At 37.8% G+C, this 144,179-nt stretch overlaps 1 protein-coding gene across 4 annotated transcripts; it reads left to right on the plus strand.

Moving 5' to 3' along the window:
• Positions 1-48,387: 48,387 nt before the first annotated feature.
• TSC22D2 (TSC22 domain family member 2) lies at positions 48,388-106,013 on the plus strand. Of its 4 annotated transcripts, none has more exons than XR_008501429.2 (4): positions 48,556-50,834; positions 62,569-62,640; positions 77,760-77,916; positions 96,666-96,718. XR_008501429.2 is itself a non-coding variant. In XM_054480254.2 (4 exons), the coding sequence occupies exons 1-4, from the start codon at positions 48,877-48,879 to the stop codon at positions 98,233-98,235; spliced, it is 2,343 nt and encodes a 780-aa protein (XP_054336229.1). In that variant the 5' UTR covers positions 48,556-48,876; the 3' UTR covers positions 98,236-106,013. The 4 variants fall into 4 exon arrangements, 2 of the variants coding, with proteins under 2 accessions (XP_054336230.1, XP_054336229.1); XM_054480254.2 differs by lacking the exon at positions 77,760-77,916 and adding an exon at positions 97,975-106,013 and having other exon boundaries at positions 96,666-96,717; XM_054480255.2 differs by lacking the exons at positions 62,569-62,640; positions 77,760-77,916 and adding an exon at positions 97,975-106,013 and having other exon boundaries at positions 48,388-50,834; positions 96,666-96,717.
• Positions 106,014-144,179: the final 38,166 nt, after the last annotated feature.

Below are 144,179 nucleotides of genomic sequence, written 5' to 3' on the forward strand. Positions count from 1 at the left end.
ATGTGAATTATATATCAATAAAGCTGTTATTAAACATATATATGTTGTGTGACCTAGAACAGATTATCTAATATCTCTAAGTATTGCTTTTTTTATCTCTGTAGAGTTCTGTGAGGCTTTATCAATATATATGAGTTTAATAAATGATAATATATAATCACTATTTTATAAAAATATAAAAATATGTAAAATATATTTATGTAAAATTTTTAATATATAAAATAACACTGGGCCGGGTACAGTGACTCATGCCTGTAATCCCAGCACTTTGGGAGGCCCAGGCGGGTGGATCACTTGAGGTCAGGAGTTCGAGACCAGCCCGGCTCACATGAAACTCCGTCTCTACTAAAGATACAAAAATTAGCCGGGCGTGGTGGTGCATGCCGTAGTACCAGCTACTCAGGAGCCTGAGGCAGAATTGCTTGAGCCCAGAAGGCAGAAGTTATGGTGGGCTGAGATCGTACCATTGCACTCCAGCTTGGGCAACAAAGCAAGACTCAGTCTCAAAAATAAAAAAATAAAATAAAATAACACCATGCTTGGCACAGAGCAGGCCCTCTGACTATGGTAGCCATTACCTTAAATTCTTTATGCTACAGCAAACTTCCTTTTTTATGTCTTTTTTACAGTGTACAATATTCTCCTCTACATAATTTATTCATCTTATACTTGAAAATCATAATTATTAAGCTAACTCTCAATTCACCTGTCTTTATGTTGAGTAAACCCAGATTTACGACACTTACCTGACTGGTAACTTTACATTTATCTGCTTGCCTTGATTAATGTGTGTCTTGCACTAAACCATGCATGGCCTATGCCTGTTTTTATTCAACCCTGAGTCACCAGTGCTAGCCCATAGCCAGACACAGTTAGAGCTCAAGAAATAGTTGTTTAATGAATGAATAAATAGATATATCTGCTTATGAGTGGCCTTCCTGTAAACGGTGGTTCTCATTGAGAGACGGGGTGTGGAGAGAAGGCAGGTTGTCATACAGGATACAGGTTGTCATATCTGAATCACCTGCAGTGATTTTTAAAAGTTAGCTGACACCTTCTCCCCAGGGCATACCATACCAGAGCTTACAAGGTGCTACCCCAAGGGCAGCAAGCCCACCTCACCCAAAATACACCTCAAATAACCAGTCACTGGTGATGAAAATTTCTTTAACAGGACCCAAAACCTTTCATTCATAATCAGAGATCAAGGTTAAGGTACAAATACCTTCAGCCAGTGTGATATGATAGAAACACCCCTGACTGAACCAGGAGTCAACAAAGCAGGACTTTAGACCTGCCTTGGCTTTGGAAATGGGTAGATGACAGGAAGGGAAGGGGGATAAGTACACAAGTACACAGGCTGCTGAGAATCCAAAGGTGTAGAAAAGCAGCAGGCTGCTGAGAATCTACAGGTGTAGAGAAGCAGAGCAGGGTGCAAGCACAAACAAGATAAGGTACTTAAGGCTTCATCTTCATAATTTTGCTAGCATCAAGCCTACCCTCTCTTGGGCCCAACTGCTTTCTGCTGTCAAGGTGAAAAACTTATCAGTCATACTCCCCAGGTTTAGGAACTGCCTTGGCAATCAGGTTCAGACTACTGACCCACCCAGTGATGTTCAAAAAATATAAGCCAGGAGATAGTTTATTGTGTGCTACCCTAATTCTTAGGTCCCAACACGTGTTAGTTGTTTTTAAACAGAACCTTAATTGCTAGTTCATGTTCACCTTTTGATCCAGTCTGATTTTCAAGATCCTATGCTGTATTTATACTCTACTTTCTTTTTTCCTTTCTGTGGAGAACAGGATCTTGCTCTGTTGCCCAGTCAGGTCTTGAACTCCTGAGCTCAAGCTATCCTCCCGCCTCTGCCTCCCTAAGTGCTGAGATTACAGGCATGAACCACTGTGCCTGGCTATACTCTACTTTGGACCTTTTAAACTGTGATATATAACAAAGAGTGCATAAAATACAAATGTATGGTTCAACGAACTTTGCTTGTTAAGTTAACATCTGTGTAACTGATATACAGGTTACATTATATATTACATACATATATTAGAAGATGTATTATATAATATATAAGCATATATAATACATTATATATAATAAGTATATATAATATATAAGTATATATTTTATATATAATATATATAAAACGTTACATTAATTTTATTACATGTAAGTTAAATTTCAATAGGAATGATTTTTTTGTTGTTGCTTTTTTGTTTTTTTTTCTGAAACAGAGTCTCTGTTGCCCAGGCTGGAGGGCAGTGGCTCAATCTCAGCTCACTGCAACCTCCTCCTCCCAGGTTCAAGCGATTTTTGTACCTCATCTTCCTGGGTAGCTGGGATTACAGGTGTGTACCACCACGCCCAGTTAATTTCTGTATTTTTAGTAGAGATGGGCTTTCGCCATGTTGGCCAGGCTAGTCTTAAACTCCTGGGCTCAAGTGATCAACCCACCTCGGCTTCCCAAAGTGGGGCATTATAGGAGTGAGCCACCACGCCTGGCCAATAGGAATGATTTTTAAAGGAAAAAAAAAAAAAAAAGAAACGACATATTGTAAACACCTCCGAAAGCCCCCACCCATAGCCCCTTTCCAGTCACAACCTCTATATTCCTCCCTAAAGAAACCATTATTCTGACATTTACGGTATTCACTTTTCTTATTTTTCTTTATGGATTTACCTCCTAAGTAATCATCCCTAAAAAAAATAGCTTAACTCTGCCTCCCTTTGAACTTCACATAAATAGATTCATACTATATATATTCCTTTGTGTGGGACCTTTTCCACTCAACATTGTTTTTAAGCCTCATCCACATTATTGCCTGTAGCTGTATTTTGTTGATTTTCACTTATGTACAGTATTCTAGTGAATGAATCTTCCACAATTTTCTTATACATCTTACCATTGAGGGATACTTGTTTCTGGTTTCAGGTTTTTATGAGTAATACTGCTATGAACATTGATGTACATATTTTTTGATGTACATGTGCACTTATTTCTGGTGTGTGCATATATAAGGGTAGGATGTTGCTAATCCATCTGGTGGTATGTGTAACTTCACCTTTACTAGGTAATGTAAAACTGTTTTCTGAAAATGATTGTACCAATTTATGTTCTGACAGCAGTGTATGAGACAATTGGTACTATCAGATTTCAATTTTAGCTGATCTCATGAAAAGTAGACTCTTATTATAATTTTAATATGCATTTTTAAATGCATAAAAAACATATCCATGGTTTTTTGGGGGGATGGGGGTATACTTTCTTTCCTAGTATTAATTCCTCCTGAACATGTCTCTAATGATTTCCTTCCTACCTGCCAGCATGAATTCATTATCTATTTCTACATGACAAACTATAGCAAAACTTAGTGGCTTAACGCAATAAACATTATCTCACATCCCCATGCGTGTAGGTCAGGAATCGGGCAGTGCCTTAGCTGGTTGGTTCTGGCTCAGGGTCTCTCATGAGGTTGCAGTCAAGATGTCTGCCAGGGCTGCATTCACCCGAAGGCTTATCTGGGGCCCAGGGATTCTCTTCTAAGGTAGCTCATGTACGTGTCTTGCAAATTATGGCTGATTGCTGGCAAGAGGACTCAATTTCTGCTCACATGGGCATCTCATAGGGCTACTCGAGCGTCTTCATGACATGGCAGCTGACTTCTCCATAAGTGAGTCATCCAAAAGAAAGATCAAAAAGTAAACTACAATGCCTCTTATGATCTGGCCTTGGAAGACACTTCAGCCATATACTGTTCACTAGAAAAGAGGTGCCAACTACTGTACAGCTCACACACAAGGAAAGGGGAATTAGGCTCCATTTTTCTTAAAAGACAGAATATCAAAGAATTTATGAATATGTTTCAAAGCCACCAGACAAAAAATTCAGAATCTCCTGATTTTCATCACTTGGCAAGCACTAAAATAATTATTAATTCAAGCATTAATAAAGTAATTTTAATCCAATAATTTTTAAATTAGTGAGTGACAGTTTGATGAGAAACAGGAAATGTGCATAGTCTCAAAGTATCTTCTCAAAAAATATGTATTAGTTACAAAAGGAATCACAATAACTTTATAGTGTAAAACTTTATAGTGTAAAACCTGGGCAAAAAAATTTTGACCAAGTTATCAAAATTAACATTACCAGTAATGAGACATAACAATACCATATGATTTTCAATACAATGGACTGAGAACACATAACATCATTTCTATGGTATTCATGCCAAAAATGCATAAATAAATTTAATCATGAGGAATATTAGACAAACTAAACCCAAGTTGATGAACATTCTACAAAATAACTGGATAGTAGTCTTCATTAGCGTGAAGGTCATGAAAAACAAAGAAGAGTTGAGATATTGATTAAAGGAGACTAACAAGACATGACAACTAAAAGCAAGGTATGATCCTGGACCAGAAAATGTACGCTAATCAGACAACAAGGAACATCTGCATAAAGTCAGTTGATTAATTAAAAGTGTATCAATCTTAATTTCCTGATTTTATTTATTTGTTTAGAGACAGAGTCTCACTTTGTCACCCAGGATGGAGTGCAGTGGCATGATGACGGCTCACAGCAACCTCGATCTCCCAAGCTCAAGTGATCCTGCCACCTCAACTCCCTCCTCCAGTAGCTGAGACTACAGGCACACACCCCTATGCTCAACTAACTTTTTAATTTTTTGTAGAGATGGGGTCTTCCTATGTTGCTTGGGCTGATCTCTTAACTCCTGGCCTCAAGTGTTCCTCCCACCTTGGCCTCCTAACGTGCTGAGATTACAGGTGTGAGCCGCCGGGCCCAGTCAATGTACTGATTTTAAAAATTATATTGTGGTTATATAGCATGTTAACATTTGAGGAAACTGGGTAAAGAGTATATAAGAATTTCTTGCATTATTCCTGAAATTTTTTCATAAATCTGAAATCATTTCAAAGTGAAAACCAAAAAAAAATTATTATTTCTGAATAGGTAATAATATAGAATAAATATGCCTTGGCCAAGTGCAGTGTTTCCTGCCTGTAATCCCAGCACTTTGGGAGACTGAGGCAGGCAGATCACCTGAGGTCAGAGTTCGAGACCAGCCTGGCCAACATGGCAGAACCCATCTCTACTAAAAATGCAAAAATTAGCCAGGCATGGTGGCGCACACCTGTAATCCCAGCTACTTGGGAGGCTGAGGCATGAGAATCGCTGAACCCAGGAGGTGGAGGTTGTAGTGAGCCGAGATTGCACCACTGCACTGCAGCCTGGATGACAGAGTGAGACTCTGTCTCAAAAAATATATATATATGATCAGTGAAAAATATGAGTGATATAATCACATCAGAAGCTCACTAGTCTCTAACGTGGGTAGCTACTGTAAAGAACTACAGTAGTTTTCTATATGGCCTCCATCTTTCCTTGTCTCTGGTTCTACCATGCCCTCCTTGTGATCCAACACCAGCTGTCTGTCTAACACATATATCCGATTCTGCCAATCTCCTCATTAAAATCTGTCAATGGCTTCTCATATCTTAGGATAAACTGATCTTCCCTAGCAGGGAATCCTCATATGAATCCTTAGCCATAGCTACATGGAATTGAACACATTCCCTAAGGCACGCCATGGGTCTCCCACCTCTGGGTCTTTGCATATGTTATTCTCTCTTTTTTGCCTGGAAAAGTCCTGATTTTTCTTAGAGACTAATCGCTAATGTCTATTTGTGAAGCTTTTCTGTACCCCTTCTCTCTCCAAATAGAGTGCATTATTATATATCTCCTGTCTCCTATAGCACTTGTAGGGATTTCCCTCGCAGCGTTTGTTGTACTGTGTTGTAAGTAGGTGCTTATACACCTGGGTCTTGTTTTGGTTTGTTTGGTTTTGATTTTTTTTTCCCTGAGTACTGTTAGCTTCTAGAAGGCAAATTCTTAAGCTATATTCATTCCCAGTACCTGGCACAGGAACAGACAAATGGTAGGTCTATTAGTTGTTTGTTGCTATGTTAACAAAATACCCCAAATATTAGCTGCTTAAAGCAACCAACATTAACTGTGTCATACAGTTTCTGAGAGTCAGGAATCTAGGAGCAGCTTCGATGAGTAGGTTCTCAGGGTCTTTCACAAGGCTCAATTCAAGGTGCCATCCAGGGCTGCATCATCCAAAGACTTGGCTGAGGCTGCTGAATCTGCTTCTAAGCTGGTTTACTCACAGAACTGTTGACAAAAAGCCTTGGATTCTCTTTGGCTGTTGGCAGAGGCCCTCAGTTCCACGTGGCCCTGTCTATAGGTCATTGAATGTCTTCATGAGATGGCAGCTGACTTCCTCCAAAGGAAGTGATCCAAGAGAGAACAAGGTAGAAGCCACAGTTTCTCCAATCATCTATCTCAGAAGTGACATACCATCACTCTGCCGTATTCTACTGGACCCACAGAATACCACTGACAAATGTCCAAGGGCACTTACCCAGCATGCATACCAGGAAGGAGGGGGTCATCAGGGGCCATCTTGGAGGCTGACTACCACAGTTGGCACTCATTCAACATCTGAATGAGTGAATGAAGTGATCTCCTCAGGACCACATCCCAAAGCACTTGTCAGTGAAGAACCAAAGTGAACTCATTTATCTTACAGAAGTCTTGGGTATAAAAATCCAACCCCAGACACTGATTAGGACCACAAACAGCACATGAGAGAAGTTCCCATACATTATTTACTGACTCTCTGAATAGAAGGACCTTGCAATTTTTCAGGAATATAAACTCAGAGCAGGGAAGATGGGATGATTCACCTGAGGTCACTGAGAAGCTCAGATGACCCAGGAGGTCATCTGATTAGGATCCAGGTCCTAATCAGGAGTAGACTCCCTGCCCACTGAGAGTTATCAGAGTGAATTTTAGAGGAGCACACCTTTTGGGGGCTGTTGAGTTGCTTATAATGCTGAGTCTACTTCTATCTTCATTAAAGGGAGATGCATGGGTCCAGGGGATGGCCAGCTCATAGCACATCAATATGTTAAGCTTTTCCCCTTTCTAATTTTAAGATGAGACACGTTTTCACTACTTCCTATTCTCTGGTATAAAAGCAAACAAATAACTGACCATCCCGTCATATTTTTATAAAATATTCTATATTACTTAATAGCTATTTACCCTCAAGGAGGATTCATGGCCTCATCCCTTATTCTTGTCTTTTTGTCTCACACTAGTTCCCTGTATGGGCTGTCCTTTCCTTAACTTCTAATATCAACCTCTTGTTGTTCTACCAGTTCTCTTAGTTCCAGCCAAGTCTCTCCTCCTTCAAGAAGATTCCCTGATCATTTGGTTCAGAGGATTTGCTTCCTTATTAGAACAACCCTATTTTACCATTTGTTTCACTCTTAGGATATTTGATTTTTTTTTTTTTCTTTTTTTTGAGACAGAGTTTCACTCTTGTTGCCCAGGCTGGAGTGCAATGGTGTGATCTCGGCTCACTGCAACCTCTGCCTCCTGGGTTCAAGCGATTCTCCTGCCTCAGTCTCCCAAGTAGCTGAGATTACAGGCATGTGCCACCACACCCAACTAATTTTATATATTTTTTTAAGTAGAGACAGGGTTTCTCCATGTTGGTCAGGCTGGTCTCGAACTCCTGACCTCAGGTGATCTGCCCACCTTGGCCTCCGAAAGTGCTGGGATTACAAGCATGAGCCACTGCACCTGGCCTTGACTTCACTTTTTAAGTATTTAGGTACATGCTGGATGTGTCATACATATTTTTATTCTCTGTGTCCCCAAGAATAAATGGATACATTTGATTTCCTTTAGTAGAATAAGAATTTAAATAAATCCCAGGGGCTCTTTATACTTAAAAACTCTGGGGTAAATTCTCTTGCAATATTCAAACTGTTTTTCAGTCTTTGTCTGTTTGTTTTGCTTTTTATTGTGATTTCCGATTTTTTAAATTATTATATTTTTGAAGGCAGGATGCCCATACTGTGAAATTAACAGGTAACATATGTGCAGTATTGATACACTTCCCCTTTAACAAAATTTAATTCACTAATCACATGCATTTCTAAAGCCCTTTGAAAATGTGTGTCATGCTTATGGGTGGCTGCATTCCAGAGGGCTGAATATGTGCTAGAAAAGGAGAGGAGGCTTGGGGGTGGGGAGAAAACCCTTACAAGGCAAGAGAACTGAGCATGTGCAAGACTCCTTACTAAACGAAGGAGGGCAGAGGAGTGCCGTTTTGGAAATATCAAGGGGAATGAAAAGAGAAAGAGAATTGACGGGAGAGAGAGGAATCTGCCCACACTCAGGGGATCATCCAGAATTCACAGATGAACAGGGTGCAGTCAAGGAAGACTGCCCCTCCATCAGAGCACCACCCCTCAGTGACTGCTGACTTGTAAGACACTTCCAGCATCTTTTTACCAGGCCCCACCCTTGGGGATGCCCAGACCAAGATATCACTCTTTGCACTAAGTGACTCCTGAGATACCAGCCCTTTACCTGACTTACATTCTGTCATTCTGCATCAGAATTGTTTCGAATTTTTAGAGGTATTGTGGTATAATGGTGTTCAATGAAGTTGGAAGAATTCTGGCTCTGCCGCTTAGAAACTGGCAAGTTACCTGATTTCTTGGAACCTCCATTTTCTCATCTGTAAATCAGGACTAATAATACCTACAATGCAGGATATTTGTGAGGATTACACATTAGTTGGTACTCAATAAATGGCAGCTATTGAAAAGCAGTGTAGTATGGTGGTTAAAAGCATGGAGTCTGGATCTAGACAGAGGTTGAATCCTTGCTTTGTTACCTACTGTCTGTGTGACTGATTTTCTATGTGTCTCATTTTCCTAATCTATCAAGTGGGGATAATAATGGCACAGTTTCTATCTCATAGAGTTGATGAAGAGATATGATGGTTATAATTCCGAGTCTGTGAGATAAAAAGCATTTAGTAGATGGAAGCAGCAGTGGTAGTATCAACAGCAGGAGTAGTAATAATTGTTGTTGTTATTATTATTATTACAAAAGATACAGTGGAGGGCAACAGTTAAGACTGTGTGCTGTGGTGCTGAACCACTTGGATTCACATCCTGGTTCTACTCTTTTCCAGTTTTGTGATCTCACAGTCTCCATTCTCTCATCCTTAACCTGGGAATAATAATAGTATTGCCTTCATAGGATTTAATGAATTAATATATGTAAATTACTTTGAACCTGATAATAAACAATAAATAGTAAACAATAAAAGTTAGCCAGAACAGTGATGGTAAACAATAAGTAGTAAACAATAAATTTTAGCCAGAACAGTGATGGTAAACAATAAATAGTAAACAATAAATGTTAGCCATTATATTCTCAAATTTCAATCAGCTATTGCTCCAGGTTTTAGGCATTTCTGTGGGTAGTTTTAAAGCTTGATATTTTATACAATTAAATAAACTTAAAATGTATGTATTATGTGGTGATTAACCTGTACTACCAGTTCCCTGGGAAATAAACAGGCTTTCAGCCATAAAAGGTTTTCAGCTGGGTCCCAGCTGACCATCTCTTCAGTTTCTATGTGTATAGCAGATGGTGGACTGCATTTTTTTAAAGTATTGCTTCTAAAGGGAAGACTACAAAGTTCTTAGAAAAATAAAATGCTCTAATTACAAGAGAATGCCATTGTCTCGGCTGTCTCACCCCACATCTTAATGACCGATACTGTGGAATATGACACAAAGGGAAGAGATCTCATAATTAGGCACATTGGAGAATCTCCTCGTGTGCTACAGACTGTGATTTCCAATGACACACCAAAAGCCAGCCACTATAAATCCCTTTTTACTTTTCTCTCTGGCTGTACTGCAGTAACAGCACAAGTCGTTCGTTCAGATACCGGAAAGGCTTACAGTCCAGGAAACTTTTTTTTCTTGTCTCCAGCCAATAATCTTGTAGCATGGTGATGTCACCCCACAGTTATGCAATATGACTTAACTGTTGGATAGGTGACAGGAATTCCACTGACACCAAGATCACAATGAAATTGCTTAGCTGCTAAATTAGTCATATTGTACATTACAGATAAGTCACTTTTAAAAAAGCTGTGATTAACTGCCAGTTCAAACAGTACTATTCTTTGGGTAGGGAAGTCAGGATCCCATCACTCATAGTTTAAATGATCACATCCAGTTATTCCAGCATCTGAGTAATACAAACAAGGTAGTTATCGAACTTCACAATATCACAGGCCACTCGAAAAGGGACCCAGTGTGAAAAGGAACACTTTCTATCCTCTATATTTAGGAGGAATTTTGTACAAAATTTCCTGATTGTCTTCCAAAATTAGTGATTTTAATCTCTTGATGACTTTCCTAATCTAAATAGGATGAGAGTAGGATCCTGTTCCTCAATGATGACAAGGATTGTTTAGTGTTGTTTTCTTTTTCTCACACAAACTGGGCTCTGTCCTACAAGTCAACTACACTGTGAAAGGGGACTTTTTACTGACCACAAGCCATGATGAGGTAGATGTCACTTATTCTACAATATCAATTGTTAGAATAATCCTTAAATCTTCCCATTTTTAACACGTGTTAGAAAAACTTAGAAAATACTGAAAAGCACAAAAATAAGCAAAGCCCCCACAGTCCCACCCTTCCCAAAACAACCATAACTAAAACTTGGTTGTAATTTCTTCTAGCCTCAATAAAGACTGAATAAATACAACAACCTAACAAACTTCTTGCCTGGCAGTGTGCTGAGTGCTGGGCATAGAAAGATAAATAAGACTTCATCCCTGCCCCTCAGGAAGTACACAGCTTACTGTAATGGGGTATGTAAACACAAAAGAGGCATTTAGCCCAGGCTGCAGAGAACGGAATGTGGGGTGGAGAAGATGCAAGGGATTATCAGAGCAGATTAGAGAAATCCTAGAGTGGGACTATTCAAAGTTTTGTCCACTAGGTGACTGCAGATTTTACAAGCAACCAATAGAAACTGAGAGTCCTCATTTAAAATTTTCATAGCAATTTGACAGAGTAACTGTAATTCTGTTTAATCTAATAATTTTTAAAATTGGGTTTGTCTTTTATTTTTTTTATTTCATTTTTGTTGTATTTATTTTTATTGTATTTTCAAAAATATCAGTCCACAATGGATTGGAGATTTAAAAATATATAAAACTCTACTCTCATGATGAAGAGTTTGAAAACCACTATACTCAGAGATTCAATAGCTTAGCCAAGTGTAGGGTGACCAACCATCTGGTTTGTGCTAAAACTGGGAAAGTTGCAAGCAAATCAGGTGAATTGGCCACCTTAAAAGTGTTTATTTCCAAGAAATAATTATCTTCATGAGCGAATAGATGAGATGAAGGGGAAGCAATCATCATCAAAGAAATAATAGAAGAAAAATTCTCTCAACTGAAAAGAGGTCAGTCATTAGGTCAAAAGGGTTCATTAAAGGGCAGCCAAGATTAAAAAGAGTGCTGCAGCTAGCTGTACTTTCTAAATTTCAAGGGTCAAGACAAAAATCCTATATGATTACACAAATTGAGATGAACAAAATAATCAGGTGGTGAAACAGTATTTTCATTTCTAGTGAAATGAAATTTCTAATGAAAATGCTACATTTCTTTAACAAAAAAAGTCTGCTTTCACTTTCTAAATTGAGAGAAAAGAAATAAGGAAGAATCGTCCTTTATATATAAATGTAACAATGAGGGTAATAAAAGGAAAACAGAAAACAATACCAGGAAAGAGTAACATGGGAAGATGCTAATATTAAGAATTAACATAATTTTTTTGATTTGGCTTCAAATTTGGCTCTAAGCTTCCTGGTTGGGGAAGAAGAGGTTAGAAATCACAATCATTAAAATTGTGGCTATGATGATGAAGAAGAAGCATATATGTTTCTCAGCAAGACATGTTTTCCTGGTACTGAAATCTAAAACAAATTCAAAGAGTTTAATATTGGGGGCATTAAGTGGTGTGGTAGCACTACCCTCAATAGCATTTCTACAGTAAACGTAGGAGTGAATTTCACATACCTGCTTTTTGCAGGGATCCTCAGGTCAGTGAAATCAAGATGTCTAAACACATTATAGCCTATATACCTTATTTGATTTAAGGATAGAACTTAAGAGTACCCTAGAGGAGTAGGTAAGTGGCATGTCACTTAGTATTCTCTGATTATTTCTCTCAGCCAGGCTTGTATAATAATAGGCAATTTGAGGTCTCCTAATGTCTGAAAGTAAGTTACTCTGGTGCTCTCTATCGCTGATCGAGGGTATACAAAACTTCCAGTTTCAAAGGAGACACAATTGGACTTTGTTTACTTTCAGCACTGATATTAGCATTGGACATCAATTCTGTGTGAGATTAGGCTCGTATGCTTCACATAATGAATATTATTTTAGTAGGTATAAAAAGCCTCTAACATTCTTATTGGTTTTATTCCTCCTCTGGCACTCTCAATAAACTTAATAAATATTGTAGCACTTTCATTAATGCAAATGGCATTGTTTATCAAAATATTGTTATAATACCCAGTTCTCATAATTTTAAGTTAGAAAAACTTTCTTCATATGTAATCTGTTTGAATGAGCAAGAATCAGTTTGCAAATCAAGTATGTACATTATGACCACTTTTCAGAAAGTATATATTTGTATGTAGGTATTTCATAAATTGTATAATATCTACAAATACATAAGCACAGAAAAAGCATTAGAGAGATACCTAATGTTAGCCCTGATTATCTCTAGGTGACAAGATTTAGATGACCTATTTTTTTCTTTTTACTTTTCCATATGTTTAAGTGTTCTACAATTAAACTAGTATTATCTTTGCAAGAAGAAAAATAATATCACTGTTTACTTAAAGGCATGTAGGGGTGAAAGCAATTAATGTCTCTACATCATCCCTAAGGCAAATCAGTCAGGTGATCATGCTGCCCTCTCAGGGCTTATATGATGATTTTAAGAATTGCATAGTTTAAGAAACAGCACAATTTGGGCCAGACACAGTGAGTAACTTTGCCACTTTTGCAGTTATTTGACTTTGGGCAAATGTTTAAACTTTTGATTCTCTGGTTCTTCATCTTCAAAATGGAAACTGGATTGTTTTAAGCATAAATGAAATCTCCGATATAAAATGCCTGGAATGAAATAGGTGCTCAACAAATATTATATGCTTATTTACTGGCCCCATTCCTGAAAGTGTTAGACCTGGTTCTACAAGTGTTAGTGCTCTTCCCTACAGTGGCTTTATGCAAACCTGGCTTCAGTCCAATACAAGTACTGGAGGAATAAGGAGACTTAGTCTCATTTTTCCCTTGTTCCCTACTTTAGAGATGAGAAAGGGAGGAAAAGGAAGATTTACTGCGGATCTACTAAATATCAGGCACTATGTTACGTGTGTTACTTTGCTTAAGGAAGGTTCTATATTTTTCCCAAACACTTAAACATCTGTGAAGTGTCTCAAGTTTCTACCTTATTAATACATTTATCTCTGGAGAACTATCTACATTATATCACCGCTCATACTAAAGCAGTTTCGTTATTCCTGTTTTTATCCTCAAAGACTCTTAGCTGTGACATAGAGGTTTGGTGAGTTAGGTCACCATCACAGTTAGGTCACATTTTTAGAACTTGATTTCATAGCATTTGGAACCCTAGAAGTGTACATTTTATTTTTCTATCCCTTTATTTGCATGTCAGTATGTCTCCAGTCTTTATTCTTTACATTAATTGGGCACTATTCTGTCTATTTAATATATGGTAAATGTGCCTTGTTTAAATGAACCTCATTCTATGTGGAAAAAGTTAGACAGAAAGCTAATGAAATGGGTATCTCTAATCACCAGTCCTTAGTTTTGAAAATTTGACTAAATTAACGCTACTAAAAAGAACTGAATCTCATCAATTTACAACACTGGAAAGCATTCCACTACGAGAATGTTTCTGGGTCTGTGACAATTCATTTTCTTTATAACTTTGCCTCAATATTTCAGACAGAGACAGTTAAGCAATTGTAGAGAGGCCTGCAGCATTTGGGAATGCGGCCTCCCTTCCTAATGATCTATTGCAGTTGTATTGCACATGGATTGCACAACAAAGGTTTCTATTTTCCTCCTTTTTTTTCTTTATCACGTGCCAACTAAGCCTTTTTTTCTACACTCCCTTAAAACCTGACCCTTTCTCATCTTCTATGCTTTTGTCTTCCTGACATGAAAACCCTAAGAAGGCAAATTACTAATTGCATCCCTCAAAGCCTCAAATAAATATGATGTAATTAGCCACACAAACATGACCTGCATCTTTTCCCCTGAAAGCTTTCCCAGCTATTTGTCCACTAAAGCGTGGTTTTCTGCAAACTCATTTCCCAGGAAATGGCCTCGAATGGCATGTGATCTTTCCATTTTAGACAAACTGCCTTGATCAGGTGTCACCCAACTGACCTGCTTTTTTCTGCCTTCATTTCCAACACAATGTTGTCTCTACAGACTATCAACTAAGTCCTGGTTTTTCCTCACAGAATTCCATTCTCAGCCCTATCCCTACACCACACTTGACACATGCACTAGTTGGTTAACATATGTTTTATTATTCCCTCATGATTCTCACTGGGCCTCTGAGTGACCTTGAAATGCTGTGGTCATTTCCCCAGTGCTCTCCTCCAATACTTCGGTGGTATGGAGCTTGGCTTCAGGTTTGTCGTCATCTCATTTACTTGTTTAGTTTCCAGTTGGCTGGGAGCCAGCACTCTGCACTCTGCTCCATGCTTACGTTGCAAGCTACCTATCCAGGTCACAATTTTTATTTTTGTGTCTCTCACTATTTGAGGGAGTAAATCCAACACAAAGCAGTGAAGGTGAATGACAAGGGAAGAAATTAACAAGGGCTCTGGGATGCTCTTAGAGCATGAATTGCAGAGCAGAAGGGGTCCTAGATGCCACCTAGTCCAATTCTATCATTTTCCAGGCAGAGTTGATACCTCCGAGTTTAAAGTCATAAGCCATTCAAATAAATTAATACAAGAGCTGCCAGGAGGAACATTTCCAAGTGGTTAAAATCTTTGACTTTGAAATCATGTAGACCTGGGTTCAAATCCCAAGCTGTGTGGCCTTGTACAATTAATGTAAACCCCCTAATCCATAGTATTCTTATCTATTAAAATGGGGATAATAACAACTGTCTAACTGGGTTGAGCTGAATATATGATTGCTATTAATTTTTAACCAAAATCCACCTCTACTGATTTTTAGTCAAATGCTTTTTACAAGGTAATGCTACTATTATGGTTCTAGTGCCAATCTTCCAAGATTTCTAATCTTTACTAACAGTGGTCTGACTTTGAACAACTTATTTACAAAACTGTGCTTCAGTTGATTAATCCATAATACAAAGCTAATAATGATACCTAGTAAATAGGTATATGTAAGAATTAAACAGATAATCCTTGTAAATATAGCATTTCACATGGAGTTTAGCATGTAAAAAGCAACAAAGCATTGAAAGTTCTATATAGTCTCAAATGCCCAGAACAAATGAATGATCAGGATACTCTCCTCCCATGTACTCTCAGAAACAGATCCAAGGTTATACACTTGGTTCTTTTTGGCTCACAGTGCTTATATTCATTTATTCAACCTGGGGCTTAAACAATAGGTAGCATTAGACCATGTAGAGATGGGAAAAAATTTTTTTTTCCACCAAATCAACCACTATGAGCAAAGAAGAGAAAGGGGAATGTGCATGACAGGTCTCTTAAACAGTAAGTAAATCTGTTTGGTTTCAAAGGCTTCAAATTGCCCTCCCCACCTGTAGATTCATCCCCTCCTTGCTGCTACCAGAAACAAAATACCAATTTGAGCATGATTACAATTTTCCCAATTTTACTGTTCCACATCAAATTCAAAATAAAATCCCAACCCCTTAGCACAATCTCCCAGGCCTGTCATAATCTCTTTCTGCCTAACTTGCCAGCCTCAATTCCTCTACTCTGCCAACTGCCCTCCCTGAGCCACGTGCATTTATCTGAATCATCTGACTCACCTTCAGCCCTTTGCATGAGTTGTTGTTTCCTTAGCCAAAAACATTGCCCTACTAGGCCTTTAAAACTTAGTTCAAAGGTTGCCTGTAGGAAGTCTTCTTTGACACCCTTTGCCTATCCCTGACACTCCCCCAACACAAACAAGAGCAGAGTTCCTCCTTGGAGGTCCCATAGCATCGTATGTTTACCTTAAGCAAAACTGGCAAGACATGGATTCCATGTTTGTATCTCTCTGCCTCTAGAATGCAAGTTCCCTAACCACAGAGGTTGGGTCTTTCAAATAACCTACTGTGTGCTGAGTGCTGTGGTAAGCACTGAGAAATAAAGAACAAGAGAGGCAAAGTCCCTGATGTCTCGGAGTTTATGGTCTTATGTGGTAAGTCAGACAATTAACAAACAGATAAAAGCATAATGACAAGTGCTACTCTAGTGTACTAAAGAGTAGTAAGAGAGAAAAAGGAAAACATAAGATCACGTGATCTAATCACGGCAGAGAATTGAGGAGGAGCCAGTGATGCCTGGAACCAGGGCAAGACTGCTTGATCCTGAGGGCAGAGTAAGAGCTCAAATATTTGTGGAGGGAAGGAAGGAGATGGTTGAGATCTAGTTCAAGGATATAAAAGGGATTCAAACTCCTTCCATATAGAAACCATTAGTACAGTAACTTTCCAGTCCAGGAACAAAACGCAGAGAAAAGCACCAACATTTTCAGGTCCAGTTCAGACTTGGAGCCTTGGAAGGTGATAATGGTTTGGATCTGTGTCCCCACCAAATATAATGTTGAATTGTAATCCCCAGTGTTGGAGGCAGGGTCTGGTGGGAGGCTATCAGATCATGAGGGCGGAGTTCTCATGGATGGTTTAGCACCATCCTCCCTTGGTACCATATAATGAGTGAGTTCTCACGAGATCTGGTTGTTTAAAAGTGTATGGCACCTCCCCCACCCCATCTCTTGCTCCTGCTCCAGCCATGTAAGACTTGCCTGCTTTCCCTTTGCCTTCCACCATGATTATCAGTCTCCTGAGGCCTCCCCAGCCATACTTCCTGTATAGCCTGTGGAACCATGAGCCAATTACACCTTTTTTCTTTATAAACAGTCTCAGGTACTTCTTTTCTTTTCTTTTCTTTCTTTTTTGAGATGGGGTCTCACTCTGTCACCCAGACTGGAGTGCAGTGGCGCTATCTCAACCCACTGCAACCTCTGCCTCCTGGGCTCAAGCAATTATCTCACCTTAGCCTCCCAAGTAGCAAGTAGCTGGGACTGCAGGCACACACCACCACACCTGGCTAATTTTTGTATTTTTGGTAGAGACGGGGTTTCATTCGAGACCAGGGTCTCGAAATCCTGGACTCAAGTGATCTGCCTGCCTCAGCCTCCCAAAGTGCTGGGATTACAGGCATGAGCCACCGCACCACACCTGGCCTAGCAGTGTGAAAATGGACTACTACAGGAGGGGTGGCCAGAGGCTATGCTGAACTGGTGATCTTAGGGCAAAACAGGGTTTTTAAAAGAGATGGGGTCTTGCTATGTTGTCCAAACTGGAGTGTAGTGGCTATTCATAGGCCCAATCATAGTGCACTGCAGCCTCCAACTCCTGGGCTCAAGTGATCCTCCTGCCTCGGTCTCCCCAGCAACTGGGACTATGGGAATGTGCCACCTTGCCAGGCTTGGTGCACGTTTTTATAAGCCAACATCCCTTGAAGAATAGCCCAGAAACACTAGACTAAGCCCTGGAATTGCTGGGAAGCCTCAGTTTGGGAAATACTACTCTCCCAACCCCCACCTCACCAACACCTGGGCACTCACAATGTACATTAGCATATTTAAGGCTCTGAATATCTCAGCATATGGAAAACCTGCTACACTTCTATTTCCCAAATTAATTTGACCACTGTATGCTTTTTGTTTTGTCTTGTTTTGTTTGAATACAACACTGTTTTAATCCTGTGAACAAGTATTTTGTAAAACAGACTTTAGGAAACTGGTCTAAATCATTCTCCATAACCCACAAGCCTAATTGTGATAATGTCTAGCTTCCAGTAATTTTGTTCAGTAGAAGCATTAAATAAATAAGGTAATAGGACTTTTGAAAAGATATAATAGTTTGGTTTGCACATGTGAAAGTAGAAGGTGCAAGAGGCTCAGTAAGTCTAATTTCACCACATTTATTCATCTTAAAATAATTTCAACAGAACTAAAAATGGCTAATATGTGTAAAGATAAATATGTATAAATATATACTAATATAAGTTTTATGAAAAAACTAATTACTAAAGGTTAAATTTGAATTCGAATGCATTTTTATGCACTGCAGATTAGTCAGATTTTTTTAAGTAAAATTAATCATTTCTGTTCAACCAAGTGCAAAACAAATTAAGTTTATTCATCACAAACCCATCTTGCTTATTTTAATTACAACCACTTTAAATAACAGAACTATTAGGCTCTATAAAATTAATTTTTTAAAATTAAATACATTAGACTTCATAATAATATAGATACTTAATAGAGAGAAAAACTCCATGTCAAAGGCTAATTAATATCATTGACACTTTCCCAGTAACTAAAAATAAGACTAATAGCAAGTTCCTCCAATATCATGCTATATTATAATATATACAAAGTCCATTGGGAAATTGACTTCATACTTCTTTCATTAGAGTAAATCCAACCAAGGCTGGGTGTGGTGGCTCATGCTTATAATCCTAGCACTTTTGGAGGATGAGGCCAGCAGATCACTTGAGGTCAGGAGTTTGAGACCAGCATGGCCAATATGACAAAACCCTGTCTCTACTAGAAATACAAAAATTAGCCAGGCATGGTGGCTCACGCCTGTAGTCCCAGCTACTTGGGAGGCTGAGGCAGGAGAATCGCTTGGACCAGGGAGGCAGAGGTCGCAGTGAGCCAAGATCCCACCACCGCACTCCAGCCTGGGCGACAAGAGCAAAACTCTGTGTCAAAAATAAATAAATAAATAACAAATGCAACCATATAAAATTATTGTTCTAGCCATTCAAAAATGTTAGATTTATAAAGTTCACATATACATCATTACTGTATACAGAACTCACTTCCTAGCTAAGCTTGGATTATAGCCATCTTTGTCAAATTAGCTCTTCTAAGTTTCCATTTTTCTAATACCTTTAAAATTATGGGGCATCTTAAATAAAGCTACCTCAAAAGAAGTCACTGAGTGAATGACTGCTAGTAGTTTAGTAACAATAAATATCAATGGTGTAATTTATTCTCAAGTCAAGTTTTATCAATAATTTGCTACCTTCCCAAACTGGTGTTCAGATATATTAAAGAGTAGTTTAATTATTCATCTGCTTAATGTACATCTAATAAAATAAGGCCAGCATCACCATTAACTAGAATTAACCTAAGCCCTCCACAAATATTGGTTTATGTAAGTCTCCAGTCAAAACTCACTTTTTAAAATCTACCTTTTATTTGGCTTCTAACAGTCAACTGAGAAGTATAACTAAGAACTTTGCCATATTTTAAGAAATACTTGGCTGTTTTTAGCATTTTGATACTTATTCTTTATAGAATAAAGTACTTTTAGCACTATTTCAATAGATTTTTCTTTTAGATCACTCGGGTCAAATATCAACGAAAATAAATAAGAAAATGATCAACTAAAATGCTCTCTTGACTGTTAAATGTCACATCTATATGATAAAATACCATGAGCCCATTAAAACTCACATTGCATGGGGAGAGAGTGGTCTTTTCAATAAATGATAATGGATCAATTAGATACACACATGAAAAAAAAATTTGACCTTCTACCTCCAACTATACATAAAAATCAGTTTTAGATGTATTGTAGATCTAAATGTAAAAGGTAATATGACTTTTAGAATAAAACATAAGAAAATACCTATGACCTTAAAATAGGCAAAGATTTCTCAAACAGGACACAGAAAGCTTTAATCACAAAATAAATTGATAAATTGGACTACATTAAAATTAAGAACTTCTATTTCATGAGAAGTCACCATTTAGAGTGAAAAAGCAAGCCACAGAATGGGAGAAGATATTTCTACTACAAATCTGGCAAAGGACTCATCCAGAATACTAAAAAAGGCTCCTCTAAGTCAATATGAAAAACAGACAACCCAACTGAAAAAAAGGCAAACAATTTGAGCAAACATTTTACAAAACAGGATATCCAAGTGACTGATAAACATATGAAATGAAAACCACAATGAGATGCCACTACCTAACCACCAGAGGGACCAAAATTTTCCAGCATTTCTTTAAGTGAACATATCATCATTACAATTAAAAATACACATTTTGGCTGGGCGCGGTGGCTTACGCCTGTAATCCATCACTTTGGGAGACCAAGGTAAGTGGATCACCTGACGTCAGGAGTTCGAGACCAGCCTGGCCAACATGGTGAAAACCCATCTCTACTACAAATACAAAAAATTAGTCAGGCACGGTGGCACGCACCTGTAATCCCAGCTACTCAGGATCCTGAAGCAGGAGAATTGTTTGAACTCAGGAGGTGGAGGTTGCAGTGAGCTGAGATCACGCTATTGCTCCAGTCTGGGCGACAAGAGTGAAACTCCGTCTCAAAACAAACAAACAAACAAACAAAACCACATATGATCTATATGCTCCTGCAGAATTTATATGAAAAGAATAAATATATATGTCTTGTCTGTCCAGGTAAAAGAAGAATATCAAGTAAACTATTACCTTCAATGGCCTTGCTTTTTTAGACTGTGCATATGAAGTGTTGATGAGAAAGTGAAACAGGTAGAACTTTTAAACATGACTGCCAAGAGTGTATAATTGGTATAGCCACTTTGGAGAACTGTTTGGCATTATCTATTAAAGCTGAACATATGCTCGCCACATAACCCAACACTCCCTTTCCTAGGAGAGAAAGGAGTGCACATATCCACTAGAAGATATTTATAAAGATGTTAATAGCAGCACCATTTATAATGGCTTAAGATGAGAAAACAACACAAATGTCCATTAAAAATGGAATGTTTAAATAAACTGTAGTATATTCATACAATGGAATACTATACAACAACAAAAATGAGCCATAGGCTGGGCACGGTGGCTCATACCTGCAATCCCAGCACTTTGGGAGGCCAAGGCGGGTGGATCACTTGAGGTCCAGAGTTCGAGACCAGCCTGGCCAACCTGGTGAAAATACAAAATACATCTCTATTAAAAATACAAAAATTAGACAGGCGTGGTGACAGGTGCCTGTAATCCCAGCTACTTTGGAGGCTGAGGCAGGAGAATCACTTGAACCTGGAAAGCAGAGGTTGCAGTGAGCCGAGATCACGCCATCACATGATCTGGGCTCTGGCAACAGAGCGAGACTCTGTCTCAAAAGAAAAGAAAAGAAAAGGAAATGAGCCATATACAAAAACTGAATGACTCTCACAAGCATGATGGGAGGTGGCACCTCCCCAAAAAAAATACTAAATACTATTGTATGACTCCATTTATTAAAAAGTCCAAAACCAGGGGCTGAGGGGAGAAGATCTATGCTTTAAAAGTCAGGATCATGATAACACTTTCAGCATAGTGCCTGGAAGGGGATATGAGGGAGGCTTTTGGGGTGCTGTTATGTTCTCTTTCTGGAGCGCTGTCCTAGTCTGTTGGTTACATGGGTATATTCACTTTGTGGCATTCGTCAAGCTGCACACTTACAATTTGTGCATTTTCTGTATGTTATACTACAATAAAATTTATATTAAAAAATCTTTTTATACATATTTGTATAACATATTTTCTTTTTTGTACTTTTTCTATATTTTTTGATTTCCTTAAGTGAACATATCACCATTGTAATAATAAAAGATAAATACTGTTTTTATGCTCCTGCCAGGATTTATACAAAAAGAACAAACCAGATTTATCAACATATAGGTGGTCTTGCCTGCTTAGACAAAAGAAAAAGTTTTAAGCAATTTCCTTCAATGGTCTGGAAAATTGTGTCAAAATGTCAACCTGATATGAAATACATCTTATATGAAATAGATTATTGAGGTGTTGTGAAGTAGCCTTGGATAAATGTGGTCAATAACAAACTACCTCTTCAATATCAGGAACTTCTTGCTTTAGAAAGTATCTGAAAAACTGCCTCAGTTTGCCTATAAATCCCAGCACAGCAATAGTTTACCTGACAATTGGACATTTTAAATACCACATCAGAAGTCCAGTGAAATGCATTTTAATAAGTCACAGGATACCCCACCTTTCTTCTAATATAAGAATTAAAAAAAAAAAAGCAGCCTGGGCAACATGGGAAAACCCGGTCTTTACAAAAAATACAAAAATTAGCTGGGCATACTGGTGTGTGCCTATAATCCCGGCTACTCGAGAGGCTGAGGTGGGAGGATTGCTTGAGACAGGGAGGTCAGGGCTGCAATGAGCCATGATCGCGCCACTGCACTCCAGCCTGAACAACAGATCCAGACCCTGTCTCAAAAAAAAAAAACAATAAAAAAAAGAAAGAAAGAACTGAGAGTAAATGTTTTCTCATTCTGTCCTTCTCCTTCTATGCTTGTCTCTTCTCCCTTTTCTTTTCTCCTCTTCCTCTTTTTCTTCCCTCTCCCTATTTAATCTCAGTCATGGGATTGCCAGTGAGGCTAGAAAGTTTTAAGTTTAGTTCTCCTAGTGTTTGAAACACAAGCTGAAGTAAAGGCCCTTGTTATAACTGGGAAATTAGCCTCCAGCCTCTCTAAAATTGGAAGTGCAAACAGAGAAGGGAAAGTGAACAAGTATCTGTTTCTTCTTCCCTCTCCAGCTCCAGCCCCTCCCCCGTAGTTCTCCAACCCGGGCCTCACTATAGGTCAAAATGAATGCAGCTGCCCAACACTGATGCGAGCTTGTTCACATTGATGGACACTTTTCTCATGTTCACGTGGTAGGTCACAGAGCAGTAGGGGAAAGGGAAGTGGTGATGCAGTATCTACTACCCACGCTAGGGGTAGGGGACCAGAAAGTTGTTAGGGGAAAAAAAAATATTCGAACAGTGAAATGGAGCGTGTAGCAAAGTGGAGGAGAGTGACTCTTTGAACCGCTATAGTGGCAGGAAGAGCAAATCAGGTGCTGTGCACATTACAAAAGAACAGGGAAAAAATGTACAAGTGAGATGGTATATATCCAAGTTATCTGAAGACCCTAAAATCCTTCAAATATTAGAGATTATGGCTATGATGCTAAATGCCTTAGGGACTTTCAGAAGAACTAGTATATTTAAAAGGGGTGCAAAACCTCGAAAATTTATAGGCATCCTAGAAAGTCCCCCAACAGAAACTCTGAAACCTGCATCGAGACTTCCCATTTTACAGTACAAGGAAGGTGGGGGTAGGGGATGGGGTGGTTTCCACCAGGCCCAGCAGAAAAAAAGCAGAAAGGTCACCTCCTCCCAATCTGCAAGTATCTGAAATCCCCTCATGGAGGATGTGACATGAGGCTGAAAGACAGAGCACACGGGATGAGACCTCAGGCCAGAGCCAGGTCAGCTCAGCTCGCAAAAGAAGGGCGGGAAGTTCCTACTCTGGTGCTGCTGGCACACCATCCCCCAGAATGGAGGCAGGAGTGGGAGGCAGGCTGCTTGGCAGAACTAGGTGCAGAGGGAAGAAAATGGCCTGAGAATGCTGACTAGATTTGAGTATTTGATGTCTGAAGGGGATTTGGGGTGAGGCAGGGAACAAATGACTTGATAAGAAAACCACGAAGGCAGATGAAAGACACAAGATAGAAGAGGGGAGGCTAACTATAAGAAAGTGATTGTGGGCAGATTGAGAGATAGCCATTGGGACAAAAGAAAGTGGTCAGTGAGGGCAAGGAAGGAAGAAATCAGCCTCAGAAGGAACAGAATTCACACCAGTCTGATGCCCAAATCTGAAATAGATTCACACATTATTCAAGCCCAAGAGTTGTGGTTTGGGGTACCCTTATATGGGGCTCGGGGGAGGTGGCAGGAAGGGTTCTTTTTAAATAAATGAACCATAAATGATTCAAAAGATTTTTTTAACTTTTTATTATGAAAAATTGAGCATACAAAAAAGCAAGCAGAATATAATAATGACCTTCATGTACCCAGTACTCTGATCCAACAATTGTCTAATCCTGGTCAATTATGTCATTCAACCACAGCCATTTTCCCGCTTCTCATATTAGTTTTTTTTTTTTTTTTAATTATTGTAGTAATGGCTGGGCACGGTGGCTCACACCCGTAAATCCCAGTACTTCGGGAGGCTGAGGCGGGCCGATCACAAGGTCAGGAGTTTGAGACCAGCCTGGCCAACATGGTGAAATCTCTTTTCTACCAAAAACACAAAATTATCTGGGTGTGGTGGTGCACACCTATAATCCCAGTTACTTGGGAGGCTGAGGCAGCAGAATCACTTGAACCCGGGAGGCAGAGGTTACAGCGAGCCAAGATCGTGCCACTGCACTCCAGGCTGGGTGACAAGAGTGAAACTCCATCTCAGAAAAAAAAAAAAAGTGACCACAATGTCATTATACCTCAAAAATTCTTACCATCATGGGATATTTTGGTGGCATTTCTACATTAAAGCCTCTCTTGTTACTGTACCCAAAAATGCTTGTGCATTTTAGAAGAATTTGGAAAGGTGAGAAGAAATTTTACTAAGAGAAGGGATCAGGAGGTAAAGCTGTATCAGGAACCCTGGGAAGGACAAAGACCTAGCAAGAAAGACTGTTCTAAGCTGGGCGCGGTGGCTCACACCTGTAACCCCAACACTTTGGGGGACGAGGCAGGAGGATCACCAGAGGTCAGGAGTTCGAGACCAGCCTGACCAACATAGAGAAACCTCTACTAAAAATACAAAATTAGTTGGGCATGGTGGCGCATGCCTGTAATTCCAGCTACTCAGGAGGCTGAGGCAGGAGAATCACTTGAACCCGGGAGGCAGAGGTTGCCGTGAGCCAAGATCACGCCATTGTACTCCAGCCTGGGCAACAAGAGCAAAACTCTGTCTCAAAAAAAAAAAAAAAAAAAAAAGATTGTGTTCTGTGGTTGGTCATAGAATACAGCTGTGCAGTGGAGGACATGCGTCTTATAAAACTCCATACTTAGCTCTAGAGAAGTCTGCGGCAATCAGTAGACATCAAAAAGCCAAAATTGAAACTGCTCTCATTGAAAGCAGAGAATTAGGGGATCTATATAGCAGGAAAAATGGTGTTTTCTGTCCTGTCTCCCTTCCCCCAATCTATTGTATTGTGTGCATCATAAAATATTTAAAAAACATATCATTAAAGGATGTGATTAAAAAATAAACTTCTTATATTTTTCTCACACTCTAATAGATCATCTTGCACCCCTCACTTTGGAGACCACAGAGCTTGATTGTCACTGTTACCCCACGTGTAATCTTTAAGTAGGTGATAGAGAAATCAGGTTTGGCAGGTTGAAAAAGAGCCTAGGGACACCTATGCAAAGGACAGTAGAGGCCAGTGGTCTCAACTCTACTGTATATTAAAGTCGGCCTGGGAGGTTCTGAGAAATGTGAACACTCAGGTCCCACCCCATACGAATCAAATTAGTAATTCAGAAGGTGAAATCTGTGTGGTTTTGTTTTCTTTTTGTTTTTTTTTTTGTTGTTGTTTTTTTTGAGACGGAGTTTCGATCTTGTTGCCCAAGCTGGAGTGCAATGGCGCGATCTTGGCTCACTGCAGCCTCTGCCTCCCCAATTCAAGTGATTCTCCTGCCTCACTCAGCCTCCCGAGTAGCTGGAATACAGGCACGTGCCACCATGCCCAGCTAATTTTTTTTGTATTTTTAGTAGAAACGGGGTTTCACAATGTTAGCCAGGCTGGTCTCGAATTCCTGACCTCAAGTGATCTGCCTGCCTTGGCCTCCCAAAGTGCTGGAATTACAGGCGTGAAGGTCTGTGCATTTTTAAAAAGTTCCTCCAGTGATTCTTACAGGCAGGGTTGAAAACCCACTGGTGTAGGTGTTTAAAAAAAAAATAGTTGCTTAACGTGAGGATATTAGTTCTGATTTTAAAACATTTTATTCTGCTATTTTCTCATCTAGGAGTGGGACAATGTTTTGCAGGGAAGTGAGAGGAAAAGGAGGGTAGAAAAACTTTAAAGTAGAAATCAGACCTAATAAAAGAATAGTGAAGTTCTCTCAAAAAAGGGTGGTTTTCATTTCTATATTACAGGTTCTAATTTACTACATCTTAAACTGATCCACAATTTTGACAGACCTTATTTTCATTCAACCAAAGGCACTTACCCTATTAGATTATTAAAATTATCTAATGACTATTTCATATTGCGATCATGGTTATTTCATATGTCAAAATAATTAATCCCGGCTACTTACATGTTTTCTTTTTAATCAAGTTTATCTCTCAGTTGGGAAAAGAAACAAATCTGATCTTAAAAAAATAGAAAGACATTTTCTATCTCTGAGGAACTGACTTCATCAAATTATCCTGGAGGGAAAAGCAAGTATAAAAATGTGAACTATAGGCAGCTGGAAAGCAAAATTCTCCACAGTGAATGACACACCAAATCCTGCAGGGAAATATGCACCACAATACTTTGTTTCCTGTGGCTTCCTGCCTGAGGAACACTGAAGAACAGTAAAAATTATTCCAGAAATTATTTCCTCAGCTGTCTCATGGATGAATTTAGCACAGGTATTTGGTCAAAATGTTAAATCACTGTCAAATCCAAACGTGTATATTTATAAATGTTTATATATGTAATCACAGGTTCCTAAAAATGAAGGTTGAAAGAAACTTGAACTGGATTCCATTTTATCACAAGCCTGGAATGCTGAAAATGCTGTGGCAAAGTCATCCATTCATTCATCTAAGTGAAAAGCCTATAAAATCATAGGCACCTTCAGCCATATCCTTAAATTTCACCATTTTACGTTTCACAAAGTTATATTGGCATTATCTTTTGTGCTGGAAACAAAGTTAATTGTCTTCTGCAGGATACTTAAAATAAAATGGGCAATCTCAGTTTATTTTATGATATTTAAGAGGCTAAAATGAGCTTGTTCCACAAATAGCCTTCCTAGTAAATCCTGGGAAGTCATGAGAGGGCTGTGTGATGGTAGCATGCACCTCCTGTAGATGGCATTGTGCATTTTGCTTGGCCACAGCAAGTGTTTACTAAACTAGGGGTGGGTTGTCACAACAGACTCCAAGGTCATGCAGAAAATTAATATCAATAATTAATATCTCTGTATGGTTTTACATGGTACTTCACATTTTTAGATGATTTATAATTAGTTACCATCCATCCTTGATATGTTATTGCCATAATTCAGGACCTCCATATCTCTTACCTGGACTACTTCTAAATAGGTTCTCATCTCACTCCAGCCCATCCTCGCCATCACATGTTCTCTTGACAATGCATCTCGGAGCCTGTAACTCCTGTTATTTATCTATGGAATGTTCTATCTCTTGTTTCTTGGTTCTCACCTCCTACTACCTTCCCACATTCACTGCTTAACACAGCCACATGGAGCTTTGTGCCATTCTCCAAACATACTGTTTGGTTCTAAGCTCTGTTTCTTCACTGTCCTTCATGAGTATCTTCAATGTGTCTGCCTGACTGGCAAGCTCTCACAAGGCCTGGGAAATCAAGCCACAACTTTATCTCTTCTGTGGAAGCCTTTTTGGAAAGCTCCAGGGTTGGCCTTTCTATCTTTTGTGTTATCTTAACCTTTGTACATACTTTTATTGTCATTCTTATCACCATTGTCTCTTTCCAAATCTGGGTTCCCCTCTCTCCACTATCACCCCCAAATAGAAATTGAGTTCCTCCAGGGAAGATACTCTTTCACAGTCATCTTGATATCCCCAGAATCTGGCAGGTGTTCAATTAAAGAAACTAATGAGCTCAATTGATTATTAAAAGAATTTTTGTTCCTGTTTGAGGTAGAGAAAGGAGAATAATACAAAGCAGAAACAATGTTATTTCACCTAAATCAGAGGTGAGAAATCTATTTTACTGTGAGCCAATTATGAAAATTTAAAGATGCTCACTGGTTATATTTTTAAATTATTCAAAACAAAAATATTTCTACTGAATGAAAGAATTTCAATGTGAAAATAGGCACTTCCTGTTAGAGGCACTAAACTGTTAAAATGTGAGTAGATGTGAGAAGCAGCAGCACAGAGATGGTTTTCTGATCTTTGATCAAAGCTTAGAAGTGGCAGGTTGCTCTTCATCAACTGGGATCATTTATTCTTGGCACCAAGTCGTGGCACTTAGATTACAGAGGATCACAGGACCACATGGTCCTTGTTCCTTAGGGAGGCCTTTCTTCAAAGGTTGACTTTCTTTGCCATCCTCTCTCTGCAAGGGGTCTCTCTGGCCTCTCTAACTTAGTGGATTTTTCCTTCTCCCCTCCCTCCACTTTTGTGAGTCAGGTGTTAGAGTTAATACTTAGCAAAGAAAATATATACACGTATTAAAGTTGATCGTTAGCAGCCTCATATAAATAACACCCTGGGGAAAATGCCTAAATCTATGAATAGTTGCTTATAAACTATAATTCACAGGGTCTCAAGGGGTTATGTAGCAATTTGGGAGACTGGTTGGATGGGGCATGTTTTGACTATTCCATCACCTACAGGCCTTGAGCGTTCCTGAAGTCTTCTCACGGTACTAGGCCATATGTGACACATAAGCATTCAAGTTGTGTCTACAGGACATCAAAATAGCTATCTAATTGGACTAAATAAATTATCTTTAAAGCATATCTTTCTAGGATAGGAAAACTGATTATTTTATATCATGTAAAAGTTAAAACAAGAAGATATTTAAATATGTATTTTAATTCCCTATCTGATTGCATTAGAGATGAATATACATTATCATCATATGATTCAAATGATTACTGCTCTGAATCTGTGAGGAGATTCACTACTTCAGATAGGAAGGAACTGATATTTTTTGAGCATCTGCCAGATACTTTATAAACATAAGTTCATTTAATGGCTTAGCACATGAGGTGGATATCACATGGCCCCATTTTATGGATGAGGAAATTAAGATTCAGAGGGGTTGGGTCACTTTCTGAGGTCACATAAATAGCATATGATTGAGCTGGCATTTGACTTGGGGTCTGTGTGTCTACAAATCCAGTGCTTTGTCTTCACACCACACCACTGCTGGAGGCCTACAGAATTATAAGGAACCCAAATGAGACAGGGAAATGCACACAACCTTACTCTGTAACTGCACCTAAACCATGCCAGGCTATTGAGTGTTGATTGCTAGTCCCCCCATAGCTCCAGGAAAGGGAATGCCTCATCTGTTTAGAAACTCCCATACAACAAGCCTTACCAGAACTTACCACTAAACCAAAATCTTGAGTTTGTGAATACAACAAGCAGTTGTCATCACCCTGAGACAAAACAAATTTCCTTACTTTTGGTGATTATTAGGTCCTTAAATATATTTTATGTAGTTAAATAATTTATTTTTGTTTGCCTTAACCAAAGTTATACAAGCTCATGGTTTAAATAAACTTTAAATGAGGTTTGATGTGAAAAATAATGGTCCCTTGTACCTCCCCTCAATATATTTCTCTCCACTCCAAAGGTGGCGACATTCAATGTTTTCAGCAATTTTGTTTTGTTTGTTTGATTAATTTGTTGGTTGGTAGTTTTGATGTTTACTTCCACAACTTTTTAATGCTATATTTGCTTATGTTACTAATTTGATTTTTCAAGTGTAGGCATTTTCCATGACTTCTCACTGTGAATTACAAGGGCACAGCTTTCTTTCACCACCCTCTCCCGCCCCATCCCACACATCCACCCTTCCCATCTTTTCATCTGCTTACTATCTTTCTATCAAAATTTTGATTAGATTAATACTTAGTATTTATGTTAGTTATAGTGAAGCTCTGTAATATATATAATTCTTCTTCTCATTTTGGCCAAAACTTTTGCTTCCCTGGAGTTGGTTTTTGTTGGTTTTAGCAAATATTCTCTGTGTATATCACTAATTTAACCCCAAACTCTCCATCAAATGCTTAACATTTTTTCTTTCTTTTCTTTCTCTCTTTCTTCCTCTTTCCTTCCTTCCTTCTTTTTCTTTCCATTTTTCTTTATTTTTCTTTCTCTCCTTCTTTCTTTCGAGATGAGGGTCTTGCTATGATGCCCAGACTAGAGTGCAGTGGCTATTCACAAGCATGATCATAGCGTACTGCAGCCTAGAACTTCTAGGCTCAAGCCACCTTCCTGCCTCAGCCTTTCAATTAACTGGGATTACAGGCATGTGTTATCATGCCCTTTTTCTTAAAATATTCAAATGCATCAGGAATTCTTTTATTTTTACCTTCCTGAAAAATATCTCCCCTTACACCTTATAACATGCATTACCTGGACAGATGGCCCTGGACACCAGGTGCACGCTTGCTACCTGGGACGTCCCTTGCTTATGTCCTGGGAACTCCCTTTGCCTGTCTCTTGTATTCACTGCCTTCCTTTATATTGGCTTCATATCCTCATTTTGGTGGAGCACATCCTTGAGTAGCTTCTGAGAATGAAAACATGAGAGATAAAATATTTTGAGAACTTACATGACTAAAATTCAACTTATTTTCTATGTTTTCACATTCCTAAATTTCTAACCTTCAATTATTTTCTATATCCTCTAAATCTCATACAACTTATTACAAATCTCTTAAACCGGTAGGCCTGAGACTGACCATAGTATTCCAGTAGCAGTCTGAAGAATGTAATACAAGAATTATTAATACTTTGTGATTCTGAATTTGGTCTTCTAAATTCCTCCCTGCCACAGTTGCATACTGCAGTTATAGTGCATTTGTCTTTTCTCCCCACATGTGTTCCTATTTAGGATCAACACCTCTCAATTTTTCCAAGGTCATTTTGAATTCCATTCTTATGTTCTGAAGTGCTAATAACGCTGTCTCTTAACATCAGCCATACTGAGCTTCATAAATATCATAAAAATTACTGATAAAGTACACAATGTATAATACTTCTAGACCCTCGAACCTGTTGCCATTACTTCTAATGGCCAATTTAAAATGATTCCAAACCACTAAATAATGAGAAAGCTTGACACATATGACCAAATTATTTCTTCATAAAGAAAAGAATGCTTTTATGGTTGAGTATTAAGATGTCTGAGTTCTGGGGGATGTATCCTATTGTTTTTCCAAGGGTGTTCAGCTTCTACCTTTCAAAGACAATCTCTTTCCTTATTTAAAAAATTAGGCAGCATATATAGCTCTTTTTCCATACCACAAGCATTCATCCTGTTAATACTAAACAGGTTTATAATTACAGAGGCAGCAAGGCATAGTGAAAGAGTACTTACTTCAAGAGTAAGAAGACTAATGCTAGTAATGCTTTCCTATGATCCAATATTTGTTGGAGCTACTATCCATCAAATATGTTTGATGGATTTATTAATCCATCAAATAGGTGCTCAAATGGAGCACCTATCATGTGCCAGGTACTGTGCTAGGTACCAGAACTACAGAATGAAAAAGATAGATATGGTCCCAGTCCTTGTTTAAGGGACAACAGATACTGGGCAAGTAATAACAAGTTGAGCATTATAACTTAACCTCCATGAGACTCAGTTTCCTGTGTAAAATAAGGAAAATAATAACAGCACCCCATATGTTCAGATGAGGTCATATTGTAGAAAAATCTTTATAAGCTCTCTTTTTCCAGATGAACTACAGGCATCTTCTACTAGCTTTTGATTTTCCAGAGCCACAGAGCATATCTTACTTATCTTTGTAATCTCAACAAGTGGTGCAGTGCTTGTCAAGTTAGCAGGACTCAACACGTGTCTGCTGAGCAAGCAACAACTCCAAAAGAAGACAAATCCATATTTTTACACAATTAAAAGCCTTTTCATTTTCCTACCAAGATTATCCACCCATTCATGAATTTATGAACATTATTAGTAGAAAAGCATAAAGTAAGACTACAGTAAAATGTTTCCAGTTAGCATGTATTCATCATCAAAGTGTATATGTTGGAATAACTTAAATATTACAGCATTTAAATTTTCATCTATTCAATTTAACATAACAAGTAATTTGTACCTAAAATAACTTCTGAGGGCAGAGTGTACTTTTGCAAAGTTTGACAAAATTATTTGTGGCTTAAAAAGCATCTACATAAGATACTCAAAACAAGTGATTTACTTTAAATTTCAAAACGAGATGTAAAAAAGAATTGAATTAACTCCTAGCAAAATTTTCCCCTACAGAAAAATTTTCTAACAATGCTAAAACATGGTGAAATAAAAAGTGTACGAAAATGCCAACTGACTTGTTTCCCAACAAGTCTACAAGATTGATGGACTTTAATCCTTTGGAACATTAAAATGTATACAGCAGACAGTTTTACCCTGGAAGGTAATTGTTTTAGTTTTTTTTTTTTTCCTTTTAGAGGGCTTAAAGGATAAGCTGTGCTTTCTGTTTCTCATGGAACTGCAGAACAGAAGGACTGAAAGTGAGGCCTAGGAATTGTCTAGTTCAGCCTCCTTATTTTCCAGAGGAGGAAGAACAGAGGCCCAGAGAGCTGAGGTGATCTGCCAGTTGCAGAGCTGGGGCTAGAACTAGAGTGTCCTCTTCTCTAGGAGAGGAATTAGCAGCAGCCAACCTCAAACAGCAGCCTGGTATCCTGGGAATTTGCTTGTATGCTGTGTGGACATAATCTGACCCTGGAGAGTCAAATTCCAAGACAGTTCCACATACATTCCAGATAAAAATGCATTTGAAGTGAAATAGAATGACAGGCCAACACCAGCCCCCCAACCCCATTTTAGGAATAGAAACATAAAATTATCTAATATTTAAAAATCTCTACTCCTTAATATAACAGAAAGACCATCAGAGAGCATCATCTAACCACATCGGCAGTTCCCAACACACCAGCCTACAAGGTGCACCTCAAAGCCTACATTGGTCCATTGCTTCTTTCACTTGGCAAGCAGCTACTTTCTGCTCACTTCATTCCCCTGTGAAGAACCTCACACCTGTAATCCCAGCATTTTGGGTGGCCAAGGCAGGAGGATTGCTTGAACCCAGGAGTTTGAGACCAACCTGGGCAACAAAGTGAGGAACTGCATCTCTACAAGAGCTTTAAAAAAAATAATTAGCCGGCCCTGCTGGTGCATGCCTGTAGCCCCTCACTATCAGAGGCCCTTATCCTCACATTCATCCACATCAGGTTCAACCTCTTTCTCCTGGCCCCTCCCTCCACCAACATGAGGTTTCAAAACAAAACAAAAAACCAGAATGTAGTTCCTCTTCACAAATTTGGGAACATCTGATCTGGTGGTTCCTAAATTATAAAATGGAGTAATGGAGAGAACATATACCTGGGTATCACTCAGATCCAGGTCAAATGTGGCTCTGATTATAAACTCTTGAGGAAGCCCTCAATCTCTTGAAGGTTCAATTTCTTTCTCTCTAAATTAGAGATAATAATGTTTAACCTACAGAGCTGTTGTAGAGATTAAATAAAGTCACATTTAAAATGTATTTACCACACTGCCTGGCTCATGCTAGATACTCATTCCTTTCCATCTTTCAATGAAATTATATTTCCTAGCTTCTGAATTATTGTTCTTTATTTATTAGGCTGGTGCAAAACCTAGCTTAATTGAAACTGACACATCTTATCAAATATCTGATGTCCCTAAGTAGGTTTTATTCTAATATGTGAGCTATGTGAAACATCAGTGACAAGGTTGACCACTTTATTGTTTATACAATATTATTCAGAAAATATATGTATTTGGAAAATATTATTTTGATCAGAAATATTACCAATTTATCTTCTCAGTTTATGTAATTCATAATAATTCTGGGATTAATTGCCTCCAAATTGGATATCTTTTCAAGAAAACTGGTTGTCATCCATTGTTACATGTAGCCTGACTATTGATCAATAACTAATAAAATCATACTGTTTGACACATTTAAATTAAATTAGTGAGTTCATGATTCAGAATGAATATTTGGTTATATTCTTTAGAAAACAATATTCTCTACTTATGAGCAGTATTTTGCCCTTTATGATAAAATCTCATGCTTCTTATCTAAACTAGAAAACATCAACCTTTTAATTCCTGGTTCTGTGTGTTTCCTGGGACCAATGTGGTTAAACACTTAAAGCCAACTCACTTAGTCTCACTAAATTTTAGTGTCCCAAGCAGGTGAATAAAATAATTTTGCATTTATAATAATACCTTTATTTTACAGAGTTCACAATGCATTGAACTACTGTATTATTAATTCTGAAGCATTCCTATAGACTTAGTAGAGGGTATCTATTAAACCCAGCTTCCAAACAGGAGTCACAGCCATGGGCTGAGTGATTTGCTCAAGGTCACACAGATATAGGGTTATAAAGATCAAATGATATCATGCATGCCAAGAGTTTGACAACCATAGAGTGCTGTATGTGTGCAGGGTATGACCAAATATATGAATAGATCTGTGATGAGTTTTCATAGTTATTGGCTGCTATTCTCAATATTCTTTTCCTTTGACTTTCTGGCCAAAACCAAAATAATATATGCCACCAAAAAATCTCACAGAGCACAGTGAGTAATAACAAGAAGCTGGGACATCTACAGAATCCCTTGGAAATATGATGCCATGTAAATGTTATGAATATTAATGGTGACCCTATTATTAAAGTATAAAACAACTTATTTACTTTTTAAAAAACAATAAAACAAGCTTGAAATTCTGACCAAACTCTAACTTGGGGATTGACTTCCAATACTTTTTATCTGCTGCATCTACTTAATTTCCTACTTGGCTGGAGAATTACTGAGAAATCTTGTAGGAAATTTTAAGTACTTGCTACACGAAGCTGGCTATACAGCTACAGAATATCAGCAAAATTTGTATATTATTCTCCCTGATTCTCAGAACTGTTTCAGAGTATAATGAACTTCTTCAGTAGGGTCTGAAGGCTTCTAGTGAAAAGGGTTTAGGACGTGCCAAATACCATGGTTGCTATGAAAATTATCAACCAACTACAAACATTAGCTATTTTATGCCAGAAAAACAGTGTTTTAATAATGATTCATTTCTGGTCATTAGCTGATTATTCTGAGTTCTCATTATCCTGAAACTATATTAGCACTAAGGAAAAATATGATTGCAAATTTGGCTTCTTTTATGTGATGGTTCTATCTCTCATGTACCAACCATAAATTCTTTGCCTCTGGGACTGCAAATGCTTCAGCATGTAATGGAAAGTTAGTATCACATGGCAAGACATTTGTTCTCATTGCAGAGTGAGGCCAGCTCTGAAATTCAAACCCTAATGAGAGCAAGTATGTAAATGAGAGCAGCCAAACCAAACAGATGAAGTAAACAAAGCCCAATGAGTCTATAAAAGACATTAAAAAAAACTAAGTATTCATTATTAATCAATAGCATTTAGACTCTATGAATTCACATTAGAGCTTTTCCTAATACTTTGTTACTACAGTGACATATCTATAGACCTACATTAAAAAAATTAAATAAGAAGTTTTTACCCTTACAGTGTCTATATTTTTTAGATTTTTCTATGCAAAGGAAATGTTATTTTAGCCATTATACCAAATATTTAAAATATGTCAATGTGCCTTGAATTAAATACGATTAAGAATAGCTACTGTCAAAGTAATGCGTACTCTTGATCAAGATTTTAATCTTATACTTTCTAAATACTAAATAAGGTATTTTCTCAAGGACTTCAACATATGATCCAATACATACCTTGCATATTTTCTGAAAATTTTGCAACAAATAAAATGCATCAATAAAAAGGTAAAGAAACTTTTATCTTGTAATTAAAATAGTATCTCTCTTTTTTCCCCTTTAAAAAAGACATGTTTCGGCCAGGCGCAGTAGCTCATACCTGTAATCCCAGCACTTTGGGAGGTGGAGGCGGGCAGATCACCTGAAGTCGGGAGTTCGAGAGCAGCCTGACCAACATGGAGAAACCCCATCTCTACTAAAAGTACAAAAATTAGCCAGGTGTGGTGGTGCATGACTGTAATCCCAGCTGCTCGGGAGGCTGAGGTAGGAGAATCGCTTGAACCTGGGAGGCGGAGGTTGCGGTGAGCCAAGAGCGCACCATTCCACTCCAGCCTGGGCAACAAGAGCGAAACTCCATCTCAAAAAAAAAGAAAAAAAGACATGTCCCAAAAGTATCTGTCATTGCAGGGAATTTCCCACTTTACCAATGTTCCATGTTTTTCAGCATGTTTATTACTTTACTTTCATAAATATTGAATAAAATTGTTGTAGCATGTTGTAAAAATGGAACATTTATTTATTTACATAGTATTTACTTAGAATCCAGTATGTGCCAGGCTGTATTATTCACTCTGAGAATATAAGAATGAACAAGACAGATGAAAATCCTCTCCCTCTTGGAATAATCCATTTCAGTATGAGAAGAGAGACAACAAACAAAATAAGTAAATAATATAGTATATTAGAAGGTTATAAGTGTGCTAGAGAAAAATCAAGCAAAAAGAGGGATGGGAGGTGGAGAGGCTTGCTGTTTTAAATAGTGTAGTCAGGGAAGTCCTCACTGAAAAGGTGACATTTGGGTCAAGACCTGAAGATAAGGGAATTAGCCATGCAAACAGCTTAGGGAATAAGGAGAAAGTATAGTAAGTGCAAAAGTCCTGAGTCAGGAGGGTACATTGGTAGGCTACAAGAATAGCAAGGAGATCACTGTGGCTGGAGTAGGGTAAGCACAGCACAAATCATGTAGGTTATTGTTAAGACTTGACTCTTATTCTGAGTATGACAGGAAACAATGAATTTGAGCAAAGTTGTAGGAATCAGAAAAATAGAAATGACTTGGATGTATTCACCTAGTCCTAGCAGGAAACTGAAGGCACAGTTCCAAGGAGATTTTGAGTACAAACTAATGTAAAGAACAATTACAGAAATGTGGGCAGAGTTAAGAGGCCAAACAAGGAATGCTGAGGCATTCAGGGGCTAGTACATTGGGATGCCATCACCACACCTGGATCTGAAGCAGCCCAATGAGAGTTAGAGCCATGGGCGGGGATCTGATAGGCGACGCAGTTGTAGAGGGATGCCATCACTACCAGAATCTCAGTCTAGCTCAAAGGGAGGGGGAAAGAAATACACCAAGTTCTTTTTTCTGCTACCCTCTGACCTCCTGCCAGCAGTTCTCATTGGCTAAACCCAGAGAAGATAAGGGATCCCTGGTAATGAGGGCCAGAGCATCCCATTCCTGGAATGCAAGAGTGCAGAGAAGAGCAGGGAAATGATAGAGAAGAGGAATCAGGCAATAACCAGCACACTTGAGTGTTACCAAAGCTGAAGCAAAGACATCTTCTGGACCCATTTATATATTAACTGCTGCACGTAAAACCAAGAATCCAAATTTGTTTGGGGAATTTGGATTCATAAAGTCTTGGCACTGAAAACAGTCATTTGTTCAGTCAACTCTGTTATTTTACAGTTAAAGAAACTGAGGCCCATTGAAATTACGACCTGTTCAGGGACACACAACTAAACACAATGCTGCAGAGACTGGAACAGAACAAAGGTCTCCTGACGTCCCACTCTCTTTCAACTTTGCTTCTAATATTTTATTTATTTTTCTGTCCTTTCTGTCCTTGTAATTCCGTTCTAAAATCCTTTTGTATTTCATAAATTAACTCTTAAAAGTTGCTCTGCATTAGTTTGATTCAACTGAAAAGGCACCAATTATTTCTAATATTATCTTTGAGGGCATTCAAATATATACTATTCCCAAGGGACAATTTATCTTTGGATAGCATTTATGAATTATCATCTATCACAACAGCTAAAACTATAATCTTGCCTGTTGTTAATACACCCTTACAAAATTATTTTTGGCTTAGTCTGGAGTCTGTGGGTACATTTTTTCAATATATAAAAGTAATATATTTAAATAAAAATGATATGTGATCATTGCAGAAATTTTGAAAAAAATATATAAAGCAAAAAAAAAAGTCTATTACCTCATCCCTTAGAGACAGCCATTATTAAAGTTCTGACGTATTTCTCCCAAGTTCTTTTACTATGCATACATGTAATTTTTAAAAGGCATGATATAATTTTAATTTTTTTTTACTTGGTATTCTAACATATTTAACATTTTTAAAAATTTTCAACAAATGACAAATGTTCATCTTCAAAATGATTTTGACTTTTAAAAACAGAAGTCAACTAGAAGGTCAGGATTTTGAGACCAGACTAGCTGAAATGGTGAAACCCCGTCTCTACTGAAAATACAAAAAATTAGTCAGGTGTGGTGGCATGTGCCTGTAATCCCAGCTACTCGGGAGGCTGAGGCAGAAGAATCCCTTGAACCCAGGAGGCAGAGGTTGCAGTGAGCTGAGATCGTGCCACTGCACTCCAGCCTGGGAGACAGAGCAAAACTCTCACCAAAAAAAAAAAAAAAAAAGGTCAACTAGAAGCAAAGTTCATTAATAAGGTGGGCTACAAAGTTTGGGTAATATTTTTCTACCCATAACAAGGTGCTATTTTAAAGCAATATGATCAGGATTCTTAAGCTTTATAATTAAGTTGTAAAATAATCTAAGTTTTAGGATGATATTTAACAAAAATGCAACACGAGCACATGTGTACCCCTTTTAAAGAATTTACACAGTTACCAATGACTTTCTTCACAGAATTGGAAAAAACTACTTTAAAGTTCATATGGAACCAAAAAAGAGCCCGCATCGCCAAGTCAATCCTAAGCCAAAAGAACAACGCTGGAGGCATCACACTACCTGACTTCAAACTATACTACAAGGCTACAGTAACCAAAACAGCATGGTACTGGTACCAAAACAGAGATATAGATCAATGGAACAGAACAGAGCCATCAGAAATAATGCCACATATCTACAACTATCTGATCTTTGACAAACCTGACAAAAACAAGAAATGGGGAAAGGATTCCCTATTTAATAAACGGTGCTGGGAAAACTGGCTAGCCATATGCAGAAAGCTGAAACTGGATCCCTTCCTTACACCTTATACAAAAATCAATTCAAGATGGATTAAAGACTTAAATGTTAGACCTAAAACCATAAAAACCCTAGAAGAAAACCTAGGCATTACCATTCAGGACATAGGCATGGGCAAGGACTTCATGTCGAAAACACCAAAAGCAATGGCAACAAAAGCCAAAATTGACAAATGGGATCTCATTAAACTAAAAAGCTTCTGCACAGCAAAGGAAACTACCATCAGAGTGAACAGGCAACCTACAAAATGGGAGAAAATTTTCGCAACCTACTCATCTGACAAAGGGCTAATATCCAGAATCTACAATGAACTCCAACAAATTTACAAGAAAAAAACAAACAACCCCATCAAAAAGTGGGCGAAGGACATGAACAGACACTTCTCAAAAGAAGACATTTATGCAGCCAAAAAACACATGAAAAAATGCTCACCATCACTGGCCATCAGAGAAATGCAAATCAAAACCACAATGAGGTACCATCTCACATCAGTTAGAATGGCAATCATTAAAAAGACAGGAAACAACAGGTGCTGGAGAGGATGTGGAGAAATAGGAACACTTTTACACTGTTGGTGGGACTGTAAACTAGTTCAACCCTTGTGGAAGTCAGTGTGGCGATTCCTCAGGGATCTAGAACTAGAAATTCCATTTGACCCAGCCATCCCATTACTGGGTATATACCCAAAGGACTAGAAATCATGCTGCTATAAAGACACACGCACACGTATGTTTATTTATTCACAATAGCAAAGACTTGGAACCAACCCAAATGTCCAACAATGATAGACTGGATTAAGAAAATGTGGCACATATACACCATGGAATACTACGCAGCCATAAAAAATGATGAGTTCATGTCCTTTGTAGGGACATGGATGAAACTGGAAATCATCATTCTCAGTAAACTATCGCAAGAACAAAAAACCAAACACCGCATATTCTCACTCATAGGTGGGAATTGAACAATGAGAACACATGGACACAGGAAGGGGAACATCACACTTCGGGGACTGTTGTGGGGGGGGGGGGTGGGGAGGGATAGCATTGGGAGATACACCTAATGCTAGGTGACGAGTTGGTGGGTGCAGCGCACCAGCATGGCACATGTATACATATGTAACTTACCTGCACGTTGCGCACATGTACCATAGAGCCTAAAGTATAATAATAATAATAATAATAATAATAATGAAAAGAAAAAAAGAAAAAAAAAGAAAATACTAAGAAATGTGGACACAAAATAATTAAAATCCTATATTGTAAAAAAAAAAAAAAAAAATTTACACAATAACTTTGGCATGCTATCCTTTTTTTTATTGAGATGGAGTTTCTTTCTTGTTGCCCAGGCTGGAGTGCAATGGCACAATCTTGGCTCACTGCAACCTCTGCCTCCCAAGTTCAAGCGATTCTTCTGCGTCAGCCTCCTATGTACCTGGGATTACAGATGCCCGCCACCACGCCCGGCTAATTTTTGGTATTTTTAGTAGAGACAGGGTTTCACCATGTTGGCCAGGCTGGTCTCAAACTCCTGACCTCAGGTGATCCGCCTACCTCAGCCTCCCAAAGTGCTGGGATTACAGGTGTGAGCCACCGCATCTGGCCTACTTTTTTTAGTCTTAAGTTTTTATCATATCTTATAAAACGCCAAATGCCATCAAATGGTAATATATTTCAAAAGTATTGGATAAGATAAGCAAACTTTCTTCTTTTTGCTTGGAATTTATATCACCTATTCACATTTACATTGGAGCCTATGGTATAAAACATCTAGGTGTTTCTTCTCCCATGTTCAACTAGGAAAACAGATTACCTTTGTGTGCTCTAGAGAAAGTAATGGCCTATGGTGGCCTTGCTTTAGATTTTAACTGAGTAGGAACAAATTTAACCTTTGTACATATAGGCCTGAGTTGAGAGAAGATAAAGGGAGATACGAAGAAAGTGCCCAGGCCAGTTGTCCCCACAGGTGCTTGAGAGTGTAACCTTGCTAATAAAGAAACAGCCCGTGAAACAGAGTAGAAATCATCTACTGTTCAATTGTACTGGACAAGGAAAAGAAAGTAGTTTCTAAATGAAAAGCAATCCACCAATATCAAATGCATGGCCTTTCCACCTACCTCTTCCAGAAGAGGTCCCCTCCTCTGAGACCCTTTTATGACTACTTGAACTATTTAAAGTGTCCCTAGATTTGCCTATGGATATTTTTGTCCACTGAAAAAAAGGAGTCTCAGCCCTGAGCATCCCTAAAATTAGCTCTATTTTTGTCACACTTATCTAATAATTACATTTAAACAAAATGACTTCTTTTTCACTGTTGTCCAGAGTTGTTGTGTTTTTTTAAGTGGGGCATTTCAAGCTTCTCTTAAATATCAAAATCACTGCCCTTAAATTAAAGTTAAGGTTTCATGGAGAAAAAGATTTCTCTCTTACAAAGATTTAGTCATTTTGTAACAAAGTTATTAAATCTCTAAAAGAAATGCCATATAGATTGTTAAATATTTCTTCCATTTTGATATCACACAAATAGTACAGCCCTACAAAAAGAAACTTATCTTTGATCATGTAAGTTATTTTTAAATCTCTCTAAACATAATACACAATATATTATAAACTATTAGAGGTTAAGATTTTTTAAAAAGGTTTCCTTGTAAATGTAAATCAGATCATGTTAATCCTCTGCTTATAACCTGCCTGTGGCTTCTCATTGCATTTAAAATAAAATATCTGTTCCTTTACTTGGCCAACAATGTCCATATGATCTAGCCCTTGCCTGCTACTCAGATGCCCCCTGCTCCCTTCCAACCACATACTGGTTTCCAGCACAAAGCCATTGCCTCATCTGTCTCCCTTCCTCAAATGCTCCCCTGATGAGCTTGTCCTTAGCTCAAAGAACACTTCCTCAGGCCTACCTACAGTACATCTGAGTAAGGTACACTGTCTCCTTTCCCACTTTGCATTATTGTTTCATTTTTTCTTAACACTTATGAATATTTGAAATTATATTTTTTTGCTTATTTCTTTGGTAGTTGTTTCCCCTACTAAAATATAAGACCTATTTGAACAAGGACTTTGCTTTTCTTGTCTGGTTCACAACTGTTTCCCCCAAGTCCAGCAAAGAGGCCAACATAGTAGGTTTCTTACGGAGTCTTGTTCTGTCACCCAGACTGGAGTGCAGTGGTGTGATCTTGGCTCACTGCAATCTCTGCCTCCCAGGTTCAAGCGATTTTCGTGCCTCAGCCCCCCAAGTAGCTGAGATTACAGGCGCCTGCCACCATGCCCAGCTAATTTTTGTATTTTTAGTAGAGACAGGGTTTCACCATGTTGACCAGGGTGGTTTCAAACTCCTGACCTCAAGTGATCTGCCCACCTCAGCCTCCCAAAGTGCTGGGATTACAGGTGTGAGCCACTGTGCCCAGCCAGGTTTCTAAATACATGTTGAATGCATGAAGAAGTAGAGCTCGTATTATTATATTTGGAGCTGTTTGTTCAAGATACAAGCTTGATGTTAGTATGATAAATCTTTTTATTCCACGGAAACAAAATATCTCAAATGAAATATTAGTACAAAAATTATTTTGAACACAGTAGTTATTCTTAAAGAAATTCAGTGGTGAATACTTACTATGATTGAATCATCACAATGTAATTTATCTTTCTTGAATATATGCATTTTTGTGGGACGGGCTGATGTTTTTTTTCCTTGGAGGGTAGAGCCATTGTATTGATGAAATACCAATGAAACAAACAAAAATGAAATGTGGATAAGCTAAAAATCTAAAATTAGATTAGTTGTTGAGTAAATATATACAATATGCAAAGAAAAAAGATTAGTATCAAAATCCAGAAACAATGCGGAAGGATAGAAATTCTAAACATCTGAAGATGAAAATATATTTACATCTAGTCAATTTAGTTCAACAATAGGTAAATACCACAAAATGGGTCTCAAAACAATACTGTTACCATTATTCACTAGGGGGTTGATGGCCAAAATTAAAACAACCCTCTGGTTAACTTTTCACCTTGATTTTGCATTTCCCTATGTCTTTAGTTTGGTCACTTCCTTTTCCTTCAAAGATCCCACATTAAGGATGAGGGAAGGGAGTGAATATTAATTTGCAGAGAAGCAGCTCATTACATGACCATTTTAAGTAACACCCAAATCCTTATGTAAACATGGATCATGTGTTGAGCTTTTAATGAGTATGAATGCTTTCAAGGTAGGATTTCAAGTATTATGAAGTTAAATGCTAGAAGTGTTTTGCTTCCAGTGACTAAAGAGCTTGTTATTTTGGAATTAAAACGTAACTGGGAATGCAAGGTAGTCAAGATTCTATCTGTACCTTTCAAAACTTTGGCTTCTATGAATAAAAGTAGTTCAATCAGCCAGGTTAGAATGACCTTCAGATTATCAGTCCGGAGCATTTAGGCTATCCTTCATGTGTGAATACAGTTTATATAAGTTTCTACACTCACATTTTTTAAAACTTTATAAGCTGATAGTAGTAACATACAGAAGGAATTACAACCTCCAAGTCTAGAAATTTGCAGTCTTTCAATGTTCTTTTGTGAGTGTTAAAGTTTTACAATTTAAAATTACAGGTATGCTACAACTTTAATCAATACTTCAAATTCATATATAAGAAAGACTAGACAGTGATGATTCACTTTGTCAAAGAATGTGCCATTGAATGTCTGTAAATAGCTCATCTATGACAGAATATGGCTTCTCCATAAAATCATGGATATCTAGTAACTGCTTTCTTCTTTTTTTAATTAACAAATGGTATTGCCAATAGTATCACATTGAGTTGCTATATTTTCTTCTGAAGATGCCAAAGCACTGCCACATCTGTGACCTTTTTCCATACTTTTTCAGTGGATTTGGTAGTTTAACACCTCTTTACCACAATGTTATTTCTTTTTAGTGATAGGGGAACTGAGGGAGTAATAGACTTGTCAGCAATCACAAAACGAGATTATAGCAAAACTGGAGCTTACTCTTGATCTGTCCAACTAGGAAATGTAGTTTAAAAAAAAACTTTTATCCTGACTGGCCACATAAAATATTTAAAAAGAAAAATAAAGAAGTAATATAGTCATTAATGGATTTTGTTTGGATTTTCTGTTTCCCTACATTGCAGAATTTAAACTAGCTTGTAAAACCACAGAGCTAATATCTTACATTCTAAGTTAAATTCCACAAAATATAATACAGGTCTTAATAGGACATTATGTTTATTTCAGTTCGAAATGCACCCTTTACTTTTACCAAATTGCTACATTTTGCTTGAACATCAAAGGTCTTTGGAAGTCAAGGAAATCTTCATTAAAAAAAAGACAACATTGTTTCATAGTATATTAAACTCAAAAAGAGTATTTAATAGAAGTTTCCTTAAAAACACCTCATTATCAAGTAAGCATTTGTGCATCTCAGTCAAATTATACTTTTCTTTATCAAAGTATTTATGGAATTTTATTAGCCTTAGTTCTTTCTCATTATATATATTTTTTTCTTTTTGGGCAATACCACACAATGGTCTCACTGAAAGGGTTTATTAATATGATATTGTTCCAGAAATGGAACCCTAGGAAAATCATAGTAATAAATCAAGTACTACTTATTTTGACAACTGATATTTATTTCTAGCAAATGCTTTGTGGAACCTGAAAACTATTCTCCATTTTGTATTTTTCTATTAAGTTGGTGCAAAAGTAATTGCGGTTTTTGCCATCACGTAAGTGGCAAAAACCACAATTACTTTTGCACCAAACTAATAACAATTTGGTAATAAAAAACACAGAAAATAAGCATAAGCTATTTCTAAACTCTGGAAAAAATTGTTGACTGGGATATAGGTAGTCCAATTCTTAATACACAACACAGGGAATGTTCAATAAATGTCACTGTCTAACTGATAGTATGAATGCTAAAGGGTTACTTCTCTTTGCCTAGGCTGTTGCTTAATTTCTATGGAAAGTATTTTCTTTATCCCATAATGTTTAATACATCATTATTATTTTAAATATAATACACCTTCATTGAAAAAAAAGTCAGGTTTTCTTGAGTATCTAGAGTTTACATTCCAGGATTTTCTATGAAATAATTCACCATCTGGTACTGATGAGGTTAGATAATAACCTAGGAAAATTTGGGGGTATGATGTTTACAGATGATGAAAAGATCTTGCTGTAGCAGTTTTTTATTTTCATCAGTAGAAACTGTCCTTAGTTTTTGAAGGGGCGACCCACCCCCTTCAAGTTTTTAACTGCTTTTATTCCCCTGCATTATGTTTTCTAAATGTATCTCCCATGCATGACTGCAATTTGAAATATTTGAAAAGTACCAGGTACAGAAGAAACAGTCAAGTTGGGGGCTCTAAGAGCAGTAATCAAGGATTCGCACAGCCTCTAGTATGGTCTCTGGGTGCAGGCATACACCCAGAGTCTTGACGTTTGGGACTCCAGGGATCTCTTTATTCCAGTGAGTTAGGCTACCATTTTACTTACTAACAACTCTCTATACAGGGAGCATATGTACTTGCATATACATCCTGCTTTCTATCATTTAAATGAGTTATTTAAAGGCTTTCAATTCTTTGTGGACCAACTTTTGAATTACATACTTTTTTGTTTAGATATAACTATGCCACTTTTTGTCCTCTACATTGATTTCCAACTTACTTGCAAAAATCAGAATTCTTATTTCTTCATAGCAGTTTGATGTAATAAATTCTGTACATTTTTTTAAGGGCAAATGTATAAAAGTAGCTAGGGCTTTTAAACTTTTGGAAAACAATATTTTCAAGAGAACTATTAAACACAAACACAAATCCTTAACCATCTAAATGACACTTTTAAAAGTTATAAATCATATGCTTTTCCTAAGATGTCTTTTAACATCTTTAGCCCCCTCCTTACCAGAAATTTAGTCCACTTCTGGATCTCTTCTAAATTATCTTTATCTTTCTTTTCATCTGATAATATATCATTTTAAGGAGAAATGGTCTTACAGATTATTTTTCCTCTAAATGTACGATTTAAGAGTATCATAACGAGTAATCAAGAAGTTTATATGATAAGATAATGTAAAGGGATGAGCAGGCATATAATACCCATTTTTCCAAAAGCACCACCATCAACACTACCCATTATAACCACCTTAAACAATCTGGTAAATCAATCCAAAATTAAATTAAGTTTTTATAAATTCATATTGGGTTTAACCATTTGATCTAACTTATTGATGGAAAACTGCCTCCAACAATTATTGAAATTACAGACTTAGAAATGAAACATTCCATTAGCTATCTCTGCCACAATAGCATAACGTTACATTTTGTTCCATTACTTTCGCCCACCCCCTTAAGAAATAGGGATTTTGTGTGGTCTTATTTCACATTCTGACTCCAGTCACTTGGGTTTGGAGGGCATGGTTTCCACTAAAGTTAAAAGACCTAGCTCTATAAATTACAACTGAAGACCTAAAAAATTCTCTGCAAATTTAATTCTCAAAACATCTTTTGGGATGAAAAGTATTTCTATTCTTCAAAGATTAGAGAACCGAGTTCAACGATTTACTGATTTATCATTATGTGATTGCTAACGCTGCAGTAGATATGAAATCATGATTTCCATTAAGACTTAGATTTTACCTAAATGACGACTGCTTTAGTATGTCAAAGTTTAGGAGCCCATTCCCATTTTTTTAAACTACTTAAAAGAATGGCCTTAGTATGCCAAAGTTTAAGAGCCCATCCCCATTTTTTTTTAACTGCTTAAAAGAATGGCCTTACCATTTTCTTTGGCCAGGAACTAACTACAAGATGATAAATTTGCCAGTACTTTCTTTTCATAGTTGTTCTTTGTACTGGAACAGGAAAGGGTGCTTTATCACTCGTTATGGTTGTTCATGGCCCAAACCAAATCATATAATACCCTGGCTGCTACTAACAGTTTTAGAATAAACAAAAAGAAGAACTATAATGCAGTAGGTTCTACATTTATAAAGCCCATGGGCTGATTTCGTGCCGAAAGTAAAACAGTCTCAAGAGTTTAAATGAATCCTGGAATCACAGCAAATTCAGGAAATTCAGGAATATGTTGGTAACCCTTAAGCTTTTTAAAAACTGACTTCACCCTGGGCAAGTAACCATCCCCTGATGCCGTTGTTGGAGACAGAATTTCTGGCAGGAAGATAATTTTCTGACTCAATCTGGCTTGCTGTCCTTGTTTAATCATCCCCATTTCTCTGAACATTTTACTCCTCTGACTACAATGGTCAACATTTATTTTCAGAAGTTTTAAAGCGATTTAATTCTTCCAGCCGCACCTCTTTTTATCCCATCTAAGTCTTCCCCAGCCCCCATTCCTATCGCCCTCGTTTCACTAAGATTTTGCTAAACATTAGACACAAGCACATGACCTCCAGTCTTCCAATGTCTCGGAACAAACCGACATAAAAACATCTGATTAGTTCCATTGTAAGCTTCCCTAGGCTTAGAATTTAAAATGGTCTTTAGCTCGTCAATTCTTAAAGAATCTTCAACACAAAATTTAAATTTAAAAAATTTTAAATAAAGAAACCGCTCCCTTTTCTAACCTTTAGCCCCGCCCATTGCCCCCCCACCCCAGGTTCCACGCGAAACTGCAGGAAACCGGAGGGGGCGGAGCGGTGACGTCACGACGCCGGTGCGTCACGGAACGGCGGTGGCTGCGGCGCTGGCGGTGGCTGCGGCAGCGGCGGCATTTTAGTCGGCAGCGGCGGCGGCAGCGGGGCTGCTGCTCCTCCCAGCATCCCTGGCGCGGCCATTTCAGCCCCATCTTGGCCCAGCGGAGGGAGCTGCAGCCGCCGCTTCAGCAGTTTGAATTTCAGTTTCTTCGGGGTTTAGGAATTGGGCGCACCGAGGAGGAGCCGAAGAAACCACCACCGCTACCTCACACAGCCGGGGCGCCTCCGGTCCCGTGCCAGCGGTCTGCCGCCGCCGCCCCTCTCTGAGAGAAGCCGCGAGGGGAGGCCGAGACCGCCGTCGCCGCCCGCCCGCAGGGGTGGTTCCCCCTGTAAGGGGAGGACCGAGCCGGCTTTCCCCTCCCCCAGAGTGGGTTTCCGCCTGAGACAGTCGACATGTCCCTGGGGCTGAGCTCCGGCTAGAGCCGGGGAAAGAGGGCCGCCTGCCCGCGCCACAGCCCCACCGCCCGCCCGCGGACCTTCAGCCAGCTCCGGCCCGCGGCTCCCGGCTGAATCAGGCATCTCCGACTCCGGACTCGCCGCTCCTTCCCTCAGTCAGAGAGCCCAGCGCTGACGCCGGCCCCGGCCTGAGGAGCCCGAGCGGGGCAGCACCGCCCCTCACGCCGCCGCCGCCACCGCCTCCTCCTCCTCCTCTTCGCCCTCCCACTCCCACCCCCAGCCAAGGCCTGCTGACCGCGCCGAGCGCCGAGCTGGACTGACCACGGCTGCCCGGAGACGGGAGAGGAAGCAGCCGGCCCGCCCCTGGGTTCGCGCTGTCGCCGCCTCTGAGGGAATTGAATTGAGGCGCCGCGGCTGCGGGAGCTGAAAAGGAAGGAGGAGCCGCCGCGGGACTGAGACGGGGGGCAGAGCCGAAGAGACCGACACAGAGAAGGAAACGAGGAGGAGGATGTCTTACCGGGCGGCCAGCGCCTGGATCAGCCCGTGACTCTTACAGCGGCGGGCCTCAGACCCCAGCGCAGACTCGGACTTTGTCTTTGGGGGCCCGTGCTCTGCCCTCCCCGGTTTCCGACAGGACCCAGAGGAGCCGGCGTGCCTCTCTGCCCTCCAGCCTTCTTCACCATGTCCAAGATGCCGGCCAAGAAGAAGAGCTGCTTCCAGATCACCAGTGTCACCACGGCCCAGGTGGCCACTAGCATCACCGAGGACACCGAGAGCTTGGACGACCCGGACGAGTCACGCACAGAGGACGTCTCCTCCGAGATTTTCGACGTCTCTCGGGCCACGGATTATGGCCCTGAGGAGGTCTGCGAGCGCAGCTCTTCTGAGGAGACGCTTAACAATGTTGGGGATGCGGAGACTCCCGGGACCGTCTCCCCAAACCTCCTCCTGGATGGGCAGCTGGCAGCGGCGGCTGCTGCTCCCGCCAACGGAGGAGGAGTCGTTTCGGCCCGGAGCGTGTCTGGGGCGCTCGCCAGTACCCTGGCGGCGGCCGCCACTTCGGCCCCCGCCCCCGGAGCACCCGGCGGCCCCCAGCTCGCGGGCTCATCCGCCGGGCCAGTGGCTGCAGCCCCATCTCAGCCTCCCACCACATGTAGTTCCCGTTTTCGCGTGATCAAGCTGGACCATGGGAGCGGAGAGCCCTATCGACGCGGCCGATGGACGTGTATGGAATACTATGAGCGGGATTCAGACAGCAGCGTCCTGACTAGATCCGGGGATTGCATTAGACACAGCAGTACTTTTGACCAGACTGCGGAGCGGGACAGCGGCCTGGGCGCCACCGGAGGGTCGGTGGTGGTAGTAGTGGCCTCCATGCAGGGAGCGCACGGGCCCGAGTCGGGAACTGACAGCTCCTTGACTGCTGTGTCACAGCTACCCCCGTCGGAGAAAATGAGCCAGCCCACTCCGGCCCAGCCGCAGAGTTTTAGCGTTGGGCAGCCACAGCCGCCGCCGCCACCCGTAGGTGGGGCTGTGGCTCAAAGCTCGGCTCCGCTGCCGCCGTTCCCGGGAGCCGCTACCGGGCCGCAGCCAATGATGGCAGCCGCGCAGCCCAGCCAGCCCCAGGGAACGGGGCCCGGGGGACAGACTCTGCCGCCGACGAATGTAACCCTGGTGCAGCCGGCTATGTCTCTGCCTCCGCAGCCGGGCCCTGCAGTCGGCGCCTCCGCGGCGCAGCAGCCCCAGCAGTTCGCGTATCCTCAGCCTCAGATACCGCCCGGACATTTGCTGCCCGTCCAGCCCTCCGGCCAGAGTGAGTACCTGCAGCAGCACGTGGCCGGCCTGCAGCCGCCAAGCCCCGCGCAGCCGTCGTCCACCGGCGCCGCAGCGAGCCCCGCCACGGCGGCCAGCCTTCCCGTGAGCACCGGCCAGAGTGCTTCCTCGGTGGGCGCGCAGCTCATGGGCGCGTCTTCCCAGCCCAGCGACGCCATGGCCCCCCGGACGGGACCAGCGCAAGGCGGGCAGGTTGCGCCTTGTCAGCCGACTGGAGTGCCCCCGGCTACTGTGGGAGGCGTGGTGCAGCCGTGCCTGGGTCCTGCCGGTGCTGGGCAGCCCCAGTCCGTGCCTCCGCCGCAGATGGGTGGCAGTGGTCCGCTGTCAGCCGTACCTGGTGGCCCTCACGCCGTGGTGCCCGGAGTTCCAAACGTGCCTGCAGCCGTGCCCGCTCCAAGCGTGCCTAGTGTGTCTACCACTTCTGTTACTATGCCAAATGTACCCGCGCCTCTGGCCCAGTCGCAGCAGCTGAGCAGCCATACGCCAGTCAGCAGGAGCAGCAGCATAATCCAGCACATTGGGCTGCCCTTAGCGCCAGGCACACACAGTGCACCAACAAGTCTACCACCGTCTGACCTAAGCCAGTTTCAAACTCAGACCCAGCCTTTAGTCGGGCAAGTCGACGATACTAGAAGAAAATCAGAACCCCTACCTCAACCACCACTTTCTCTCATTGCTGAAAATAAGCCTGTTGTGAAGCCGCCTGTTGCAGATTCCCTGGCAAACCCCCTTCAGTTAACACCTATGAACAGTCTGGCCACCTCTGTATTCAGCATAGCTATTCCTGTTGATGGTGATGAAGACAGGTATGGAAATCTCTATTTTAAATATTTGATAGAAATGTTTGGCCAACATTGTAGCTTAGGATGCAACTTTGGGAGGTTTGTTGTCAACCGAGGCCCTTAGCATTTTTAAATACAAAATTTAGTGTTTGGTAAAATTGATTTAGATTGCTGATGCTGATGTCAAAGGGTGTAATGAGCGAATTGGTCTTGTCACAGTTGTTTAAAAGCAATAAAATGGGTAGGGATGCAACATTGTTTACTCAAAAAAAGTGAATTTAAGCTTAATCCTTACCATTTAATGGTGGTAGCTAGTGTGTTATGCTCCCATAGAATTGTCCTTTTCTTACATATCAATCACACTTGAACACTTAAGGCAGAGAGATTTGTCAGTGTGAGTTTTGAGGCTGAGACATAATATTACTTACAAGTTTTCCTTTCTGGAAAACCAGAAGGCCCTCTAGTGAAAAAAAAAATCCATGTAAGGAATCTTCTCCAGTGTATCTGGAAAGGCTGGAGACATAATGGTGAAATGTCAAATCCGGCTTTGAAGATCATACTTAGTTCAGCCTTTTGATTAAAGGAGGTACAAGGTCATGAGTCTTCCCAGGGACTTCTCTAAGATACTATTTTTTTGTTGTTAAGCAAAAAATGTACTGGAAAGATGTTCTTACCTTCCATCAGTCTATTTACTATAGGAAAGGGAGGTTGAGATCGATCCTTTAACTGTAGTGAAAGCTATAGTTCTTGAAATTAAGAGTAATTTTATAATAAAAGTGTAAATGTTAATAATTGGCTCCCTGTATTTAGGGATGCTTTTTTTAATGGCCTAAATAAGAATTGGTGTATTGCTACACCAGTGCCACAACAGCTGTTGTTTGGTTATGGTTTAGTGAGGATTTTTGTGGTTTTGAGGAGATGTCACATGTAAATTTGACGTACATATTGCAAATTTTTAAAAGCTGACTTGTCGCAATGTTTTAAAATTATATTTAAAAATTATAGAAAAAGTTTCAGGAATTTCACAGTTCGACATTTCTTTGCTGGGGTTTTTGTTTAGCGAGAGGCTAATTTTAGGTGTTTTTAAAAGATACAAACTAATATTATGGATTTCCAGAATAATTAGTATGTGGAAGAATACAATGACATATATGTTAAAGCTTTCTCTTCCTATGGTTTCTTCTGAGTTCCTTCACATTTCTTAACCTCCCATTTCTAATTAGCGTTGTATTTTTGTTATATACTTCTGTTGGTTTGAAAAATACTCACTGACTGAAATTCATTCATCTTCTCTGCTTTTTGTAATTTAAAGTTCATCTTTTTTTGTAGGTGACTTGCTTGTGGGGAGTCTTTCTTCACTTGAGAACGCTTAGAGAATACCACGTGTCCATAAGTGAGCTCAGCTAGCTAGTCATTGAGAAATTTTGTGTGTATGGGACTACCAAGTAAACTGACTCCACAAGCCACTCAGAAAAATCCCTCTACTTTTATAGTTGCTCCCATTGTCACACACAGGGACACACCTGTAACACAGATTGAGTTTATTTTTTCAACTTTGGTAATAATCAACAGGCATCTTCCCTTTTCTAGCTGCCACAAGCCAATTTTTTCCTGATAAGTTGGCAAATAACCTTTTGCTTTCCTCTGTTCCTGTATACTGCCCATATCTCTTAAAGAAATGATGACTGGTTTCCTGACCTACCCCGCTTTCTATACAGACACACACCCCTCCACCCAAGAATGCAGATTACATTTTCCCTCCTCTGCACACCTGTCTCAGTTTACAGCATACATGCTTAGATTCCTCAGAACTTTTAGTACGATAAGGCATGAAGCAGAGAGTTCTATTGATAGATGGAAACTGAAATGTATTCTTTAGGTTATGACATCAAAAATGCATTTATTTTTTCCTCTTACTGTATTAAGAGTTGGTAATCTGAAAAATCTCATTTCCAAATTTGTGAATGGTTGAACTACAGATACTACTGTATCAGTGTTCTTATCAATTGCAACAGTTAATTTCAGTGCATGGGTTTTGATGCACCTGCAGTCCTATTTTAAACATGACACTTCCCTCCCTTGCCCCAATCATTTAAAATCTACATTGCTTACCAAATGTTCATTTCTGATTTTTGTTACAGTCTTTCATTGGTTTTTAACTTGACATGCTAGTTTCCGAGATGTAATCTTACACATTTGACTGTTTTGTCACTGGTCCAACATACCTGGTGAAGGAATAAATCCATTAGGTAGAAATAGTTGGGTTTTTTGTTTTGTTTTGTTTTGTTTTAATAGAAAGCTTTGGTAAAAAAAAAAAAAAAAGAACAGGGTATTTTAAAATTTTGTGTTTGAAATTAAATAACAGTTTTCCAGGCATATGTTTAAATTACTGAGATGAGTACTTTTGAGGAGACTACTATCTTAACTGAAAATTTTAATTTTAATGTGATTTTGGGTTGCCGCCTTAAAATCTGCATATTTTCAAATTTGAAATAAAACCAACTGGAGTGAGAGGTCTTGAGTAATTATGATTTAAACTTTGGAAGTAGTTTGACAAATTTCAGATCCTAAGGAAATATTTGTAAATAAGATGTATGCTTTTCTTAAAAAAAATTAGGACTTTAGTAAACAGTCTATTTCTTTGAGAAAAGAAGGGAAAATGGGAAATTAACAAAAAGATTGAGGTGGTTTAGGTTGATACATTGAAAACTCTATCTTGAGATTTTGGTTCCATTACCTAATACAAAGTTCTATAATTGGCTTAATTTTGAGATCATTTATAATTAAAGAACCAGGCCTTATAGTAATACATCTTAATATTATCACACCTTTAAAAGGCTGATGGTTGTATATGCAAAAAGTTCTCAGTTAGCATTGCCTATTGACTCTACATTATTAATTACCATAAAGTTTATCTTTCTGGCCATTTTCATTAGAAAGGTTTATGGTCAGTTGTTGAGACTCTTCAAATTGATTTTGTGTAAACTGGTGGATGTGATGGTTGAAAATACAGTTCTTCAATATGTAGCTACTTTTATAGTGGACTTTACAAAACTTGTTTAAACTACATACACACTTAACAGTCTCCTGTAAATGAGAGGAGGTGCAAAATATTACTGGCCCTTTTGGAAAAGGAACACAGTACAGATCACTTTCCATAGATAGCCGACCAATGTGAACTCTGTAGGCCGCATTCCAGGAACTCTTATGAATGGCTGCAATTGTGAGCTGTCATCTGTGGCCAAAAGACTGTTGAAAACCTGATTCTAAGGTTCCTTTGGTGGCAGATATTTCTATGTCTTGTTAATGGTTTTATTTGTGTGGTTTGCTAATGACCACTGATAAAGTATTATACATTGTGAATGTTAAGTGGTGTGTCCTGGTATGTGCCATAAATACACATTTTGTTTGTACATTTATATATATTTTAAACAAAATTCTGCTGCTTTTTTTACTTGAAGTTTAAGTGAGAGGATTAAGTAAATGTATACCAGGAGGCAGAACTGTCTCAGTCTTTGACCTCGGGTGTATGAAAGTCTCACTGAATTGAAGTCTCTAAAGATGGAAATTTCTTACTTGAATCTCTGTTTCTTGGAAGCTGACATTTATCTGTTAAATTCTGAAGGTAATTTTGCTCTTGTAGGTTTACAGTTGATGTGTAAATCACATACTAGATACTATTCTATGCCTGTCTACACATTTAAGAGTGTTCTTACTGAGGAGTTAGTAATTAAAATGTAAAATCATATATGTGATATTATTTAGTATAAAAACTGATATTGATGTATTCATCAGTGATTACTGATGGATACCACATGGATTACTAAAACATACTTTATTCATAAACGTGGCTTGAAATAAAAGAAATGACAGATTTCCAAAAAGGCGTACGATTTTCCAAACTACCCGAAATTCCTAAACCATGAGCTATATCTGTAGGAGTGTGGCCTTTTATATTCACAGTGACACATACTGTATAAAATTTTATGTGCACTAAATCATATAGGCCAAACATTGGTAAATTTTTTTAGAAAACATGATGGCTTATATGTGTGTGAATAATACAGATTCCAACTAACTATTTTAGTAACACTTGTTTTTTCTCTTTAGGAGATCACAACCCCTGAACTAAATCTCCTTTATGAGAAGTCATTTTATATAGGACTGGTGGTAGGGGTATATATGTCCTCTACTTCCTGAGAATAAATATAATGACAATTAATTTGTTATTTAAGAATCCTGGGCCAGGAGCAGTAGCTCATGCCTTGTAATACCAGCACTTTGGGAGACCAAGGTCAGAGGATTGCTTGATGCCGGGAGTTTGAGACCAGCCTGGGCAACATAGCAAGGCCTTGTCTCTACAAAACATTTAAAAATTAGCCAGGTCTGGAGGCCCACACCTATAGTCTTAGCTACTTGGGGAGGCTGTAGGAGGAGGATCGCTTGAGCCCAGGAGCTATGCAGTGAGCTATGTTATAATATTGCACTGAAGCCTGGGCCACACAGCAAGACCCTGTCTGTAAAAAGAAAAGAGATAATTCTGATAGCACTAATTTGGAAATAGTGAAATATGGTACTGGATCTATGAATCTGGTACTTCCCAATTAGGAATGGGAGTCTGTCTTTCTCTGCACCAGAAAAGATCAGAAGCAGTTATGAACAAATAGCAGCCCTACCAATCAAGTGTAAAGAAACCCAAGTAAATCTGTTTCCTAATAGAGGAATGGTAGTTAGGAAAGTATAAAAGGAATCTGACCTTCTTTTCCTAAAATGTCAGGAGTTGGGGGAGGGGAAGTATAGAATGATAGCAGATAACCAAAATGGAAGAAAATACAGTGGAGTGGTATGAAATATAGTCTCAAAAGAAATAGGAACACTTGTGAATACTGAGGAACGGTGTTCTAATTCTTTCTTTGAGGAATTGTTTTAGTCCAGTATGTATTTCCTTTTCTGAAGATTCCGTTTATTTCTTAATTGCATTACTCTTTAAATACTTAAAGTATGAGGAAGGAGAGGCCTTACAAAAGCAGGTATGTCTGGTTAAACATAGCCTGAATGATATTCCCTAAGTAATTCCTTAATTGGAAAAGCAGATTTTTAGTAAGAAATATTAATCATATTAAAGAGGTATGTGTAGCAAAACTCCTAAATTAGAATAAATTATTTAAGTGTATGGTTTTTCTTTATACTAAACCAATGGGCTTGTGATTTGAGGCTACTATTTTCGATGGTATTTTATTGAGTCCACAAAGAATATGTATACCTGAATCATTGGTATAATGTCTTTCCCACAGCAATTCTTGAACATATCAAATTACTCAATATTTGTTATATTCTTAATCTGGCATTGCTTAGGGCAAAAACTGGGTGTCCCTCATAAAAAGGTAGGAACAGTAGCCAATTTGCACCATTCCTATACATTATTCCATGACTTTAGTAAGTATACTTTGAGGTATACTCTTCAAATTTGGGTTAGTATTCAAGGTATATTGATGGATTGTTTCCTGTATGAAAGTATTGCATGATTTCTGCTCTTAAATCAGGTGAATTAAATTTCATCTAGATTGCTTATCTCAAATTTAAAGCCTCAAATCAGACTTAAATAATTAGTATTTAGTATTTAGTTTGATTCCTTTGTACCCATGCTAATTTTTGTTTAAAAAGAAAAAGTGCTTCCTTCCTTTTAAGTTGTACATTTATTTGTGATGTTAGTGAAAATTCTGCAGGTAATTGCATTAATTTTATTAGTGTTTGCCTGGGACATATACCTGTTATTAGGGTAGGCAAGACAAATAAGTAGTCTAAATGTTAAATTACTTAAAGCTTCTTTTCCCATAAGGCTTTACTAAAATTTGTCTAAAGAATATTGCTTTGTAGAAGATGGAGTTTGTGATTAATGTGTCAGTTATTGTAAATAATGATGGCATAGTTTTAAATGTTAGTTTTAGGCTGTTCATCTTCATTATTACACAAGTATATGATTTAATCTGAATAAAGGATTCCCAAAGGTAAGTGTAAAGCCCGCTAGTTTCTAAAGTAGAGTTAGTATTTAGTTTTTATCAAGTGGTTTTATATGTTAAAGCAAAACAAATCTTTGCTTGGTATACCGTCTACCTAGTCTTTGAAGACAAAACAAAGGAGGGAGGAGCTGTTTTGATCAAATAAAACCAATAGCGTGTTTAATTATGTGTTAACATATGTGAATGACCATTACAGAGACAGTAGAGTCAGACATACCGGGGCTAAAATCTAACTGCTACATTTGACCTTGAGCTGGTTGGTGTAGATGCCTTCTTTCCTCTTATGAAAAATGGGGATTGTACCTACCTGGGAGAGTTTTAAGGGATTAAATGATGTATGCAAGTAATTTGAACAGCCTGTAACATAATATATGTGGCAAACGTACATCACAGAAATGTTCATATTTTAGTTTCAAACTGCTCTCCCAGATCACCCCTTTACATGTTATAAATCATACCAAGAATCTTCCATTTTAGTATGAAAGCGTAATTGTATGGTATGGATGTAGTCAGAAAAAAGGAGATGATGTTTAGTCTAGAGGAGTCATGATGTTGTAAGAGGTATAGGGAATTGTGTTCCAGTCCTGGCTCTTCTATCATTTAGCTGGTTTCTTTGGTCAAGTCATTTCACTTGTCTGTTTTTCCGAGACTTTGTCAAATTTTAAGATTCCTTCCAGCCTTATGTATATGAGACCATACATTCAAGTGTGCTTCATGAGAGAACTGCAAACTTAAACTTTCTTCTTTTTACCCCTTTCCTGCCACTTGACTATTATGTGGCAATAAATGAAGTTTGTAAATACTCATTAAGTAGGTTGATTGCTCAAGAAAACATTTAAAACAGCTTATCAGTCATTCAGCTTTCATGATGCTCTGCGAGTAGTGAGCACTGGAATACAAATATGAGACTATCCTGCCCTCCTAGATCTCAGGCATTTTCATCATCATGAAAATGATGATCAGATGTATACTTTGACATACATTGTAGGTGGTGATGGAGTAATATAAGGTGCTAATGGGAACAATTTGAGACATCAGATCAGATTGGGATTGGGAGGGTAGTAGACTGACTTCTATTTAAAAATTATTCTCTGCATAGGTATTTATATAGTTCAAAACTCAAAATACATAAAAGAGTAAAATCAAAAGCCTCTCAGCTACCTCTGTCCTCCAGCCACCCTGTTTGTCCTTAGAAGTAACCCATTATTACTTGTACATTCTTTTGAGGCTAACTCTTAAACTAAATCTTAAAATGGTCGTTCAGATTAGGTCACTAGGAAGAGAAGGGGATAGTTTTCCAAGCAGAGGTAAAAGGCAGTTTGTATAATGATGTGAAAGAGTGAGAATCTATCATTTGGAAAATAATATTAATTTGACAAGAACCAGAGTGAAGGACTTAAATGTCATGGTAAGAAATTTAGATTTTTATAGTAAGTTGCTGTTAAAGGTGTTTCTTGAAGCTTTTATTATTAAAATAATATATATCTTGAAACGATTTCAGTATCCTTTTAGTGATTATTGCATTTTAAATTATAATCTTATGATAAAGTTGTGTTAAGGGAATACCTTTGGAGCACTGAGTCCCAAAAATCGGAATTCTTATCTAATGAAATGTGCTAAATATTTTGGTACACCTAGCTCTAAGTTTAAGTATTCTGTTTCCCTCAATATTACCTTGATAATGTCAGAACGTTTGGTACATGTTGAGATACTCTACCAAAATTTGATTTATAGGCAGCATAATTTGGAAATTAACCTTATATTAAACACAAAGCAAGCTTACTTGTGTCAGGTCCTGTGTATATAGACTTTCATTTGATCTTTCCAACAATTTGTAAGAAAGTGGTTTCTTCCCTTCCCCCTTTCTTATGGATTAAGGAAACTGAGACTCTTAAAATTTGAGTCACCTAGGTATTGGGTGACAAAGCATAGACTCATATTCAGACCTTTAACCTAAAGCCAGTGCTTTTGAATATTCCCAGAGTTAGAAGTTTGTTTTATTACTTGGCAGACAATAAGTTAGGAAGAAGGAAGAGCTACCACAGCCACTGATTTGTTGTGTTGTAACCCTTTACCTAAAGGATATTTTTAATCATTTAAATTCCCCAGATAATAATACTGGAGATGGTGCTTGTTGATATTCTTCATATTGTATGTCCCTGGTTTCTATTTAGAGATCTCTGAAGTCGAATTTTGGCATAGATTAAGAGAAAGAGGTGTTTGTTGAGTGCTCAAGTACCTTATGCTTTAAGCTTTGACAATTTTTGTAGCTTAGTTTTGAGGTATGGAATGTTTGTGTTTTTTTCTCCCTGTTGTACTTAGTTACCCTACAAAGGTACTTAGTTACCTGTTGCAAAAACAGGTAGACATGCCAAATGCTTTGAGTCATTTTCTGATGTAGTATTTTCACATACTTGGAAATTAATGTGATGGACTATTGAGTATATAAATTCAGGGAGAAAAGAATGTATTTTGTTCAGTGATGTGGAAGAATGTTTACAAATAGGAAAACAGCATTTTTGTTTAGGTGGCTGAAGTACAGTGTAAACCACATGTTAGTCTTCCTAGAATTGCTTCGTTGGCTCTATATTTAGAATGGTAGTTTATATTAATATCAAATAAATTGTTAGAAAGCTGGTTTCAAATTTTACTTCTTGAGTGGAAGAGAATTTGTGACCACAGCTGCATAAAAAGTATTTCTTTCTAATAAAATTTTTAGTTTCAGTTGCCTCTTCATGCTTTCAGGTTTCATGGACTGTAACCTTGAAATGATCCCATTAACAGCCTTTTCCTTGGGCTCTTAATCTCAATTTTATGCCATTCCAAAATAGAAGTCTCTCTGATGATCAAGCCCTTCAATCTTTACAAATGGCTCTTTTCCCTTCTACTTCCTTGATCAGTGATTTCACAGACTTGACTCCTTTAATCTGTTAGTCAGTGTTTGGAGACTAATTATTGTTGCTGTTTGCTACAAACCCCTCAGTTTATGGATAACCTCCCAGTTATAGTATCCCAGAAACAAAATTTCATAGCTTATAAGACTATCTAAATTTTTACCCTTAAAATCTAGACTGTTTACAAAGTTTTATGTAGTACATAGATTGTGTAACTGTGTACTATAGAAAACCGTGTACTGTGGCTTCTTCACTTTGAATGTGTGTAGAAAGAGTGATTGTTAATTGTTAGCTTTTGCAAATTAAGTGTATTCTAATATGTGCTAAAAACTTTAGATCCATTTATACAGTATTTTATTTCACAGGTTCTTTCCACATCCCAGTATTTACTACTAACTACAAATATGTTTGTTTTTCACTTTTACATTTTACTTAAGAGATATTTCACTATTCTGTAAAACTGCTGGAATTTTATAACAAGTGATATGACTTCATTTGGAACCAGTGTACCTAGAAAATGAATTTGATTCAAATTAAATATTTGTATTTTCAAAGTCAGAGGATCTAAAGGTCTTTTAAAGAGGCCAGGTGTGGTGGCTCATGCTTGTAATCCCAGCACTTTGGTAGGCTGAGGCGGGCAGATCACCTGAAGTCAGGAGTTTGAGACCAGCCTGGCCAACATGGTGAAACCCCATCTCTACTAAAAATACCAAAAATTAGCTGGGCGTGGTGGTGGGAGCCTGTAATCCCAGCTACTTGGGAGGCTGAGGCGGGAGGATCGTTTGAACCCAGGAGGTAGAGGTTGCAGTGAGCCGTGATTGCGCCATTGCACTCCAGCCTGAGGGACAAGAGTGAAACTCTGTCTCCAAAAAATAAATAAATAATAAAGTTCTTTTAAAGAATATCATTCTTATAAATATATTGTGAGTACTCTTTAATGAATTTTGAATTGTAGACTTGCAGAATAACATCCAAGATATTCTTTCGTATTCTTTTGTATATACTGCCTTCCTCTTTGAGTCACTCCATTTAAACTGGAGGTCTCCAAACAGACCTTTGAGGATAGCAAACTAGTTCCCATATGTTCCTGGGCAAGCCTATTTTTTTATAAAATAAAAAGAAACAACAACCAAAAAAAAAAAAAACCAGATTGAATGTTCAATTGGTTCAGTTAGTTTTCATTTGATTTGGCAGACTGACTTCTAAGTACAGCGAAAAAAGTGGCCTGACAAATACATCTTAAGAGGATGTAAGCCGTTAAATAAACAGTAGTTAGAAGAAGCCTCTTAAGCTTTTCTTGTTATTAGCAGGTCTAATCAGTGCCTTCGATTGTCTTAGACCTAGTTAGGAGAAAAGCAGAGAAATGGTTAAAAGAATAGAAAGGAGTTGAAGTAGGGCAAGCAATGAGAAATACACATATTAGTCTCCTAATTAATCAGACAGTTACTTTGGTGATTCTCTGGCATCTTGGAAGTCATTTTTTTTTTATTGTACTAATAATTCTGCACAGACTTTAAGGCTCTTAATAGGACCCCAGAATTGCCATGTTGTATCTAAACCTCATTTTGTAGATTAAAATAATGCTATTAATGATTCACTGTATGCCAGGAACTTTACATTTAGTCTCAGTTCTTTAGCCTGCAAAGCTAGGTAGTAATGTAACCAGTTAACAGATAAAGAGACAGACTTAAAGAGGTCAAACTTTAATACTGCTATGTGTTTAGTGTAGTGGTTTAAGAGCATAAACTCTAGAATTAGATTGCCACCTACTAGCTCAGTGATGTAAGGCAAGTTACTTCTATCTGACCCAGTTTTCTCCTCTATGAGATGGGAATAATAAGGGTGCCTACCTCTTAGGGCTGTTGTCAGAATTTAGTTAGTGAGTGTAAAGCACTTAGAATAGTGTGTGGTACCTAATAAACACATTCTTAACTGCTGCTGTTCTGCTACAGCATGGGCTAAGAATTTTAAAAGTTATGTGGCAAAGTTTTTTTAGCTTCCAGACGTACAGGTTGAAGGTGGGGGAGACTATAGAAGTTGCTGAGGAGGAGGGAACAGGTTTGTCAAAAGTTTAAATCCCCGTGGAACCAGTCCCTAGATATGAGGTGAATCATACATACTGGGAGATAGTCCAGAAGAGCCCATCAGTTAAGAGTCTATGGTGAAAGCCCTAGGGAATGGTAGAAATGAAAGATAATTATGATAAATAGGCTTTTACCCCCTAAAATGACACTGTACCAATGCTAGAATCAGAAAGCTGCCAAACAATTGCAGCGCCATTTTTTGCCCTAGACGAGAAAAAAACACATATAAATAAATGGATTTTGAAGGTGGAAATGTGTCAAGTCCAACCCAGGAAAGAATTCTTCATTGTTAATCAAACCTTTGCTACTTTTAACAGAGCCTAAGAAAAGTTTTTACTTTGTGAAGATAGAGTGTAACTTACTTTATATGAATACCTAAGAACAGCCTTGTTAAACTGCTAAACAAGATAGATATTTATAAAGGCATTTGATACAGAAGAGTGTTGATTAGGCTATGAATTAGTCACATTTATATGCACACACACACAAAATTGGATGCTACTTAGTATTTAGTTTCATCTGCATTACCTCTTTATTTTATAACTGTGATCCTGAATTACTGTTGAAGTCTGCTGGATTTTGTCCAGTTTTTAATTTCTTTTAAAGTGTTGTTTTAAGCAAACTTATGTGGTTTTTTAATCTTTTTATTATTAAAAGTTGCACTGTATTAGAAATCTAAAATCTTCCATCTTCTTTTGAAAAGTAGTGATTATACTGTACGTTCTCAACCTCATTTCCATTTGATTCTCGGATCTCACAGGAATCCTTCAACTGCTTTCTACCAAGCGTTCCATTTGAACACGTTACAGGAATCAAAGAGCCTCTGGGATAGGTATGAATACTTACATATGGAATGCATACATGCAAAACTGTATGCATGAATTGCTTTGCACTGTACTGGTTTCTCATTAAAACTGATCTTTGTTATTTTAGGGGGGGAATCACGTGGTATCTAGCATGGGACAAAGCAGCAAAATAAACCAAAAGGACAATCTCTATTTTATATAGAAAATAAACATACTTTTCTGCATCCTGTGTACTTTAAGTATATCTATATTTTTGAAGGGTTCATATTGTGTTGAATTTTTCATATGAAATAGTCACTTCCCCAGTGTATTTTAATGCAAATGCATATTCTATAAAATAAACTATATTTTAATTTTTGTGCTATTTTATGTTTTTTTTTTTCTGTAAAAGCCATAGTGATTCAAAGCAAAATGTTATTTCAAATTATGAAATTGGAGGAGGAACAAGACCAAGGTATCAAAGTAATCATTGTTTAATTTTTGGCAAGAAACTTTAACTTCAAGTTTGTTTGCTAGAATTCACTAGGTCTGCATTACTGATTTGTAAGCCCCTAAAACAGTTTGCTTTCTTACAGAAATGTTGTATAGATTTTACTGTTAACTTTTAAAAATACAGAATGAAGTCTTGGAGTTCTTTTATGGCAAAAGATACTTTGGTTTATCTTTCTGCTTAACACACATTTTAAGTAGTGTATGCTCTGTTCAGTTGTTTTGCTGAATATTAGCACTCCATCATTTTGTGTTTAATTAATAGAAGTTGAGTTCAAACAATGTTTTTAAAATTCACACAAAGCTCGTTAGATTCTTTTAACTCTGCCTGGCAACGCATTTGTGTCTTCTGGCATAGTTTTGGATAACACTCATGAACTCAACTCCATCTCTTTCATTAGAAAAGAGTATTGCTAAGTGCATGTACATGTCATATTAAGACATGATACACATTGCCTAGAAATGCTAAAACAGTCTTAATTCTTCGGCTTGATTTGCTTGTGTGTGTCACTCTAGAGAAATTTTCTAACAGTATCTTTTTGATGGTGTGTTCCAGAAATGTTTTTAAATAGTTACTTTTAGAACAGGAAGTTTTAAAATTTGTAGTACCATGTTTATAAAATAAATTTTTAAATAGTTCTCTAGCCATTTAAATTAATACATAAATGTAAATTGTGAGATGAAATAAACATGAAGGTTTAATCATTCAAATAGTTTTCCAAATGTAGCCAGAATGTGAGTACTTTGGGGTATGCTTTATAGTTTCCCTTAGAAAAAGGAAAAATAGCACTCTATTTAGAAATGTAATAAGAGTAGCTTTCAAAAGTATGATGATTTATTTCAAATAGCTAACTTTGAGCTGTCATGATGTCGATATGAATGATATGTATTATTTTTATCAGTGTAGAAAGGTTTGAGCTATATTTTTGATAATTTGAATCTAATATTGAAAGGTTTATTTTGTTTCATAATAAAACAACCATAGAAGTTGCCTGTACATCATTTGTTGTTACAGCTAAATACTCCTTATATGTTTTCTTTTTTAGATACCTGAAACTTTTAAGGTATCAGAAATGAGGCAAGTTGCATATCTATGGTTTCTCATGGGTTGAAAATATTTATTTTCTCTCCTCGTTGGAGCCTGTTGTTCAGAGCCAAAGAAGTTAGTGGATATTTGTCTGTAGTGTGTTAATGCCAAAATATAATAAAATCAAAATATAATCAGATAAGCCATTCTTCACTGTAAATTGGCCTTGTTGGTACTAAGGTGACAAGCCCAACCCAGTGGAAACTGACTAGTGGCTTTCTTTTAACTTTTCAACTAGCTTATTAAATTTTCCATTGAGAGGAGCAATCATGGCTAACTTTATTAGTTTTAATAATCTGCACTTTCAGTTGGCAACTATCTACAGAATTGCTGACAGGTATATCAGCTAATAAAGTATCGTGAGACCGTTTATTCCAAATGGGTTGAAGATTTGTGTGTGTTAAGCTTTAAAAAATATTAAATATGACTTCTGACCTTGTTTGTTTTGGACATCACCAAATCACATTGTTCATTTTTACTATTATAAATTTAGGATTTTTTTTTATTTTACTACTAATTTGGCAAATAGGTATTTGGCAGGGGTGATTCTCCTATTAAAGAGAGATGTTGACTGGGCGCAGTGGCTCACGCCTGTAATCCCAGCACTTTGGGAGGCTGAGGCAGGTGGATCACCTGAGGTCAGAAGTTTGAGACCAGCCTGGTCAACATGGTGAAATCCCATCTCTACTAAAAGTACAAAAATTAGCTGGGTATGGTGGCACGCGCCTGTAATCCCAGCTACTCGGGAGGCCAAGGCAGGAGAATTGCTTAAACCTGGGAAGCAGAGGTTGCAGTGAGCTGAGATTGCGCTATTGCACTCCAACCTGGGTGACAAGAGCGAAACTCCGTCTCAAAAAGAAAAAGAGAGATGTTTGGAAGTTTAAGGGACTGCAAGTCCCTAACGTTATCTTCTACATGATCTATTTATTTTGAGGCATAAATTTGTCTCGCTGTTACTAGATAACAAATTTTAGGCTCCTATTTATGAAATGTTGGAAATCGTTTTCAGTAGGGGCAGCTTTTAAGTGCCCATTTTCAGTAGACCTACCCTAAATAGCTGAATATCCCTAGTTTGCTTTTGCCTAACTAGAAAGACAGGAATCTCCTTTTTTCCCCAGGAATCTTTCAGTTTAGTAGAATATCTTTTAATCAAAATGTAAGTAACTAATATACCTTTCTCATATTTACTTAAAGTTCTCTAATGGCCCCTTTGTTTCCTTCCATATTTAAATTAGAATTGGCAAATTAATAGACTTTTCACCAAGCAGCCTGCCTCTGCCTATATTTAGATATTTCTCCTTCCATTTATATCTAGTGCTTTACTCAGTTGTACTAAAATTGAAGCTACCCTCAAGCCTTCCTTTCCCTTTTTCTGTAGGTGCCATCATGGTTTCTGTCTTCTCTGTTTGCCATTTGCAGAGCCCTCAGGGAATCAATCAGCTGAAACCATCTTCAAACGTAGGGAGAGTAGATACTGATAACTCAAAAATAATCCAACCCTTTCTTCAGTAGCCCAGACTGTTTTGAGTTGACTCTTTATTAAAATAAGTACTATAACTTCCATAGTTAGCTTTCTGGGAGATTATCTTACTATGGAGGAGTTAATTTCTCCTGAGATCCTAGCCTGTTGGCATTTCAGAATAGTAACTTTAAAATTTGACTTCCTATTTTGTAAAGAACAGTTTTCCAAAGTTAATACTTGGCATTGCTTTGTTAAATTGGCAGAATTAGTTTAGAAACCTATCCTGATGATCACTGGGGAGCAGCAAGCAGGTTGTCATTGGGAGTCCTTTGTTTACAAAAGCTCAGCGTAAGGGTTTATAGCAAACAGTTTTACCCTCTTCTAAATACCAGGTCACTAAAGTAAAGGAGTACTAAGGGGAGGAAACTTCAGCTAGACTAAAGGAAGAAATCAGGTAGCTTGTAAGGCTTTAACCTCGTTGATAAGCACTTGCGGGGCTTTTGTCTTCATTAAGAAATGCATAAATGTAGTTAAAACAAGTGAGAGAACAGTGCTAGGTGTACATCCCCTTGAGTCTGCTTCTCTGTCCTTATGATAGCACCAGAATTTAGAGAGAAGTTAGTAAGTAAAGTAGTAGACATGGGTTATTAACTTAAAATGAAAGTCTAGTAAGTTTATCCTAAATTTTTTTACTAGATAATTGATGATCTCTCAAATTGTTTTCTACAGTGATTATTCACTTATTACCTCTGATTTTAAAATTATTGGATTAAAAAAAGTCTTCTTATTTAAATAGCCTCAAGTATTTTGTGTAGGGAACGCCTTCCAGTATTTCCTATCATTGTTCCCTATGAGATTTTTTTTTTGAAGCTAGGAATAAAGTAGAACTAAGCTGTTTATGTCGTAAATACCATTAGTACCATATGAGACAATTTATTTTGTTTTGCTCATCTCTAAGAATCTTGGGTCCATCATTAACATCCACCAGTATTTGTTATCCCAAATGGTAAAACTCAAGTTGTACAACTTAGCTCATCTAGTTTTTGAATGCTTGGTGATAGGACTTGTAAAATTTTTTTATTGAAGTATAATTTGTATCGGAAAAGTGCACCATGCATAAATGTATAGCTCAAATTGAACACACCTGTGTAGCCAGCACCCAGATCAGTACATAGAATATTATAAGCCCCTTTCATGTCCTCTTCATGCCCCCCCATCAGTCACTTCCCCTCCCAATCCTAATTTCTAATGTGTTATATATGTAGGACCATACATTATGTGTTCTGTGTCTGACCTCTTTCATCCAGTATTGTATTTGAGATTCATCTGTATGGTTCTGCATAGTTGTAGATATGGACTATATAATTTTAAAGAATCATTCAAGTAGCTTATTTGTTGGAGATTGATGTTGGTTAAATGTTCTCTCCTAGAGATTATGCATAAGTATCTTGAGGATATGTACCTGAACCATTTTGTGACCAACCCCAATATATTCCTTACTAATTTGTACCTAGTACTTACATAATTTATTATCTGATTATATTTCAACCTATTCCACTAAAAGACATCTAGTAGAAGATAGTCCAAGAAGCTAAAAATTAGAGTATAGCTTTTTAATGATTGTTGCCTTTTATTCTTCCTCCCTCCCTCCCTCTTTCCTTCCTTCATTTCCTCCTTCCTTCCTTCTTCTCTTCCTCTCCTTCCTTCCTTTTATTTTACTTTTTAATCTGAAATAATTTTAGATTTAAAGTTGCAAAAATAGTGCTGAGGTTTCTTGTATGTGCTTTACCTAGCTTCCCTTAATGTTAACATGTTGTACAACCTTAGTACAATTATCAAAGTTAGGAAGTTAACATTGATAGAATACTATTAACTAAACTACAGATCTTATTTTAATTTTACCAAGTTTGCCACTTTTGTAGGTGTCCTTTTTCTGTTCCAGGATCCAATTCAGGATTCCACATTGTGTCTAGTCATTATGTCTTCCATTTTAATTTGTAACATAGTACTGTTCCTTTATTGAACATAGGGAGTAGCAAGTCTGGTCTTATTGGTGTGGAGAGTCAGTTAACTAAGATTGCCTACAAATTTCCACCTTTTCTGCAGTGCTTACTACAGTTGCTATTCTCACAGGACTCTTTTGTATCATGTATATAAATGTTTTCACCAGTAGTTTAATTTGTAGTTCTTAAGTGGGGGATGGGGCAGGCCCAGGGTAGGAGGGGCAGGTAATCACTGGTACCTAGAGGATGAAAGCTTTATATATTCCCTCTAAAACAGGGATTTTGGGATCCCTGATTTAGATGGAAACCTCAGGGTATGGTTATGTTCAGATGACATTAAATCAAGGAAGTGATAGCCATTGTGGATGACAGCATTTATAAATTTAACTGAAACAAATACAGAAATCAAGAAATTAGAAGAACTTATATGTAAATTCAGGGAAGTTGAAACCTAGGTTGACTAGGTATAGTAAAAAAAAAAAACATACTTAGATACGTGTGTTAATGGCATTTTGTAGAATTGGTTAGCTAGTGACAGCGCTGCCACAAAAACTAATGTGATTTTAGGTGATATTTCTAGAACTAGAGTAAGAAATGATGGTGACTAATCTGTTGTACTCCATTTCTACAGAACAGTTGTTCTAAATACAAAACTAACTAGAAAACCAAATTTCTTTATACTCTACTTGCATATCCAGGGGTATTTCAACAGGCAGGCCTGAGTGAGCTTACTTAAAAGTAAACAGATCCCTTGGGAAATGGTCTTGCCATCACTAGAAATAATAAAACTATCTTCCTGTCTGTTAACCAGGGATGCTGATTTTAAGTGAAATTTAATTTTAGTTACATTTAAAATGCCTACTCTGGAGTTTTATTTCCCCAACTTTTCTAAATGGAAAAGAGGTAAGTACAAGCATTGGAATTGAACACCTTTGCTTCTGTTTTGTCATTATTGGCTTTGATTATCAGTAAACCTTAAAGAGCTGTGTATTTGCTTAAGGAATGGAAGGCTAGCAAACTATTCTGCTCTTTTAGGAAAGAATTCCATGTCAGAGGCAGTAAATGTTGGTCTGAATAGAGAAACCAGTGGAGCTTCCCTCAGAAGAAAATGAATGACAGTAAGCTTATTTGGAAATGAGAATTGCCGTAGGTAGTGGTGGTAAATGAAGCCCCACAAATAACTAGGCACCAGTTATCACCATGCTGATGATTTCAGCAGCATCTTAAAAACTAGTGAATTCTTCATACCCAGGTGCCAAGGGGAGGTAGAGTAACTCATGGAGAAAAATAACTACACATTACAGACTGACTGGCAGAATTTAAGGTTAACTTCATTTAGAAATCATGGACTATATATATAAATGGGCATCAGTCTAGGTCATAGTCATAGGACTATAGGGAAAACCAGGCCTCCGAGTTTTTAAAAGCCACATGCTTGGTTATGAAATTGATGCTCTCAAAATACAATTCAAATTCTTGTTGATCTGGAAATAAGAATAGTGTGTAGGAGAGAAATACAATTGTATGTAGAGTGTAGTGAAGGTAAGTCATTGGGATTTTAATGGAAGATGAAAGAAGCCACTTAAAACTGTTTGAAACTCATGACTACAGTGTTCTGAAAAGCTACTTGGGAAGTTCAGTAAAGTATTAGATGCTTGGTCATATTATAAAGTAGTCTCTTTAACAATACGTGTTTGTCCCCAATTATAGTTACTTGCTATGTAAGGCATTTTCCTGTTACCATCTTCAGTGGTTTTAGATCACCTTTTCCAGCCAAAAGACTCTAAAGCCTTAAAAATCTCACTTTTTTAGAGTAACTCAGAATGAAGCTAAGGGAAAATATCAGGAACGTTTGCAATTACTTGACTCAGCAAAAGTTTGTTCTCCTGTAATTAAATACTAGAAGAAACAATAAGATTTAGTAACTGCTTTCAGTGAGCTTGGTCTTAATATGGAAAATGGTAAATACATTATCACATGATTGAAAGTAATAACTCATATAAAATGTAAGCACTTCATGTCTCTCAAGTACAGCTGGAGGAGGGATTGGTCAAAGCTTCTTCAGGAGGTGGCTTTTGAGTTGGAAACTGAAAGGTGGGTAGAATTTGGTCATGCAGAACTAAAGAACTGAGGGGAAGGGAACATTCCAGTTAGAGGAAATACTGTGCACCGCTATGGAAGTACTGGGCTTATGTGATAAGGATAAAGTTAAATTTGGTGGATGTATAACATTTGAAGACAGGAGAGGAGGGCAGTTAGATTAGAGACAGAGATTCTAGAAAGGTACTGAAGCCTGAATTAGGCAATGGGGATGAGATAGGAATTACAGGATTTTACAACTGATTGATCATGATAGGGGAGCAGTCAAACTGGACTCCAAAGTGCCAAACCTAATTTACTGAGGGAATGCTGGTACTGTTAGAAAGTATTAGTGAAAGAATTAGTTTGGGAAGGAGAAAGTAGTGATGAGGTTTTTTGTTTTTAGCTGTTTTTTGGATGAGTTGATAAGCTGGTACAAAGTCAAGGTGAAAATATTTGCGGTGCAGCTGAGGCTGCAGACTTGCAACTTGGTATAGAAATTAAAGCTAGTTGAGATTTAAGAATGTTTTATTAGAGTTCAAGCTTTAGGAAAGGCCAAGGTTGCCAAGGATTAGAGTAGGGTAAAGGGTCAAGCCAGGACCTTAGGCAATACCACCTGCATTTAGATAACAGAAAGAAGTCTGAAGAGGATGATTGGTTTTAGAGAATAGACCATTCTGAGGATATTATTTTCTAATCAAAAAGAAGAGAAATGTCTGAATCTTTAATTTGAAATAATTTCAAATGTACAGAAAAATTACAAGAATAGTACAAAGAACTCAGTCTTCTTACCAAGATTCAGTGTTTGTTAACATTTTGTCATATTTGCTTTATCATCCTAACATATTATTTTAGGAACCACTAACAAGGTGAAACCCCATCTCTACTAAAAATACAAAAATTAGCCAGGCGTGGTGGCAGGCACCTATAGTCCCAGCTACTCGGGAGGCTGAAGCAGGAGAATGGCGTGAACTCAGGAAGCGGAGCTTGCAGTGAGCCGAGGTCGCGCCACTGCACTCCAGCCTGGGTGACAGAGTGAGGCTCTGTCTCAAAAAAAAAAAGAGTAGATAGGAAATACCATATCCATTTAACTTCACATACTTCAGCTTTTGTTTCCTAAGAAGATTATTCTCTTACCAACAATATAATTACCAAATTCAGGGTATCTTATATTAATGTGCTGTTATCAAATATGAATATACAGTGCATATTCAGATTCTGTCAGTTATTACAATAATGTCCTTCATAACCATTTTTTAACCTGTTAGAAGAGCCAGTATAGGTTCACCAATTATACTTAATTAAACAGTTGTCTTTTTCCCCTCCTGTCTTGTTTGAATATGTGAGTACTTGTATTAGTCACCTAAAGGATTATTTAAAATTTAAATATTTACAAAAAATGCAGTATTAACGTTTTGGATAAAATACTAGAAAAAAAATGTTCTTGCTTAGCTAGTTTGTGCTATTGGGAATATTGGAAAGGCAAGGGAGTACTGCCTAAAATCCAGCTGAAACAACTACTAGAATTGGTGAAGTTTTATAAGGGGAGGTCTTTTATTGCTCAGAGTTGGGGTGGTGGGTGGCAAGAGTAGGAGAACATTTGGATATTAATGTGTCCCTTAGAATAGAAATTGAAGTATATTCATGTACTTCCCTTTCTGTACTGTGATTTTTATATGTATGTATTAAATTGGGCTTTTAATTATTTTGAGTTGGAAAAAATAGTATAATTTGAAGACATTTTACATCACCACTTGGGTTTGCAAATTATGTATTGCTATCCTGTATATACTGTTGTATCCTCTTAGTTTTATTCTGGTAGTTGTGTTAGGTGGCTTGTCTGCTGCGAGATTTTTAACCACAAATCTGCATCTAAACATCTCTTCTCTACATCTCATTATTCGAAGTGGTGTTTCACTGGACCCTAAACATCTCTTCTCTTAGCTTTTCTATGGCTAGCTGAAGTGGGACACTAAACATTCTGACATCTATTTTCGGCACATTACCAGGTTTCAGAATTGGCAAAGAGAAATTATTTCTTAACTGCTCACCCACCATTATATATGCTTTCTGCTCATATGTTTACCACCTTCCTCTTTAGTAAATTTAGTATGTTATTTAATAAATTTCTCAACCTAAGTCACCCCAGCCTATTTTGAGATGTTTTGATAATTATTTTCAGGTGAAATTTTAGAAACAGTTTTGAAAAAGGTGGGAATAGCTGGTAAGGTCTCTTTATTATTTATTTATTCATTTATTCAATTCTTTTTTTTTTCTTTTCACCAAATAGATTTTAAGTAAACCAAGGCTTTGAATAGAACAGAAAAGTGTATGTATGTGTGTGCATGTGAACTAATTCGCCAAATTCGATCTATTTTTTTCTACCGAATCTAAAATTCTATTGAAGAGCTTTTTTAAAATAAATAAATAAATAAATAACTGAACTTGTTCAGACAAGAAAGAAATTTAAGGAACCTGGAATTGTTGAACCAGGATAAACATAGAACATCTTTTTGGGTTTCGACATTGTTGTTGTTTTTCCATTCTAGTCCTCAGCAATTTAAAATTTTAAATTCACACCTCTTCAGTTGTATTTAAATCCACAGTTGGGCAAACCTTTTGGGAAGAAAGAAATATTAATGGAATTATTTTAGTTTTTTATTTTTATTAAGATTTGGGGTGGTAGGCAGAGGTAGAAGAAAGAAATGACTGACTCTTTGTATTCTAACCTGACATTCTTTTTGTTTGTGTGCATAAACATGCTGATAGTAATATTCCAAGTTAAATCAGGGAATATATTAAATTTTTGTGATTGATACAGAGCTTTTAAATGCCTTAGCTTACCAAAAATTAGCTCCTGTGTTTAAACTTTAGTTGGCTACTTCTAAAGTATTTTTCATATTTGACAGAAATAAATGTAAATAAGTGATAATAATTTAGAATGTTTATCCATTAGTAAATATCCTCAAATAACATTTTTATGCCAGTTTATCTCCCAGTTGTTTCAAAGTTTGAAGATTGTTGGTTATAAATACTAAAAGATTTGGAAGGTGCTATTGTATTTTTCACTTTTTAATTGTGTGATATTTGGCCCAAAAATAGTGGTGTCTTCACTAAGTTAAAGTATGTATGCAGAGCACATGGCTGTCAGTGTCCCCAGCTATTTATGTGGCCACATGTTGAGAATTTTATTTGTAATTTCAGTATCAATGCTAATGGTGGTATCCATAGTAGCTACGTATTTTCTATCAATAGCAAGATGTTCAGAATATATGTAACCTTTGTCGTAGAAGACAGAAACATCTTTCTACCTATCTACCTGGTGATAAAGAAGGTATATTTTCCCTAGTCCTACACAGTATTGGAAGGGGAACAAGGAGGGAAAAGAGTTGCGTGTCTGGCTGATAACACTCCTGTTTACAGTGATGCTAACCATTGGTCTTCAGAAAATTTCTGCGTTTATTTGCAGTAGCTGTTTTTATTTTAGATAGTACTTAGTCCAGAAAATGTTGCTAAATGTATTTTTGTAGAGTAGTCATAACTACTTTTGTTTCAAGAAATAAGAGATATCAACTCTTCAAAAAGCATAATATATTACGGTCTCTTTACAAGTTCTGTTTCTCCCGAGCACGGTGGCTCATGCCTGTAATCCCAGCACTTTGGAAGGCCAAGGTGGACAATTGCTTGAGCTCAGGAGTTTGAGTCCAGCCTGGGCAACATGGCAAAACCTCATCTCTACAAAAAACACAAAAATTAGCCGGGTGTGATGGCGCATGCCTGTAATCCCAGCTACTTGGGAGGTTGAGGCACAAGAATTGCTTGAACCCACAAGGTAGAGGTTGCAGGGAGCCGAGATTGTACCACTGCACTCCAGGGCCACAGAGCGAGACTCTGTCTCAAATAAATATATAAATAAATGTTCCATTTCTTTTATGTTAGCTATTATTAAGCTCAGAGTCAAAAAATAGGAGGGTTTTTGTTGTTGTTGTTTTTGAGTCAGAGTCTTGCTCTGTCACCCAGGCTGGAGTGCAGTGGCACAATGTTGGCTCACTGCAACCTCTGCCTTCTGGGTTTAAGTGATTCTCTTGCTTCCCGAGTAGCTGGGACTACAGGCGCCACCACCACGCCCTGCTAATTTTTGTATTTTTCATAAAGACGGGGTTTCAGCACGCTGGCCAGGCTGGTCTCAAACTCCTGGCTTCAAGTGATCCACCCTGCCCTGACCTCTCAAAGTTCTGGGATTACAGGTGTGAGCCACTGTGTCCAACCCAAATATTCAGCTTTCTGTTAACAAAGCATGCAGTTCCTTATATATTTGAGTATTATGTAACTGGCTTCCACTTACTTTGATTTTCCGTTTTTAGAGGGAGCTCTACCTTTAATTTCAATATCTTTTTCCTTTGCCTTCTTTCTAAGCTGTTTCTACTCCTTTTGAAAGGATCAAGTGTATAAATCATTTGAGAGTAAACATGTTAAAAATACCAATAGGCTATCTTCTTAGAGCTGTTTTTCAAAGGTATATTAATGAAATTCTTTAAGCTGTGTATTTGGTGTTTCTTCTACCAATAGGTGCATTTGCTATAATGCATAACATACCAAACACTTTATATATGTGTACATACACATGTACTTATGCTTATATATGTATGTGTATATATGTACCTATGCTTATATATGTATACATATATATATTTAGTTTCTGGCATAGCTAATTGTGTCTTAAATTATATCTTGGCTCAACCACGGATATGTGAAGTTTCTTGTCATTGTGTGTTGTGTGTCTTTTTATATGTGTCTTTTTTATTTATTTATTTATTTTGAGATGGAGTCTTGCTCTGTCACCCAGGCTGGAGTGCAATAGAGCAATCTCGGCTCACTGCAACCTTTGCCTCCCGGGTTCAAGCGATTCTCCTACCTCAGCCTCCCGAGTAGCTGGGATTACGAGCGCCCACCACCATGCCTGCCTAATTTTTGTATTTTTTAGTAGAGATGGGGTTTCTCCATGTTGGTCAGGCTGGTCTTGAACTCCTGACCTCAGGTGATCGACCACCTCGGTGGAATCCCAAAGTGCTGGGATTACAGGTGTGAGCCACTGCATCCGGCCTTTTTATATGTTAATTTTTTGGAACATACTGTCTTCCTAGCAGTTTTATTTTATTTAGGTACATTTGTACTAATTTTTAAAGTAAATTTATCTTTGATATTTTAAAGCTTATTTTTTCAATATATATAACCTATGGAATGACTCTGTGTAATTTATTGGAGGACATAAAGGGTTGCTCTGTTTCCCCCCTTTCTCCATTTAAAAATAAGTATTTCTGACCAAGCATTGGTTTATCATGGCTAGGATTTCTCCAAACAATGTAGTGAACTTTTTTGAACAGCAGGGTGAAAATCTGGCTATATTAGTGGATAGTCTTATAGAATATTCAGAATCTTTTAAGGAAATATGGTTTAAATCTGAAAACAAAATTTTCTATCAAACTAAGATAAGCACATTCACTAAAAAACCAAGTTCCTTTAGGAACTCTTTTAGACCTGTTTGATTTAGCATATCCATTTTCAAGTAATTACTTGGAAATTATAAATCATCTACCTTCTTCCCCTTTCACTGTTTTTTTATTTTAATATAGTTTCACCTTCTCACAAAAGGAAATGATAAATAACTGTAAGGAATATTTGGGATTTGGTTTTGGTAGCAGTCTTGCCAGAGATTCAAGATTATGATTGATAGTATAGTTTTCTCATTAAATATTCATTTTTAGGAAGAATTCTAATTTTAAATTTTGAAGGGTATCTGGTTAATCTGAACGCTGTTCATCTGTAACTACTTTAGTTACCCAATTTCATTTCAGGTTGTTAATAAGGATGTCCTACATGTTGGAATTTAATGATTTAAACTCTTGAAATATGACCCTGTACTTGGTAACAACTAATTTTGAAAATATATGCTTAGGAAAATTTTGATATATAAGTTTTGTATCTTTTAAAATGTATACAGCTCTAAAGTCCTGATTTAACCATACATTTGTGTAATGTATACACCCTTAAAATTTTTTTTTGTAAGTTTCGTAGTAAAATAACTGCTTCATATGACTGGTTTAATTGTATCTTCCAAAAAGACTTCCCAAGCATTTACCATAACAAGGCTTTTTTGTTGGCAGGCCCTTTAACAAAGGGTCAAGCAGTCGGCCCTTTAACAAAGGGTCAAGCAGTCGGCCCTTTAAATGACCTTAAATTAAAGCCTTGCAGACAAGCAGATTTACCAGCATTATAAATAAGTATTTCAGGAAGTATCTACTTTACTAAATATGACTGTATATTTGTCCTATAAAAAGTAAATCTTCAAAAGATTTAAAAAATTACAGTTTTTTGGTTGATAGGAGATAAGAATTTTATTAAAACTTTCTTAAAACATTTGGTAATACATTAATGAAATGACCACAACTTTAAACGACTACTTATCCTCATAAATATGGATTTTTGCCTTCACCAGGTGATTACATTATAAAGCTGTGCTTTCACAGAAGACAAAATAAAGTTGTATGATTTATATTGAAGTCAAATGTGTTGTGAGATTACATTTCGAAAGATTATATTGGAAAAATTCTAATAGTTTTTCAGACTATGTGAGAGACTTAAGTGACCATGTGTAAAAGAAAAGTTCCATTGAAAGTTAAAATCTGTAACAGCATGACCCAACCTGTACATTTGGGTCAAGTATCTTTTGAGATAGCTGCGGAGTTTCCTTTACAATGCTGTCTTCCAGTTTTCTATAGCTTTATGCGTATTGGTCATCCTCAGTAACGGCCCTTTTCTTTCCCCCATCCCTTCCGCCCCTTTATAGTGTTTTATTTAGGGGATTAATTTAGGCAAAACTATGCCCACAAATCTATGGGTTTCCTTTTCTGTGGGTTACTGGCAACTAAAAATATAAATGTACATTCTTATCAGACAGAAAATGTTATTAATGATATTATTCAGTGATTAACATAGATGCCCAATTGAAAGCTTTCTGGTAAAATTTAATAAATTTAACAGGATATTTTTAATGAAGTGATTTTTGCCATTATTAAATCTTCCTACCTCCAGTTTTCTTCCGTGCCCATATACAGGTGAGCAATAGGGACCACTGCTGCATAGGATACATTGTTATGTCGGTTACATAAAGCACATAATAAACTTTAATTCTTGCCATTATGTTGTCTGTTTTCAAAATCGGGGTAGTAGAGACAGGTGAAGATTTAGATATAGAAATGGAATTCTGTCTTAAGCACTTAAATGATCGGTATGGATTGTTACTGATCCAGCCACCCATGCTATAAGTCTAGAAACTCAGCCAGGCATGGTGGCTCATGCCTGTAATCCCAGCATTTTGGGAGGCCGAAGTAGGCAGATCACGAGGTCAGAGATCGAGACCATCCTGGCTAACACAGTGAAACCCTGTCTCTACTAAAAATACAAAAAAAAAAAAAAAAAAAAATTAGCCAGGCGGAGTGGTACGCGCCTGTAATCCCACCTACTCGGGAGGCTGAGGCAGGAGAATTGCTTGAACCCAGGAGGTGGAGGTTGCAGTGAGCTGAGATCGCGCCACTGCACTCCAGCCTGGGTGACAGAGCGGGACTGCATCTCAAAATAAATAAATTAATTAATTAAATAAAATAAAATAAAATAAGAAACTCATATACATGGATGTGGACCAAACAATATAATTCAAATGCCTTTCTACAGGACTATAAAGCTGTCTGTATCAGGTTATGGTGTTAAATCATAATTTCTGGATCATGATCTTAAACGTTTAATTGGTTCCATTTCCACCCTACTCTTTACTAACAAGTATCCTGATGGCCTGAAAATCCATGTTGAAATTTGAAGTTTGAATTTTCCAGATCAGATATGAAATTTATTTTCATTTTTTAAAGTACAAAATATCAGTTGTATAATCATGGTAAAACAAAATTTTGCTATAAAAGATTTTTAAAGGCTATTTGATTAAAACATTTATTTACTTAAACTCTTTGCTAGAATTTTTTTTAGAATTCAGCATCGGAGGAGGAATGTGACATAATAATGATCGAAAGCCGAAAGTTTAAAAGTTGTGATGCCCTCACATGGTTGGAGGGTTATTCTAGCTTCTAAGGACTGAATGTTGTCCACAAGAGTGTCATCAGGTCATAAATTGGTAAGACTTAATGGCTTAGATTTTATGTATTATACCTGATGTTATTGTATTGAGATGAATATTTATGAACAAAATGAGCACATTGTGTAAGAGTATAGTATTAAATATAAGTTAAAACTTGGAATTTTAAATATTTGGAGTATGTAAGCCTTTCGAAGTCTCTTGAGGCTGAAGGCCGTATCTTTGCAGTGGTGTTTAGTAAATACATCAGTTTAAAAAAAGAAAGTGAAATCCTGTATTATAGTAAGATTATTAAAATATTGCTATTGCATCTGCTGTAGATGCCTACAGTATAGTGAAGAACCCAAATACTTTTTAGGTGTTATACCAGGAGATATTTGAGAAATAATATATTCATCTTTTCTTTAAAAAAATCCATTTTCTTAATAACATATAGCTTAATTTTATTGCTTTGGGGATTTTATTTCTTAATAAAAGACATGTTTCTTCTAAATGTCTAAAATAAAGCCAAGAAAATGTTTTCAGTTCTTACATTGAGAATACCTAAGATGCCAATATCATATGAAAATGATATATTAGAAGTCATTGCACATTTTTTATATTCCCCGAAAATTAATTTTCTCTCAGAATTGTATTCTGCTTAGAAAAAAAACTATTTTGTTTCATGCAGTTTCTTATTTTGCTTTGTTTTACACAGCTGTATTTTGTAGGAGGACCATTGGAAGGATAGAGTTTAGCTCAGAATAAGACCTTATACCTTTTAATCTGAAGATCATAATATTTTGCAGATGAAGAAAAGGAGTCTGGATTATTTGTCCAAGGTCATATAATTGTAGAATTCATATTTTCATTAAAGTGTGGTATGCATATCCTGCATGTCAGTCAAGAATTATTTGAAATTATTTATTTTCCAAAAAAGCCAGAAGGTATGGGTTGATATCAACTAAACAGGCCACTATATATATTCCAGCTTTATCCTTAACCAGAGATATGTTATTTTATCCTTTGCCCATTCTGCCTTTTGAATAATATTCTAAATTGTTTCTGATATAGTATTCCATGACTTCATTACATTCTATAAGCTTAAGTCCCTTAAGCCAGTAATTGTAATCAATAGTAGTCTGGAAGGAAATACAACAAACTAATTAAGTTATCTCTTATTCCATATACTTTTTTATTTTCTTTATTTTCTATAATCTACATAACTTTGATAATCAGGAAAATAACTTCTAATTTCTCTAGTATAGGGTATCCATATGTAGTAGTCAGTGGCTGGGGTTCAGGAGATCATGAACCATGTGGGATTTTGGGTAGAATTTTCTTATGTTCACTTTTCTGTGAAAGGTTCAGAGCATTTGTCAGATTTTTTTTTTTCTGAGCATTTGTCAAATTTTCATCTGTCAAAAACAGTTAAGAAACATTGCTAGTGAATGTTTTGTGTCAAAAGGACAATCCTTGTTAGACACCTAAGTATGAGTCGTGAAAGAAATTTCTAATGAGAACATTGGTCCTGTGACTCTTACTGATGTTTATTCAATGCTGGGTTACTATAAATGCCCATTAGACTGATGGGACAAATCAGAGCCAAGCCACATTTAGTTTAGGAATTTCGTACTGTCGGTCTCTGTGCTCAAAGGTCAATTGGATTTTTCTGCAGAGTAGTTGTGTTTTGGCTACTGAGTGTCAGGTACTGTGCTGAATATTTTTGGCACGTTATCTTATTTAATTTTCACAAAGTCATATATTAATAGATATTATCAATATCCTCAGTTTACAGAGAAGAAAATTGAAAGCTTAGGGAAGTTAAGTAACTTGCTCAAGTCACATAGCCATTGAGTGGTGGAGCTAGAATTCAAATCTTATTACTAAGTGGAACCTGGGTATCAATATGCTGGTATCCTCTGAAAATTTGAAGGATAAGATAAACGAGAATTTTATATTGTATGAAGATGTGAATTCATAAATTTGATTTATCTTGAACTTAAGTAGCAATGGGTCATCCTCCATTACAAAACTATCTTTTAAAGTATTTGCCAAAAAATAAATGTTGGAAGTTGCTTACTATCTAAACGTTAAGTATTAATTGCATTAAAAAATAAATTCTTTTCAGATTTAATACTTATGAATATAAGCAAATATATGTGTTTTTTTTTTTTTTAGAAAAGTCTTAGTACTTATTAGAATAGTATTATTAAGGAACTCACCCTTTAATATTTAGGATTTATAAACAGCAAACACAAGGAAGCATTAATTTAAAAAGCAGCTTTGAACTGCAGATATTTCTTGGGATAGTGGGATATATTGCATGTAAAACCCTTATTAAATGCTATGTGAGAGTTTTCCATTTGCCTTTAGTTGCGAATAATTCTATTGAGAAACCTCCTTTTTTGCCCACTTTTAAAGCATTTACCAGGCAAAATTAATTTTTTGGGATACGTGAGGTTTTTTGGTTTTGTTTTCCTTTGTACTTTGTCATATCCTTTTTGTTGGTTCAATTTTACTCTCAGATGAGCTCCACATCTTATAACCTTTTCCCTATTTTTAAGTATTAATAATAAAAGGTTGAATCTACAATAATAGTACTGCTTAAAACCATAAGACTTTGTTTGCTCCTGAGTGATGTTGAAATAGTCTGCAGAGCTAGTATAAACTGTTTCTTTAGCACCACGGTTAAAAATGCACAAACAACTTGATAGGTCATCAGAATATGAGAATTCTATCTAAAAGTCATATATATATATATAATACATATAAATATATAAAATACATTTGTACCCCAACTTCTGTAGTAGTAATACGTTTGCCTTTTCAAAATTCAAATTGGGAAGTTTGGAAAATAGAATAAGAATAATCATACTTAATCCAAGTTTTTAACACAATTACCATCTTAGTGTTTGCATATTCCCAGACTTGGAATACATATATATTAATAGTTGCAATCATGGTAGATAAGTAGATTTTCAATAGTTTTTAAACTATTTAGTTAAAACTAAAGCTAATACTGATATGTGATAGGTTTTTAATTTTGAACTGATATTTGATATTTTGATATCTGTGATACCATTCCCTCCTGTTTTTCCTTCTACCTTGCTGGTTGTTGCTTCTCAGACCATTTGGCAGGCTTTCCCTTCTGTCTGTTCTTTTAAATATTATCGGAGGCCGGGCATGGTGGCTCATGTCTATAATCCCGGCACTTTAGGAGGCTGAGGTGGGCGGATGACTTGACTGCAGGAGTTCAAGACCAGCCTGGACAACATAGGGAGGCCCCATCTCTACATAAATAATTTGCTGGGCGTGGTGGTGCACACCTGTGCTCTCAGCTACTTGGGAGGCTGAGGTGGAAGGATTGCTTGGGCCTGAGAGGTCAAGGCTGCAGTGAGCCATGATCACACCACTCCACTCCAGCCTGGGCAACAGAGTGAGACTCAGTCTCAATCAATCAATCAATCAATCAATGGAGTCATCAGAATGCTGTCTTCTTCTTACATTCTTCATCGTGGTAAGAGCTTATAGATGGCCTCCATGCACATATCATCTTTATGCTATAGGAAGTCACCTGTATGCTCTAAGGTGCTCAAACCCGTTACTTCCAGCCTAGGCATCTCCCCTTATATTCAAACTTCCCTGACCTCTCATAGCCGGTTAATCACAAAGTACTGCCATGTCTGCCTCCTGAGTGTTTTGCCAGCCTATCCATCTCTTGTCCCCATTCAGTATACTATCCTTTCTTATGTGAAAATGCAACAACCTTCTGACTAGTCCTTGTTGTTTGAGTTTTCTAATGTGGCCAACTGCACCTACTGCTCTTTTTACTTGGAACATTTTTTTGTACCCATCTTTTTTTTCTCCACCCAGCTGTAGCACTTCCTCTACTAATTCTTTCCTGATCCAAGAGCTTGATTATATGCCCCCAGAACACCCTCTAAAATCTTGCTCTGTCTTAGTACTTATCACACTTAACATCTTATATGTCTCCTGCACTAATTGTAAACTCACAAACCTCTGGAATTATGTTTATTTGACGTTGTATCCCCAGGGTCTGATAAATGTTTAAGTTCATTACAACCCCTTTGGAATGTGGCATCACAAAATTTGGTGTCTGAAAATAATGTCAGAGATTATTGTATGCAATTAGAGACAAGACTCAAATGTAGAAACCACATTACCTAACTCCTAAGTCAGTGTTTCTTGTGTATTTCATGACATTTAGATTTTGACCACTATAAATTATTACTGCAAGTTATTAGGTAACATAGTAAGTGTTTACCATGTGCCAGATACGAATGCATTATCTCACTGAATCCCAGTACCCGGTCCTATTATTGTCCTTTGGGGAAGCTAAATATTAGCTTGTCTAAAGTCATATCTCAGTTTTGGTGCAGTGGCTCAAGCCTGTAATCCCAGCGCTTTGAGAGTCCAAGGCAGGAGGATTGCTTCAGGCCGGGAGTTCAGCAGCAGCTTGAGTAACCCTGTCTGTATCTGCAAAAAAGAAAAATTAGCTAGACATGATGGCACATGCCTGTAATCCCACTGAGGCAGAAGGATCACTTGAGCCCAGGAGTTTAAGGCAGCAGAGAGCTATGATGGCACCATTGCATTCCAACCTGGGAGACAGCAAGACTGTGTGTTATAAAATAAGGTGAGAGATGGGATTCAAACCTGGGTATAACTCCAGAGCCAAACGCCCTTTTATTTAATATCACCTCTCAGAATTTATCTTCTGAGTTTTGCATTAGAAAACTGAGTTAGAAGGGAATTTAATGGTCATTTATTCTAACCACCTGTCCTGTACTTGGATCATGTCTACAGTGTTCCTTCCAAGTTGTCATCTAGCCTTTGAATACCTCCAGTGATGTCTTACTTTTGCATCCTGGTCTCTTTTTGTATTTATAAACCTCCCATAAACCCTTTCTGTAAAACAGGGAATCTTAAAATGTGAAGCAGAAAAATCAGATGATTGCCATCACTTAAAGCATATATAAGCAGCACTAAGAAGTCTGTGGAGACATTGAACTGGGTACATCCTCTAGTTATTTCTGTATTTTCATAGCTGCTATAATCAAGAATGTGGTTTCCAGTTCATGGCCGTAAATCACTGGTTTTAGTACATAGTCATAAAGTTCTTTTTCAAAAATGGATAAGGAGACATTGCTTAATAACTTAGAGATCGCAAGGACGTTTCTCTACGTATTGATTCTAGTGATGATACAAGGACTTCATGGGAAACCTTTATATGTGACCTGATCCTCAATGTAAAAAGAGTGAAATAAATGTGAATGACTTCAGACTCCTGGATCTAGTTTACATAGAACTTGCACTTATTCATGAGTCATGCTTAAAGGCATGGTAGTTTGAATTGTCTTTTTTATCTGACCAAAAGCATTTAGGATTTTTAATTCTCCTTTTAGACTTAATTTTGATTGAATAGAGAGTGAGATTAGTCAGCTGAGAGAACGCATAGATACTTATGAGGCATGATTATACAATCAAGCTTTTCACCATATTTACAAATGGTTTCTCCTTAAATCCATGATTCTAATGTAAAAAAGTCTCTGTCAAGGTTTTTATCTTAAGATCATTAAGTTTTTAACATCCACTTTATTATCCATGAAGTCTTATATGATTTAGTCATCACCATGATCAGTATATGGAGTTACCAAGTTTCACTGGCCATGGCAGCAGTAACCTGGAAATTCATAGAGCCTAGCCCTTTTCTGTTACTCAAACTTAAACCCGTTTTTCTATTTACATCAGTTGCCTATATTATATAGAAACTGGCGCACTTTCCTTCTTTCTCAGTGGGTAACAACCAGATGCAAGGAACATCAAAAACCTACCTTTATTAGGGAGAAAAAAATTCTCGAGGCCTGCCCATATTTTACTGTGTTCCAGCGATACCCTTAATTAGTTTCTAATAGTTTAAATAGTTGGTTAATTTCTTAGATCTTTGTCCTGGCATGATGAGCCCAATATAACATCTGTTTATACCAAACTTATAAAATATAATTAGATAATATATTGTAAGTTGTATTCTGTCTTTTTCTTCAAGTAATATGTCTGCTACCAATTATATGCTGAGTAGTGTGTAAATAAGTAGACCCTGGAGATGGACAGTTTCTGCTTTTAAGGTTTAATTCAAGAGAAAGGAACATTTGATAAAGACAAAAAAATTATGGACGAATCAGAGAAGTGGAGCCTGTTGGCAAGAAAGGAAGAAGGCTAAGGAAAATGTAGGTGGAGCATTCCATCTCAAGTGACAGTCTTAATCTCTGGAATCTAAATCGATTTAACAAATTTCAGGTCGTGATGTAAGTGTAGAATTCATCATAAAAGATTTCACACAAACTATTGTAAAATTCTGTCATTCACCATGTCTAAATTATTAGAATTATTATTGCCTAAAAGAATTCAAGGACGTGAATCTAGACTGAAATGATAAAAACTTAGATGTTAAACTTTTTGTCTCTGGAAAGGTGCCTACTTGAGTGCAGTTTTGCTTGAGTGAAAAAAACCTAATGACACTTTAGATTTTATAGTAGTGCTGTTTTTTACTTTACGTCAGAATCCCTTTTCGAATAAGGTAATTCTAAAGCAGTGATTCTCAGCTAGGGTAATAATTTGGTGAAAGCAAACAACACTTTATACCACTTTTCTTATTTGCTTTTAGTAATATTTATTGTTGAATTTTCATATAACACTACTAAAGGAAGACCTGGGATATTTTTAAATACTCTTTTTGGAAATTTTTATTTGAATTAAATTAGTTATATTTCAGTGGGCTTTGGAAAAATTTCCCACAGTAAGTTAAGATTATTTTACTCTAAATAATGAAACATCGAGATCCCAAAGATCCATAAGAACGTTATTAATGTCCAATCCACAGGAATCCTGTGTTTAATACGCTTTGTACAGGAGAATCGCTTGAACCCAGGAGGCGGAGGTTGCACTGAGCAGAGATCGCGCCATTGCACTCCAGCCTGGGTGACAAGAGCAAGACTCCGTCTCAAAAATAATAATAATAATAATAAGCCTTGTAAATGTAAATCTCAAGTCAAGCAATTTTTATTAACGTATTTTGTGGCTACATTAAATCTTTAACATTTAATTGAAGACAAAAAAATCAATTTATTAAGGAATAACTAGGATTTTATTTTGGGTGAAACATAAATATAAAACCTGTTTCTTAATACTAATCATAATTGATTTTTATTCATGTTTCACTGCCTTGGGAGATTAACTCTTACTTAATTTTCCCAAGATGCACTGGGAAAGTAGACCTTATAAAGTGTCAAAGTCCAAATTGATCAAAATGATAAAAGGAACTAATTGGGTTGTTGTGTGTACTGTTGTGAACAGTCTCACATAATCCTTATAGCAGTCCTTTAAGATATGTACAACTGTATCCCATTTTATAGTTGAGGAAACTAGTTTCAGTATGTTAACTTGCTAGGATCACCCCACTAGTAAGTGGTTGGAGTTTGGATTATAAGTCAGCTAGCCTCACGCCTGTAATTCCAGCACTTTGGGAGGCCGAGACAGGTCAGGAGTTCGAGACCAGCCTGGCCAACACAGTGAAACCCCGTTTCTACTAAAAATACAAAAATTAGCTGGGCATGGTGGTGCACACCTGTAGTACCAGCTACTCGGGAGGCTGAGGCAGGAGAATTGCTTGAACCTGGGAGGTGGAGGTTGTGGTGAGCTGAGATCGTGCCACTGCACTCCAGCCTGGGCAACAGATTGAGACTCCATCTCAAAAAAAAAAAAAAAAAATCAGCTAGTCTAATTCTAAAGCCTATGCTTTTAAGCCATTTTATTATTCTTTGTGAATTCAACTTTTTGCTTAGACAACTGCTGAGTGAGAAGCTGTCTTACCCCTCAGAATGTCTGACCCCAGAATGAAGTAGAGAACAAAAAATACTTTAGACAAGAGTTAGTAAACTGAAACGTAGACAACTTTAATTCTTCAGGGCCTGTATTTAGAGTGTTGCCTTTATATTTGTTGAAAGTGAAAAATGTAATCCTTGGCTGGGTACAGTGGGCACGCGCCTATAATCCCAACATTTTGGGAGGCCAAGGCAGGAGGATCACTTGAGCCCAGGAGTTTGAAACCAGCATGGGCAACAGAGTGAGATCTGTCTCTACAAACAAGTCAAAACATTTTTAAAAAGAAAGATGTAATTCTTTGCTCAAACCCAAGCCACTATAATTTTAAAAAACATTCCAAATGGAAAACATTCATTGATCTATTAAAAATAAAGACTAGGCTTTCCCCCCACCCCCAATATGATATATTCTGTTCATTTCATTAAGGAATGATGGCCATGCTTGTGCTCTCCCTTTAGTCTAAATTAGAATCAAGCAACTGTCTCTTTAAAAACCCCATGATATTCTTCTGAGTTTAGCCCTATTTTGAAACGGTCCCTTGACAACGTTTATTTATTACTGTACTTGGACTTTGGGGGATAGATTAGGAAGGAGACTTGGTAGCAAAGAAAAATTAGTTAATAACTTTGGAACAAATTCTAGTCACAAAATCCTAGTGACTAGCCTAATATAATTTTACTTTGTCAGATATATTGTTCATAGTCAAATATATTGTGCATAGAATTATGCTTTTTCTAGAAAGCTATTTTAACTAACATTTCTGCACTTTCAAGAAATAGGCATAAAGAAAAGAAATAGGCAAAATGAAAATATGAGCAAAAATTATATGCTTTTCACTGGTATTTGGCTTTTGATATATACATATACCAAAGGGGATAGTCTCATTTTTACTTTAGTCAAGGCTCACTGTAGAAATGGGATTGAGAAGATATTGAAACAAGGCGTCTAAACAAGAATGACTTTAATAAAAAGAAATAATATGTTGAATGCTTGAGAAAGAGGAGGCAAATGTTGTGAGGCCATTAGATGAAAAGAATAAGTAGCATTCCTAAGAATAGTTTCTTCCCAAGCCCATCTTTTTCCTTGACTCTTTACATGTTAGTGTTCTCCAGTGTTTTGGCCCCACTTGTCTTTTCATTGTTTATGCAAGTTTGTTTTCTCCTATGGTTTGAGTCGCCTACTGCATTCTTACAACTTTCAAATTTACTGCATTCTTTACAACTTTCAAATCTAGACTTCTAGGCCAGACATTACTCTGGAGTTCTCAATACCTATTTCCAGCAGCCTTCTCTCTATATTTCTCCAACAGGATTCTACATTTCCATGTCTCCAAATTCAGTAGTCCCAAGTGAAACTTAAATTTCTTTTCTTGTCTTTATTTGCAGTGCTTTATTTGCACATCTTTATTTGCACCACCTACTCCCCACCCCACTTCATCCCCCCCCAAATCTAGCCACCTTTCTGTGATATACCAGCCAGCTCCTAGTTGCTCCAAGAATAAAGCCCCAGGCATCCTTAGCATTTTCTTTGTCACAGATAGTCTCTTTCCCTTATCATCTCACTGATCTCTCAAGATTCTGTGTGCTTCAATTGAAACTTGAAATATTTTCTAATCCCTATCACCCTTTTTTTCCTCTGAGGTACCAGTGTACATCTAAGTCTAGGTAACTGTCAGTCTTACACTATTTTTCCAGTCACCAAGAAATAATTTAAAGTAGCAGGTATTATAGTGTCGAGTTTTTAATTGGGGCTTACATTCCTTGGTATGTATTATTCACTCCTCAATAATATGCTGTCATCAGATTAGGTAGTTGCTGCTATGTAAACAGTAAAATGAAATCTCTTTCAAGAGAGCCTGCTCTAAATGTTAAGTACTTCAGTATCAAGGAAAATGCCACCCTCCTCATATCCCTTTCTCCTGTCCTTTCTTAGGTCTTACTCAGAGGAAGGAAATAATCTTTTCAACCTGTTAAACTTTGCCTATTGTTAGTCTATTAAGAAATAATGATTTCATCTAATAAGAAATAATGCTACGTAGGATGACTGGTTCCTGTAATCCTAGCTACGCAGGAGGCTGAGGTGGGAGGATTGCTTTAGCCTAGGAATTAGAGACCAACCTGGGCGACAGGGTGAGGCCCTGTTTCTAAACAACAAATTTTAAAAATCAGCTGGGAATGGTGATGCACAGCTGTAGTTCCAGCTGCTCGGGTGACTGAGACTGAAGCAGGAGGATTGCTTGAGCCCAGGAGTTTGAGGCTGCAGTGACCCATGATCATGCCACTGTACTCCAGCCTGGGCATCAGATCAAGACCCTATCTCTATAAAAACAACAACTAGCTAGCACACAAAGTCAAGTATCTTAAATAAATGTAATTCCATATTATTATAACATTTAAGTATTAACTTGAAATAGGATATTAATTAAACTTAGTTTGTTTGGAATATTTGGACTGTAATAGTGAAATGCTGTGCAAATTTTACTTTTGTATCAGTCTTCAATTTTTCCAGACTAAATTCTTCTCTCTTCCATTTTGAATGTTTTAATAGATTTTTAGTTCAGCTAGTTTTAAAACGAAGTTTCTTTAAAATGGCTCTACAAGAAAAAAGTAATTTTATCAGAATTTTACTACCAGATATTAAAGTGATCCCCCAAAATATCATAACTTGGAAATGTGAAAGAGATCTGGAAAAAGAAGATAATGTTAATTTTAATCTTGTATATATATATAATTGGGGGATAAATTTTTAATGTAACATTTTTATTGTGTAAGTTTACATGACTTTTTGTATTATAGATCTTTACCACAAATTTTTACCATTTGCTTACCAGATTTACTTTGAATAAACAGAAATTGCTGTACTGGGAGCTATAAACATAATTCACATCACATTCGCAGATGGTTATAATTCACTCTAAACCAAGAAACAGGATTTTTACTAATCACAAATATCACTTATGTTGATCATTGTTTTGTTTGTTGAATATGGTACCTTATCTTGCAGAATGAAATAGTTCCTAGAGAAAATAGAGTTGGCACCTCTTCCCTCCTTTCTCCCTTTCCTATTTTCTGTCATTACTTTTCCTGTCTGCCATTTGTTCATGTCTGGAGTTTACACTGTACAAGATAACTCCTTCATGAGTCATTTTCATTTTGGAACATGTTTTTCATTGTTCTTCAAGATGTAGTAAAAGTACTCTTGCTTCTATCTCTGTCCTGCATCTGCCTGCCTTCCCAAACAGATAGCCACTTTCTTAATGTGTGTATATCCTTCTTTATGTGTATATAAGCAAATCAATGTATATTATCTTCTTTAATGTAAATTATAATGTATTGTGCACACATCTGTACCTTTACTTTCAAAGATCTCCAGAATACATTGTTCCCATCTCAATACTAGAAAAGTATCTTCATGGTTTTTTAATAGATTCATACTATTTAATTGAATGGATGGCTATGCCATGATTCATTTAACCAGAAGCATTGCTGTTATAAACAGTGTTGTAATGAGTAGCCTTGTTAACATTGTTTGCTGTGTATATAAAATATCTAGAGGATAAATTCCAAGGTGAATGATTCTGGCTCAGAGAGTGAATAATTAAGGGGAGGGAGGTCGGGAGAGAAGAGAGGGAAAAGGAGAGAAATCTGTTTTGGAAAATAGTATTACATTATAGTTTTAATTTGTATTTTTATTTTATGATTCAGATGTTGAGTATTTTTTCATGTCTTTCTTGTTAATGTTCAGTGTGAATTCTCCCCATTTTTCTATTGGGCATCTGGTCTTAACAGATTTTAGGAAAATTTATTAGAGACTTTTTAACTTTAAAAAAAAATTAGGCATGCAGTTACATAGTCCTTTCCCACCAAAGTATTAAAGAAATTCTAATTAAATGTGTTTATTTAAAGTTCTCAGTACAGATGATAAGACTGACTCTAGACAAAGGGGGTCTAAGGTAGGAGATGGACTTCGTATAGATTGCATGCTCTTTAATCTACGCTTTACTGGCTAGCCATTTGGCTAAAATTAACAAGATAGATATAAAATATGCTGAGGGCATTGGTGAACAAGGTTTTTGTAGAAGATGCTGACAATAAATATCAATCATTATATAAATATTTAACTGAGTTTTTAATAGTTCCTTGGTAAAAGCGTTCATCACACCATTGCAGGACTGGCTACTTGAGAAAAAGTAACACTTAAGTTTTGTAAGTAGAAATTTTACCTGCTTGCTCAGGATGAATAATAGCTTTAAAATAACTTATTTTGTGTTACTGCTAATAGTAATCTCTATGGGGCATTTTGGGGTTTTTTTAAATCATGAAATTAAACATTGTTTGTTTTACATTGGTAGAACTGATGGTCGATAATTAGAATAACATAACATTTTGAGTTCTTAGTTTAATTTATTATTAACTTCACCCAATTTTTATTCTTAACCATAGAGGTTTGCATTCAGCCAGAGATTGTCTACATGAATTTTATTTATTTAGGCCCTTTTGAAAGGAAAATTGTTATTTGTTCTTAAATTAAGCTGTAAATATTTTTTTAGTCTCCTCTTACAGAAGAGTGGTGGATTTTTAAAATTATATTTAACCTCACAAGCTTGCTGAACTGTAGATTCATTAGATTTATTCCTTTGTAATCAGTGACTTGCATTTTCTTAATTTTCTTTCTAAAAAAATAAAACATCCATTTGTTAGAGAATAGGCAAAATGTTACCCAGGTTAGAATTAATGCATTTTAGTAGTAATGATGTTATTACAGTGCTTATTTTGGGAGATGGGAGTGGGTGGAATAAAGGTTATAGATGATTTACTGGAAACAGTGTATGATTCCTTAGGACTGCCCCCAAAGAAAGGTATAGCTTCCTTCTACTTGTGAGTTTCTGAAGAATCAGTTTTAGTTGGTTTGGGCAAGGCGGTGTGAGCATGAAGTATGCCAGATTTACCAACTTAAAGGAGTTTGTATTACAAAAGATTTGATTGTGTAATTTGGAGAGTTCCTGTAGTGCATTTATAGTTGTGATTGTAACTCAATGCAAAGTTAGAGGAGTCTTTGAGTAAAGCAAGGCATTTATTTTATTTATTTATTTTTTGCAGTATTTTAATTAAAGATACATAAAATTTTTAAGGCATCTTCAGCTTTCTAACAAACCAGAAAACATTTTCGTTCTTTCCAATTAGGTAAACTATATCAGCTATAAAAAGATCACTAAGCAGGTGCCTTTTCTAAGAGGTTCCCTCCCTTATTCTCAGAGCTGAACCTCTTCTAGGAATTTGCCAGATAAGATAAATGGCATATTCTGAGCATGGTTTAATCTTTGGATCCATGCTTACGGTTTCACAGCTTAACATTTGGTACTTAGTTAAAGCACTCTTAATAATACACATAATTCTGGATTTATTTCAGGTCATTAGAGATTATTTTTTCACAGTCTTACTATTATGGAAGAAAATACATGTGTTTTGACATTAGGTCCAGGTTTGAATCCTGTTCCTAGTATTGTGTCTTTGAGCAAGTTACTTGACCTCAGTTTCCTCAACTGTAAAATGAGAATGTTGCTCAGGCTTATTGTAAGGACTCATTAAGATAAAGGTGTGCTTGCCCTAAAGTAGACAATCATTAAGTGTTCTTTTCCTCTATGTTGTTGATTTGTTAATTAGCATTTATATCTAGGGAAAGACAAAATATGTCCATTTTGAAAAAGAGAAGTAGTTCTGTTATTTTTTTTAGAGACAGATCTGGCTCTGTCACCCAGGCTGGAGTGCAGTAATGAACCCCAAGCTCCAGGGCTCAAGCGGTCTTCCCACACAGCCTCCTGAGTAACCAGGACCATGGGCTTGCTTTCTTTTCTCTTTTCTTTCTTTTCTTTCATGGGTTCTCACTATGTTGCCCAGGCCGAATTTTTTTATTTTAAATAAGTAGTCACGATGTCTCTGTCCACATTACTACAGATAAAGAAAAAAGTTGGTTTATCATAGTTTTTTAAAAATAGAGATCAAGGCCAGGCGTGGTGGCTCACGCCTGTAATCCCAGCACTTTGGGAGGCCAAGGCAGGCAGATCACCTGAGGTCGGGAGTTCGAGACCAGCCTGACCAACATGGAGAAACCCCGTCTCCACTAAAAATACAAATTAGCTGGGCGTGGTGGCACATACCTGTAATCCCAGCTACTCGGGAGGCCGAGGCAGGAGAATCGCTTGAACCTGGGAGGAGGAGGTTGCGGTGAGCCGAGATCGCGCCATTGCACCCCAGCCTGGGCAACGAGAGTGAAACTCTGTCTCAAAAAAAAAAGAGAGAGAGATTAAATTAGATTACCTTTTTCTTTAGTGATTTTAACTTGTGACAAAGTTGGAAATTCTTCATCCGTTCTCTTGCTTTCTCCGTAATGTTGCAAGTAATCTCATGGTAAGAGTAAGGAAACCTAGGAGGAAAAGCTGTGGTGGGGAGCCAGTTAGGATCAATTAAAAGATGAACAGCATGGAAAGCCAACCTGCCTTAGTGTAGCATTGATACTTTGAGTTTTACTTTTTCTGTGAGTGTAAGTATAATTAGCTTTAAACACTGAATTCAAGCTCATTTAGTTATTTTGGAGCAGCAATTCCAGTAAATAAATATTTTCTTGTAGGTCTTTCTTACTTTCCACAGCTCTATATTTCTGTTCATTCTCTCCATATCCACAATTTTTAATGCATCTGTAAATGCTAATAAATGTTTGATTTTTATTCTAAGAATGATTCATAGTAAATAGAAAGTTTATTTTTAAAAATTATCTTTTGACTTTATTTAGCATTTCCAGTTTACCATAATAGTTTAAAAAAGAAAATTCTGAACTCATTTTTCCCTCATGCTTCTGTGGCAGTAATTGTAACACTTGATTTAAAAATGACTTATTTCAGTTTGAGTGTGTATCTATACATACACACTAATCTGAAATATATTACCACCATTGTAGGGTACTGGGTATGTATACTTTGTGCTGGAAGACAGGAAGCCTTTTCTTAGGGAGCTTAAGTTTGGAAACTGGTTAACCATCAAAATATAATGTGCTGAATGTAATAATTAAAAAGAAAACAAGGTATATAGTATTATAACATTAGGTGAAGGAAGGAAATTATTGATTCTGCTTCAGTTGATCTTTCTCGTTTTAAAAGAGAGTCAAATCTCACTATGATAACTTTGAACATAATAGAAAACTTCTTGATACCCTCATTGAAACAGTATTTTTAAACCATATTCTGGGATCTTGAAATAAAATAGTCTCTTATTTGCTTAAGACCACCATATTGGTATCTTCATTGTAAATATGGCTATTTAAAGCAGTGGTTCTCATACTTTAGTTTCTATCTGAATCACCTGGAGAGTTTGTTACAATAGATTACGGGGCCCCGCCCCAAGAGTAAATCTGGGGTGGGTCCAAATATTTACATTTCTAACAGGGTCTTGGTGGGTCCAAATATTTACATTTCTAACAAGTTTCCAGGTGATGCTGATGATTCTGGTTCAGGGACTACACTTTGAGAACTGATTTATCTGAACTCAAAAAATTTTAATGCCTTTCTCATATGAACCATTAATTGTTTCAAATCTATCATATCTAATTACTATCAGTATGCATTGAGTTACTATGTGCTAAGCACTGAATTCACTTATTCACAAAGGTGAAGAAGTTATGGAACTTTTCTCAAGGAGCTCAATCTAATAGGATCAACAGTGGTAGTATTATAAAGTAATCACTGTCTGTATTGAGTGCTCAGTGTGCCAAGTACTATGCATTATTTAAACGTATTTAATCCTCACAATTGGCATATAATCCTTATTTTAAATGAAAAAACTGAGGTCTAGAAAGGTTAAATAATTTCCCAGAATTCATATAGTGAGTATATGGAGGAGCCAGAATTTGCTATTCTGCCTTTTTGCCTATAAAAAGTTTGTGAAGATTGGTAGACCCCAGAAAGGATGGAGTAATTGGCTCTACCTTAGAAAATCAAACAGCATCACAGAAGAGATGGCACTGGACCATCTTAAGGGACAGGTCTAAGATAGCCAGATGAATTGGAACTGTGAGCATTTCCAGCTGAGGGAGCAGTTTCTGCAAAGCCAAGGAAACCCGAGAGAACATATGTTCCACATACTACAAATAGTTATATAAGACCATAACACAATAGGCAGATGGAGTATAAGAGGAAAACAGACTGTATAAGGCAGAGGTCAAAGTCATAAAGAATTTTATATGCCAGGCTAAAAAGTTTTAAAAATAGAATTAGGCTTCTTAATTTTTCCTCCTGTAACTTTGATTTGTAAGCCAGCAGTTCTCAAAGCATAGTCAGACAGCAGATTCCACATCATCTGGGAACTTGTTAGAAATGCAGATTCCTGGTTCCATGCCTACTGAATCAGAAACTCTGAGTGGGGAGCCCAGCAACCTGCGTTTTAACAAGACCTCCAGATGATTCTGGTGCATGCTAAAGTTTGAGGCCCCTGCAGTAGGTTATAGAATTCTTGAATAATAGCCTTCAAGACAGTTAAAGGTCACTATAGTGGTAGTAATTATATTTGACACTGATTTATTCTATTAGAGTACAACACCTAACAGTTGAAATATTAACACCGTTTAAGGGATACGTCTTCATCATGATCTGTTTATACCTTGCAAACGTGTTTCTTCTGTTGTCATAAAAGAGATCTTAGGACAAGAATTTGTTAGATCAGCATTCAAAGAATAGCATGCTAACTATTCTTCCTTAGCTACGGGAATCATTCTAAAACTCGCTGACTGATTTTAATTATCAAAAAAAAACCCAGTAATTTTTGTTTTTTTTTTACTGCTTGTTAATACATAAAACTGATGTTGCAGTTAGTATTTAAGGTGTGCTATTTAAACCAAATGTGTTGAAGGAATCAAATGATTTAAGTCATGACATGACTTAAAAGTAATTCAATCTTTCCTTGCCATGTCAATAAAAATATAGAAAGTATAATCTGGGATTCCCAAGCAAACTAATCTAAATGCCTTTCACCGTCTTTTTTGCCAAAATGTGTTCAGTATTTGTGGTGAATATGTCTGCATGGTATCTGGCACTGAAGCATATACTAAAGTGTTATGGTTTACTTAGTGGTTCTGTAGTTTATAGTTACATATAGTCATACTTTGCACAGCTCACTAAAAGCATTTAAAGCCCAGCACATATAAAGTATTTGTTAATGATCCATAAATCCTTTCTAGATATTAGATATACAAAACCTCTCTTCATTTTAGAAATAGTAGCAGCAAGAAGTGAAGGTAGTATGCTGTAATTAATGTGGTTAATGCTCAAACAAACAAACTTAGTTTCCCATGTAATGATTCAAGGTTTCAAGGATTTAGAAGTGGAAAGTTCATTGAGACATTGACATCAACCCCTTTGTTTTAAAGATGGGGAAACTGAGATCCAGGGAAGTTAAATAGGTGATTTGCTGATGGTCACATAGGAAGTGAATAGCAGGATATCATAGGACAGGATATTTCTGAGCCTCAATCTGATACAACATTGTGGGTCCACACCATCTAAAGTAAAGTAGTTTCCAGGTATTTTAGCACTAAAATCTTCTTAGGTGGAGTATACTTTATGAAGAATATTTAGTAACATATAAAAATTATCTTTTTGTATTGATACAATAAGCTAAAGTATCAGATTTTTCTTTATAAGAGTAATTTTTAAAAACCTAATAACTGTTTTTAGAAATAAAATTCATTAAAAAACAATAAAAGGGTATAAATTCCAGCTATTCTTACTACTTAATACATGGTAGAATATAAACCACCAAAGAGGACAATTAGCCTTCTGTGTTATTATCGTACAATTGCTAAGGTGATATTTGAACTTGGAATGTGCTTACAGGCTGGATAACTTTTCAGTTATTCCCCAGAAGAACTGATCTAAACCCACACATACCTTATAGGTGATTTTTGCCAGCAAGTAACCTACAATCAAATACATGTAGGTCTGCCAGAATGTTGAGTTTCTTTTTGTTTTGTTTTTTTTTGAGATGGAGTTTTGCTCTTGTTGCCCAGGCTGGATTGCAATGGCATGATCTCGGCTCACTGCAGCCTCCGCCTCCTGGGTTCAAGCGATTCTCTTGCCTCAGCCTCCTGAGTAGCTGGGATTACAGGCGCCCGCCCCAAGCCTGGCTAATTTTTTTTGTATTTTTAGTAGAGATGGGGTTTCACCATGTTGGCCAGGCTGGTCTGGAACTCCTGGCCTCAAGTGATCCACCTTCCTTGGCCTCCCAAAGTGCTGGGATTACAAGCGTGAGCCACCAAGCCTGGCTGAATGTTGAGTTTCTTGTTAACCAATCCTGCCCAAAGGCTTTCTGAATCATTTTTAGAAGCCATTAAATTTTTTTTAAAAAACTAGATGTTAAAGTATAAAACTTATAGCAGAAAAGTCTTACTAAGAGGAGGGACTAGAAAAAAAAAAGTCAAGCCATCATCTGAATTTTACTACAATAAGTAATTATTGGAATTTCTACATGAAAGGCAATTTAGAATATATAGTTGGTTAATGAAGAAATTTAAGAGATACGGAGAAGACACTGCCCATTTAAAATGTATCTTTTTAAAACCACTGAACAGAGAAATTCTTAATACAATTGAGAGTTAGTTTTAACGTAGCATACATATATCACAGGCAAATTAGAAATGTTGGCACGACAAAGGACCTGTAGAAATCATCTGTTTACTGAGACTTTCATTTTAGAAATGAGAGCTTTGAGTACTGAAATTGTCAGAACAGAATAAGCTATTTTAAATTACTGTATATTTGGTTTTAAGTGAAACACGAATGTCTTTTACATTCTTTTAAGAGTTGGAAGGCAGGTTAAATTTTTTAGAATAATTTAATAATATATTCTAATTTTTTCCAGTGCATCTGGGGGAGGTGTTGTAGCCATTGACAACAAAATAGAACAAGCAATGGTAAGTAAAAGTTTACAGTTCTCCCATTTCATAGATTGTTGGTTGTATAGAACACTTAGCTTTTGTCAGTTTTAGAAAACAAATACTTTATTTAAACCAAAGATGACCAAATCTTCAACTAAAAATGAGATTTAGTTGAAGATGCTAGAACATTGAGAATTTTTAGTCTAGAAATACTAATTAAGTAGATATTTCTTCCATTTGAATATCTCACATTTCATGCATTATCATTGATAAGGGCCATTGGTGAGGGGGCATACATATTTAAAGACAGTATGTTCCCCAGATATTTCAGCACTGAAAGTACTTTAGAGCAAAAAAGAGTATTAAAGCAAAAACAGCTGGAGGTCTGATTGAAGTAGACTGTAAGTAAGCTATAAGTAGGCCAGGCACAGTGGATTGTGTCTGTAATCCCAGCACTTGAGCTGAGGTGGGAGGATAACCTGAGGCCAGGAGTTTGAGACCAACTTGGCAACATAGCAAGACCCCATCTCTACAAAAAAAGTTGGTATTTTTGTTTGTTTTGAGATAGTCTCGTTCTGTCACCCAGGCTGAAGTACAGTGGCACGATTTTGGCTCACTGCAACCTCCACCTCCCAGGTTCAAATGATTCTCCTGCCTCAGTCTCCTGAGTAGTTGGGACCACAGGCACACACCACCACATCACCACATCTGGCTAATTTTTGTATTGTTAGTAGAGATGGGGTTTCACCGTGTTGGCTAAGGTGGTCTCAAACTCCTCACCTCAGGTGATCTACCCACCTCAGCCTCCCAAAGTGCTGGGATTACAGGTGTGAGACCTTACAGGACTGTTAGTCTCAAACTATTTTTTTTTAAATATTAAAATTTTAAAGTCCAAAATTATTGGTCACTTTAAAGCAGTACTATGACTAGTTTAACATCAAACAGCTTTCCGTTGGAATATTGTTCCTTTGTTCTCTTGATCTACCATTTTAAGCATGTGATTTTAAACTTTTTTTTTTTTTTTTTAATTCTAAGCTTAGTTGACAATTTAAGAAGCTGATATTTTTTGGAAATCGTCCCAAACTTTGAAAAGAAAATTCTGGGCTTACTGCTCTAGTTGGGAACTGGATTTTTTCCAACCCATCTTCCATAGGCTCAGTCAAGATAAAGCAGAAACATTAAAAGCAAGAGCAGGAAAACTAGTATAAAAACTTAGCACCAAGTAGGCCAGAACCAGATAGCACCACTTTTATCTTTTCACTCTTTTGACATTCCTAATTTTGTTTTTCACAGGATCTGGTGAAAAGCCATTTGATGTATGCAGTAAGAGAAGAAGTGGAAGTTTTAAAGGAACAAATAAAAGAATTAGTTGAAAGAAACTCTTTACTTGAACGAGAAAATGCACTGTTAAAATCTCTTTCAAGCAATGATCAGTTATCCCAACTCCCAACCCAACAGGCCAATCCTGGTAGCACTTCTCAACAGCAAGCAGTGATAGCACAGCCTCCGCAGCCAACGCAACCTCCACAGCAGCCGAATGTCTCCTCAGCATAAAGCTTTCTTAAGCCTCATTAAGAAAAAAACTGAAAGCAATCTATCCTTGTGTGCCACTGGTGTTCTTTCCACTTTATACGAAAGCAAGTAGCCATGCTTTGGTTGTGTGTTTGGCCTTTTCAGTATTAGACAATCATTCTACAAGAGCTTTTCCTCTCTGAGATGTCATGCAGCGCTGTTGATGTCCAGTTCTATGTCATCAGTACACAAGGAGAATAATAGCTGGGGTTTATTAAAGCGAGCAAAGTCTGCATTTTACCTGGTGCGCATGAGTGGGGTCTTTAAGAGTTTTGGTGGCTCTCCCATGTTTCCTATTACCCGTGGATTTACCCTGAGCCTTCCTATCACATTATAAATAACAGTTCATCTAAAGAGCCACTTTTCTTTCTGATTCAGTAACATTTGCCTACATAAGTTTTCATTTATTTGTGTTTTATTTATTACAGGGCTGCTATTTTCATAATGTACATGAACAATGTCACAGAACTTTTTTAATTTTTTTGAATAATTATAAGTATCAGTAAAGGAAGTGAAAGACAGGATTGCATTTAATAGATAAAACGTTTAGGCAATAATTGAACAAAAGAATCCTGGCATATTTCTAACACTAATGGCAATTTACTTATGGTATTTATTTTCAGTAGTAAAGACCCAGCTTGAATGTAAATTTTGTATAGTGTAAGTATGAAGAACATAGTGCAACTGTACAGGTAGTCACCAGTTATTGTGATATAATAAATAATTGGGCTATTTTGATGAAGAAAACTTTGTTCATTTGTTTCTACTTTCTAAGAGAAATTGCCACGATTCCTCTGCTTTTCAACATTTCGTATGACTTTTTTTTCGGGTGGGAATAAAAAGCTGTGAAATTGTTCAACCTACTTTGTAACCAAAGAAGCAAAGCTGTGTAATGGAGTTTGTTTTCTTTTTTTTTTTTTTTTTTTGTCTTTTTTTTTTTTATAATGCACATTCTTTATGTATTTTTATTTAGTGTTTTCTCAGTCACAATTTTCTTTACTGTCTAGCATGATCTGCATGACCTATAATCTTTGAACCACTTTCGTACCTCATGTTTTTATCCAGCACTCTTATTGTAATATGTACTAGTCTGTGAACAATGTCAAATAAAAGAGAACGAACAGGTAGTTTGGTGGAGCTGAGCTAGTGTACAATACACTAGTTGTAAAAAAAAAAAAAAAAAAGTGAGCCATCTTTTGTTCATTTAAAATGGTGTTTTGAATTTCGTATGCAGAAAACGTTTTGTTACATTGCAGATTTTAATGTATTTAATAAATGCAACATGCAGATTAAGTGCAGTGTATACTGAGTATTTAAATTAAAATGTACATTTCATAAATACAGTTTCAAAAGAAAGCATCATTTTGTGTATACTAACACATTAAGTGTATGTCAGAAATTGATGTATAAATATATATTTTAACACATTTTCTGAAATTAAACTGCAGTTTTGTTGAAATATTTGGCTCTATATGTGTTCAAAATTTGACTAGATTTGTATTTTCACAATTCAAAATACTCAAAGACCTGTTAATAATGACTTACTGATAGTTCTTAAATTTTCAAAGTAAAACAATTTAAAGAATGCAAGAATAGTGAGCAATATTTGTACTCAATATTCATATTATGTTAGTGATACTTAAGTAGGAAATCCTTGTCTACCAAAACTTTTACTTGAATTCAGAAAGGTGCCTGTAGAAATTAACATGCACTGCATCTGTAGCCAGCTAGCTAATCAGAGTTAATGAGAACCAGTAGTTAGTTCTCCGTGTTAAAACACGTGTTTATTTGAAGTAAAAATTTAATCAGATTAGCCACAAACAAGGCATAAAATTTGGATGTACATGAGATTGCCAAATATTTTCTATTCTAGTTGTGCTGCAAGACATTGAACAAAATGTTAATGAATAACATTATAAATAATTAAAGGAACTAAGTACATAGGCTTGAGTAAGCAACCCTAAGGATGTGTAGTAAGATTCCAAGTAGAGCTGCTACAAGGTGAGATACTTAATGGAATGTGAAACTTCACTGTTGGACTGTTAACCAAAAAGGTTTGCTGGCTGTGCCCCTCCAGTGCTAACTGTGACATGTGATATTTAATATAGGTGGAGAAAAACTAGTCTTAGAAAAAGAGTTGGGATTTTTGTGAAAATAGACTCCATTTTGATTCTGGGGCTGGAAAAACACTTTATAAACAAAGTAATAGTCTCCAAGGAAATGAATAGTATGTTCAGGTTTAAAATGGTAACAGCAGTTATTACTACTTTTATATTAAGAAAAACAGTAGAAAAGGAGAGAAAACATGGGTAGTTCACAGAAGAGATAAATGGCAGTTTCTAAAGGTTCAACCTCTAGTAACCTAAGAAATGCAAATTAATATTTTTAGCGAATTGTAATAAGTGTCCTAAGTAGCAGGACTTAACGTAGAAAGACAGGCTTTCCTGTGTACTTTTAGAAAGTAATTTGGCAATATGTATCAAGAGCCTTAAATAATAAGCTTTCCAGTGTAACGACAGGAGAAGATACTCAACTCGTGGTGCATTGTTCAAAAATGCAGAATTATTGTCGTGTCTGCCCTCTGCTTTCCCATCATCCCCTGCTTCCCTCAAAATCCAAACTAACCCTATTGTCAACCCTTCCCCCAGCTGATTGTTTAGGATTTTAAGTAACTTCAGCTTTGGAGATTTAGTCTCCTGCTCCAAATAGTTGTAAATATTAACTGATTGAGATCCCAATTTGGAGGCACAGTCTTACAGGAATGCTATCTATCTAATTCTGTCAGTGTAATGCCCATAGAGCAAGGTCCCACATAAGCTTTTCTGTTTTAATTTAGCTGGTAAATCATAAGTAGAAGTTTTTCTGATATGGTAATTGTCTATAATTCAAACCTAACTTTACCCAAATAAAATTTAGTTTGTTCCAGTGTGATCTCACAGCTTGCCACACCAAAAACAAATAGTAGGGGTTAGGAGGCATTAAATATACAGTTTCCTTAACTCCTGATTGTCCAAAATAGCTGAATTTTTCCAATTCTATTTATAATATCCTATGCTAATTAGAAGTATTGAGATAACGTTTTATAATCAAGCCTCCAGTGATTGGGGATCACAACTGCCATTATTCACAAGAATTTTCACAGGTGAATGATTATATTTCTCCAAGTTGCAAACTCCAGTAATTCATGGACCTTTAAAAAAAAAAAAAAAAATCTTAATAGAACCAGAATATTTCCGTTCTTGAAAATTTATCTTTGCAGAACCAGAAATAGCTAATTGTCTGAAAACAATTTTTAAGATTTGAAGTCACATTTTTAAAAGCAGCTTTATGGCTCAGTGGCAAGCACTTTGTGACATGGCTCACTTTAATAATCCTATGAAAAGGATTATTAAATCACAAAATAATCCTATGAAAAGGACAAAACCCAGCCCTCAAAACTGACAATTTGAGGACATAATAAGCCAACTGATAATGCAGTGAGAAATACTTGTTACTATATACAGTCAGGGATGGTTTTGTCAGGGTAGGTTTCCTCAAAAACATGACACCTGAGTCTTGAAGGTCATAAGAGCCAGAGGGATGGGTGTTCCAAGCACAAGAAGAGAGAACTCAATGGCTTAAAAGTATAAACAAGGCTCCTAGGGCAGCCACAGAATTGCATTGGAGACAGGCAGGCAATGACTTCCCCACTGACCTAGTAGTTTGGCATCTATTCAGAAAGCAAGAATGATTTATTGAATGGTTTTAAGCAATGGGATACTGTGCTCAAATTATGCTGGATGTGCACAATTCCAGTGGCAGATGGGAGGTAGGTTAGAGCGGCTGAAACTCGAAGCTGAGAAATAATTTAGGAGGGATGACAATCCGGAAAATAAATGATGAAAGGCAAAATTACATTGGCAATTTTGTGAAGGTCATAAAGGAAGTTTGTCTTGGGTCTTTCTGTACCATTTTCCTCTCCACAATGAACATCCCATTCCCAGTATCAGGTATCAGGTGCCTATTTTTCTTTTTTTCTTTTTTTTTTTTTTTGAGACAGAGTCTTGCTGTGCTCAGGCTGGAGTGCAGTGGCGAGATCTCGGCTCACTGCAACCTCCGCCTCCCAGGTTCAAGCAATTCTCCTGCCTCAGCCTCCTGAGTAGCTGGGATTACAGGTGTGTGCCACCATGCTGGGCTAATTTTTGTATTTTTAGTAGAGACAGGGTTTCACCATGTTGGCCAGGTTGGTCTTGAACTCCTGATCTCAAGTCATCTCCCCCGCCCGCCCGGGCCTCCCAAAGTGTTGGGATTACAGGTGTGAGCCACCGCACCCAGCTGCCTATTTTCTTGTCCCTCCAAAAAAAGATTAAAGAGTCCCAACTCATACTTGAAAGTTTGACTCGGTCTTTTCCTTCCAACAGTTATAAATCTGTGAAATGAAAGTCTTTGTTTCCTTAAAGAGATTTCAAGAATTTAACAAAAGGGTTGGGGAATGGAACCTTTGCTGTCACTATGCCTCTCTGTCAATTCTACCCTAAAGGTAAACTAAATGGAATCCTTTTATAGTGACTAGGATTAGGATGTTGATTCCAAAGCCTTTCCCTAAACTCTATTCCTTGCTCCCTGGAAAGGATAATACAGGTTCTGGCCCCCGCTGTAGGTACTGACAGCCCAAGGCAGAATAGGTTTTGCTAGGCTTTGGCCTTTTATTCTTTGACATAGGTCAGTCCTGCAGGCTTCTTTTTTCTAAGTCTCCTGCCTATCCAAAACCAGACCTTTTCTCCCACCTCCTGCTTCAAGCCTCTTAATAATCCATATTTCTATTTTCTAGCAATAGTAATAGTTTATTATTTAGTGATGTATACTTGCACCCTATTTACTCCTTTTCAACATTTCAGGATACATCTTTGTCCTGTATTTATGTACCAGTTCACAGAATTTCTACAGCAAGATCCCTTTAAATGTATGGCTTTCCTTCATAGCTTGCAAGGATTACTTTATCCAAGTGCTACTGTAACCAAATCTTTTGTGGAGTACAATTGGTATGACACGCTGTGTTCACAGATGAAAATGCTAAGTGAGGCACTCTGAAGCAAGTTAAAGTTCACAGACATTCTTGCTTGCCCACCCCCCCCCCAACCCCACCATGGAATCATCAAATAAGAAAAATAAGACAGATTTTCAGATTGGTGATGGCAAAGTAAGACGCTGGTATTTTGCACTGGCGCAGTCCATTTAGTTGTTGAATTTGTTCAGCATATCTGGATGGTGAGTGAGTTAGCTTTATTTTTCATTCTCAGCAGGGAAACTGATAGACTAGGCAGTTTGGGGAATTTTCCCATTGTCTACTGTCATGGGTCCATAGTATCTAAGTTTACAGACTACAACATTGTCCACAGAAGCCATATTTATCCCTTTGGAGGGAAGGGAAAGGTGTGCTAACTTAGATCATGAAAACAACTGAATTTTAAAACAAGGCAAATGCCACAGTTCAACTTTTCCATAAAAAAGTTAAGTTCATCTCTTCATTCTTTTGCATGCCTACAATATTTCCATATAACAACTGTAAAATACTCTTGCCTGCTGCAATCCAAATGGTATCCAGATCACAGTTCTTGCTGTCATTTCACAGGCATGCAATGTATCTATAGATAGGTCATATCTGAGGAAGATCAGAGACAGCAAGGGAACATTTTCCCCACACTTGAGATGGAAATAATAACAGGTCAGTGGCTAATAAAAAGAAACATGTATGACTTTGTAAAACCCTAAAAGTGACGTTTTCAAGAAATTTAGGTTTCATTTTTTTTATTTTATAAAAAAAAATGTTGACATGCAATTTAATTCTATTTCAATTTAGGTGCTGCAACCTGTACTGGATGTTTGGGGATAGAAAGATGAATGGGACATGATTTGTGTGCTCCAATGAGCTCAGTCCAGTGTAAGTGTAAAAGTTAAAGTGCCATATTGTTTATTCAGTGTATATGTTATAGTTTGTGAACCTTATAACATTTGTTAAATGAAAGGTTTTTATAAATCAACAGTAATATTGCCATCCCGTGTAAAAATCCTTTGATATTGCCAGGAAACAACTTTAAATCACCAGAAAGCTTTAACATCAAATAATACTTTTAGAAGGAGGGGAAAAGCCTCCCACCTCGACATTGAGCCTGTGAAGTATTCCCTAAAAAAGAGGAACTAATCTGAGAAAAGTTTACACATTTTTAATACTCTAAGTTGTAGATAATGAAATTGATTTAAATCAAAGTTAACTAGAATAGGATTCATGTGTCATGAATTATATTGTCTATTGTCTCATAAGCAACACACTTATTATCTTGGCTGACAAAATCAGCTACCATTTAATGAACCAAGTTAAGAATAACTCAGGTGACTGATGCCAAAAATAAATCTCTAATACAGCTGAGAATCCAGAAACACAAATATATGTTGAGTAAGTAATAAAAGTGACATTTCAAATTAGTAAGGAAAAAATGGATTATTCAACAAATAGTATGGGATAGCATAACAATTTAGAAGAAATATAAAGTTAGATTTTTCACAAAAATTAATTCTAGCTAGACTAGCAGTCTTCTACTTTTTTGGTTACTCCCTTTTAGAAATTGGAAGCTATATACCCTGTCCCTTTGAAAATGCACATAAGCAAAGAACTTTACAAATAGGTTATAAAGAGATGCTCGATCTCAGCAAAATAAGGGAAGTGCACATTAAAACACAAGAAACCATCTCAGATCCAACTAATATTTAGCGTGCATACAAATCAAAAGCTGGAAAGGGTGTGGAAAAACAGGAATACATTACTAATGAGCATACAAATTGGCACAGCCTCTTTTAAAGACAATCGTGTATCACCCATTAAATTTTAAAAGTCACATACCCTGTGACCTAACAATTCCAACTTTTAATGTCCTAAAGAAACATACATGTGTTCACAAGATAGCCTGTACAATGATGTCAATTGCACCTTTGCTTGTACAGTAGACCCCCTTACCTGCAGTTTCACTTTTTGAGGTTTCAGTCGTCCAAGGTCAACCACAATACAAAAATATTAAATGGAAAATTCCAGAAATGAACATAAGTTTTAAACTTCAAACTTTTCTGCATAGTATAATAAAAATCTCTCACTATCCCTCTCCATCCTGCCTGGGACAGGAATCATCCCTTTGTCCAGTGTATCCACAATGTGTACACTCTCTGCCCATTAGTCATTTCTATTATCAGATCATAAAAAAACATAGTACATAGAGGGTTTGGTATTATTCGTGGTTTCAGGCATTCAGTGGGGGTCTTGGAAAATATCCTCCATGATGGGGGAGCTACTGTAATACTATGAAATTGGAAAAACCAAAATACTCATCAAGAGGATAGACTATGGTACACATGATGAAATATTAAGTGTCAATGAAAAAGAGAGAGTCCTACATGTCTGGCATGGAAGGATCTCCAGGAGACAATGTTAAAAGTTTGGGGGAAAAAATTGAAAGACAATACCTGTAATACATATGATACTATTGATGTTAAATCACATCACACACACACACACACACACACACACACACACAAATACTGTATAGTGTACTTCTACAAGTACATATTTGTGTATTATATAGAGAGAAGGTCTGGAAGGATACTAACCAAACTGTTAACAGTAGTTTGGTAGCGTGCATTAGCTTTAACTGTAATGTTTGATGTTTTTGAATATGCATTTATGTATTGTTTGTGTAATGACAAATTAATAAATTAGAAATAAAATAAAATAATGTGTTTTCTTCTTGTCTGCTGCTAATGTTTCCCCTGGTACCTGGGGTCTCATCATGTTCAGCATCTTTCCTCCCCAGGAATATCTTCCCCCCCTACCTGTTTCTTCTACTTCGCCTTCTCCTATGGCTTTTTCACATCAGTATTTATACAGGCTCAATAAATAACTGGCCAATAAATGAGTAGCCCACCTCCCCTAACTGAAAATGTGTTCCCTCCACTTGCTTTTTCAGCTCTCTCCTCTTCCTTTCCACTTTTTCTTCTTCCATGTACAGCTCATCACAAACACAGTCTGGCTTTAGCTCCCATTGTGCCACTGAAACTGTTCTTGTCAAGGTCATTGATGATCACTTTGTTGCTAATTCTATCCCATATCTTATTGAACTGCTTTACTCCTAATTTCTCTTTATGATCATTTCATTAGTAGTTTTCTATCTCTTCATCTTCTAACTTCACTTTTTTTTTTATAAAGCGTTTCCCTTATAAAAAGTATATAGTTGAATTTTCTTTTCTGAACCAGGCAACACTTCATTCCATGAAATAGAATAAGTGTTCCCAATTTTTTTCTTTTATAGAGATGAAGTCTTGCTATGTTGCCCAGGCTGGCTTTGAACTCCTAGGCTCAAACAATCCTCCCGCCTCAGTCTCCCAAGTAGCTGGGACTACAGGTATCCACCACTGTTTCTGGCTTGAATTTTTAATTTCTTAACCCAATCTGTCTTTTGATAGAAAAATTTAATACATGTCTATTTCATCAGTGGCATATTTGGATGTATTTCTGCCATCTTATTTCATGTTTTCTCCTTAAAATGCTTTCTAGACACCCCCACCCCCGCACCGGCCACTGCCCCGCCACACACACACACCCTTTTCCCTTTTTTGGCTTTCATTCAGTTGTTTCTTATTCATTTTTGATCCCTCTTTTGGTTGGGAAGTTATACATTCCATATACATTCTTCCAGTGGTTACCTTACAATTTTGTTTATCATTTGGTGTGGATTTTTCAACCATATACAACAGTGAACCATATAATGAACTCCCATGTGCTTATCACCTAGCTTAAACAATTATCTACTCATGGCCAATCTTGCATTATTTATACTCCCACTCATTTCCCCTCCCCAGGATATTCAAGAATGTTACCCCCCAAAAGGTAGTTCCAAGAGGAGGAGGAAAATGTGAGCCCCAGGAGGGGAATTCTAGGGGGAGGAGGAGAAAGGGCTCTGGGACCTACATATGGGGCTTAAAGTGAAGAGCCTAGGAAACTTGGGGTGATAGAATGCCAATACTTAGAAAGAATCCATGATCCTCTGGATTATTTTGAAGGAAATCCAGGATATCATAGACTTCATCCATATATATTTCAGTGTATACCTCTAAAGGACAAGGATTTTTTAAAGAAAAATTATAACTAAAATACCATCACCCCACCTCAAAATGAAATATCGCTTAATATCACTAAAAATCTACTCAATGTCCACATTTCCCTGATTATCATAAATTTCTTATGGTGTATTTGTTTGAATGTGAATCAAAATAAGGTCCATACACTGCAATTGGTTGGCATGTCTCTAAAGTCTCTTTTAATATGTGGGCTCCCCACACCTCTCTTTTCATCTTGAAATTCTTCAAGAATCTCAGTTATTTCTCCCATAGTCTTTTCTGAAGTCTGAGTTTTCCTAATTGCATTCTTATAGAATCCTCTGTCCCTGTATTTCCTAAATTAGTTCTAGAAGTTTAATCAGATTTATATTTTGTCAAGATTAATTCATAAGTGGTGGTACATACTTCCATCATATAATGTCTGTCTCTATTTTGTGATGTCGGAAGCATTGATAATCATTACCTAGACCCATTAGCCTATTAATTCTATTATCCCTTCTCACTCATTAGCGAAATACTTCTCTAAAGAGAGACTTGCCCTTACCAACTATTCAGCTACCCTGTGGTACAGTTTGTATAAGAAAGGGAGAGGCTTAGTTCTTTCATTTCCCAGTTTTCAAAATAATGAGTACCTACAAAGGAATAAAAATAAATAAGGCATGATTAGGGAAGACTTACTCTGATATTTTATTCTGGGAAGAAGGAAAAGAGAATGTAGTGAGTTGATTTTGGATGCTATGACTCAGGTGTTAGTAGAGAGAAGCCAGGAAAAAGCCCCCAAAAAGTTGATAACAGGAAATGGCGACCTGAAGATTTGTCTGTTTACTGCTGAGTCTGGAAGTAACTTCTAAGTGAAGAGTACCTTGAGGTAATTGGGGTGGGAAGCCCATATCTGGGCAGAGAAGGGGCTAGTTCAGAAGAAGCAACTGCAGGTAAGAAAAGCAGGTCAGTTAGCCCACGGATTCAGAGAGTAAAGAGTTAACAGAAATGAGCAGTGGATTTTTGTGGGTTTACTTTCTGCCACACAGAGACTAGAAATACTCTCCTTACAATCTGACCATGAAGCAGGAAGTTTACTAAGAAAGGCTGCATGGGGTAGGTAACATTTAGCACATGCAACAATACTTTTTATTTTATTTTATTTGAGATGGAGTTTTGCTCTTGTCGCCCAGGCTAGAGTGCAATGGCGCGATCTCCACTCACAGCAACCTCCACCTCCCAGGTTCAAGCCATTCTCCTGTCTCAGCCTCCCTAGTAGCTGGGATTACAGGCATGCGCCACCATGCCAGGCTAATTTTTGTATTTTTGTAGAGACAGAGTTTCACCATGTTGGTCAGGCTGGTGTCAAACTCCTAACCTCAGGTGATCCACCCGCCTTGGCCTCCCAAAGTGCTAGGATTACAGGCGTGAGCCACCGCGCCCGGCCAACATGCAACAATACTTCTAAGCAAGGCAATACAGATCAGCAACTCTGGTGCCGATGTGTTCTATTTCCTTTGGTATCTGTGTCTTGATTCTCCATGCAGACCAATTTTGTTATCATCTTCATAGTCTTTCCCATAAGGAACCCACTAAGAGGTTTCAGTGTTGGGACATTAGCTTAAGAACCTAGGTGGTCAGCACGAGAACCTAGGTCTGTGGGACCCTCCTATTAATGACTCCTCTTACCTACCATTTCCAGCCAGCATTGTCTCCTGTTCTTCTCCCCTCCCTCTATTCCATCCTGCCCCGAGTAGTCTATTCGTGCTAAAGCATTCACTGAGAAAAACTGTAAAGGGAGAGTCCTTTCTCAGAAATATCAGCTTCTTTTAAAATGGAACTTTTAAAGTCCTCCCTGTTCCATTCTCTGGAGAGAGTGAACAAGTAGAGACTTGGCAATAGCTGTGGAAACACCGCCAGCCTCTTGCTTCCAGCAACCTAGAGTTCCAAACCTGTGAGTCTTAGTTTTATATTCACTGACTTCAGCTTCCTGAACCCATCCCAGTTCAGCATTAGGTAATGGCTGTGATGACAGCTGACTCATCTGGGAATGCAGCTTTCCTGGAGGCTTCCTCTGCTCAGATAATCACACTCTGGGAGGGAAAAAAGGTTACAACAATCTTCTACCCCAGGATACTCAAGAATGTCAGGTTACAACAATCTTCTACCCCAGGATACTCAAGAATGTCACCGTCCAGAAGGCAGTTCTACAAGGAGGAGGAGAATGTCAGCCCCAGGAGGGGAGGTCCAGTGGGAGGAGGAGAAGGGGCTCTGGGCCCTACATAGGGGGTTTAAAGTGAAGAGCTTAGGAAACTTGGGGTGAGAGGGTGCCAGTACTTAGAGACAGAAGCTGAGTGGTATAAAATGGAATGAGAATCCCCTCATTGCCCTTTGACAGCTGGGAAACTTCAAACTGGGCCCCGTTTGAGGGTAAGTTCTGTGAGAGTAGAGACTTCTACTTATTTATTCACAATTGTATTCCTGGTACCTAGTACAGTGATGTATTGCTTAACAGGAATACATTCTGAGAAATGTGTCATTAGGTGATTTTGTCATTGTGCAAACATTATAGAGTGTACTTATACAAACCTGGATGATGTAGCCTACTATACACCTGGTAACCCAGGTTGTATAGCTATTGCTGCTAGGCTATAAAACTACAGCATGTCACTGTACTGATACTATACTGTGACACATGGTAAGTATTTGTGCACCTAAACATAGAAAAGGTACAGTAAGGATACAGTATAAAAGATTTAAAATGGTACACCTCTATAGGGCACTTACCATGAATGGAGCTTGCAGGACTGGAATTTGTTCTGGGTGAATCAGTGAGTGAGTGGTGAGTGAATACAAAGGCCTGGGGGCATTACTGTGCACTACTGTGGACTTTGTAAACACTGTACACTTAGGCTACACTAAATTTATTTTTAAAACATTTTCCTTTAATAATAAATCAACCTTAACTTATTGTAATTTTTTTTTTTTTTTTTTTGAGACAGAGTTTTGCTCTGTCTCCCAGGCTGGAGTGCAGTGGCATGATCTCAGATCACTGCAATCTCTTCCTCCCAGGTTCACGACATTCTCCTGCCTCAGCCTCCTGAGTAGCTGGGACTACAGGCACTCACCACCACACCCGGCTAATTTTTTTTTTTGTATTTTTAGTAGAGACGGGGTCTCACCGTGTTAGCCAAGATGGTCTCGATCTCCTGACCTCGTGATCCGCCCGCCTCAGCCTCCCAAAGTGCTGGGATTATAGGCGTGAGCCACTGCGCCAGGGCTTTTTTTTTGAGACAGGGTCTTGCTCTGTCACTCAGACTGGAGTGTAGTGGTATGATCATGGCTCACTGCAGCCTTCACTTCTTGGATTCAAGCAGTCTCTCACCTCAGCCTCCCGAGTAGCTGGGACTACAGGCACATGCCACTCTGCCTGGCTAATTTGTTATAGCGATGGGGGTTTCCCTGTTATCCAGGCTGGTCTCGAACTCCTGGCCTCAAGAGATTCTCCCTTAGGCCTCCCAAAGTGCTGGAAATACAGGTGTGAGCCACCATGCCCAGCCACTGTAACTTTTTAGTTTTATAAACTTGAAATTTTTTTAACTTTTTTACTCCTTTGTAATAACACTTAGCTTAAAATGCAAACACATTTCTATAAGTGCACAAAAATACTTTCTTTATATTATTATATAAGCTTTTTTTCTATTTTAAAATTTTTTAACTTTTTAAACTTTTTTGTTGAAAATTAAGACACAAACCCACATATTAGCCTAGGCCTACACAGGATCAGGATCATCAATATCACTGCCCTCTACCTCCACATCTTGTCCCACTGGAAGAGGTCTTTAGGGGCAATTAACATGCATGGAGCAGTCATCTCCTATGAGAACAATGCCTTCTTCTGAAATACCTCCTAAAGGGCCTGCCGGAAGTTGTCTTACAGCTACCTTTTTTTTTTTTTTTAATAAGTAGGACTGCACTCTAAAAGATAAAAAGTAGAGTATGGTAAATATATAAACCAGTAACATGGTTGTTTATTATCATTATGAAGTATTATGTGCTACACATAATTGTATGTGCTAGACTTTTATACGACTGGCAGCACAGTAGGTTGTTTACATTGGGCATCACCACGAACATGTGAGCAAAGCGTTGCCCTGTGACTTTACTGATGGTGGCCCACAGTTGACCTAAATGTTGTTATGCAGCACATGATTGTACTCATTAAATGAATGAATGAGGGTTCACACCTATCTTACATATTCTTTATTCTTGAGCTTTCTGATCTCTAAATGTAGCCTGAGATAACCAAATCATAGCCTTGTTGTAAGGATCAAACAATGTAAAATATGTAAATCACGTAACTTGGATCTGGCCCACAGCAAGCATGCAGTAAATGCTGGCTCTTGCTTTCTTTCTCACCCCTTTCTAGGCATCTGGTTGAAACAATGTTCTTTCTCCTCGTTGCTTTTTGACCAAAAGCTTGGGAAAAAGACTAGGCAATTTTTAGGTCCAGGAAATAGCACCTGTGATAAATCCAGGGTCACCTAGATAGGTTTAATCACCTTCTCCAAATAACAACACTACCAAGTTTTACAGCACTCCTGACAAAAAATCTATTTTTCCTCCTTTTTTTCCCTTTAAGACAGGTCTCACTCTGTCGCCCAGGCTGGAGTATAGTGGCACGATCACAGATCACTGCAGCCTCAACCTCCTGGGCTCAGGTGTATTTTTCCTCCTTTATCTCTTTAGAACCTCACAACTACCCTAGTAAGCCTTGGGAAAGCAAGTATTTGGCTCATTTGACAGATAAGGAAACAGATTCAAAGAATCCAGAGAGCTTGTGACCTGCCCAAGATCTCAGATCAGATTAGTGGTAGAACTAGATTCCAGCCCATGGGAGGCCATAGCCCACATTTTTCTCCCCATTATGCTTAAATAAGTTAGAGGTCACAGGAAGAAAGAACTCCTTTTCTGGAAAAAATTATGTCGAAACTGTACCCAATTTATTCCTATTCATTGATTCATCTACTTGATTTCATTAGGCAGCTCTGTGATTCAAGAGATGGCCATTTGGGATGGGCAAAAGAGAACAATATATGACAATATGCACTCCTTGGAACGAAGAAAGGTAAGTCTTCATCCGCAAAACACCAAAAAGACTTCAATCAGAACACTCTCAGTTCGAGAGGATGGGTGCTGATTGTTTATTTGTTAGAAATGTATATTTTCTGGCTGGGCCCAGTGGCTCATGCCTGTAATCTCAGCACATTGGGAGGCTGAGGTGGGCGGATCACTTGAGGTCAGGAGTTTGAGACCAGCCTGGCCAACATAGTGAAAACCTGTCTCTACTAAAAATACAAAAATTAGCTGGGCCTAGTGGTGCACACCTGTAATCCCAGCTACTGGGGAGGCTGAGGCAGCAGAATCGCTTGAACCCAGGAGGCGGAGTTTGCAGTGAGCTGAGATGGCACCACTGCACTCCCGCCTGGATGACAGAGTGAGACTCCATCTCAAAAAAAAAAAAAAAAAAAAAGAAAGGTGTATTTTCTTAATAAGTAGCACATGCTCACATACACACCATGGAATACTATGCAGCCATAAAAAAGGATGAGTTCATGTCCTTTGTAGGGACATGGATGAAGCTGGAAACCATCATTCTCAGCAAACTATCGCAAGGACAGAAAACCAAACACCACATGTTCTCACTCATAGGTGGGAATTGAACAATGAGAACACTTGGACACAGGGGAACATCGCACACTGGGGCCTGTCGTGGGGTGGGGGGAGGGAGAGGGATGGCATTAGGAGATATACCTAATGTAAATGACGAGTTAATGGGTGCAGCACACCAGCATGGCACATGTATACATATGTAACAAACCTGCATGTTGTGCGCATCTACCCTAGAACTTAAAGTATAATAAAAAAAAAAACTTCAAAAAAAAAAAAAGTAGCACATGCTCATTGAAATATTTCAATAAAGAAGTTAATTTTCAAAAAAAACAAGGCAAAATCTCCCCTCTCTATTCATCTGCAATCCCACTCTGCAGAGTAAAACTGCTGTTTTCTCTGCACATAATTGAGATACACATATTTTGTGTTTTTATTTACCATAAATGAGATCATACTAAATATATTTTTCTTCAACTTGCTTTCTACAAATCTACAGTAATCACGAACATCTTTTCATGACAGAACATAGAGATTGTCTTTATTCTTTTAAATAGCTGCATAGTGTTGTATGATAAGTCATATCACAACAGTCCCCTACTCATGGATGTTTAGATGGCACTCAGTTTTTTTCTGTAATCAAAATTGTTTCTCTATACATCTTTGTCTAGTTACATGAGAATTTCTTTAGAATAAGAGTGGCCAACATTTCTTGAGCCCTTTACCTTCACATCATGTAAGTAAGACAAATCGCTGAGCCATGGGTAGGGCATTTCACTGTAGACAAGTAGAGACCTGAGGCTCACAAAGGGTAAAGCTAGGATTTTTTGATATGTAATCAGAGTAGAAACTCAGTTCCCTAGCTCCAAAACCCAGATTCCTTTTAGCCTCCAAATATATGTATGCTTTTTTTCTTTTTTTTTTTTTTTTTTTTGAGACAAGTTCTCACTCTTATTACACAGGCTGGAGTACAGTGGCAGGATCTCAGCCCACTGCAACCTCTGCCTCCCAAGCTCAAGTGATCCTCCCACCTCAGCTTCCCAAGTAGCTGGGATTACAGGTTCATGCCACCACACCTGGCTAATTTTTGTATTTTTTGTAACGACAGGGTTTTGCCATGTTGCCCACGCTGGTCTTGAACTCCTGAGCTCAAGCAGTCTGCCCACCTCTATTTCCTAAAGTGCTAGGATTACAGGCATGAGCCACTGCACCAATCTAGCCTCCAAATATATTGATATTCTGATAAGATGCCACAGGGCTATATATCTTTTATTTGAACCCCTTGCGTCGCTCTGTTCCACTTAGCTAAAAAACTACCTGTCCCCAGGGGGAAAAGCTGAGTGAGTGAAAAAGCAAAAAATGGTTAAGCTGCAGTGCTCCAAGGAGACTAATCAAAGCATGTAAATATTATTTAAAATATCCTTTTAGGCTGAGTGCGGTGGCTCACACCTGTAATCCCAGCTATTTGGGGAGGCAGGAGAATTTGTTGAACCTGGGAGGCAGAGGTTGCAGTGAGCCAAGATTGCACCACTGCACTCCAGCCTGGACGACAGAGCGAGACTCATCTCAAAAAATAAATAAATAAAATAAGATAAGATATCCTTTTAATATATTTTAATCAGCTTTATTGAGGTATAATTTATTCACTAAAATGCACATTTTAAATAAAGCTTGCTGAGTTTTGAAAAAGTATACAGCCATGTAACCACAATCACAGCCAAGATGAATGTCTTTGTATATCCTATACACAATCTTTCATCAGATATAAGTACTGCAGATATCTTCTCCCAGTCTGTGACTTGCCTTTTCATTTTGAGCAGAAAGTTTTCATGTGACAAAGTCCAATTTATCAAAGTTTTCTTTTATGTTTCACATTGAGTCTAAGAAGAAATCTTTGCCTACCCTAACATCATGAAGATTTTCTCCTATGTTCTCGTCTAGAAATTTTATATATTTAGTTTTTACATGTAAGTCTCTGATCCCTCTTGAGTTAATTTTTGAATACAGTATGAAACAACAGTATTAATTTTTCTTTTGCTATGGATATCCAATTGATCCAGAATTATTTGTTGAAAAGATTATCCTTTCTCTATTGAACGATGTTGGTACCTTTGTCAAATTTGACTATAAATGTAAAACCTTTAAATGTAAATATAAACTCTATTTCTGTCAATTCTATTCTGTTGAGCTATATGCCTATCTTTATGCCAATACAACAGTGTCTTGATTTCTGTAGCTATATAGCAAGTTTTGAAATCAGATAGTATAAATCCTCAAATTTATTCTTTTTTTTCAAAATTGTTTTGGCTATTGTAACTACAGTTGATAGAATTGACCAATGAAGCTGCAGCAGGCAGAATTCTAAAATGCCCTGGGACTGTAAATATGATGGGTTTTACTCTTATGATTAGCTTATGTTATATGAAACAGTTGACTTAAAGAAAGGGAAATTAGCCACATGAACCTTTTAAAAGCAGAAAGATTTTTGGTTGATGGAAAAAGAGAAAGCTAGAAATCCCAAGCACTAGAAGTATGTAATGAGCTGTTGTGGCTTGAAGATGGAGCAGGCCACATGACAAGGAATGCAGGCAGCCTCTAAGAGCTAAAAGCAGCCCCTGAGGGACTACCAGCAAGAAAATGGGGATCTCACTCCTACAAGGTCAAGGAAATGAATTATGCCAACAACCTAAGTGAGCTTGGAAGTGATTCTTCTCCAGAGCCTCCAGATGAGAACTCAGTCTGACAGACATCTTGATTTCTAGTCTCACCATGTCAGACTTCTGGAATACAAAACTGAGGGCTAATAAAAGGGTGTTATTTTCAGCCTCTACATTTACAGCAATTTGTTATACAGCAATAGGAAACGAATACAGAGCTGTCTGGACCCAAGCTTTTCTTTATGGGAAGCATTTTATCTATTAAATGAATTTCTGTACTTGTTATAGGTAGATTCAGTTTTTCTAATTCTTCTTAGTTCAGTTTTGGTAATTTGTATCTTTCTAAGAATCTTTGCATTTAAGTTTTCCAATTTGTTAATGTAAATTTGTTCATAGCAGTCCTGTGAACTCTTTAATTTCCATAGGACTGGTAGTGATGAACTGTTTCATTTCTGATTTTGAAAATATTCTATTTCTCTCTTCCTTCTTGGTTAGTCTAGCTCAAGATTTCTCAATTTTGTTGATTTTTTTCCAAGAACATGATTTTTATTGGTTTTTATTTTCTCCATTTCATTGATTTCTACTTTTTATTATTTCTTTCCTTTTGCTTGTTTTGAGTTTATTTTACTCCTTTTTCTAGATTCTTGAGGTGGAAGCTTAGATTAAGATTTTTCTCTTTTTTTAATGTATGTGTTTAATGCTATAAATTTCCCTCTCTGCACTAACTGCATGCCACAAATTTTGATTTTGTGTGTGTTTTTGTTTTAACTCAACTCAAAATATTTTCTAATTTCCCTCATGATTTCTTTTTTGACCTATGGGTTATTTAAAAGCATGTTATTTAATTTCCAAATATCTGGAGATTTCCAAATTTCCTTCTATTGCTCATTTCTAATTTAATTCTGTTGTGGTCAGAGAACATACTTTGTATAATTTCAATTCTGTTAAATGTGGGCCTTGTATCATGGCCTAGCATCCAGTCTATTCTGGAGAATGTTCCATGTATACAAAAAAGAACGTGTATTCTGCTGTTATTAGGTGTGGTGTTCTAAAAATGTCAGTTGTATCAGGTTGGTTGACAGTCTTCTATATCCTTACTAATTTTCTATCAAATGGGGTATTGAAGTTTCTTTGAATAGTGTTTTTCTTTTCAATTCTATCAACTTTTGCTTTATGTATTTAGGGGCTCTGTTGTTAGGAACATATACATTTATAATTGTTACATATTCATTATAAAGCATCCATCTGTCTCTAGTAATATGTCTTGTCTTAAACTCTATTAATATAGCCACTCCAACTCTCCTATGGTACTGTTTTTATGGCATTTTCCCCCATCCTTTTACTTTCAACCTATTTTTATCTTTCAATCTAATGTGTCTATTGTAGGTAGCATATAGTTAGATCTTGCTTTTATTAGTCAGTCAATCTCTGACTTTTGCATAGCATTTAGATTGTTCATATTTAATGTAGTTATTGATATGGTTAAATTTCTGTCTTCCATTTTACTATTTTATTTATGTCCCATGTGTTTCTTCTTCCTTTGTTTCTCCTTTACTGTCTTTTGTGTTAAATGGATATTTTTGTGTGTGCTGCTTTTATTCCTTTGTTAGTTTTTAAAAATTATTACACTGTTTTGAGTTTTGTAAATTTTTTTAGTGTTTGCTCTAGGGATTATAATATGCATCTTAATTTAACAAAATCTACTTCAAATTAATATGAATGCAATTCTAGTAAAGTTATAAAAATTTGCTCCAATATAGCTGCATTCCCCCCTTTTTATTATTTTATTATTGTCATATATATTATTTCAAGGTTATAAACTCAAACTCAATACAAGATTATAATTATCATTTTATGCAATCTTATATTTTATAAAAATGTTAAAAGATTTATATATATACTTATATATTTATGTATATATAATATTCCTTTCTATTTACCCATTTATTTACTTTTTCATGTGCTTTTCATTTCTACATATGAATCTGAGTTACTATGTGGTATCATTCATTTTCAGCCTGAAGCATCTTCTTTATCATTTCTTTAAAGCAAGTATACTGGCAATGCATTTGCCTGAGAATTTATTTCTCTTTTATTTTTTGAAGAATAATTTTGCTGAATATAGAATTCTTGGTTGACAGAATTTCTTTTTTTCTTTGAAATGGAGTCTCGCTCTGTCGGCCCAGGCTGGAGTGCAGTGGCACACTTATTAGCTCACTGTAACCTCCAATTCCTGAGTTCAAGTAATTCTCCCACCTTAGCCTCCCCAGTAACAGACTACAAGCGCATGCCACTACACCTGGCTAAAGTTCTTGTATTTTTGGTAGAGACAGGATTTCACCATGTTGGCCAGTCTGGTCTTGAATTCCTGAGCTCAAGCCTTCACCTCCCAAAGTGCTGGGATTACAGGCACGAGCCACATACCCAGCCCTATGTATACTTTTACATGTTTTTTTTTTTTTACATGTTTTTAGGTTGGCAAAAACTTTTAATACAAATGCTAATAGATGCAAAGTATATAGTATTTAGATTATTATAAAAACTGGGGTTTTTGTTTGTTTGTTTGTTTTTGAGACCGAGTCTTGCTCTGTTGCCCAGACTAGAGTATAGTGGCACGATCTCAGCTCACTGCAACCTCCGCCTCCTGGGTTCAAGCAATTCTCCTGCCTCAGCCTCCCAAGTAGCTGGGACTACAGGCACATGACACCATGCCCGGCTAATTTTTTGTATTTTAGTAGAGACGGGGTTTCACCGTGTTGCCCAGGCTGGTCTCAAACTCCTGAGCTCAGGCAATCCACCCGCCTCGGCCTTCCAAAGTGCTAGGATTATAGGTGTGAGCCTCTGTGCCTGGCCTATGGCTGGTAATTTTTAAAGTTAATTCATGTATCCATGGATGAATATTACTTGCTGCTGGGCACAGTGGCTTGCACCTGTAATCCCAACACTTTGGGAGGCTAGGCAGGTGGATGGCTTGAGGCCAAGAGTTTGAGACCAGCTGGGCAACATGGAAAAACACCTTCTCTACTAAAAATACAAAAATTAGCCATGCGTGATGGCACATGCCTGTAATCCCAGCTATTCTGGAGGCTGAGGCACAAGAATCACTTAAACACCGGAGGCAGAGGGTGAGCTGAGATCATGCCACTGCACTCCAACCTGGGAGAAAGAGCTAGACTCCGTCTCAAAAAAAAAAAAAAAAAATTACTTGATGGTTGAACAAGACATATTTAACATCAATTTTATTTCTTTTTTTAAATCTGAGTTAGTTTTGTTTCAAGCATCAATTCTATTTCTATTTTTCACTTTTATAGATGTTGGCTCCGAAAAACCTTGTTGACTTAAGTAGAAAGAATGAGAGTGTTGTTACACCAACATCAATCTTTGAATTTACTTCTATGGCAAAATTTACATGGTGATTGCTCTTCAGATATTATTTTTCATGATCAACAAGCTAAAAACTCAATTAGGTCTTTCTTCAATTTTGCTGCAATCAAAAATTGAGAAATTCCTGCTTTGCAAAAGGACTTGTTACCTAGTCACCTATTTGGAATAGGTGATATTCCAAATTGTCCATTTGTTTGGACCCCAGAGCTTTTTAGGCTCCAGGGAGAGGCCACACGGTAAGAACTGTATGAGGAGAGGGAAGAAGAGAGGGTGCATTCTCAGTAGAACTGTGTTAGGAAAGAGTACCTATGGAAGTTGAAGATATGAAAATTGATTGCCTTAAAACTATTCTTGCCTGATTTCCTTTTTAAAAGTCTTTGTACCCCACTTCAAAGACCACTAATCTAAAATTTCCTTTTAAACTATGCTTATGGCCAGGCACGGTGGCTCACACCTATAATCCCAACACTTTGGGAGGCCAAGGCAGGCAGATAACCTGAGGTCAGGAGTTCAAGACCAGCCTGGCCAACATGGTGAAACCCCGTCTCTACTAAAAATACAAAAATTAGCTGGGTGTGGTGGCATGTGCCTGTAGTCTCAGCTACTCAGGAGGCTGAGGCAAGATAATCACTTGAGCCCAGGAGATGGAGGTTGCAGTGAGCAGGGTTCACACCACTGCACTCTAGCCTGGGCAACAGAGTGGGACTCCGTCTCAAAAACAAATAAATAAATAAAAAATAATAAAATAAAATATGCTTATAATGCCCCCCAAATGGGTCAATTTAAAAATATATCTTAAGAAATAAAGCAGTGGTACATAAAGCAAAAATCTTAATGGTGGCCAAGTGACTAAAGCGTAGGGAATCCCACCATAGTGAATAAAGTACAGGCTTTGACATCAAACAAATACAAATTTGAATTCTAGGGACCTTGCCCAAGTCACTTTACCACTCTGAGCCTCAGTGTCCTCATCTGTAAAATAGCAATACCTACTTCATAGGGTATTTTTAAGGGCTAAATGAGGTAATATATAGAAAAATCCTTCCGTAGACTACAAAACAAAGCTATAAAGACTGTTGAAAGTAATGTATTTCCACCTTGTCCCCCAGTATTAATTGAATTAGTCATAGATATCTTGTAACGGAATATCCTCCCTTGGACCTGAGTCCTAGGCTAAATAACCCAGATTCAAGAGTTTGGCTCTGATATCAGAAGCTGGACCCAAAAGTTAAATCTATAGCATTTTATCAGTATTTATTTATTCCCTTGCTAAATATAACAATTGTGTTCTAAACCATAAAGCTTCAGAGAATACTAACGTTGCTTCCTATCCCATAATACCAGGAAATGGAAGGAGAAAAATACCCCATGCAAAAGTGTGTGACTATTTCCTGAGTGCACACATGCTGGGAAGCACACACTTCTGTCTCATTGCACATCCCCTCCTGTATGATGGCTCCATTGCCATCTCATAATTGCCTTATCTTATCTCATAATTGCCACACATATTTGAGGTTATTATTTGATGTTTATGGTATTATGAAACACATACAAACTTGTTCCTCATTAATCTAAGTCTGACAGAAGAAATGAAAAACCATCTTATAGTTCAAAATCTGTGTGTGAATTAAAAGAGCAAAATGGTTAAACATAAAAATGAATGATAGTACCCATAAATTTCTAGAAAAATCAACAGAGAGCTATAAAAGATGATATAATTAAGGCTTTTTAGAGCATGTAAATCAAGAATACATAGAGATTGTAAAATACTTGTACCCTGTCCATGCCCTTCTTTCTTCTGTTACAGCGTACTTACATATATTTTAAAAAAGGATTTTTCTATATTGTGCTATGATGAGACAATATGTAGCAACAAATCTGACATTCTAACACATGAAAAATTTTTACCCCAAAACAATATTGCAGCTATTACACTATGGATGAAATGGCCGCAAAACACTATTATTTTAAGAGTTTGCTTTTAGGTCACATTTTATAACAAAACAAAATGAAAATATTTTATTAATGTGACTATGAGACATATTGATCTTAGAAATACAAGGATTTAATTTTTCATTTTTATTATTGTTCTTGTTATAAAGATTTTTAAATGCAATACATTATTTATATAATTTCTTGCAGTAATAATCTGTTCAGGAGACATTTTTTAGTCTCTATTAAACCAAGCACACATTATCTGCCTTGTACTCTTGTAGATATTCAGTTAAAATACATCCTGACGTTTAAAGTGTTCAAATACATTTGGTAAATGTTAAACATTTAAAATCACCTAGTGCCCAAAAGAACTGCCTAGATATGTAAAGATACATATGAATATTCAGGACCTAGGTTTACTGAAGAATTATGGAATACATCAATAATAATTTTATGTACTAAACTCTATATGTATTAATATATATACTTAAAAATCAGAAAAATATCCTCCAAAGTGTCAGCAATGATTAAGTTTGGGCTAGGGCAGAGAAGAAAGGGGTACCAGAGGTTTTTATTGAATATTTTTATAATGGGCAGACATAATTTTTCTAACATAAAGATGTATATTTAATTAAAATCAATTGGGAATGCAGTTTCAGCAGTAAGAAAACTAAATCAGTTGTGACAGTTACTTTTATTTTTTATTTTTTTTAATTTTTTGAGACAGAGTCTTGATCTGTTGCCCAGGCTGGAGTATAGTGGCGTGATCTCAGCTCATTGCAACCTTTCCTCCCAGGTTCAAGCAATTCTCCTGCCTCAGCCTCCCGAGTAGCTGGGATTACAGGCGTGCACCACCACGCCTGGCTAATTTTTGTATTTTTAGTAGAGACAGGGTTTCACCATGTTGTCCAGACTGGTCTCGAACTCCTGGCCTTGTGATCTACCTGCCTCAGCCTCCCAAAGGGCTGGGATTACAGGCATGAGCCACTGCACCCGGCTGACAGTTACCTTTAAAAGTGAGGCCTTAGCCTAATAACATCTTTGAAATCTGCCTAATCCAGCAGTAAAGGAATTTAAGAGCACCTCCTCTGTGCATGCCTCAAGCTCTCTGAGTCCAAGAGCAGGAGACTCCTGCCTAAGGAATAGATATTATTGATATGTAAGACTCATTTCAACTAGCCCTTTTATCTGCCATGTTCTTGACTTGAAATGCTGTAAAAAGGTTCAGAGCAAGCTTTTCAGAAGAGAATATCTTAGTCTTAGCACTCAAAATGAAACAAAATTCATTTCATTCAGTTTAGAAGTATTCAGATAATTCTTAGCCTTTTGGGTTCTCTTTTAAATTGCTTACTTCTCTTACTTATACTTGGTTTCTCTATAACACTGTTTTCTGCTCTGTGAAATAGTTACTATCTACACACTGTCTCTAATCTTCATATTTTTTGGTAAAGTGTTTCCCCAACTTACCTGATCACAAGAGTCACAAACCAAGGATGTTTGTTAAAAATAAAATTCCTTGGCCTTCCCTCCCCCAAGAACTGCTTAATTATGATCTAGGAGGTACCTTAAAATCACCCCAGGTGATTTTTATGATCAGTAAGTTTTAGAAACACTGCCTTAGTTAAACAAATATCTAATAGAGTCCTAAGTTTTTGCAACCAGCTGAGTCCAAGAAACGCTCTAGACAAGTGGCTCCACATTTCAGCATTCATCTGAATCACCTGGAGAGTGACAATAGCAAAGTGGCAGAATAGGAAGTCTCAACCCTCATTTCCCACAAAAACACAGATTTAACAATGATATAAGTAATAAAATGCCTTTATAAGCAGTCTAGAATCCAGTTAGGAAATTACAATACTGTAGACAAGCATAAAATCAAGATCAGCTGCACTGAATTGGGTAAGAAGAGCAATTTCACTTTACTTGCATCAGCCCTTCCCCCAAGCTATATAGCTCAACAATGAGAGGGATTGGGACTCTTTGAGAGGGATTGGGACTCTTTTTGAGGGGTTGGAGGAGATGGTATGGCAAAAATCCAATGTCCCTGTTTTGTTTTGTTTTTTTCAGTATAATACCCATGGAGTTGGCTTCTATCTCATTTTACAAAAAGTGCCAAAAGAACTACATAGTCCAGATCCCTGGGGCAGCTAAGGGGACAGGCACTTTCCCAAGGCCAGCATAGCTGTGAGAGGCATACAGACAGCACAGAACTGAGATCTGTCCTCCAGGAGGGAGGGGTAAATGGAACATGCCCCCAACATCCCCACCTTTCACTGTACTGCCCAAAGGGCCAGGCTCTATTTCACCTCACACAGAGTGGTGACAGAACTGACATAAGACATTTTTTTAAGGAAGGGCCAGGTGCGGTGGCTCACACATGTAATCCCAGCACTTTGGGAGGCTGAGGCAGGTGGATCACTTGAGGTCAGGAGCTCGAGACCAGCCTGACCAACATGGTGAAATCCCATCTCAACTAAAAATACAAACTTAGCTGGGCATGGTGGTGCACGCCTGTAATCCCAGCTGCTTGGGAGGCTGAGGCAGAAGAATTGCTTGAACCAGGGAGGCAGAGGTTGCAGTGAGCCAAGATCATGCCATTGCATTCCAGCCTAGGCAACAAGAGTGAAAACTCTATCTAAAAAAAAAAAAAAAAAGGGGGGGGGGATACTGGATGATGCCTGGCACAGCTAGGAACAAAGACCCAGAATCTCTATCTGGGATAACTGGTGATGATTTTTCCCAGTGAAAGCACGTACATAAAGACTAGGAGAGGCAGCTATTTTTTTCAAATGTGCTAGAAACCAACACAAATCTACAAGCAACATAAAGAATCAGGAAAACATTATACAATCACAAATGAACAAAAGAAATCTCTAGTAACTGACCCTAAAGATATGAAGATCTAAATTGCCTAATAAGAAATTTGAAATAATCAAAGAAGCTCAATGAGTCACAAGAGAACAGATTGACAACTTAAAAAAAGTCAGGAAAACAATACATATACCAAACAAAAATATTGATAAAGAGATAGAAGTGATAAAGAAGAATCAAACAGAAATTCTGGAGCTGAAGAATTTAATAACTGAACTAAAAAATTCACTAGACATTCAACAGCACACTTGATCAAGCAGAAGAGAGAATCAGCCAACTCAAAGGCAGGTCATTTAAAATTACTGAGAGGAGCAAAGAGAAAAAAAATTTAAAGAGTGATGAAAGCCTCAGTAAACTATGAAACACCATCAAGTGAACCAATATACACATTATGGGAGTCCTGAAAGGAAGGAACAAAAAGGCTATTTAAAGAAATAACATGCAGCCATAAAAAAAGAATAAAATCATGCCCTTTGCAACAACATAGATGCAGCTGGAAGCCATTATCCTAAGCAAATTAAGGCAGAAACATAAAACCAAATATTGCATGTTCTCACTTATAAGTGGATACACACGGACATAAAGATAGAATAATAGACACTGGGGACTCCAAAAGATGGAGGGAGGAAGGGAAACAAGGCCTGAAAAACTTCCTATTGGGTATTATGTTCACTATCTGGGTGACAGGATCATTAGAAGCCAAAACCTCAGCATCACACAATATACCCTTGTAACAAACCTTCACATGTACCCTCTGAATCTAAAATAAAACATTTTAAAATAATAATAATCTAGAAATTAAAAAACAAATAATGATTATAAACTTCTCAAATCTGAGGCAGGAAATGGACATACAGATTGATGAAGCCCAAAGGACTTCAAATAGACTTCAAATAGAATGAGCCCTATAAAGTCAGCATCAAGACACATTATAGTCAAGTTGTCAAAAGTCAGCTGCACACATGTACACACACAAAATCAAGCGAAAGAGAAATTTTGTTTGTGTTTTTTGAGACAGATCTCACTCTGTCACCCAGGCTGGAGTTCAGTGCTGCAATCACAGCTTACTGCAGCCTTGACTGCCTCAGGCTCAGGTGATTCTCCCACTTCAGCCTCTTGAGTAGCTGGAACTACAGATGTGCACTACTAAAACTGGCTAATTTTTTGTATTTTTTGTAGATACAAGGTCTCCCTATGTTGCTCAGTCTGGTCTCAAACTCCTGGGCTCAAGCAATCTTCCCACCTTGACCTCCCAAAGTGTTAGAATTACAGGCATGAGCCAACATACCCAGCCACAAAGAGAAATTTTGAAAGCAGTAAGAGAAAAGTGACTCATCATGTTCAAGCCCCCCACCCCCACCCCCTGCCCCCTGTCAAATGAGACAATCAGTGGATTTCTTGGCAGAAACCTTGCAGGCCAGAAGACAGTGAAATGATATATTCAATGTGCTGAAACAAAAAAACTGTCAACCAAGAACACTATACCTACCATAACTGTCCTTTAAAAATTAAGGAGAAATAAAGACTTTCCAAGACAAACAAAAGCTAAGAGAGTTTATGACCATCCAAATCTGCCTTATAAGAAAAGCTAAAGAGAATTCCTAAAGTTGAAATAAAAGGACTCATATGGGCTGGCCGCAGTGGTTCACACCTGTAATTCCAGCACTTTGGAAGGCTGAGGTGGGCGGATCACCTGAGGTCAGGAGATCAAGACCATCCTGGCCAACATGGTGAAACCCCATCTCTACTAAAAATACAAAAAATTAGCTGAGCATGGTGGCACGTGCCTGTAGTCCCAGCTACTTGGGAGGCTGAGGCAGGAGAATCGCTTGAACCTGCGAGGTGGAGGTTGCAATGAGCCAAGATCATGCCACTGCACTCCAGCCTGGTGACAGAGCCAGACTCTGTCTCAACGACAACAACAACAACAACAAAAAAAAGGACTGATATGGTTTGGCTGTGTCCCCACCCAAATCTCATCTTGAATTGTAGCTCCCATAATTCCCACATGTTATAGGAGAGACCCAGTGGAAGACAGTTAAATCATGAGGGCAGTTTCCCCCATACTGTTCTCATGGTGATAAATAAGTCTGAGATCTGATGGTTTTATAGGGGGTTTTCCTTTTCACTTGGCTCTCATTCTCTCTTGCCTGCTGCCATGTAAGACATGTCTTTTGCCTTCTGCCATGATTGTGAGGCCTTCCCAGCCATGTAGAAATGTGAGTCCATTAAGCCTCTTTTTCTTTATAAATTACCCAGTCTTGGGTATGTCTTTATCAGCAGTGTGAAAACAAACTAATACAAGGACACTAAACAGTGACATAAAAGCATATAAAAGCGTAAAACTCAGTAAAGGTAAATTTATAGACAAAGAATACTGTAATAGTATAATCATGATGTGTAAATCATTTTTAGCTCCAATAAAAGTTAAAAGACAAAAATATTAAAAAGTACTATAAATACAAAAAAAGTATTAATGGATACATAATATAAAAAGATGTAAAGTATGACATCAATAACAAAGTATATGGAAGGCAAAGTTAGTTTTTGTATGCAGTTGAAACTATCAGCTTAAAAGAGAAAGTTATAATTATGTTTTGTGTAAGCTTCATAATAATGACAAAGAAAACTCCTATCATAGATACATAAAAGAAAAAGAAATCAAAGCATATCACTAAAAAAAGAAAAATATCAAATCACAAAGGAAGACAGCAAAAGAGAAACTACAAAAAAGAAAACATTAACAAAACATCAATACTAAGTCCTTACCTATCAGTAATTACTTTAAACATAAATGAATTAAATTCTACAATCAAAAGAAATAGAGGGGCTGAATGGATTAAATAAAATAATGAGATGCAATTATATGCTATTTATAGCAGACTCATGTTAGAATCAAAGACCCACAAAGGCTGAAAGTGAAGGGAAAGAAAAAAATATTCCACACAAATGGTAACCAAAAGAGAGCATGAATGGCTATACTTAGACAAAATAGACTTTGAGTCAAAAACTGTCACAAGGGAACAAGAAAGTCACTATATAATGACTAGCAGAACAATTCGTCAGAAAGATATACTATTATAAATATATATGCGCCCAACATGAGAGTACCTAAGTATATAAAGCAAACACTGACAGACCTAAAGGAAGAAATAGATAGTAATACAATAATAGTGGCAGACTTTAATATCAAACTTTCAATAATAGATAGAACATCCAGACAGAAAATCAATAAAGCAGCAGAAATAAACACTATATTTCAAATGGACCCAAGTGACATATTCAGAACATGACAGTCAACAACAGCAGAATACGCATTCTTCTCAAGTACACATGGGACATTCTCTAGGATAGTACACATTTTGGATAACAAAACAAGTATCAACAAATTTAGGAAGATTAAAGTCACATCAAGTGTCTTCTCCAACCACAATGGAATAAAACTAGAACTCAAAAACAAAAGAAAAAATTCACAAATACATGGAAATCAATATACTTTTAAATAACCACTGGGTCAAAAAAAATAAAAAAGGAAATTAGAATATATCTCAAGACAAATAAAAGTGAAAACATAACTACCAAAACTTAGGAGATGCAGCAAAAGCAGTACTAAGAGGGAATTTCATAGCACCACTATCAATACTTCTATTCAACCTAGTACTTCAGTCCTAGCCAGAGCAATCAGGTGAGAAAAAAATAAAAGGCATCCAAGTCAGAAAGGAAGAAGTAATATTATCTCTGTAGATGACATGATTTTATATGGAGAAAATCCAAAAAATTCCACACACACACACACACGCACACACACACACTCACAAGAACTGTCAGAACTAATAAATGCAGTGAAGTTGCAGAATACAAAATCAACATACAAAAATTAGTTGAGTTTTTTTTTTTTTTTTTTTTGAGACAGAGTCTCGCTCTGTCACCCAGGCTGGAGTGCAATGGTGTGATCTCAGCTCACTGCAACCTCCACCTCCCAGGTTCAAGCAATTCTCCTGCCTCACCCTCCCAAGTAGCTGGGATTACAAGTGCACACCACCATGCCCAGCTAATTTTTGTATTTTTAGTAGAGACAGGGTTTTGCCATGTTGGCCAGGCTGGTCTAAAACTCCTGACTTCAGGTGATCCTCCCACCTCAGCCTCCCAAAGTGCTGGGATTACAGGCATGAGCCACCATGCCCAGCCAATTAGTTGAGTTTTTATACACTAACAATGAGCTATCTGAAAAGGAAATAAGGAAACAATCCCATCTGCCATAGCATTAAAAATAATTAAATATTTAGGAATAAGCTTTTCCAAGGAAATAAAAGAATTATATACTGAAAACTACAAATCATTGATTAAAGAAATGTTAAAAGACACAAATAAATGGAAAGATAAACCATGTTCATGAACTGAACCAAAAGTGATCTACAAATTCAGTATAATTTCTATTAAAATCCTAATGGCATTTTTTACAGAGATAGAAAAAAAATCCTAAAATGTATATAGCACCATAGAAGACACCAAGTAGCCAAAGCAATCTTGAGAAAGAAGAACAAAGCTGGAGGCATCATACTTCCTGATTTCAAAATACATTATAAAGCTATATGAATTAAAACTATGGTACTGGCATAAGTACAGTTTTATAGACCGATGGAAAAGAGTCAAGAGTACAGAAACAAACTCATGCATATACAGTCAGCTGATCTTCAAACAAGGATTCCAAGAACACATAGTGGGGAAAGGACAGTCTCTTTGTGCCAAGGAAACTGGATATCCACATGCAAAAAATGAAATTGGACCGTTATCTTATGCCATATACAAAATAAACTCAAAATAGATTTGAAAAAAGAAAACTCAGAGCCATCTGAGCTCTGTGAGGTATGCAGGTTCAGAGAGACATGCATATGGGACTTCAATCATTCTCCCTTCTGCCTATCCTGTATCCCCCTCCCACACACATGCCTGCAACGATTGTTTAAAGGTATTTTGTTCCTGACTGGCTGTCTCCCCCATCATCTTCATGTTCCTGGAATTTGTGATAAAAAGAACAATGTTTATGCAATAAATAGCTTATGTTATTTTAATGTAAATTCTCAGTAAGCAACTTAGGAATGGCCTCTTCTTTTCCTCTAACAACCTACCTGTAACTGTTGCTAATTAGAATGTATATTCGGGCAACTTGAATCTATGTTCCTGGGTTGCAATCCTCAAGTTTGGCCCAAATAAACTCTCTACTTATAATAATTTTGCCTCAGCTTTTTCCTTTTAGATCAACATATCAGACTTAAACATAAGAACTGAAACTATGAAACTGCTAGAAAGAAATACAGGGAAAAATCTTGTTGATATTGACCTTAGCAATGATTTCTTGGATATGACACCAAAAACGCATGCAACAAAGGCAAAATTAGACAAATGGCACTACATCAAACCAAAAATCTTCTGCACAGTGAAGGAAGGAAACAATCAATAGCATGAAAAGACAAGCTACATAATGGAAAAATATTTACAAATCATATATTTGATAAGGGATTAATATCCAAAATATACAAGGAACTTCTGCAACTCAACAGAAAAAAAAAATTTAATGGGCAAAGGACTTGAAAAGACATTTCTCCAAAGAAGACACACAAATGACCAAGAAACATATGAAAAGATGCTCTACTTCACTAATCATCAGGAAGATCTGAATGAAAACCAAAAGGAGTTATCACCTCATACGTGTTAGGATGGCTATTATCAAAAAAACCAAAAGATAAGTGTTGGCAAGGACGAAGAGAAATTAGAACCCTTGTACACTGTTGGTGGGGTTATAAAATGATGCAGTTGCTATGAAAAATGGTATGGTAATTTCTCAAAAAATTAAAAATAGAATTACCATATGACTGACAAAAGTGAAATCTTAAGCCCCCCAACTAACTGAAAGGACCCCCTTTTGGCCAAGGGGACCCCAGAGAAAACTTGAGAGCTATGTTCCCAGCTATAATATGATGGGAGTTCAGACACACCTTGTTCTCCCCCTCCCTTCTTAATGTCATTAGGACTTCTTTCCTAAGGGTTAAACAGAAACCAGCCCTTTGGACTCATTCCACCTCTGATATCAGCCAACTGCCTTGCACTGCCCCTCTCTTTTATAGTTTCAACAAAACAACCAATTAGCATTCCCCTTCTTGATAAGAGACCACCAACTGTAGAGTGGTTCTGACCAGTCTACAGAGGATGCACAGTAAAGGTTTGTGTGTCTTCTGCTTCACTTTTGATATCAGAGGTCCAAAAACTCCACCCTCAGATTAGGCTAATACTGCCATTTTTTGAACATGGGTTCCATGGAAAGGTGTGAAGCTCAATTATGCATGTGCAAGTTTCTCCTTTCATAAATATTCATGACTCCTCCTTTAGCTTAGTAAAAATATATATATTCAGCCACTCTGGTCAGCATAAATTCCTGTTCCTTTTGCCCCTCCCTAGAAGTGTCTGTTTCTGGCTTCTGGCTGGAGGCTATACTTCCCAGCCTGTCAGAATGGTCACCCTGCAGGCTGCAACAGTTTATGAGAAATGAAGTTATCCTTTCCAAATTTATGAACCTCGTTATTCTTCAGTTGATATGAGCCAGCAGTCCTACTTTTGGGTATATATTCAAAAGAATTGAAATCAAGATCATGAAGAGATACATGCACTCCCATGTTCATTGCAGTATTTTTCACAATAGCCAAGATATGGAAATAATCTAAATGTTCATCAGCAGATGAATGGATAAAGAAAGTGTGGCATATACATACAATGTAATACTATTCAGTCTTAAAAAACAAGTAAATTTTGCCATATGTGACAACACGCATGAAACTAGAGGACATTGTGCTAAGTGTAATAAGCCAGTCACAGAAGAAAAACACTGCATGATTTATTTATATGAGGTATCTAAGACAGTCAAACTCATAGAAACAGAGAGTAGAATGATGGTTGCCCAGAGATGGGTGGAGGGGGAAATAAGTATAAAGTTTCAGTTATGCAAGATGAATAAGTTTTAGAGATCTGCTGTAAAACATTGTGTTTATAGTTAACAATAACGTATTGCACACTTAAAAATCTGTTAAGAGGGTAGATCTCACTTTAAGTATTCTTACCACAATAAACAAAAATAAATAAAATTAAAATAAATGGCTAGGTGTCAAATTGACTGGATTAAAAAATAAAATAAATGGCAAAAAGCAAAAATATGTCATAAGATGCATATAAAAATACAAGGTAGAAATAGTGCTGAGGTTAAGAGAAGATATCATAAAGGTAAACTTTCATTATACAATGTTTTTATTATTTTTTATTTTATTTTATTTTATTTTTTTGAGCTCTGTCACCCAGGCTGGAGTGTAGTGATGTGATCTCAGCTCACTACAACCTCCGCCTCCCAGGTTCAAGCGATTCTTCTGCCTTGGCCTCCCAAGTAGCTGGGATTACAGGTGCCTTCCCCACCACCCACCCCAAAACAATCAGCTAATTTTTTTGTATGTTTAGTAGAGTTGAGGTTTCAGCATGTTGGCCAGTCTGGTTTCGAACTCCTGACCTCAAGTGATCTGCCCACCTCGGCCTCCCAAAGTGCTAAGATTACAAGTGTGAGCCATGGCACCCAGCCTATTTTTTTATTTTAATTTTAGAGTTGAAAATAGTTGACTAAAATAAAAAAAGAACTACACCAAAAAAAAAAAATCACCTAAGCATTAAACAGCTGTGGACTGCACCCCACATTTCTGATACAGTAAATCTTAGATGGGCCTAGAGAATTTGCCTTTCTAATAAATGCCCAGGTGATGCTGCTGATAGTCTGAGGACTACATTTTGAGAAACACTGCTCTCACCCATTGCTTTCAATTTTTCAAAAGATAACCCACAATGGGAGATATACTTTACATCAGAACCCAATACTCACACGTGTTCATCTGTAAATTTTCACAGACAACACCTAATTCTTACTATGAGCAATGACATTGATATTTTATTTTATTTCGCTCTTTAAAAATTCACTAAATTGTTTGCACAACCCATCAAGCAGGTTGTAACTAGCAATCTGAAAAAATACTGAATCGGCTGGGCACAGTGGCTCACGTCTGTAATCCCACCACTTTGGAAAGCTGAGGCAGGTGGATCACTTGAGGTCAGGAGTTCGAGACCAGCCTGGCCAACATGGTGAAACTCTGTCTCTACTAAAAAAAAATACAAAAATTAGCCAGCTGTGGTGGTGTGCAACTGTAATCCGTTTCTCAGGAGGCCAAGGCACGAGAATCACTTGAACCTGGGAGGCGGAGGTTGCAGTGAGCTGAGATCGCACCAACTGCACACCAGCCTGGGCGACAAAGTGAGACTCTGTCTAAAAAAGAAGAAAAAGAAAAAAAAAACCACCAAATCTGGCTTAATCTTTGAATGATATAGGTCAGTAATCTCCATATATTTTATAATCATAAACCAGTAACAGGAAAGCATTTTTGAACATGCACCCCCTAATTTGTACATGTACAAATTATATACTTGTACTCAGTCAATCCATATATCAAATATTAGTAAAGCTTAACATTTTCCTTTACATTTTACATGGAAAATTATAAGTAAAATTTCTAACATTTCCTCCAGCTCCTCAATGGATCATCTTGCCCATGTCCCCAGGACTTCATGCTCCACCTTTGAGACTCAGACACCCAGAGAGGTTGAATGAGTAGCCCAAGGTCACACAGCTGGCTTCCAGTGAGGCAATTTTAATGCTCTTAAAAAGTAAGCAGATACTTGTTAAATAACAAGACAGTGTTGGCTTTTTATTTTCTTGCTTCAATTTTTTTTTTTTTTTTTTTTTTTTGAGACGGAATCTTGCTCTGTCACCAGGCTGGAGTGCAGTGGCGCGATCTTGGCTCACCACAACCTCCACCTCCCGGGTTCAAGCGATTCCCCTGCCTCAGCCTCCCAAGTAGCTGGGACTACAGGCACACACCACCACACCCAGCTAATTTTTTTGTATTTTAGTAGAGATGGGGTTACACCATGTTGGCCAGGATGGTCTCAGTCTCCTGACCTCATGATCCACCTGCCTCGGCCTCCCAAAGTGCTGGGATTACAGGCATGAGCCACCATGCCCGGACTTTGCTCCAATTTTTTAAAAATCCCCATGTGTTATAGGAAGAAATGTGACATTTTTGTCAAGAGGCTACCAACTTTCATATACTTTTACCAAAGTCTCAAATGTGGTAAATTGTAATGATTCACAATGCCTATGAGATGAGTTTTTCTAAAACAGGCTAGTTCCAATACCCCCCATTACTTTCTAGTTACAATGACAAACTGTGCCAGACATTTCATCTGAACAATGAGACTCATGGAGAAGTTCAGCTCATTACTGGGACCTTGCTCCTAACTTCATTGCATCCAGTTCCTTGTAAATAATGAGAAGTGAGCTGCAGACTGAGGGCCATTTCCTCCTCTTTGTGATGAGCTATGGTGACTGAAACTTTTGGATCCTTCAATAGGCAGACAGAAGGGTCTGCTGTTACCTCATCTTCCCAGAGAGGAAATTTTGTCTTTGTTCCTGTGGTAGAACATCTTCACAGGGCTCTAATTAGGCACACAGGCATGTGACTGCTAGCACACACACACATGCACACAATAGGTTTGATTGTCAATAAGGTTCAGAACAATTATATGGCCACTAGAATTATGACTTCCAACTACTATGAAATGAGAAACCCCCAAATAAAAAATAATAGGAATAAGGCTACCTGATCACCTGTAAATATTAACTATATCACCCCCAAATTTCTAAAGCTACAAAGAGGGAACTTGTAGAAACTCAAGTTTTTAAAGGGGTTTTCCCACCCCCTGCATGGGGTGGGGAAAATCTTTCAATTTTGGTGGAAAGAGAAATCTTCATTTTGAAATTAAACTTTGAAGTTTGAAAATAAAAGCAGAACCAATTCCCAGTTCAGAAAGGGGTTGGTTGGAGGTTAATCAGCCTTTTAAAGAGCTCTGTGGGACTGTTGACCCGGATACCCTCAGTACACTTGGAGAAGAGGGATCAAAACCATGCTGGCCCCATAACAGGCATAGGCCTTGGCTGTCTCTGTGTGTCAATCTCACACTCTAGGCCAGCTTCAGCCACTCAGTGTTTCACTCTGTGTATGCCTGTCTGTGTTTGTGTCTGCTTTTTGTTCTTCCTCTTTCTTTCTTCTCCTTGTTGTTTTGTTTTTTCCTATTTTTCTCTACTTCATCTTTCACATTCTCTAACTGGCCATAGTGTCACCTGGAAATTTTATTTTTTTTTAATCTGGCTCCTGCAGGGTGAAATATATATTTACTTTTTAAAAACTTATTTAAAATATACATGTTTCCCAGTTTTAATTTTAACAGATATTGATTTGAACACATTATGGCTCTCTTCAAAAATTGTGCTTGTTTTGAATTTGTATGTGATCTTTGACCTATGAAGTTTTTGGCCCTGTGAGGTCAGTGGCTTATTCACAAGAGAAAAGAAAAAAAAATTCTCCACACTCCTGATTTAAAGAATTGCTCAAATTCAATATAAAGCTCAAAATATGGGAAATACTTTAGTTTTGTTTTGTCTCCACCTGGTGGTTATAAGTCAGAAGCCAAGACCTTAATGGAACTAGAAAAATAATCATTTCAGTGCCTCCCTTATGTATATGAGATCAAATTATTTAATTAGAAAATGTTTTCAAACTGGAAAAAAGGTAATTATCACAAAAACTTTAAAAACTGACCTACACCTTTCTTTCTTTGTTTTGCTTCCTTGTAGGAACCAAGAATAGAGAAACTTCTTAATTTTCAAATTTCTTTCTGGGTTTACTTTCTACCAGGGACTGGTATTTTCCCTAACCTCCTATCTTCATCCACCACAGCAAAAAGCTGCCGCTCTCCAGTCCCCTGGCTCCCCCCACTCCAGATGCATTCACAGTTTTTAGTGTAGATTCCAAATTTGGAACTGAAAAACTCACAGCCTTGAAAGTCCTACTATTGTAGCAATCTTATTTTGTTAAAAACACAAAAAAATTAACAAATAAACAATACCCAGCAGGACTCATGAAAGCCCATCACACTTTGAGCTATATACTGCATAATGAGACTCCAATGTTAATTTCTCCCCTCAGCTATTATTTTTACTGATATGCAGTATTTTTTCACTCTGCAAATATGTTGAATGAATATATTAAATATAGACCCTTACGATGCTTCTATAGAACCTTCTCATAGAATCTTATAAGCGCCTTTACATTGCAATTATTAAATAATTAATTTCAGTTACAGTTATTGTTATTTTTGGTAGTTCGTGTTCCATGAAGTTGCAAATATTGAACCACTGCTTTTAGGGGAAATATAGCATTAGGATCTTGCGAACCTCTGGTCACATTTTCATCAACTGATCAATACATAACCTTGTTTTAGGTGTGTTGCCATTAAAGAATTTCATTATATGTATATGTGTATGTGTGTGTATATATATATATATATACACACACACACATACACACACAATATATATACATACACACACACGTATATAATGAAATATATATATAAAATAAATATATATATATATATATATTTTAGATGGAGTCTGGCTCTGTTGCCCAGGCTGAAGTGCAGTGGCACAGTCACAGCTCATAGCAACCTTCGCCTCCCAGGTTCAAGCAATTTTCGTGTCTCAGCCTCCCAAGTAGCTGGGACCACAGGCATATGCCACCACGCCTGGCTAATTTTTATTTTTAGTAGAGATGGAGTTTCAGCATGTTGACCAGGCTGGTCTCAAACTCCTGACCTCAAGTGATCCACCAGCCTCAGCCTCCCAAAGTGCTGGGATTACAGGCATGAGCCACTGCGCCCAGCCTAATATATATTGTTGATTCATTAACAATGAAATCATGGCCAGCTCATGCCTGAATGAAGCTTATCTAACACGTTTTATCTGTAAGACACATTGCACCCTTCTGCTTAGGAACACTAGACAGCACTTCAGCACGATGTTTGGGGCCATTTTAAACTGTGAAATCACCAACAAAAAGCACAAAAATGAGAAAAATATGGGAATAATAGACCACAAAAAGAATACTTGTTTACAATATGGGAGCCGAAATAAGAAGTCAGGGAGTCACCTTTTCAGCCTCAGGAATGTGTGCAATAGAAAATACAAATTTCTTGCTGCTTTGCACATGTCTATAAATGACCACAGAAGTGCTGCAAATATTGATTTGGGGGTTACAAGTAAATTTTAGTGGGCAGGCTATTATAGACTGTCTTGTATCCTCCCGAAATTCATATGTTAAAGCCCTAACCCCCGATGTGACTGTATTTTGAGATAGGCCTTTAAGAAGGCAATTAAAGTTAAATGCAGTCTTATATAAGAGTGGGCCCTAATTTGATAGAACTGGTGCCCTTATAAGAAGAGAAAGAGATACCAGAGAGCCCTCCTTCCCTCCTCTTTCCTCTCTTCTCCTGTCTCTATATCTCTCCTTCCCTCTTCACAACATGACCAATAGTGAGAAGGCAGCCATCTGCAAGCTGGGAAAAGAGGTCTCACTGGAAACCAAATTTTCTAGCACCTCAATCTTGGACTTATAGCCCCCAGAACTGTGAGAAAATATATTTCTGTTGCTCAAGCACCCAGTCTGTGGTATTTTGTTATGGCAGCCCTAGTAGACTGACCCAAAGGCAAATTCACAAATTCGGAATCCACAAATAATGAGGATTGACTCTATTTCCTTAATGTCAGTCTCCCTGCTGAATTGTAAGGTATCTGAGGGCAGGAGCTGGGGAACTGCTTGTTCACCACTATTATCTCAGAGTGTACTGCCTTACCTATGGTCAATACTCAATAAATATAACATGAATGAACAAATAAATGCAAAGCACTTTACATAGTTTTGTTTCCTATATCTTTTCTTGCCCTCTTATTATCTTGCTCTTTTAAATACACTGTGTTTCACAATTCTACCATTTTCCTATTTTAATACTGCCGAGAAATTGGGATGAGTCACACAATCTGATAGTGTCTTGTGTTTGCTGTTGGCCAGGCAGTAGCTGTGATAGAGATGTCATTGCCTGTGATTCATGAACCTGGTCATAGTTGTTTATATTCTCTTCACTTTACTATTTTTAATTTATTTTTCTTTTTTTGGTTTTAGAGACGGGGTCTTGCTATGTTGCTCAGGCTGGTCTCAAACTCCTGGCCTCCTGCCTCAGCCTCCCAGAGGCTGGGATTGTGGGTGTGAGCCACTGCACCCGGCTTATATACCTTCACTTCTGTTGAGTCGTGTGCATTGTTCCTGTTGGATATGTTCAGCTTAATTGCTCTTTAAAATGTCTTAAAAAATGTTACAGTATAATTCAATGCTGAAACAAAAAGGCACACAAAGAAAGCCCTAGTAGCAAAGGTGGAAAGTAAGTCTGATTATTTGTAAAGGAAATATTCGTTGTTAGAGGAATTACTATAACCCTGTGTTTTTCTGTAAAGCAACAAGCAAGTAGTTTATGAGATCTAAGAAAGGTAGAGACCCACAAGTAGATGAAGAGGAGCTACATTTGGTTAGGGAGATGTATGTAAAAGATGACCTGTCACCTTGCTACTCAATGACTGGTTTGCAACCAGCAGCATCAGTGCCACCTGGAAACGTATCAGACATGCAGAATTTCAGGCCTAACCCCAGACCTACTCAGTCAGAACCTAACACTTTTTAACAAGATGCTCAGGTGATTTACGTGCCCTGTCAAATTTGAGAAACATTGGCATAGCACATGCTATGAAATGCATCCTGAATATATTTGGAGATCTTGCCAAATCCTTCAGAATAGATGAAAGAATTGTCAAAGCAATGAGAGGTTAGTATAATCAATTACTGCATAAGTATTACAGCTAAGACACCACATCATAGTTTAATTGGCAACATTCCTTTTTGTTCTTAGTGATACATAATATAATGGTCCTTCTTACAATCAGTGGCATCTTAGAATTCATGAAATATCATGGTATGGGTTCAAGACCTTTCTTCTGTTCTAAATTGTCATGGTCACAGATGTGGAGATCCAAGAGGAGCTCGTTTTGTCTCAATGTATAGTCATTTAAGCAGCAACCTCTCAATATTTTAGTTTCTGCTCTTGGAAAAGCCTAGATTACAACATCAGTGGAGCAGAGAGAGAGACAAAGGGCCCTTCTTCAGAGAGGAAAAATAGTAATAAACCACATCTTCATGGGTGATCAAAGTGCATAAAATAGATACTACTTTGACTGAAGATTGATGGGGGATTCAAAAGAAAGGGAAGTAGAAGATGAAAATATGCAAGAATACTCATTTTGAGAGGCAAGTCTTCTTTAAATTTTTTAATTAAAAAAACTTGGTGATATTCTTCATCATTCTGGTCTCCAATGAGGGCCAGTAAATGAAAATAGACGTGGGATAAAATGCACAATTGGCTTCATATTAACAACATTTCTTTTTTCTTAAGCATTTCTGAGTTTTTATAACTACAAGCAAATGCAAAATGTTTGCAAGCCTACTCAACTTCAAATCCTCAGACACATTACTTCATATTATAAAGGCTGATTTAAACCCATGGGCTCTGAAACTGACTGCCAAAGTTCATAACCCAGCACCAGCACTTAGTTCCAATGTTACTTTGAGAAAGATATTTAACCTCTCTGTATTGGCCCATTCTCACGCTGCTATGAAGAAATACCCGAGACTGAGTAATTTAGAAAGAAAAGAAGTTTAATTGATTCACAGTTCCACATGGCTGGGGAAGCCTCAGGAAACTTACAATCACGGCAGAAGACACCTCTTCACATGGTGGCAGGAGACAGAATGAGTGCCAGCAGGGGGAAATGCCAGACACTTATAAAACCATCAGATCTCGTGAGAACTCACTCACTATCACCACGAGAACAGCATGGGGAAAACTGCCCTCATGATTCAACTACCTCCCACTGGATCCCTCCCATGACATGTCAGGATTATGGGGATTAAAATTCAAGGTGAGATTAGGGTGGGAACAAAGCCAAACCATATCTTTCAGCTCCTGGCGCCTCCCAAATCTCATCTTTCTCACATTTCAAAACACAATCATGCCTTTCCAACAGTCCCCCAAAGTCTTAACTCATTCTGGCATTAACCCAAAAGTCCAAGTCCAAAGTCTCATCTAAGACAAGGCAAGTCCCTTCTGCTTATGAGCCTGTGAAATCAAAAGCAAGTTAGTTACTTCTTAGATTCAGTGGGGGTATAGGCATTGGGTTAATATGTGCATTCGAAATGGGAGAAATTGGCCAGGCACTGCAGCTCATGCATGTAATCCCAGCACTTTGAGAGGCTGAGGTGGGCGGATCACCTGAGGTCAGGAGTTCAAGACCAGCGTGGCCAACATGGTAAAACCCTGTCTCTACTAAAAATACAAAAATTAGCTGGGCATGGTGGCAGGTGCCTGCAATCCCAGCTACTTGGGAGGCTGGGGCATGAGAATCACTTGAACCCAGAGGAAGAGGTTGCAGTGAGCCGAGATTGTGCCACTACACTCCAGCTTGGGTGACAAACTAAGACTCTGTCTCGAAAAAAAAAAAAAATTGGTAGAAATTAGCCAAAACAAAGGGAGCTACAGGCCCAATACAAGTCCAAAATCCAAGAGCGCATTCATTAAACCTTAAAGTTCCAAAAGGATCTCCTTTGACTCCATGTCTCACATCCAGGGCATGCTGATGCAAGAGGTGGGCTCCCACAGCCTTGGGCAGCTCCACTTCTGTGGCTTTGCAGTGTACAGCCCCCATCCCAGCCATTTTCATGGGCCAGCATTGAGTGTCTGCAGCTTTTCCAGGTGCACAATGCAAGCTGTTGGTGGACTTACCATTCTGGGGTCTGGAGGACAATGGTCTTCTTCTCACAGCTCCACTAGGCAGTGCTCCAGTTGGAGGACTCTGTGTAGGGGCTCCAACCCCACATTTCTCTTCCTCACTGCCCTAGCAGAGGTTCTCCATGAGGGCTTCCCCCTCACCAGCAAACTTCTGCCTGGACATCCAGGTGTTTCCATACATCCTCTGAAATCTAGGTGGAGGTTCCCAAACCTCAATTCTTGACATCTCTGCACCCACAGGCTCAATATCATGTGAAAGCTGCCCAGGCTTGGGGCTTGCACCCTGTGAAGCAGTGGTCCAAGCTGTGCCTTGGCCTCTTTTAGCCATGGCTGGGATGCAGCACATCAAGTCCCAAGGCTGCACAGAGCAGCAGTGGGGCCCTGGACCTGACCCACAAAACCATCTTTCCCTCCTAGCACTCTGGGCCTGTGGTGGGAGGGGCTGTTGTGAACTTCTCTGACATGCCCTGAGACATTTTCCCCATTGTCTTGGTGATTAACATTCAGCTCCTCCTTACTTATGCAAATTTCTGCAGCTGGCTTGAATTTCTCCCCAGAAAAGGGGTTTTCCTTTTCTATTGCTTCATTGGGTTGCCAAATTTCCAAACTATTGTGCTCTGCTTCCTTTTGAACGCTTTGCCACTTAGAAATTTCTTTCACCAGATACCTTAAATCATCTCCCTCAAGTTCAAAGTTCCACAGATCTCTAAGGCAGAGGCAAAATGCCACCAGTCTCTTTGCTAAAGCATAGCAAGAGTAACCTTTACTCCAGTTCCCAACAAGTTCCTCATCTCCATCTGAGAACACCTCAGCCTGGACTTCATTATCCATGTCACTATCAGCATTTTAGCCAAAGCCATTCAACAAGTCTCTAGGTAGTTCCAAACTTTCCATCTTCCTGTCTTCTTCTGAGCCCTCTGAACTGTTCCAACCTCTGTCTGTTGCAGAGTTCTAAAGTCGCTTCCACATTTTCAGGTATCTTTATAGCAGCACCTCACTCTCTGCAGTACTGTTCTCATGTATTAGTCCATTCTCATGCAGCTATGAAGAAATACCTAAGACTGGATAATTTACAAAGAAAAGAGGTTTAATTGACTCACAGATCTGCATGGCTGTGGAGGCCTCAGGAAACTTACAATCATGGCAGAAAGCATCTCTTCACAGGGTGGCAGGAGAGAGAATGAATGCAAGCAGGGGAAATGCCAGACACTTATAAAACCATCAGATCTCGTGAGACTCACTCACTGTCATGAGAACAGCATGGGAGAAACACCCCCGTGATTCAATTACCTCCCACTAGGTCCCTCCCACAAAACATGGGGACGATGGGGATTGCAATTGTGGGTAACACAAGTGATCAGAGGGTCACAAAGCCTAACACAGTGTACTGGGAGAGACTTTCTTCTAAGACTGTGTAGATGCTTAGAATAAATAAATACCATCAAGTGGCACATAATTATTTTTCCATTTACTTTTCCTTCAAATTAATGTTGTCCTCAAATCACGAAAGTATTCCTTATAGCAAAAATTATTTAAAAAAAAAAAACAAAAGTATAAGCAACCCTATTATCCATCAATGGATAAACAAAATGTGGTATGTACATGCAATGGAATATGATGCCTCAATATTTTACATATACCTAATATTATCTAGCCATAAAAAGGAAGGAAATTCTGACACATGCTCATAATTATGAATATACTTAACCCTACTGAGCTGTACAGTTAAAAATGATTATAATGGTATATTTTGTGGGTTTTTTTTTTTGAGACAGAGTCTCACTCTGTTGCCCAGGCTGAAGTGCAGTGGCGCGATCTCAGCTCACTGCAACCTCCACCTCCTGGGTTCAAGCGATTCTCCTGCCTCAGCCTCCTAAGTAGCTGGGATTACAGGTGCCCACCACCATGCCTGGCTATGTATTTTTAGTATAGACGGGGTTTCACTATGTTGGCCAGGCTGGTCCCAAACTCCTGACCTTGTGATCCATCTGCCTCAGCCTCCCAAAGTGCTGGGATTACAGGCGTGAGCCACCATGCCTGGTCTTGTGTGTGTGTTTTTTTACCACAATTTTTTAAAAATTAGGCTTCCCCTTAAAAATAGTTAAAATGGGATAAAATAGAGTGAAATCCTCTGACACTCATCCCCACCACAAAGACAGCCAAAATAATGAACAAACAACTACATTTTAACAAAAATAACTAAAGAATAGCACCAGAGAACATCGAAGGAGTGACAAAAACCCAAGTGAGCACTGAAACTGAGGGTAGTCACACAGAGAATAGAAGGAAACAAAGGGACTCCACCACCACATACCTCAGGCTGCATCAGCAGAGAACCAGGAGAAATCTCTCCCCATGGCAAAAAGGTAAGCAGGAGGATCCCAGCAGCCCCCATCAACACCTTGGACATGGAAAGTCTTCACCATTGGGGTCCCCTGCAGTTCTCACAAGCACTAAGACCAGCTGAGGGAGCCACCTGGAGTCCCCACAGCTGTGCTTCCCACCCAGAGAAGGAGCTGACATTGTGCCCTACCCCTAGTGGCCCTCAGGGCTACCGCACTATGTTATCTTGGAGCAAATGAACAAATGTTGGAGTGTGTCTTGCTCTGGGTACAAGTAGCCATGGCATGCCTGCATCCCTGAGACTAAGCCACCAAACCACCTTCACCTGGTGGCCTCACATCCCCAAGCTGAGCTGCAAGCAGCTATTACACCCTTCCCTCTGGGGCCAAAGCTGTACAATCCTTCCTGGGAAAACAGTACTTTGTCAGAACCCTCTATCTACCTCTCATAGTTGTAGCAGAGCCTGCCCCTTCAGGCTGGAGCTGAAGTAGCACACTCCCTCCTGGAGGAAGGGCGTCTTGGTGGAGCTACTCCATCCACCCTTCACAGTCACTGCTGCTGCTGCTGTGCCCTGCACCTAGGGACCAGAGCTAAAACAGCATATGCCCTCCTGGGAAAAAGGTGCTGAGGCAGAGCTGTTTCATCCACCTCCCCTAGTCACTGTTGTGCCCAGCCCCTCAGGGCCAGACCTAAAGCTGTGTCCCCTCTCCTGGTGAAATGGTGTCTTGGTGGAGTTGCTCCACCTGCCCTTCCCAGTTGATGCTGCACCCTATCCCTAGGGGCATGAGCTGAAGCCATGCACCTCCACCTGAGAAAATGGTAGATTAGCAGAGCTCCTCCAAAAACTCCTCCTAGTTGCTGCTGTGCCTTGCCCCACAGGACTCAAACTGAAGCTGCGCACTGCCTCCTAAGAAACAGTGCTTTGGCAGAGCCACTTCACATAACCCTCCTAGTCACTGCTGCACCCTTCCCCCTTGTACTAAAGCTGAAGCAACACCAGGCAACCTGGGAAAATGATGCCTTAGCTTCCCAGAACAGCCACACCTCCCTGGTGCCTAAGTTGACACTGCCTCTCAAAAAATGGTGCCATGGCCACCCAAAACAGTCATGTACCCTGGTACCTAAGCTGGGAGAGTGCTCTGCATTCCAGGGAAATGGTGGCTGAGCTACCCAGAACAGTCACACTCCGAGGCCTGAGCTGCAGTGGCATATCACTCCCAGAGAATTAGTACCTCACCTGAACTGAGCAGATGCACATCCTGGAGCTGACCTGACATAGTACCCCATGTTCCAAGGAAATGAAGCAGTGGCTGAGCTGAGACACAGTGCCATACAGGAAAACCAAATCTAGTAATCTGCTTTTCTGAAGCTGGACTAGCCTCCTAGAGAATGAGTTGCTGAGACACTTCTTTCCCTAGGGAGTGGAGTCATTGTTGTGATGGTCCCTGGCCCCCAGAGCCCAAACAACAGCTGTGCTCCACCATTCTGGGGGTACTTGTTGCCACTGCACTTGGCCTCATAGAATCTGGGGTACTGCCAAGCCTTACCAATCCAGGGTCTAGCATCACACTACATGGTGCCTCAAACCCTGGGACCCAAGTTGCTACTGAACCCTATTGGCTCAGGCTCCAAATTGTAGCTTACCCTATTACCCAGGCCCAAACCTTCAGAGCACCTCTCCCCCAGAATTAGGCCAGTGCTGTGTCCTTCCCTCCAGTGATAGAATCATAGCTATAACCTGGCCCCCTGAACCTGAGCTGCTAGGGGGTATCCCAGAGTCATAGATCCTGGCTGTGTGGGTAACCTACATCCAACACAGCCACAGAGAGAAAACTTGTACCTTAAGACCCAGGTACCAGAATAGTTTTGTGAGACTCTGAGCCTAGGACCCTGGCCCCACAGTTGTTCCAAACACCTGCACCTGGAACCCAACACCACTGTGGCTGTTTGTAGGCCATGTCAGACCTGACACCAAAAGGGATCATCTTGGCTATGTCTTTCCATTGTGTCCCTATGAAAAGAGAAAGATTCCCCAAACTCCTTGCTACTAAGGACATCAACAACCTACACCACTAT

The sequence above is a fragment of the Pongo pygmaeus genome, chromosome 2 (genome assembly GCF_028885625.2).
Source record: "Pongo pygmaeus isolate AG05252 chromosome 2, NHGRI_mPonPyg2-v2.0_pri, whole genome shotgun sequence".
Taxonomy (NCBI): domain Eukaryota; kingdom Metazoa; phylum Chordata; class Mammalia; order Primates; family Hominidae; genus Pongo; species Pongo pygmaeus.

What these genes read in the sequence shown, in the direction of transcription:
- TSC22D2 (XM_054480254.2), top strand. Translation starts at nt 48,877, where the DNA reads ATGTCCAAGATGCCGGCCAAGAAGAAGAGCTGCTTCCAGATCACCAGT. An exon ending in TCAAAGAGCCTCTGGGATAG is followed by an intron (nt 62,641 to 96,665) that starts GTATGAATACTT and finishes AATTTTTTCCAG; the next exon opens with TGCATCTGGGGGAGGTGTTG. An exon ending in ACAAAATAGAACAAGCAATG is followed by an intron (nt 96,718 to 97,974) that starts GTAAGTAAAAGT and finishes TGTTTTTCACAG; the next exon opens with GATCTGGTGAAAAGCCATTT.